This window comes from Pseudorca crassidens, chromosome 7, assembly GCF_039906515.1.
Source record: "Pseudorca crassidens isolate mPseCra1 chromosome 7, mPseCra1.hap1, whole genome shotgun sequence".
Lineage (NCBI taxonomy): Eukaryota > Metazoa > Chordata > Mammalia > Artiodactyla > Delphinidae > Pseudorca > Pseudorca crassidens.
Window position 1 is genome coordinate 84,214,556 of NC_090302.1, and position 144,179 is coordinate 84,358,734.

General features: G+C 40.4%; 1 long non-coding RNA gene across 1 annotated transcript; it reads left to right on the forward strand.

Annotated features, from left to right (window-relative positions):
* Nucleotides 1–5,129: 5,129 nt before the first annotated feature.
* On the forward strand, nucleotides 5,130–103,762 carry LOC137227107 (uncharacterized). The gene is made up of 4 exons (XR_010944697.1): nucleotides 5,130–5,192; nucleotides 8,317–8,415; nucleotides 98,296–98,357; nucleotides 103,523–103,762. It is a non-coding gene; the product is annotated as an uncharacterized lncRNA (long non-coding RNA).
* Nucleotides 103,763–144,179: the final 40,417 nt, after the last annotated feature.

Sequence of the window (144,179 nt, forward strand, 5' to 3'; positions counted from 1 at the left end):
GAGGAACTGTGACCCTGCAGTCTAGGGAAAGGAGACCTCAAATACTGTAAATCAGACAAAATGAGAAGACAGAGAAATATCTTGCAGGCAAAGGAGCAAGGTAAAATCCACAAGACCAAATAAATGAAGAAGAAATAGGCAAACTAGCTGAAAAAGAGCTCAGAATAATGACAGTAAAGATGATCCAAAATCTCAGAAATAGAATAGAGAAAATACAAGAAATGTTTAACAAGGACCTAGAAGAACTAAAGCACAAACAAGCAGTAATGAACAACAAAATAACTGAAATTAAAAATACTCTAGAAGGAATCAATCACAGAACAACTGAGGCAGAAGAACGAATAAGTGAGCTGGAAGACAAAATGGTGGAAATAACTGTAGAGGAGCAGAATAAGGAAAAAAGAATGAAAAGATTTGAATACAATCTCAGAGACCTCTGGGACAACATTAAATGAACCAACATTCAAATTATATGTGGCCCAGAAGAAGAAGAAAAAAAGAAAGAGTCTAATAGGAGAGATTATAGTCAAAAACTTCCCCAACATGGGGAAGGAAATGGTCAGTCAAGTCCAGGAAGTGCAGAGAGTCCCATACAGGATAAACCCAAGGAGAAACACACTGAGACACATATTAATCAAACTAACAAAAATTAAACACAAAGAAAAAATATTAAAAGCAGCAAGGGAAAAGCAACAAATAATATACAACGGAATCCCCAGAAGGTTATCAGCTGATTTTTCAGCAGAAACTCTGCAGGCCAGAAGAGAGTGGCAGGTTATACTTAAAGCAATGAAAGGGAAAAACCTACAACCAAGATAACTATACCCAGCAAGGATCTCATCCAGATTCGATGGAGAAATCAAAAGCTTTACAGACAAGCAAAAGCTAAGAGAATTCAGCACCACCAAACCAACTTTACAACAGAGGCTAAAGGAACTTCTCTAGGCAGGAAATACAAGAGAAGGAAAAGACCCACAAAAACAAACCAAAAACAATTAAGAAAATGGTAACAGGAGCATACATATCGATAATTACCTTAAATGGAAATGGATTAAATGCTCCAGCCGAAAGACACAGACTGGCTGAATGGATACAAAACAAGACCCATATGCTGTCTACAAGAGACCCACTTCAGACCTAGGGAAACATACAGACTGAAAGTGAGGGGATGGAAAAGAATATTCCATGCAAATGGAAATCAAACGAAAGTGGGGTAGCAATACTCATATCAGACAAAATAGACTTTAAAATAAAGACTATTGCAAGAGAAAAGGAGGGAAACTACATAATGATCAAAGGATGAATCCAGGAAGAAGATATAACAATTGTAAATATCTATGAACCCAAGAGAGGATCACCTCAATATGTAAGGCAAATGAAAAGAACCATGAAAGGAGAAATCAACAGTAACACAATAATTGTAGGTGACTTTAAGACCCCACTTACACCCAAGGAGAGATCATCCAAACAGAAAATAAATAAGGAAACACAAGCTTTAAATGACACATTAGAGCAGATGGACTTAGTCAATATTTATAGGACATTCCATCCAAAACCAACAGAGTACACTTTCTTCTCAAGTGCACATGAAACATTCTCCAGGATATGTCACATCTTGGGTCACAAATCAAGCCTTGGAAAATTTATGAAAAGTGAAATCGTATCAAGCATCTTTTCTGACCACAATGCTATGAGACTAGGTATCAATTACAGGAAAAAAACTGTAAAAAATACAAACACATGGAGGCTAAACTATACACTACTAAACAACCAAGAGATCACTGAAGAAATCAAAGAGGATACCAAAAAATACCTAGAAACAAATGACAATGAAAACACGATGACCCAAAACCTATGGGATGCAGCAAAAGCAGTTCTAAGAGGGAGGTTTATAGCAATACAATCCTACCTCAAGAAACAAGAAAAATCTCAAATAAACAACCTAACCTTACACCAAAAGCAATTAGAGAAAGAAGAGGAACAACAACAACAAAACAAAAAACCCAGACTTAGCAGAAGGAAAGAAATCATAAAGATGAGATCAGAAATAGATGAAAAGGAAATGAAGGAAATAATAGCAAAGATCAGTAAGACTAAAAGCTGGTTCTGTGAGACAATAAACAAAACTGATAAACAATTAGCCAGATTCATCAGGATAAAAAGGGAGAAGACTCAAATCAACAGAATTAGGAATGAAAAGAAGTAACAACTGATACCGCAGAAATACAAAGGATCATGAGAGACTACTACAAGCAACTATATGCCAATAAAATGGACAACCTGGAAGAAATGGACAAATTCTTAGAAAATTACAACCTTCCAAGACTGAACCAGGAAGAAATTGAAAATATTAACAGACCCATCACAAGCACTGAAGTTGAAACTGTGATTAAACATCTTCCAACAAACAGAAGCCCAGGGCCAGTTGGCTTCACAGGCAAATTCCATCAAACATTTAGAGAAGAGCCAACACCGATCCTTCTCAAACTCTTCCAAAATATATCAGACGGAGGAACACTCTCAAACTCATTCTACAAGGTCACCATCACCCTGATACCAAAACCAGACAAAAATGTCACAAAATAAAGAAAATTCCAGGCCAATATTATTGATGAACATAGATGCAAAAATCCTGAACAAAATACTAGCAAACAGAATCCAACAGCACATTAAAGGGATCATACCACATGATCAGGTGGGGTTTATCACAGGAATGCAAGGATTATTCAATAAAAGCAAATCAATCAATGTGATACACCATATTAACAAACAGAAAGATAAAAACCATATGATCATCTCAATAGATGTAGATAAACCCACGCACATATGGTCACCTTATCTTTGACAAAAGAGGAAAGAATATACAGTGGAGAAGAGACAGCCTCTTCAATACATGGTGCTGCAGAAACTGGACAGCTACATGTAGAAGAATAAGATTATAACACTTCCTAACACCGTAAACAAAAATAAACTCAAAATGGATTATAGAACTAAATGTAAGGCCAGACACTATAAAACTCTTAGAGGAAAACATAGGCAAAAGACTCTATGACGTGAATCAGAGCAAGATCCTTTTTGACCCACCTTGTAGAGTAATAAAAATAAAAACAAAAATAAACAAATGAGACCTAATGAAACTTAAAAGGTTGGTTGTAGGTTTTTCCCTTTCATTGCTTTAAGTATAACCTGCCACTCTCTTCTGGCCTGCAGAGTTTCTGCTGAAAAATCAGCTGATAACCTTCTGGGGATTCCGTTGTATATTATTTGTTGCTTTTCCCTTGCTGCTTTTAATATTTTTTCTTTGTGTTTAATTTTTGTTAGTTTGATTAATATGTGTCTCAGTGTGTTTCTCCTTGGGTTTATCCTTAAAAGGATAGCTGTTTCCTTAAAAGGAAACAGCAAAGGATACCATAAACAAGACGAAAAGACAACCCTCAGAATGGGAGAAAATATTTTCAAATGAAGCAACGGACAAAGGAGAAATCTCCAAAATACAGAAACAGCTCATGTAGCTTAATATCAATAGAACAAACAGCTCAATCCAAAAATGGGCAGAAGACCTAAATAGACATTTCTCCAAAGAAGACATACAGATGGCCAACAAACATGTGAAAAGTTGCTCAACATCACTAATCATTAGAGAAATGCAAATCAAAACTACATTGAGTAATCACCTCACACTGGTCAGAATGGCCATCATCAAAAAATCTACAAACAATAAATGTTGGAGAGGGTATGGAGAAATGGTAACCCTTCTGCACTGTTGGTGGGAATGTAAATTGATACAGTCACTATGGGGAACAGTATGGAGGTTCCTTAAAAAACTAAAAATAGAACTATCTTATGACTCAGCAATCCCACTACTGGGCATATACCCTGAGAAAACCATAATTCAAAAAGAGACATGTTCCACAATGTTCATTGCAGCTCTATTTACAATAGCTAGGACATGGAAGCAACCTAAATGTCCATCGACAGATGAATGGATAAAGCAGATGTGGTGCATAGATACAATGGAATATTCCTCAAACATAAAAAGGAGTGAAATTTAGTTATTTGTAGTGAGTTGGGTGGACCTGGAGTTTGTCATACAGAGTGAAGTAAGTCAGAAAGAGAAAAATACTATATGCTAATGCACATATATGGAATCTAAAAAAACTGGTACTGATGAACCTAGTAGCTGGCCAGGAATAAAGACGCAGATGCAGAGAACGGACTTGAGGACACAGGGGGCAAGGGTAAGCTGGGACAAAGTGAGAGAGTAACATTGACATATATACAGTACCAAGCGTAAAATGGATGGCTGTTGGGAAACTGCTGCATAGCACAGGGAGACCAACTCTATGCTTTGTGATGACCCAGAAGGGTGGGATAGGGAGGGTGGGAGGGAGGCTCAGGGGGGAGGGTATATAGGGATATATGTATACATATAGCTCATTCACTTTGTTGTACAGCAGAAGTTAACACAACATTGTAAAGCAACTATACTCCAATAAAGATGTGAAAAAGAAGAAAAAATAGAAAAAAAAGGAAATCCTGGAAGAATTCCAAGTGGAAAGAATTAATTAAAGCAATTACCTAAAGTTAAAAAATTAACTAAAACAAGGAAACAATATAGATTACTGGAAATAAATTATTGACATTTAAAACTTTGCAAGAGGCGGGTGGGGTTTCCATGCGGAGGGAGCTGCACGAAGGGGAAGGCCCTGCTCGAGGCCCCAGATCCGTCTTAGTCTCTGAGCCAGAGCACCGCGCGGCCGCGGGTTAACACGCCTGACCTGGCAGCTCCACTGACCCTCGTGGTGCCCGGGGATGTGAGGGCGGCGGTGGTTCCATGCCCTGCCCGGCCCTCGGAAACCCAGCCGGGGTTCCGGGGTGCTCCCACTGCGCCGAACCCGCACGCCCTCGAGAGGCCGGCCTCCTGGCCTGGCGCTCACCTTCCCCTAGGAGGCCGCTCCAGGCCCAGCCGCCTTCTCTTCTCTTGCCGCTGCCGCCGCCCTCTTTTCTCTTGCCGCTGCCTCCGCCTTCAGCGCCGCTCACCTGGGTTCCCCGGCAGCCGAACCACCCAGACAACGGCCCCTCGGCCAGCATGATCCGCCTCCGGCTTCCGGTTGCGTCACTTCCGCCAGGAGGTGAGCCCAAGGCGCGCAGGGAAGGCGCAGAAGCGAGTTTTGCTGGGGGAGTTTGTGGAGGTAGGTGGCGGCTCCGCTGGGCGGGCGGTGGCGATTCCACGTGCTCTCGCGGCCGGTTGAAACCTTTGGCGGGCGCTGGCTCAGAGGTGAGGGGTCGTGGCTCAGAGGTCCGACCTAGGAGGCTGGGCCTCAGAGAGTGGGGCGGGGGACGCGCTGTGGCCGATGCCTGCGTTTCCACCGGTAGAGAGTCTCTCCTTTGGCGTATATGCATGGAAGGAGGAAATGCATTCAGGTCCCATTCGTACTCTGGGGAAGTGGAAGGAGTCCCGGACTTGGGATGACCAATCCCTCTGGGTTTTAAAATGGAAAGGCCCTCGTGCCTTGAACCCACAGAGGGGGTTGCAGCCAGGATGGTTGGTCACAGCTGGACTGGGCTGCAAGGCATGTTGGGGACGAGGCGCTTGCCTTCTTTGAGTCTTGGGGAGCTGGGTCCCAAAGGAGGAGGCCTTAGGGCATAGTGGTTGAGACCCCGGGACTTAGGGCCAGAATAGCTGCGTGTGAATCCAGGTTTGCCACTAACTGGATGTGTGACTTGCTGCAGGTTACTGAACCACTTTGTGCCTGGTCTGTCAAAAGGGAATAATATAGAATCTAACTCAGAGGATTCTTGTAAGGATTACATGAGCCCAAATGTGTTAGCCGCCTATGATAGGGCTTGGCACATAGTAGATGCTCAGTAAATGTCAGGATTTTTCTGCAGCCCCTGCCTCTGAGGAGAGATTAGGGGCATGAGGTGGGATGTGAGTGCGTGCAAGGCTGCCTTTCCTGCAGAGAGCCCATCTGGGACTTATTCAAAGAGCGGCCCCAGCCTTCCCCACCAGTGCCTAGCATAGTGCCTGACAGGTGGGCTTGCACAGATAGTTATTACACTAGTGTTTAAACCCGTGCTGGTGATGTAGTGTGTGGGGAGGGTGTGAGACTGGAACTGGGAGGCAGAGAGACACGGCTCAGCTTCTCCCAGCCTCAGCTGGCTCATCTGTCCAGTGGAGATGGGTGTACCTGCCTCCTAGAGTTTTTGCAGAGCAAGGGAGAGGTCCTCCCTGAGTGCACATCCAGACTCTCATCACCCCACAAGAAAAAAAAAAGAAAAAAAAAAACTTTGCAAGAACTTAATGGCACCATCTATGCTCCCCTCCCCCTTTATTTTCCTTTTTTACTTTTACTTTTTCTGTTGTTATTTCCAAGGGTAATTTATGATCATTATAACTATTTAAACAATATAAAGATGTAAAATGAAAAATTTTACGGTATTCCCTCCCCCTAGCTGCATCTGCTTTAACCAAATGTTAATAGCCTAGAATTAATGCTTTCTTTCCAATCCGTTTTTTGTCCATACAAAGATACACACACACACACACACACACACACACACACACACACACACAGATGGAACACATATATTCATATACCTAATATACCTACATAGAGGTTGTTTTTGGTTGTTTTTTAAAACTAGGATTACAGCATACATATACTCTATGTATTAAACTGGATTTTTTTGGCCTATGCTCTCATTTTTCTTTGCTGAAGAAATTCAGCAAATTTCTTTTTTCACTTTACACAATGTAGAATTCCCTGTGGTGTGATAAATGTAGATCCAAACTCACTTTGAAAAATAAAGCTGTGTAATATTTCATATTATTTAGGTCTCACAATTTATTCAGCCAATTGATAGACATCATACAAGAAATGTATATCCACTTCTTTCTTAGGGGAAATATAAGTTCAGAAATATGAAATCATTCTTAAAAGGGAAATATGAATTTTCCTTTTAAGAATAAAAGTTGAGCACTAAACCATCAGGTTCTTGCTAGCTCCATTCTCAGGGCTAAGGAGAAGCTGAAAAGTAAGTGCTTTTAAGATTTGTTCTTAAGTTCCTGACACATGAGGAGAAAAAGGCAAGAATTTTCCTATAAACTTTATTTTGTAGACATGTATAGACTCTTTATAAAGCTTAGTTCTTTCAAACATTTTAGGAACATTGTTTAGATAATTACATAGGTGGTCATAAAACAGTGGTTATTGTGAAAATCGATGAGGATTTAAAAATGTAACAGCTAATGTAAATGATTCATCAGGAAGCTTATTAAACCTTTCCTAAGGTCCATTGTACTCCAAATCATTTTGTCTTGGGGGTGTTAGATGAACAATGCACTTAGGTATCTCTTACTGTAGTAGATTTAAAAGAAAGCAATTTTTGTCCGTCAACCCAAACACAACGCATTGTGTCTTTGGTTAGCATTTTCTTCCACAATACTTAAACCATTACAAATAACCAGCAGTCAAAGCACTACTACATAGATCTTTATGTATTGCCACTTTACTCAAAGTGGGCTTCCTGAGTTAGAGAGGGTAGGCATTTTTTACTTTTTAATAGAAAGTGGCAGATTACCTTCCCTAAGAGATAAAGCAATTCATATTGCCTTGTCTGATCAAGTTGTTATACTACTTTAGAAAGGGACATTAGGAGACACACTGGCTTCAAGCTGCCATCTTTCCAGCTGGCTTCTTATTTTAAAGCATGATATAAATAAATAGTTTAAATTATTCCTCTCTGGTCTTAATTTGCTGTTGAGATGAGAATTTAGAAATGGTATACAGTCCAGGGGCTTCCCTGGTGGCACAGTGGTTAAGAATCTGCCTGCCAATGCAGGGGGCATGGGTTTGATCCCTGGTCCAGGAAGATCCCGCATGCTGCGGAGCAACAAAGCCCACGAGCCACAACTACTGAGCCCATGCGCTGCAGCTCTTGAAGCCTGCGTGCTTAGAGCCCGTGCTCTGCAACAAGAGAAGCCACTGCAACGAGAAGCCCGTGCACTGCAATGAAGAGTAGCCCCCGCTAGCTGCAGTCCGCACACAGCAACAAAGACCCAAAGCAGCCAAAGAAAGAAAGAAAGAAAGAAATGGTATACAGTCCAAACACAAGTCCCCCTTACCGCCTACTTAGATTTTTTACCCATTTTCTCCACATTGCTATTAGAGATAAATGGGACTTGCAGGTCTAGAAGACAGGCAGATGAACACAATTGCAAGATTAGCTGTTTCTCTATTTGGATCACAAGGAGGAAAACACCCCACATTACCTTTCATCGGGGCTCTTGATTATGTTGTGTTTTTCCATTAGGTTTTCTATCTCTTGGCGATTTACCAGTTGATGAAGAATAAGGAGAACTATACTGTGGGCCTAGAGTGAGATGGAAGGAGAAAAACCAGCAAAGTAAAGGTTAGTTAGAATTCCAAGTGGTAATCTCCCAAGTGCCATGTGCTCTGTGGGATCTAAATGAGTACTTACTGAATTTTCAGAGGCAATAAAAGACCTCCTTTGCTCCTACATTTAATAGAAGACCTACTTTTAACTGAGAGATGAAGTTATACTCAATACTTTCTGTGCTGACTCTGGAAAGTGGTTTGTTGTGATTCTTCAGAGGATGGATTGAAAAAAAAAATCCTAACTGATAAAATGAGACTTGGTTAAAACATTGGTTTTCATTTAAAAAATTATGGCCTGTTACATATCAAATGCTTGTGTCCCCTCAAATTAATATGTTGAAGCCCGAACCCCCAATGTGATGTGTATTTGGAAACTGGGCCTTGGGGAAATAATTAGGATTAGATGAAGTCATGAGGGTGGCGTCTTGGTCCAATGAGATTAGTGCTCTTTTAAGTAGATACCAGAGACTGCTCTCTCGCGCTCGCTCTCTCTCTCTCTCTCTCTCTCTCTCTCTCTCTCTCTCTCTCTCTTTCTCTCTCCACACACACATGTAGTGAGCAAGGCCATGTGGAAAAACAGCAAGAAGGCAGCTGTCTATGAGTAAGGAAGAGAGCTCTTGCCAGAAACTGACCCTGCTGGTACCTTGATCTTGGACTTCTAGCCTCCAGAACTGTGAGAAAATAAATTTCTATTGTCTAAGCCACCCAGTATGTGGTATTTTGTGGTTGTAGGGCAGAAGCAGCCACAGATGATACATAAATGAAAGGGTGAATGGTTATGGCTGTGCTCCAGTGAAGGGGCTTAGGGCAGAATTTGGCCTTCAGGTTGTAATTGGCCAACCTGTGTCCTAGACTATCCCACACCCTCACCACTCACCAGGAAGATAAAAGCCATCATAATCTTCTCAGGGCAACTTCACCCAGAGCCTCATTATCAGAAGACCAGGTTTGTCTTTGTGTTGTTTCATCCCATACAGGTTGTCTTAAAAGCCTATGACTTTCTGCTCATGAGTGCCTAAGTAGTCTTGTCCTTAAGCCAATAACCAGTTATATTTTTTATTGTTTTGTCACATCATGGTTAAACAATGCAACAGTAAACCCAATAGCCAAAAGTGGCAAATTTCTGGGTCATATTGTCTTAAACAAAATGGTCATTTAGGTTTAGGAAGAGTAGAGAAATACCTGCATTTATTTTTCTCTGTGCATGTTTTGAATTGTCTTAATTACACTTAATTTACAATGAGTTTTAGTCTGAATTGGGAGTTTGGTGGAAAGTTCTCATAGACTGACCCTCATCCTAGAAGTGGCCCTTAGCAGCTGCTTTTCTTCATTCAGGTCTCTGTTTAAAAGCATTTTCTGAGAAAGGTCTCCTCTGACCACCTTATCTAAGAGAGGACCACTTGTATCCCCTCAGCCAGCTTTATTTTTCTTCCTAGGATTTATCACTGTTTGACATCATATTATATATTCATGGATTGATTATCTGTCTCTAAGTCTAGAATGTAAACTCCATTGAAGACTTGTTTTTTCCCTTCACTGTTGTATCCCTCAGAAACACAAACAGTGCCTGGCACATAGTAAGTGCTCAATAAATATTTCTTGAATGAGTGAATGAACTAATTGGAGACCAGACTTATTTCCCAAGTTTGAGTCCTTCTCTTGGACACCAACCTCGTGTTCCAGAAGCTCTGAATACAGAGTGCTCCTCTGTTCTGGCCGGTGTTCACACAGAGGTTGTAAATAGCCCATAAACCCTGGATCTGAATCAAGGAACACTTGCCTGAAATTCCAGGGGTCAATTCTTCATGGATCCTCTGTTCCCATTGCCCACCTATATGCTCAAATGTCCTTTGTCTGCACTGTATACCTTCTAGCAGCTGATGTTTACCTGTGTTCTTCACACACACCTTTTGGTCTCATGCTAGTTTATACTCACTCCCAACCCGGCCCAGTCAAATCCATTTGGTGTTTTTCAAATGATGGTAGAAGATATGGTATAGGTGATATATTTTAATTTTTGTAATGGTATATGTGCTTTGATGTGTATTACAATATGACTCTCATATCACACCCATGCTTTATAATAAACAGAAAACAAATTTAAGTAGAAAGATCACATACTGTATGTTTTTTTGTGTGTAATGTTGGCTTTATTCTATTTATTATATTGAAGTATAGTTGATTTACAGTGTTGTGTTAGTTTAGGTGTACAGCAAAGCGATTCAGGAATATGTATATGTATATATATATATATATATATATATACACACACACACACACATACATATATATATATATATTCAGATTCTTTATATGTTATTGCAAAATGTTGAGCATAGTTCCCTGTGCTATGCAGTAGGTCCTTCTTGGTTATCTATTTTATATACAGTAATGTGTTTATGATAATTCTAAACTCCTAATTTATCCCCCCACCCTTTCCCCTTTGGTAACCATGTTTGTTATGTCTGTGGGTCTATTTCTATTCTGTATATAAGTTCATTTGTATCATTTTTTTTATGTTCCACATATAAGTGATATCATATGTTATTTGTCTTTGGCTTACATCACTTAGTATGATAATCTCTAGGTCCATCCATGTTGCTGCAAATGGCATTATTTCTTTTTATAGCTGAGTAATATTCCATTGTATAAGTAACATAGTGTATGATTCTTTTTTAAAAGACAGTCTGGAAGAGGCAGATTTATAGGGACAGAAATCTGTGATTGCCAAGGCCTGTGGGTAGGGGTGGATTTGGACAATAAAGGGGCCCAAGGGAAATTATGGGATGATAGAAATATGTATCTTGATTGTGGTGGTGGTTACACAACTGTGTTTATCAAAATTTATCAAACTGCACACCTTAAAAGAGTGAATTTTACTGTATGTAGACTATACCTCAATAACCTGCCAAAAATTAAATCAAAAGAATGAGTTAATTTTAAAAAAAATCCAGTGTTAATGATGAAAAATCTGAAAGTGAAATGAAGAAAACACTCCCATTTACCTTTGCAACAAAAAGAATAAAATATCTAGGAATAAACCTACCTAAGGAGACAAAAGACCTGTATGCAGAAAATTATAAGACACTGATTAAAGAAATTAATGATGATACAAACAGATGGAGAGATACACCATGTTCTTGGATTGGAAGAATCAACATTGTGAAAATGACCCTACTCTCCAAAGCAATCTACAGATTCAGTGCAATCCGTATCAAACTACCACTGGCATTTTTCACAGAACAAAAAAATTCACAGTTTGTATGGAAACACAGAAGACCCCGACTAGCCAAAGCAATCTTGAGAAGGAAAAATGGAGCTGGAGGAGTCAGGCTCCCTGACTTCAGACTATACTACAAAGTTACAGTCATCAAGACAGTATGGTACTGGCACAAAAACAGAAATATAGATCAATGGAACAGGATAGAAAGCCCAGAGGTAAACCCACGCACATATGGTCACCTTATCTTTGATAAAGGAGGCAAGAATATACAGTGGAGAAAAGACAGCCTCTTCAATATGTGGTGCTGGGTAAACTGGACAGCTACATGGAAAAAAATGAAATTAGAACACTCCCTAACACCATACACAAAAATAAACTCAAAATGGATTAAAGACCTAAATGTAAGGCCAGACACCATCAAACTCTTAGAGGAAAACATAGGCAGAACACCCTAGGCCATAAATCACAGCAAGATCCTTTTTGACCCACCTCCTAGAGAAATGGAGATAAAAACAAAAATAAACAAATGGGACCTAATGAAACTTAAAAGCTTTTGCACAGCAAAGGAAACCATAAACAAGATGAAAAGACAACCCTCAGAATGGGAGAAAATATTTGCAAAAGAGGCAACTGACAAAGGATTAATCTCCAAAACATACAAGCAACTCATGCAGCTCAGTATCACAAAAACATACAACCCAGTCCAAAAATGTGCAGAAGACCTAAACAGACATTTCTCCAAAGAAGATATACAGATTGCCAACAAACACATGAAAGAATGCTCAACATCATTAATCATTAGAGAAATGCAAATCAAAACTACAATGAGATATTATCTCACACCGGTCAGAATGGCCATCATCCAAAAATCTACAAATAATAAATGCTGGAGAGGCTGTGGAGAAAAGGGAACACTCTTGCACTGTTGGTGGGAATGTAACTTGATACAGCCACTATGGAGAACAGTATGGAGGTTCCTTAAAAAACTAAAAATAGAACTACCATACAACCCAGCAATCCCACTATTGGGCATATACCCTGAGAAAACCATAATTCAAAAAGAGTCATGTACCAAAATGTTCATTGCAGTTCTATTTACAATAGCCAGGACATGGAAGCAAGCTAAGTGTCCATCGACAGATGAATGGATAAAGATGTTGCACATATATACAATGGAGTATTACTCAGCCATAAAAAGAAATGAAATTGAGTTATTTGTAGTGAGGTGGATGGACCTAGAATCTTTCATACCGAATGAGGTAAGTCAGAAAGAGAAAAACAAATACCGTATGCTAACACATATATATGGAATCCAAAAAAAAAAAAAAAAAAAGAAAAGAAAAGAAAGAAAAGAAAAGAAAAGAAAATGGTCAGAAGAACCTGAGGGCAAGACGGGAATAAAGATGCAGACCTACTAGAGAATGGACTTGAGGATATGGGGAGGGGGAAGGGTAAGCTGGGACAAAGTGAGAGAGTGGCATTGATATATATACACTACCACACGTATAATAGATAGCTAGTGGGAAGCAGCCACATAGCACAGGGAGATGAGCTCAGTGCTTTGTGACCAGCTAGAGGGGTGGGATAGGGAGGGTGAGAGGGAGGGAGATGCAAGAGGGAAGAGATATGGGGACATATGTATATGTATAACTGATTCACTTTGTTATAAAGCAGAAACTGACACACCATTGTAAAGCAATTATACTCTAATAAAGATGTTAAAAAAATCCAGTTAATTATAAACGTGGTATGTAGCTATGGTAAAAGGTGGTAGGCAAATGATCAGAAGTTGTAAAATAGTGTATTTAATGATAATTTCAAAACTGGAGCATTGCTTAGCATTGCATCAGAGCATTACTTAGAGTATTTTTGTCTCCCTTTGTTTCTGTATTTCATCTGTGGACTGAACATCATTTCACGTCCCTATGGCCTCATCTGTCTCTTCCTCCAGCCACCACTCCTATAATCAATTTCATAGGGCTCTGACCAGTTACATGCGTGTGCAGCTCAACTGTGTCTTGCCTCAGGCAATGAAACCACTTGATTCTCACTGATGTGTACTCCAGATGCATACAAGAGATTACTTTGTGAGGCAAACAGTGTCCAACCTGCAGGGTGGAGCCTGGAGTTAATTGCTTTTCCCTTCCCCTCATGAAGTTCCTGAGACAATCCTGCAGGATGGAGCAGCTAGCCCCCTGTATCGCTGGCCTCTTTCTTCTGTCTCTCTCTCCCTTCTGGTTTTGCCTCCCCTTTCCCTTATTCCTGCTCCCTGGGACTGCACTCTCCCATAAAGATTTTTTTTTCAATTGTGGTAAACTACACATAATATAAAATTTACCCTCCTAATTGAGATATAATTGACACGTAACTTCATATTAGTTTCAGGTGTACAGCATACTAATTTGATATTTGTATATATTGCAAAATGATCACAGCAGTAAGTCTAGTTAACATCCATCACCTCACGTAGTTACAAATTTTTCTTCTTGTAATGAGAACTTTTAAGATCTGCTTTCTTAGCAACTTTAAAATATATAATACAGTATTTTTAATTATAGTCACCACATTGTACATGCTGGAAGTTTGTACCTTTTGACCACTTTCACCCATTTCCCCACCCCTCACTTCCCGCCTTGCAACACCAATCTGTTCTCTGTATCTATGAGTTCAGTTTTTTTTTTTTTAGTTTCACATATAAGTGAGATCACACACTATTTGTCTTCCTCTGTCTGACTTATTTCACTTAGCATAATGCCCTCAAGATCCATCATGTTATTTTAAATGGCAGGATTTTCTTTTTTTTATGGCTGAATAATATTGCATTGTGTGTGTGTGTGTGTGTATGTGTGTATCACATTTTAAACCATTTTTAAGCGTACAGTTCAGTGGTATTAAGTATTAATACATTTATATTGTTATGCAATCATCGCCACCATCCATCTTCAGAACTCTTCATTTTACACAACTAAATCCCTCTTTCCATTAAATAATAACTCTTCATCTCAACCCCCACCCCTGCCCCAATAAAGTTTTGTTCATTGACTTTGCCTGGGTTACTACCTTCTGGGCAACCCACACCCAAACTTAATTCCACACCCAGGCTGTCTTTGTTCTTTACTTTTTTTTAAAAACTTATTTTTTATTTATTTTTGGCTGTGTTGGCTCTTGGTTGCTGCGCGGGGGCTTTCTCTAGCTGTGGTGAGCGGGGGCTACTCTTTGTAGCGGTGCATGGGCTTCTCATTGCAGTGGCTTCTCTTGTTGTGGAGCATGGGCCCTAGAGCGTGCGGGCTTCGGTTAGTTGCCACGCATGGGCTCAGTAGTTGTGGCTTGTGGGCTCTAGAGTGCAGGCTCAGTAGTTGTGGCGCACGGGTTTAGCTGCTGTGTAAGCACGTAGGATCTTCCTGGACCAGGGATCAAACCCATGTCCCCTGCATTGGCAGGCGGATTCTTAACCACTGTGCCATCAGGGAAGTCCTGTCCTTTATTAAAATGGAGAATCTGCGAAAAATAGCTTTGATATGTCAGGATGTGAATTATAATTTTTGTTTATTTCTTCTTTGTTGGACTTGGTTTCTTCTCCTTTAAAGAATTTTCCATTTAGCTCTTAGATTCTACATCTTCTTTTTCACTCATATATCGAAGAACTCAAAAGTTGAGTTCTTGATGTGGGTCAGGGACATGGACAGCTAGAAGTTGGTACCCTGTGCTCCTACAGCTGCATATGTCTCCACATTTTCCTTTGTTTGACCCATTTATATGGCTTCCATGGCATTTGGAAAAATATTTTGTAACAGATAGACATTATTGTGGCCTTGAGACAAGTCTCTGAGACAACTGTGCTTGCTACTTGGCGCCCCTTGTGCCAAGTAGCAAACACAGCTGCAGTCCCTGGCTACCTTGATGGCTGTGGATGAAGCAGGCTTCGTCCTGAGTCCTAGGGATGGTGAGGGTCCAGCATCATGTGGAAGTGCAGCCAAGGATAACGGTGGAGCCAGAGCTTCTCAAGCATGGCTTCTCATCTCCCAGGTGCATGAGGGTGGGGTTTCTCCTGTGCTTTTGCATATGGTGTGTCCTCCTGAGCACTTTGTTTTGCTCAGTGGGAGAAACTGATCTTATATTAACTTTATATTGGAAACAACAAATCTACTGTATGGGGAAAATGCAAATTTTCCATTAATTTTTAAGCTATATAATATTTACAAATGCTGCCAAAATGTCTCAGAATCTCTAGGGGTTGTGAATCTACTCTTCTCCATCATTAGGGTTTCCTTGGAAAAGTCTGAAAAGGGCAGTGTTAAAGCACTCCTTGGCCTCTTTGGCCTTGCCCTCTTTTAGAAAGTGAGCTTGAACTTGGTGATTTTCTGTCCCTTTCCTTTGACTTTGAGTGTTCCTGACCTTGGCTTGGCCACCTGGCTCTCACTTCTTATGTTCTTGACCTTGCTTCTTCTTTTCTGATTCTCTCCTCTGGTTCAGGGTTTTTTTTTTTTTTTTTTTTTTTTGGCTGCACCGGGTGACTTATGAAATTTTAGCTCCCTGACCTGCGCCCTAGGCAGTGAGAGCACGGAGTCCTAATCACCGGACTGACTGCCAAGGAATTCCTTGGTTCAGATTTTTTACCTTTAAGTTTTTAACTCTGGTCTAAACTCTGTTTAAAATCTTAGCCAAAGGCACCTGGGTCCTGACATTTGGGCAAAATGAAGCAAAGGATAAAAACCGTACAGGACTTTCAGTTCCTTGGACATAATTTCCTCATTCTTCCCCTTATTCCTGTGCTTCTTTCTCTCCGTGTTTTAGATTATCTCCATGTAGTTATTTTCAATGGCTGTTTTATAAGCAACCTTTCCACTTCAGAATGTCTCCAAACTTTCTTTCCTGTTTGCAGATGAGCTTTTCTTACCAGGGTTGCTGCCACTATGCTAATTTACTGTCCTTTAACAATAAGATTTCTTGTTTTCCCCAGATTTTTCAAAACCTGAGAATTAAATTTCCAGAAAGGCCAAACCACTGCATTTCATCTTGACTAATTTGTCATATGGGCAGACTTCCCACTGCAAAATCAGCATGGGGTTTTTTTGTTTTTTTTTTTGTTTTTTTTAAAGAAAAAGAAAGCAGTATGATTCTTTGGCAGACACTCACCATCACTTTCCCACTAATCTGATAAAATTCCATCCCTCCACTCCCCAAAAGCAAATCTTGAGCTAAACTTTCAACTTTTTTTTTGGAAACGAGGTTAAACAAATGCACTCAATTTTGGGAAACAGATCTCCTCTAAGCAAGGCAGGCTGAGCTACATTCCTGCATTTCTCATGCTGCAGAGGGAAAAGTTCATAAATGTAAGGGAATGCTTTTCTAAAGTTATCTGTGAAGGGCAAGGAATAATTACTTCTGTGTGGTTCAAACCTGGGCACCATCCAGATTCCCCCAATTAGCTGTGAGAACAGTGCCTGCTATTGTGTCTCAGGTTTACCTTGAATTCTCCAAGGACATGTTCTTTTCTGATAACCATGAATATTAGAAAGCAGGATCCTACAAGATTCTTCTTTCTTGTCTTCAAGCAAAAGGGGGCCCATATGACTACAAGAGGGGTTAAGAGACAAGCAATTGCTGTAAGCATTTCATTGCCAGGGGGTGAAAAGGAAACTGTGATGTCATTTTTAATATTTTCTTAGGGAAAAAAATCAGAAACTTCTGCATTATGAGGGGTGACTGGATATAGATACTTCTTCATGCATGGGGAAATGGTGGGAGTTATAAAATTTGTTTACTTTACTTGTGTAGCCCTGTTTTTCAGTTTGACTTGTCCTTCTGAAGTCACACTGTCTTAAGGGTAAGATTAAGATGAAAATAAGTAACAAATAGGCTCTACCTCTACAAATTCGGAAAATTCCAGATTCCCAAATTCCTCTTACACAGTGTTAGGAGTCCACATGGAGTGATTTCTCATGTGCTTCCTGGGTGCTGCGTGGCATCTGCCGTTTCCCGCCTTTTCAGGTGTGGTTCACACTGCAAAGAACAGACTGCCATATTGTTTTTCCTGATGACCCTGATACCTGGTATTAAGGTTTTAGGGTCTGTGTTGGGAGCATCATCGTTAATTCTCACCTGTGAAGACACCACTGCTGGAACTTTCTTGGTGGTCCAGTGGTAAAGAATCTGCCTTACAATGTAGGGAACGCGGATTCGATCCCTGGTCAGGGGACTAAGATCCCACATACCGCAGGGTAACTAAGCCTGTGCACTGCAGCTAGAGAGAGAAAACCCGTATGCCACAACTAGAGAGAAACCTGCGCTCCGCAACAAAAGATCCCGTATGCCTCAGTGAAGATCCTGCGTGCCGCAACTAAGACCCGATGCAGCCAAAAATAAATAAAATAAAAAAATAAATAATAAAATAAATCTTAAAAAGAAAAGACACCACTGCCAGTTGGGATGCCTACTGCAGGGGTGAGGCTTGGCAAAGCTCATGCCAAGACTGCTGGTGGCTCTTGTTCATGGTGCTCACCTCTGCACAGAGGTTGTTCTGAGAAAGCCATTGCCCCAGCGTGGCTCCATCTGTGCTCTCAAAGCACCATGGAGTATCCGTGGGTGTTTCTTTGCTTTTAAGAAACCTGTCTCAACTTAGGACATGAGGCATGTGTCCCTAAGACTGGCAGGGTAATCTGCACAACAGGCACATATTTTATTCAGAAATCTTCCTCTCTTTTTTGGCTTCTTATCATGAAATGGACCTAGCATCAATTAACCTTGGTAATTTCCCCTGTGACTCCTTTGGCCCTTGTGCACATAGCCTGTTCTCAGATGTGCTTGGGTATGCCTTAGTCTTAGGGTGAGAACAATTGAATTAGGACGACTACATGCATTTGACTCCATCCCATGTAGGGTGCAAATATATGAACTAGGAATGTAGCGTTTTGCAAGATCTGTCCAACACACTGATCAGAATGAGGTCTCTGCCTCACCTACATAGGCAAGGACAGGCCTGTGTTTTGTGTATGTGTGTGTGGCAGGGGGAGGTAGAAATTCTAGAGCCCACTTCAGCATCTTTTGTATAATAACTCCCAAATCTGTGATTCCAGTCTAGATCTTTCTCTGCTTCTGATTCTCTTCACCTCAGAATGATTCACCTCCTATGATCCCTGTTTCCATCAATGGACCAACCAGTTTTTGTGCTAGAATCATCCTTACATCCTCCAACACCTGCACAACCAAAAACTCAATTACCAAATCAAACACTAAACCTCTGATAATTCTACTATTAGTGGAAAGGGACAGAAGGGTGAGGTCTATGAGACCTGTTTTTTCTTTAGGAAAAAAGTACTGGAAAATAATACTCTAATAATTGAAACACTGAAGTAATACTCCTGTCTTAATAGGAGGAAAACTTTTCCCTTAAAAGTATTACGGGATGAAACCAATCAAAATTCTTTTTCTCTCACTTATTAGTATCTTCAATAGCCAAAACAATGTAGGCTTTAACTTGGCCATATTTAAGACATGAAAAAGAATATATTGTCCTAAATATAAGCATAATTGGGGAACACACATTTAGTGAATTTGCTGCAGGTGTGTACGTTTTCCCCTTTAGGGCAAGGTAAGGAAATCACTATGTGTAATTATTTAGAAAATGGTGGCTGTACCCTGCACTGTATACTCAGAAACATTTTATAGGATTTAAAGAGAACAGGTGACCCATCTGTAAATGCCTCTGAAGAAACCAGTCAAGATAGAAGGTGGATCTATTTGCTGATGGCTGTCTAGGTCTGTTGAAGGGAGGCCTCCAAGACATCCTGGATTCCCTGGGGTCCTGGGCAGGGCAAAGGAGGCCTCCCAGTCAGATGGACTCTTAAGTTTTTCTGTGACTGGAGACCAAGGGTCACATGATGGGCTCCATCCCATCTGTAAGCTTGGTTTAGTGTGGAACTGAGTCATGGCTGGACCCACTGAGGGAAACCTTGTCTCATCTGAACCTGTGAATTAACAGTTTAACTAATTGAACATCTAATTCAGCTAGTTAACTGTCTAACCAACCTGCTTCTAAACATCTGCTACAAACCCTGATGGTTCTCTGCAGGGTTAGTTTTACATGAGCTCAAATAGCTGCAAGAGATTTCAGATATCTTGGGATACATAAGGGAGCGACTCTAGAATAAGATAAAAAGGCACTTCCAGGTGTTTAGAAGTTCTTCACTTCTAGCTCTCACATTAAAATGGAGCCTTAGGTCCTAAGACTATGTAATGTATTATAATTTATGCTCTGGTGGAATAGAGTTATAATTTTCCAAAAGCAAATTGTCTTGAGAATTCAGTAAGAGTTTCCCTTGGTGAAACAATATTTTGCAGTTTGCAGTAATACAACAAAAGGGCTACTGAAGGTTGGTTTATCCACAATGAGACATTTGCACAGAGCTTAGTTAAGTCAGCACGAATGTCAAGCCAGAGGAGCTTCAGGTATTGGCTTTCCTGACAATTAGCTATGTGGCTTTAGACAATTGATTTAAATATCTTCTTTTTTCTTTTAAAGAATATCTCTCCATTTACTTAGATTTTATTTGAATTCTTTCCACACTGTTTCATAGTTTTCTGGTCGTAGATTTGTACATATTTTCCTAGATTTATAATTATTCCATTTTTGTGTGCTATTGTAAATGGTATTTTTAAAATTTCAGTTCTGAATATCTGAAACCAACATAGTATTGTATGTCAAATATATTTCAATAAAAAATTCATTAGTCAAAAAATGTCAATTCTGATAGTTCACTGTTGGTGTAGAGAAAATACACTGAATTTTGGGTATTGACATTGTACTTTGCTATTTGTTTTCTCCCTTCACTGTCATTGAGACATGAGATACTGAGTTCATTTCCATTTCTGTCCACCCCCCATGGTACTGCAGATCTCTTTTTTTCCTTTTTCCTTAAAATTTTTTTTTATCATTGTGAGAATGTTAAGCATGATATGTACTCTCTTAAATTTTTAAGTGCACAATACAATATTGTTAGCTATATGAACAATGCTGTACGCCAGATGTCTTGAACTTATTCATCTTGCATAACTGAAACTGTACGCATTGAACAGCAAAGATCTAAACATTCCGAACTTGTGTTTCTTTTTTTTTTCCAGTGTCTATAAAGTTTTATTGGAACACAGCTATACACATTAATTTATGTATCATTTATGGCTGCTTTTGAATTGAAATGCAAGTTTTTTTCACCCAGCTTTATTGAGGTATAACTGACATATAACACTGTGTAAGGTTAAGGCGTACAAGGTAATGATTAGATATATGTATACAATTGTGAAATAATTACCACAGTAAGGTTAGTTAACACTTCCATCTTAAATCTCTGGAACATATTCATCTTATAACTGAAAGTTTGCAGTTTTTGTCAACATCTCCCTATTTGCTCCACCTCTAAGCCCCTGACAACCGTCATTCTACTCTCTGCTTTGGTGAGTTTCACTTTTTAAAATTCCACATATAAGTGAGACCAAATAGTATTTGTCTTTCTCTGACTTATTCCACTTAGCATATCACCCTCAAGGTCCATCCATGTTGTCATAAAAGGCAAGCTTTCCTTCTTTTTACTGACCAAATAATATTTCATTATATTTACAAACCACACTGCTTTATCCCTTCATGTGTTCGTGGACACTTAGGTTGTTTCCATGTTTTGGCTATTGTGAATAATGCTGCAGTGAACATGGGGAGCAGATATTGCTTCAAGAGAATGATTTCATTTCCTTTGGATATCTACCCAGGAGTAAAATTGCTGGATCATATGGTAGTGCTCTTTTTAGTTTTTTGAGGAACCTCCATACTGTTCTCCACAGTGGCTGCACCAATTTATATTCCCACCAATAGTGTACAAGGTAAAGCTGTGTTTCTTATCTGTGAAATGGAGCAAATAGTATCTATCTGATTTGTTAACTCTAGCCTTAACATAACGCTGTAAAGTGTTTATGAGAGAGTCCTGTGCTTCCTGTGTACAGAGACACTATTATTAATTGCCTCATCTCTGGAGGTGATGAGAACCGTCCTGAACGGAGTTGTTTGTGGAGTGTTTGGTACTGGAGCTAGCACTCACACATCGTATTCTAAGTGTTTACATGCCATTTTCTCTGTGAATTCCTTAAAGACAGGCAGGGCTTTATTGGTCTCTGACACCTAGTAGGATCCAGATGCGTGTTTCTAAATAAATAAATAATGAGCTCAGATCCTTAACCTCAGAGCTGCTTAAAATTTTTTTAGTAAATAATTTGAAGAAGGCTAGATGTAAGGCTTTTTTCCCCCCGCTTTCTCCCTTCTTTGACTAAAAAGCAAGGAATGCATTATCCGGACAGTTGGCCGGAGGGAGATTTCGGTAAAGCAATTAACTAGAAATGTATTATTAAATGTCAAACCCACCACATATTAGCATGAATCTAAGACTTGTGTTTTATGGGAGCATTCTTATGTTATTTTTTTCATGATTTTTCTTTGAAACTATTTTAACAATTTGCTGTAAGAATATTTTGGGTTTAGTCAATTTATTGTACTAGGTTTTTTCCCTAGAGGTGAATGGTTTTGTTGAACAAAATTCACTAGTTCCATATCAAATCTACAATATAAGATTGTTGAATGTGATTTTTTTTTACTTTCTAGTCTAAATTGGAAGCTTTTGGGCATTGAGCCTAGAAACATATGCTGATGTGATTTATATGTAGAAAATCTGTGTTCATATTATTAATAAAATCACTATTGGTTCTAATCTTTGTTCTCTGGGGATATATCTTAGTAAATCACTTCCTGCCATTCAGATACCTCAGATCTCAAACTGCCTGAAGCTTTAACAGATTCATCAGAAAATACAATTCAAAAATCCAAGAAGGTTATGATGACAGGAAAAGCATTCCGCGTTTCTCCTGCAAGGGTGGGGAGGGGACAGGAAGGAAAGGAGAATCTGGTTCTTCTATGTCTGAAAAAAGACAGTTCAGATTAATTACTAGTGCCTTAAATAAGAAACAGGGAAATATCCTCCAAAGATGCAGTCACTTTAGCCTGCCATAAACATGTGGTACTCATCCTCAGGGTCCAGGAGCAGAGAAATTTAGGCACGTCTGAAAAAAGTCAGGCAAGCACATCTTTAAAAATGAAAATCGGAAGTAAAACGCATTGTGCTCAGAATTATCAGCTTTCTCTGTATCTTGAGTCTGTCACTTCAACAACTCTGGAATTTTCGAGGTTTCTTGAGTAGGTGGGTATCAATATATACTATGCCCACACCCCTCCCCCCCACCCCGATAGAACATATTTTACCAATTTAGTTTACAAAGCGAATTTAGGTCTTCCCTTCGTGCTTAACTTACCTGTAATGTGCGGGTTCTAAATATGTTTCCATCTTCTGAAGACCATTCTCTCACATTGCATTGCCAAGATGTGCTGTCCAGATGTGAAAGGCTAGGTCACTCTTAACATTTCTTCAGAGCAGGGGTCTCTGAGTGGAAGAGAGTATGTTATTTATACAATGACAAGTTAGCAAAGGATGTCTTCTGTTTGAGTAGACAAGATGCATCTGAACTTTCATTTCTTTTCCTGTGCAGCCTTGGATTTCTATTACGGGGGATGTGATAGAGAAGGGACTGAGAATTTGGAGAAGGTTTGAAGAAGATGTCAGATTGATTCAGATCTATTATTTTCCAATTCTTGAACACTCAGGTTTTATGTGCTTGTTGCTACCTGTGAGTCTGAATTCTTGGGAAGCAGCCTAAAAATGCTGGCAGGTCTGCCTTGCAGGTTATCGACACTGGTTCTACTTGGTGACCATTGGTGTGTTGATAGGACCAGTGACATGTGTGAATCAAGATCATTCAAAAGATGAATTCGATGATTCTGGCTTTTTTCTATGAAGAGCTGACCCTCAGCAGTTAGATGTAACCCTCATCATTACATCAGTTAGAAAAAAAAATCCATTTTTGAAAAAGGGAAACACAAATTAAAGGGAAAGCGGATGGTCTGAGAGGCCATGTAGTTCTGTGCATTGATTCCACCCATAAAGGGGGGTTTGATAGTCCCAGCTGATCAAGAATACAATAGGACTCTGTATATTCCTTCTGCTTCTCTTTTCCTTGTCCTTATAATTTGTTTTCCTGCACTTAAATAAAGGTAATCTCAGTGGTTCTTGCGCTTGTTCAGACCCTGAACTTTCTGCACAAGACACCTTGAAAGCCCTGAGCTATGTATTGCATTTAACACATCATAGTAGGAAAAAAAAAAGAATTTGGAATTAGAAGATTTGGGACCTAAATATTGGGCATGCACTTTACTGAATGGTTTTGTGTCAATTTCTTAACCTTTCTAAATCAGTCTAATATGCCCAGTAGTGGGATTGCTGGGTCGTATGGTAGTTCTAGTTTTAGTTTTTTAAGGAACCTCCATACTGTTCTCCATGGTGGCTGTATCAATTTACATTCCCACCAACAGTGCAGGAGGGTTCCCTTTTCTCCACATCCTCTCCAGCATTTATTGTTTGTAGATTTTTTGATGATGGCATATACCCATAATTCAAAAAGAGTCATGTACCACAATGTTCATTGCAGCTCTGTTTACAGTAGCCAGGACATGGAAGCAACCTAAGTGTCCATCGACAGATGAATGGATAAAGAAGATGTGGCACATATATACAATGGAATATTACTCAGCCATAAAGAGAAATGAAATTGAGTTATTTGTAGTGAGGTGGATGGACCTAGAGACTGCCATACAGAGTGAAGTAAGTCAGAAACAGAAAAACAAATACCATATACTAACACATATATATGGAATCTAAAACAAAAAACAAAAAAAAAACGGTTCTGAAGAACCTAGGGGCAGGACAGGAATAAAGACGCAGACGTAGAGAATGGACTTGAGGATACGGGGAGGGGGAAGGGTAAGCTGGGACGAAGTGAGAGAGTGGCATGGACTTATATATACTACCAAATGTAAAATAGCTAGTGGGAAGCAGCTGCATAGCACAGGAATATCAGCTTGGTGCTTTGTGACCACCTAGAAGGGTGGGATAGGGAGGGTGGGAGGGAGACGCAAGAGGGAGGAGATATGGGGATGTATGTATATGTATAGCTGATTCACTTTGTTATAAAGCAGAAACTAACACACCATTGTAAAGCAATTATACTCCAATAAAGATGTTTTTTTAAAAAAATCAGCCTAATAAGTAAAACAACAATAATAATATCTTTCTCACAAGATGGTTGTAAGGATCCAATGAGATATATTACATTGAACCATTGAAAATTAATTTTTTCTGACCTTCACAAAGTGCTATTTTAAATGGGCAAACTCATATAAGCAATGTTTTGAAAATTGTACAATACCATGTAAAATTTTAGTTAAAGTAAAAAGGTACTTTTTCTCCTCATTTATGAGGGAGAAGTGGAACTTTCCTAACAACTGGAGAACCAATGTTACCAGAAGGTATGTGTAGAATTTAAGGAGAAAGGCTGAGGAAGATAATGATAAATAAGAAAGTGAATTTTTATTCTTTGGGCAACCTTTTGCTACTTTAGTATGGAATGGTGATTATGTTTATCCATTTAATGAGCTGTATATATGTGAAATATTCACACCACTCCATGTTAATTCAGAAACTGAGCCACTGATATTAATAAACCATTATTCTTTTCAAAGGACAAAACATTCGCTATTCAAGCCTCTCAATCAAAACCCTCCAATTTAATAGGATTAATGAGGTCATTTGGATGATATTCACACATTGCATAAAGGAAAAGTAACTTGATGTTAAAGGCCATCTGAAATAAATGATCCACATAATATTTATTTTAAGAAAATAATGAGAAATATAACACCAGAATTTTCTTTAGGTGATTAGGTTCAGTAAGGCTTAGGAAATAAACTGGCCAACAGTGGTGGGTATTACACTTGATAATGTTTTCTTCTTATCTAGTTGAGATGTGTTATACATAAATCATATTTCTGCTTCCCATCTTTCAGACTGATGTTCTGAAGCCATAGTTAATAGCTTAGGCTTAAATCCTTTAAAAATGATTGTAACAGTTGAAAGTGGAAGATTTAAAAGGGCAAATTTTCTGCATTAAGAGAAAAAGATCAATTAGGAAGAGCTAGTATTTTCCAAAGATGCAGGAGTCCTGTAATTATGTGGTTTCATGTAAAAATCAAATGAGGGTATATTCACATTGAAATTCTCAGACATGAGTTTCTGGTCTTGGGTTTGGCAGTGAGTTATGCAGACTGTTAACCCATTTGTACTTTCATCAATAAAGACACTTCATAAAGGACTTGACTTTTTTAAAAAAAATTTATTGGAGTATAGTTGATTTACAATGTTGTGTTAGTTTCTGCTGTACAGCAAAGTGAATCAGTTATATATATATGTATACGCACTCTTTTTAAGATTCTTTTCCCATATAGGTCATTACACAGAGTACTGAGGAGAGTTCCCTGTGCTATACAATAAGTCCTTATTAATTATTTATTTTATAAATAGCAGTGTGTATATGTCATTCCCAATCTCCCAATTTATTCCTCTCCCTTCCTTTCCCCCTGGTAACCATAAGTTTGTTTTTTACATCTGACTCTATTTCTGTTTTGTAAATAAGTTCATTTGTACCATTTGGTTTTTTTTTGGATTCCACATACAAGTTGTTCAGAACTGCTTCATTATGGATGATAAATTATATGGCCACCAAAGGTTCATAGAGTTTTACTCTCAGGAATATAAGGTAGGGGCTTGAATATACCAGAACTTCCATCTGTCTCCTCAGGAGGGTACCAGGGCTATAAGAACGTTCACTGTTCCCCAGTTTTTGTGGTTGCTGCTGGTGTTATCCTCTTGTTTGCCCAAGGTGTTTGGTAGCCTGGTCTTGTCTTCAACTTGTGAACGTGTCCTTGGAGTCAGCTGGTATGTTTCCTAGCTCCCTGGGAAACAGGGAGCCTGCCAGTGTTAGAGGAGAGGAGCAGTAAAGATGGAGTTGGTGGTGGTCTTGGGATGGACGTGGGGCTGAGTTACAGAAAAGCCTGTAGGCTCTTCCATCAGTGTTCTGTTGAATCACCTGGTCATGATCATAGCACTGGAGTTGGGAGTGGTCTAAGAAGTTAATCTGATTTCTCCTTTTGCCTCCAGTAGACCTATGCTGACATTTTGATAGCCTGTGGAAGCATGTTCTAGTATGTTATGGCAGCAGGTTTCCCCCCAGGCGTATTTAGCAACTGATTCACCTGGAGAGTCTAACCAGCCTCAGCAGTGAATGTTTCAAAAAAATTAGTGCAGCAGGTTACTAAAATGGAAATACTGGCTAAGGCCCACTCCTCATAATTAAGGTACAGTCAGCCCCTCATATCTGCATTCCTTCCATCCATGGATTCAACCAATTGCGTATCAAAAATATTTGGAAAAAAAAATTCCAGAAAGTTCCCCAAAGCAAAACCTGAACTTGCTGCACTCGGAAACTAATTACACAGCATTTACTGTGTACTTACAACTATTTGCATAGCATTTACCTTGTATTTAGGTATTAAAAGTAATCTAAATTTAAAAAATAAAAGTAATCTAGAGATGATTTAAAGATGTTTGTAGGTTATATGCAAATATTATGCCATTTTACAAAAGTGACTTGAGCACCAGTGGACTATGTTATCCAGGGGAAGTTCCGGAACCAATCCCCCTCGAATGCCTAGGAAGGAGGGAGAACTGTGTGTGTGTGTGTGTATATATATATATATATATATACACACACACATGGATATACATATACATATATATGTATATCCATGTATATAATTCCAAAATGAGGGTGAAGAACAGGTTGGATATGAGCTGCAATGAACATTTTGGTACATGACTCTTTTTGAATTATGGTTTTCTCAGGGTATATGCCCAGTAGTGGGATTGCTGGGTCATATGGTAGTTCTATTTGTAGTTTTTTAAGGAACCTCCATACTGTTCTCCACAGTGGCTGTATCAATTTACATTCCCACCAACAGTGCAAGAGGGTTCCCTTTTCTCCACACCCTCTCCAGCATTTATTGTTTGTAGATTTTTTGATGATGGCCATTCTGACTGGTGTGAGATGATATCTCATTGTAGCCCAGTCTCATTAATCCTGTATCCTTCCCATCCACATTAAGGTTATAACAGACAGATTTTGGAGATTAGAGGAGAGGATTTTTAAAACCATCTGTCTATGTGCTGCAAGTCCTCCCCAGCCTTCAGGGAGAGCTATGGTTGTCTCTTACCTAAAGCCCAGGGAGATTGATTTTAATGGGAAAATTTGGGCAGCTTAATATGTGGCCCCTGCAGTTTGGTAGGTAGAGTGAGCCGGTGTTGGACTCAAATTTAGAAGTCTATAGGATGACTGACTGACTGCCCCGCTGCTGTGATGGTGAACCACGGGAGAGCTTCCCGCATCTCTGGAATCAACCTGCATTCAGAGTTTGTAGGAGCACAGGACCCATGAGTGTTTCTTATGGACCAGGCTTTCTCACGAGAGAAAACCAGAGCAGGGTTGTCTCACTTCCTCCCCAGGATTCCATCTGGACGGGCATGGCTTCGTCAACAGAAAGACACTAGAGGCCTGCCACTTGAAGTCTATTCGCTGCAGGAAAAGGCTCCAGCAACCAGTTGGACTAGAGAATCATTTGCTCAGATGGAAGGAACTGCAAGTACAAAATCCCTACCAATAGGGGGAAAAGGTATCTGAAAAACCCACAGAAATATTCAAGAGAAAGAAAGTCAGCTTTAAACAAATGTCAAGTCCAGAGAGCACCGTGGTCCTGTTCTCAGACAGTAGCATCCAAGAACTTCCCTGCCTCCTTTTCTCTTCTCCTTTCCTTGCTCCGACCCTGGAGGGCTACCAGATGCGGGCAGAGGAATGGAAGATATAGATGGGGAAAGAGAGAATGTGCCCGCAGCATCTCCTCCTCCAACTGCAGTCTTCCTCTCTGCAGTGGACCAGATTTGGAGGTCATGAGACATTCCTTAAAATTTAAAACAAGATGAAAGCTTTACCTATTACATGTCATGGGGCATTTTAAATCTGAAACTGACACTGCTATGTGACTTGGAGTACAAGCTGTTCATGTTGTATAAAAGGGACCAGAATAATAAAGGGGACTGATCAAGTTTTCTTCTAGGGTCATGGGAAGAAATAGCCCCACAGAGCACATCTAAAAGGACAGTAGGGAATAAAAATGAAATTCCTGTCTGATTTCTTTTATTTCCATGTAATGTTTACACTGTTCTCTCAAGTTGCAACCTTTGATTTTAAATAAATATATTTAGATTGTCCTTGTTTTCTAACAATACTTAAAATATATCTGGCCAGGTCACAATTTATTAGTGTCACCTTTAAATATGTTTACTTTGTTGTTGTTGTTCTTATGAGACAGCCCAAGAATTGAAAACACATTTTCAAATTGACACTAATGATTATTAATTAGCCCTTCCTGCATTGCTTTTTTTAGTTTTGTAATTTTACATTAGTGCTAATGATATGCTATTGTTTTTTTAACTGAAATAGGCCTTCCTGTAGTTGTCGACAAATAAATCATGTAATTGTCACACACGCCTGCACAAATTATATTTGTTAGTCCTGACATTTATATGTCAAGTTTCTGTTGCTGGATGGATGGCATTAAAAAGGCACAGTACACTCAGATAGGAATTAAACTTGTCAGGGCAGCATTTTGTGAGGCTTACTGTTGACCTGATACACACCAAAATTTAACTGAAATTGGTGTTTTCCCAATTCAGATATCCAACTGTAGTGACATACTTGGAGGGATTCCCTAACTCAAGTTATACAACGGTAAGCAAAAACGGTAAGCAAATAATTGAGAATAACTGAACACACAGTTAGGAATGTTAGGAATGGGAAGTGTATTATAAACAACAGATGGCAAATAGTAGATGATGACATGTTTCTGGGGTTAGTGTCTAATCTCATCTCAGTGTGAAATAGTGAAGGTGTGGCTAAGAGAAAAGACTTCTCGATAATCTCTGGATTCTTTTCTGTTTTTGGTTTTTCATTTAATTTTTATTTTATATTGGAGTATGGTTGATTTACAATGTTACGTTAGTTTCAAATGTACAGCAAAGTGATTCAGTTATACATATACATATATCCATTCTTTTTCAGATTCTTTTCTCATATAATTTGGGATTAACATATACACACTACTATATACAAAATAGATAATTGACAAGGACCTCTACTGTATAGCGCAGGGAATTCTACTCAATGTTCTGTTATTCTTGAGATCTGCCTGGTCTTATCTCAGCCACTTGCAGCCCCGTGAAGGCTCGTGACATCACTGGTGTCTAGGAAACTGGTCCAGCCCAGCAGTCACCATCCCCACAGACCAAGGAGCCCCCATGCAGGGTGCCAACCAGCAGGGAGAGACCCTGGCACCCAGGGAACTGGCTGATAAGACCCCCAAAAGACTCTGGCTTCCTCAGTCACTACCTTGAAGTAATGGAACCAGAGTGTGGAGTCTGGGAAGTGGGATGGGAGGGCAAGCAGAGACGATATCTGAAGATAGAAGAGTTTCAGGGGCCTCTCTGGGAGTTGATCACAAAGACCAGGCAATGAACTGCTTAGAACATACACACTTACGGATCATCTTTCCTGCCTCCCTACCCATCTTTTGCTATTACTCTCTGGGGCTTACTTCTTTCCTTGGGAGTCTCCCTTAAAAATCCTCCTTTATTGTATGTATTATTTATTCAGCAAATGTATCTTGATGGTGCTAGTGCAGTTCCTTGTGGGCTGTACTAAGAAGTTTGATGGAACAGTAGGGTTTTTTTTTTTTTGCGGTACGCGGGCCTCTCACCGCTGGGGCCTCTCCTGCTGCGGAGCACAGGCTCTGGACGCACAGGCTCAACGGCCATGGCTCACGGGCCCAGCCGCTCCGCGGCATGTGGGATCCTCCCGGACCGGGGCACGAACCCGTGTCCCCTGCATCGTCAGGCAGACTCTCAACCACTGTGCCACCAGGGAAGCCCTCAGTTTTCTTTTTAATTAAAAAAAAAAAAAAGGTCAGGAAGTCATATGACCTAATTTTAAGAGTTTAAAAGGTGCCCTGCCTGCTACATGGGGAACGGTCTGTTGATGGGCAGCATGGAAGCAGGGAGGGCATGTAGGAGGCTGCTGCCCTGATGCTATCACAGGGGCCTGAACAGGGGGAGGTGTAGGTCAGGACGGGGACGGGTGGACCAATTTATGACATAATTTGGAGATAGGAAAAACAATGTTTGGCTATGGATTGAATGAGGAGAAGAATGAGGAAAAGAGAATTAACAATGACTCCTGGGTGTGTGACATGAGGAAATGGATGGGTCATTTATGGAGATGAGGAAGATGGCAGGGGTGGGGGTCATGGGATGATGACCAGTTTTGTGGGGTAAATAGGAACCTTTCAAACCTTTCATGGACTTGAAGGCACATCACTAATTCACCTCTTAAAAATCCCCTTTTCGCTAAACAGTTGTCTACTTAATAAAATAAACGTATTTTTCTTTGTCCATACTGGATCATAGTTGACTGTGTAAAGATAGTCATTAAAAAATCTCTCCCTTTTTAATTTTGTGACTCTTTGCCAACTTTTCTTCCCTACCCAATAGTGTATCTTTGGCTCATTTAATTTAAAGAATATATTTTGTCTAACTTTCTGCACTTGTGAACAAAACTTTATGTTTTGTCACCCCCAATTGTATATCCTCTAGATCTCACGCTTTTATTTTTCAGTACATAGCCACCAATCATACTTAGACTTACATTTTTCCATTTTAAATGGCCATTTTCCTTCATTCAATAGAAAAGAAGTGCAAAGAAAGAGACAAATGTCTTTAGTGTAAGCAATTTGATGAAGATATTTCCAGAGGAACTAAGGGGATAATTCAGGGTGAAAACTACTCTGGAAAATACACAATTTCTATTTTTTAAAATATTAGTTGTCAAGGAAAGTTTCATAAATCATTGGTTAATATTTGAAGACAAATATGGAATTAGAGATGCTTTCCCCAGAAATATCCCAACTGTTCCCAACACAACCTCAGAGTCTCACTTTCATTCAGGATCTGGATTGAACAATAGTCATTTTAGGACAGTGTTCCCCCATGCCAAGATTTTTGTGGCTGGGAAAGTCAAGAGAGAAATTTAGACCAGTCTTATTGTACTAGTTCCGTAATTTTCAGTACTAGTTTAGTAATCACACTGGAAGATAACAGCAGAATATTTCTAATTCAGAATTCCTCAGCCAATGATCATTTGGAATTTAATATTAGAATTTCCTCTGGACACCCCCTAAATTTTCACGAATCTATATTATTCTGGCTTTCTGTGGCTATCACTTGTCTGAACCTGGTGGTCTTGATACGTACACATTTTTAGAATCAAAAAACAAATCGGAACTTTACTGAGGCTGAAACCTTGCTGATGAGGCTTATATCTAAGAAAGAAAATAAGCACTGTTGAAAGTTCAGCATTCCCTGACCCCTAACTCTCTTTCCCATTTTTAGATGGAAAAGCAGAATGGCAATAGTTTTTGTTAGGTGGAATATTAATGCTCCCCCTTGATGTGAGCTTGGTATTTGGAACATGGAGACCAGATCTTTGGTTTTAGGTTTGAAATTTACTCTGTGACCAGTTGGTTCATATCTTGACTTTGGGACTGTATTCCCTTTTTCCCTGGGGTGGTGGTGAAGGGCTGTTGTAGGGCTTAATTTGTAATTTGTAAAATGCTTTGAAGAATAAAAGGACTTCATTGAAATAATAAACGTTGTTATAACTACAACATCTATATTTGTAAGCAAACTGTTAACACAATTAAGGCTGTTTACACATCAAAAATAAAGACTTGGCCATGTTCCAGTTGATTTAATAAATGTAGATAGCTAAAAGACATACTTCATTACAGAAAATGGACTTTTTTTTTTCTGGAGAAAGAGATACTCCTGAATAAACCAGTTTCCCTGTCCATTCAAATGAACTGAACAACTGTTAACTGTTCACTTTTATTTTGTAGATGCAATTCTACAAGGGTAGCAAGTGGCTTTAGTTGTTTGTTTTTTAAAGAAAGTAGGCACTTCTACTGAGAAAGGTAAGTGATGGCAAGGATTAGGGTTACCTGGCAAAATGCAGGAGGCTCTGTTAAATTTGAATTTTAGATAAATAGGCATAATGTTTTGGTGTATGCATGTGCCATGCAGCAGTGTAACGGAGAAATAAATTGTAGTATATTCTACGATACAGTACTATACAGCAACGAGGATAGACAAACTGCAACTGTATGCAACGATGGAGATGAATTTCAGAAGCACAATATTGAAGTAAGGCAACAGTCACAAAGAGTGCATACTGGATTATCCCATTTATATGAAATATGAAAAGAGACAAAACGAAGCCATGGGGTTAGGTCAGCTTAGTGGTTACTCTCAGAAGGTTGTGACTGGGAGGAGGCCCTGGGGTGCTGGTCATGTTCTGTTTCATGATCTGGGTGCAAGTTACATGTGTCTCTTCATTTTATGAAAATTCATTGGGTGTTATGGTCTCTGAACTTTTCTTTATGTATGTTATTTCTGAAAACAATTTACAAGAAAAGAGAAAAGTAGCATGCTTTAACCTACTTTAACAAATTTTTTAAATTTAAAGTTTCCAGAGAGAAATTTGAGAAAATAAAAAATGACAAATATTCATATAGTTTGCATTTATTTCTATATATGAATATTCTATGAAATTAAGATATCTATTTAAGATAAAAGGTTATGTTTAGTATGATTATTTGTTCCTAAAAAATACTTCGAATGCATAAAAACTAATAATTTGGCTTTAATTATTCATATACTAAATAATTTTTTACTCAGTGGGGATTGCATGAAACAATGATTATCAGATTTGATCACAAATATCAAGTGAATTCTGTTTTTAAAAAATTACTTGGGTAAGAATAATATAAATGGATTAATGATGAATTCAAAGCAAATAATTATTTAAAAAGAGGGAGAAAATATCAACATTTATTTAAAATTGAAAAGCTTCCAAATAACTTAATGACTTCTACTGATGAGAAGGTACACCCTTTATCATAAACACAGAGAACTGACTAGTGATTTTTAAAATAACTTGACCAGTAAACACACACACACACACACACACACACACACACGCACACACAATCTACCAAATATACATAAAATAAATATATATAAATATACAGGTCCACAATAAAAGACTTAATGTTGTAGTCATTGAAAAAATATATATGATGAAGATGGGAAAGTTTTTTCAGATGAAGAATGGTTTATCTTGGTTACGATACAATTAGTAATGTAGTGTTGTCCCTAACTGATGTTTGAATTTATTGTTTACGATGCACATACAAGGTGTGATGATTCAGTAAAGTGGTTGATTTTAAAAATAAACACCCGAAAACTGATACATTACAGCATATGTTCACTTCGATAAATAACACTCATTTCGGAGTCTACAGTTCAGTTGGCTGTTGAGATGGTTACACTGAGTTATAGTCACTGACTTGTCCACCTTTTGTTAGTGCGTGGTGGAGTCCACCACATCACTGTTCAGCTTTCAGGCCTTTTCCAGGTCTATGATCTTATAATTCTGACTTCCTTGATGCTCCTTTATTTGAAGGTGACACGAATAGTCACCATTTCCAAATGTGAAATGTTTATAAAAGATCAGGGCTTCCCTGGTGGTGCAGTGGTTGAGAGTCCGCCTGCCGATGCAGGGGACACGGGTTCATGCCCCGGTCTGGGAAGATCCCACATGCTGCGGAGCGGCTGGGCCCGTGAGCCATGGCCGCTGAGCCTGCGCGTCCGGAGCCTGTGCTCCGCAACGGGAGAGGCCACAACAGTGAGAGGCCCGCGTACCGAAGAAAAAAAAAAAAAAGATCAAAGAGTGTCCACGATGCCCCAAACCAGATGGCTGCAGTTTCTGGAAAGTAGTCAGGTAGAATGGTGTTATGAAATACATACCCGGGCTTTGAAAACAGACAGACCTGTTTGTGAATCTCAGTTAAGGTGCTAATTACCTTGGCAGTTTAATTAACTTCTCTAAGCCTCATTTTTCTCCTCCTTAAAATGGGGACAATGGCATTTTATGCTATATAGGTGATGTGTATAATAAAGACAATAAACAATAAAAAGCATTTAATATGGTGCCTGTTATGAGGAAGACACTAAATACAATAAGCAGTAGATTAAGAAAACCAACAGAACAACAGTTTGTTTAGTTCTGAAATCCTTAGACCTTCCTCTTGTTGGTAGTTTTAGCTGTAGACATCATTATACTCTTGGTCAAGTAGAGGGTATATTTTACAAACAGGTTTACAAAAATAGAACATAAATTTGCTGGTGCCAAGCTCTAAACACATTCATGCAGTGTGGCAGACAGCATCTTGCTTTCATTTACTTACACGTGGCCAGCTGGAGCTAGAACTGAAAGCCTTGCCTCTTGGTGTTGAATTCCATAGATAAAAGAGTCAGACTGAAGTGGCATCTTAACTATCTTGGCCAGGTCTGTCTATGGGTGACCTTGTCTGTGGTCTTTCAAGTTTGTCTCATTTCTGACCTTCTCAAGATCTGCCTTTAGAATGAACCTATATGTAGGGACATGCATATATGTGTATGTCAATATTAATCAGTCTGAGGGCAGGAAATTCAAAGATAGTGGGTCTCATATACACCAGGTAGCAAAACTGCAGTGGTGCATGAAGAAGGAATGGTGTTCTGTGGAGATTTCATCCCCACCTTGCATCCAGGGCACTGACTGTACTGTCAGTTCCAGCCTTCTTAGAAATGAAGTAAGAATCTGTTGCTTAAAACTGGCGGTTCCTCAGTGCTTGTAGAGCAACAGTTCCTTTTATAGTCAGAGGATTTAATGGACCCCTGCCCCCACGCTGTGGCTTGTACTTTCAATATCTGTTGCTTGAGAAGATACAAAATGGCAAAAAAGTACAGCAAATTTAGTGACATTTTATGAATGTGTATGTTATCTGTAATAAGCATTGACTCAACTCTGTGGAACAATTGACATTTCCAAATCTAGGCTTAACTCCTTTCCCTAAAAGAGCTGAATTAAATTAGAGGGTTTTTTTTTCTTCTAACAACCATTGGGAGTGTTCTTGATTTGCACGAATGTAACCAAAGGGCACATCTTGGTGTTTTTCTTAAAATAAGGTAACAATAGCCTGGTAGGTGAATTCAGTCTTCCTTTGAGAAGACAGAAAGCTGCTTTTAAATGTAAGATTTTTCTCACACTAAACAATGCCCTCCCTGCCTTTCCACTACAAGCTTCAGGTACTCTTTGCCTGAATATAAGGATGTGTCACACACCTTTGCTCACTTCAAAAAGACAAGCATATTGCCTCTGTTGGGGGTATGTATCAGTCAGGATTGGCTTCATCATGTTGCAGTAACAAACATCTCCCAAATGTTAATGGCTTAAACCACAAAGGTTTGTTTCTCACTTACATTACACTTCAGTGCAGATAGCCAAGGGGTTGTGCACATTCTCTCAGAGACCCAGGGTGGCTAAGCAGCTACCACCTTGAATTACAGGCCACTGTGCCACATGGAATAGAGAACTTGAGTCTTGCAGCAAGTCAGTATTCTGTCCTGGAAGTGACCCATGTCATTTCTGCTCTCATTGACCAAAATCAATCACATGGCCTCACCCAATCACCTGGGAGCTAGGAAGTACAATTCTCCCCTGAACCTGGGAGACTGATCACTCTGATGAACAGCACCAATGGCCACCACAACATTCTGAATAAGTATTTGGCGACTAATTTACTTCCTTTCCTCAGAAAGAGCTCATGGATCTTTCTTACTTCCAGTTGGATTCTCTTTTATTTCTCTTCTTGAGGACTTAGAGATAAAAAATAGGGCCTATCGCATAGTATCAAGAATGCATTTTATTTTTCAATCTGTTGTTTATTTTCCTTGCATTACTTATTCCACTCCTGGGACTTTCGACCTGTTATGTTCCCTCCTAGCTTTGACCATACTCTGAAAACCTGAGACTGAAACTTACAGGGCTCCTGACCAACATGGGAAAAAGCATTTGCTTGGCTCCCTTTCTAGGGCCTGCCTCGTGTCACACTTTTTTCCCTCCCAGATGTTCTTACATTAGTATTATGAGATTCCTGAGCTTTTCTGAGAGAGCCCCACATTCTTCCCCCCCTCCTCTACTGAACTTTCAACTCCAGAATCTCTTAGGCCTTGTAAAGGTATTTGTGCTGAGAAAATCACAACCCTGGTTAGAGTCAGTTCTCTCTTCCAGTAAAAATAGTATGTTTCATGAAAGAAGGAGCTTTGCTGAAAGACGGTTTTAGCTGCTTCCTACATTGTATCTGTTCAGATTTAATGCCCATGTTGTATAGTTTTAGTAACCATTATGTTGGTTCAGGCCAAAGCTGCAGTAATATAAGTTATCTACTCAGATATTAAAAATCGTAGCTGCTAAGAAGAACTGTACAAAACTAGCTTCTTCCAAAGTGAAAAGGTTTTGTATTTTTTTTAAAAACAGACACATTGCTTATAATCAAACACTTTAAAAACTTTGGTGTATATTTAACAGACTTAAACTTTCCCATCAAACTTTCCCATGATGAGATAGTTCACTCTGAGGTAAAACAGATAGATATGTTTATCCAAACACGGGTATAGCCTTACTTCTAAGCCCTTCCCTTAGAGCCATCTATATACAGCTATAGAAATGTCTTTGCAACAGAAAAATGCAATGGAAAATAAACCAGACCGAGTCTTGCATTGAAAGCAAGTGATGTGATATATTGTAGGGCAGGCAATTTAAAACACTTCTGTTAGGTCAGGCTAATTTTCTAGCCTAAGATTAGAATCCAAACATGGCTACACCAATGTATGTGGATCTCTATACGAAACACATGTGAATAACATTATTTTTTGGAGAGATTATGGGCAGGCCCTTTCTTGTAAATATAATTATCTGGGATTGTGGTTCAATTCCTGGCATTGTCGGTGAGGTTTAGGAGCTTTCCAGGGAATGGCAGTTTTTGCTCTCCGTGTGTCATAGCTCCATTTTGACCAAGAATGACAGTCCGTGAAGCAAGCAGGATTGTTTTTTTCCCTGCCAGGTGCGAGATGCTTCCTGTAACAAGAGCAGCATGGAAACTCCTTCCCGGAGAAGAAAAAGTGATTAAAAAATGAGAAAAAAATTTCGAGTGACAAAAAATTGAATAGAACAGACTTTTTACAAGTGTGTTTGCTTTGGTTCCACAAGGTGGCGGTCAATACGTTCCTAAGTAGCCATATGCTTGGGAGAAAAATGAAGCCACTCAGTGGCTGAGTAGTTACTGTGTGTGCTGCAGGAATTGATGCTGTTGAAACCAGAGGAGACACGTTTAAAGCCTGGGTGAGTGTTGTTCACGAGAATCTACCTCTGCAAACTGCTTCCTTAACTCTCAGGAGAGAAGTGAATCAGAGGAAGAAAAGAGCAGCCTGACTTCAGATAGTGAGGTTCTGCCAGCCACCAAGATGGGGACCACAGGACTTGCTTTCTCTTTACTATTGTCGTGACGTTTTCCTTAAGTTAGATAATTAGCAAGCCATCTGTTGGCCTTCAAGGCTGAAGTTACAGTCTATAACTGAATGATGAATTGGGCAAAAAGAAATTCAGAAGCACTGTCCTTAGAGCAAGCGGTCATAGAATGACCGAATGACACTAACATGAGTTCGTTTAGATTTTTACCTGGAAAGATAAATCCATTTAGAAGTTGAAAGGAGTGTATTCATATAGTTAAGTTTGTACTCCTTAAAGTGTCAACCTTTTAGTCTGGATCAGTAGAATCAGAATGATTGCTTCAAAGCCATGCTTTCTGATGCTACTAACGCTGGAATAAGAACATGCAAGATTTAGATTAGATACAGGAAGTTTCTAAACATGGAAATTTAAGTCCCTTTTCTGTAGGTTTAACCAAATTAGATGATTCCATATGAATTATTTAGGACCCTCCTAATCCTTTATCTGGATCCCTATCTCTCCGCTGAAGGGGAGGATCGGCCACTTGGAAGCACGTGTTGGGCTACTCAGCACAAATGTCAACAAACATTGATTGAACAACCACTGTTCAATTCAGGCCCTGAAACTCAAGGATGAGAGAGGCACACTATCTGCTTTCAAGGAAAGAAAGTCCCCTTCTTCTCCATCTCTTTGCAAAAATTGGTTAGTAGTCCTGTTCATGACCTTTGTTTTCATATAAAACTTGAGAGCACAGTTGATTAGGAATTGATCTGAAGTTTCCGTTGGGTTCCTGAATAGGCATTTAGCTGTGCAGCTAGTCCTAGGTGGGTCTTTCTCCTGGCCGTTACATAGCTAGTGGAATAAGAGTTTTCATTAACTTTCCTTGGCAAGGGCTACAAAATAGTTTTATTTTCCTCTCTGATCATAGGATGACCGATAGCTAGTAAGTAGTACTTTCTTGGGACAAAGTGAGGAAATAAAGTCTAATATTTAAGATGAGCTTTACATTCTTTGAAGACCTTCTTTCTAGTGAGCTCAGTCTGCTTCTTATAATGACTATCTCAAGGCATAAAACACAAAGAAGTGCTATTGTCCCCATTTTACAGATGGGGAGACTGAGGCAATAGCAAATTCCCTCATCTGTTGGGGATAAAATTCATAATGGGGTACTGTGGTATGTTGTATAGCATACGGCCTCTGTTTGACTAGAAAATGTTTTTCTTGTCCATTAGGGAAAGGTGTACTCCCCTGGGCAGATGTAGCCCCATGGGTACCCAGCTTGGTAAAAGGAGCATGGGCTAGATTTCAATTCCTACTCACCTCCTTGGTTGAGTACCTTTGTGCAGTACATAACTTGTACATCTCTGTGCCATTCCTGTCCCTGTTACCACTTCATACTTGGGAATTAGACTCTTCAATGATTTGGCCAGAAAATTTAGCATTGGAAAATCCGGGAACATGGCAGATGTGTAAATGAGTATTTGTTCAATGAATGGATTAAGTCAGGCATTCCATCACGTGGACCTGGTCACCTGGTACCGTTGTATCACCATGGCCATGGAGCTCCCTACAAGGGCATGTTTAGAGCAGAGGTAGAGTTCAGGGTTAGGCATGGTTCTCAACTGAGTGCCTTTTCTTCCTAAGAACGTTATATTCCTTTGGAAGTACTTGCTCCTAATCCTTATGCAAAAGAGGAATAAGAGGAATAAAATCACCAAGACCACTTGTCATTTCCTTGGAGCTGACCACGTATCTATAAGTAGGTGGGGCACCCTGCATGGGGGGCTGGGAAGAGGAGACCACCAACGACCCTCCTCCTTCCATGCCCACAGGAGTCTTGGGCAAGAAGATGTGGTGGAAGGTCATCTTAGGGTTCTATTAGACAGACTGAAATTTATGAATGGACCTGGACCTACTGATGGGAGCCCTCAGGGCGATAGGGCTTCAAATGCTTCTTCCCTTCCATCAGGGGTCAGAGAGATTGTTCAGTAAGCAGTTAGAAAAAAATGGATTCTTTTGTTCAAGGGCTTGAAAAGCACCCTGTCATCTCAGCCATCTCTCAGATGGAATGGAGAGTATCAAGCCTGAAGCTTCCTTATTTAGAGTTATAATCATTGGAGCAACAGAGTTTCCTCTTCCTCTTGCATCTTCTATCACACCCTGCTTGTTAGGCTAGGCAGGTCAGAGTAGGTTCTTGATTAATACCTAAGGGCTGCTGATAATGGCCAGCTTGGTCTAGACAGGGTGTGAGCCTGGGACAGGTCAGGTAGCAGATAACCCTCAGAGAACTCCTCTGTGCAAATGGCAGGATTAGGGCACCTTTTGCATTGTAAGTTATTTTCACAATGCAACAGTGAAAATGAAATTTTCCTGCGTTGAAAAAGAGACCCACCCCGACCTCTTGGGCAGCTCAAGTATTATATCTGGATCCTTTAGGTCTTCAAACAAATATGATTTCTCTGTGTTTTAAATTTCCATATTTTTGAACAAATTTTTCAACTGGTTGCCTTATTTAATTGCTTGGTTGTTTGTGTATTAATCTTTTAGGTGGGGCAAGGTGAGTGAACAGGTGGGAATGCCCTAATAAAAGGATTCTCTGAGTTTCAAGAAACTCTACATTAGCAGGCATGCAACAAGATGCCTGACTCTGCCCTGACTTCTGAATTCTGACACACAGAATTTTTACTGCATGTACGGTTTACCCACCTGTCAATAGATTCCTGCTGCTATAAAGATTTTACAGCTGCCCAGTGACAATACGATGCTGAGGCCTGCAGAGAAGCATGGGCATTAAAGAATGTCTCCAGATGAGGAGGTGTACTCAGGCAACCCCCAACCAGCTGAGGGGGGTGTCTGCTGGGGAATGTTACTTAAAGCTGAACTTTGCCTCGTGAAAAACAGAAAGATGCCTATTGTTATGGCAGTGTTTCCAAGTAGGTATTGTTTCTTTATCCTCAATAGGAATGACATTTCTAAGCATGATTTTGACTAGTGTTCCTTCAGGAGCAATGCTGGGAAAGATCACTTACTTATCTTCTAGCTTCTCGAGACTTCCTAAGCTTTGTCCCAGCTCCGGAGAAATCAATACCTGAATTGTGGTCAGTTGATATAATGACATATTAGGCTGAAGGTTGCCCACATGAAAGCAATACCAAATTGTGTATTTATTTTGCTAGGAACTTTGACTCTTTTCTGAGTGAACCTTTATACATTTTAGAGGAGAGCACCTGTTTTTTTGCTCTGAATTTTAAAAACTCTTCGTAATTTCAGTTTTTAGCATACCATTAGGCACATAGAAAGAGCTCTAACTGCAGAATGAATAAACAAATGAGTGAATGGCATAGCCGCCAGTGCTTTCAGGGTACACTAAGCATTTCTTGCATGTGAGATAGGCTGGGACCTGGGATCATTTACCAGAGTGCTTGCACCTGGACAGACGTCTCCTCCAGCATCAGAGTACGAAGAAATTATAAGGGACCAAAACATAACCGCACGCATGCGCAGTTGGGGCAAATTATGAACAGCAAGATACAAAAAGGCCAAAACCCAGCTGCCACTTCTGAGGCGCCAAGAGCGAAAGCAGGGTCCAGCACATGATCCCTGCACGCAGCACCACCAAGGGGGTGGCAGGCCACTTAAGCCATGCCTCCTGAGCCACCCACCGATCCGCCCTCACCCCATTTAAGGGACCAGATTAGCCTCCCCATCACCCTCCCCGCCCCACCCTGCTGCAGCATGAGTCCTAGTAAAGCCTTGCCTGAATTCCTCATCTGGCCTCTTATCAATTTCTACTGATTAAAGAGTCCAAGGACGTGGGTGGGTATCAAACAGGGTCTGCTGCATTATTGTCAAGTCTCCTCAAAACCATAGCCTCACGGATTTGGAGAAATCATTGAGCCACGAAAACGCTGCTGGTGACCTAAGTTTCCAGTGATCACTGGTGTTTCCATAGTCATCTCTTCCTTTGTTTACACATCCAAACACATAGAAATCACAAACCAGTACACTGAAGTGTTCTCCTCTTGTCCCATGAAACCCAGGGAGAAAAGATTTAAAAAGAGGGGCACATAGTTCAGCATTTTTTGGTTAGACCCCTTTTTTGGTTCTCTACTTTCTCTCAGGCCTGTGCATGTGGGCCAGTGTGAATTTGCATGGTTACCGGCAGACATAGTGCTCTAAACTTGGCCAAGCATTGATGTTACTCACCAAACTCATGAGGTAACAAGGTCAAATTTCTGGATTGTGGATTTAGCCTCAGTAATTTATAGTCACACCACAAATGCCCAGTTGTGGTGTCAAGTCCTGTGGCCACACTCATGTTAGTGGCATTCCTCCTTGAGGATCTAGTGTGTGCTGTCCTATTTCAAACTTGTGTATTCTTTCACCACTAATTATATAACCCCAACAACTTCTGTTTGTTCCCTGCTTTGAAAAAATATAGTGATTTATAATATAGGTTATTATACGCACACTTTGAAATGTGCAATGGACCATTCAACAGAGAAATTGTGAGACTCATTCATTCATTCATTTACTATTCTGAACACCTAGCACAGTGCCTGGAAGGCAGGAGTCAATCAATACATATGTGTGAGTGAATGAGAGAAAATAGCATGTAATATCCAGTTTTTGAAAGACATGCCAAAGCTGTGAAAAGTTTTTTTGTTTTGTTTTTTATTGAAATATAGTTGATTTACAATGTGTCAGTTTCTGTTTCTACAGCAAGGTGATTATATATATGTATATACATATATATACATTCTTTTTCAGATTCTTTTCCTTTATAGTTTATTACAAGATATTGAATATACAATAGGACCTTGTTGCTATCTATTTTATATATAATAGTCTGTATCTGCTAATCCCAAACTCCTAATTTATCCCTTCCCTCTCCCCTTCCCCTCTGGTAACCGTAAATTTGTTTTCTATGTCTGTGAGTCTGTTTCTATTTTGTAAAGGAGCTCATTTGTATCATTTTTTAGATTCCACATATAAGTGATATCATAAAATATTTGTCTTTCTCGGTCTGACTTAGTTTACTTAGTATGATAATCTCTAGGTCCATCCGTGTAGCTGCAAATGGCATTATTTCATTCTTTTTATGGCTGAGTAATATTCCATTGTATATGTGTACCACATCTTATTTATGCGTTCATCTGTTGATGGACATTTAGGTTGTTTCCATGTCTTGGCTATTGTAAGTAGTGCTGCTGTGAACACTGGGGTGCATGTATCTTTTCGAATTAGAGTTTTCTCCGGATATATGCCCAGGAGTGGGTTTGGTGGATCATATGGTAACTTTGTTTTTAGTTTTTAAAGGAACCTCCATACTGTTTTCCATAGTGGCTCCACCAATTTATATTCCCACCAACAGTGTAGGAGGGTTACATTTTGTGAGAAGTTTTTATTTATTTATTTTTAACATCTTTATTGGAGTATAATTGCTTTACAATGGTGTGTTAGTTTCTGCTTTATAACAAAGTGAATCAGTTATACATATACATATATCCCCATATCTCCTCCCTCTTACATCTCCCTCCCACACTCCCTATCCCACCCCTCACAAAGCACTGAGCTGATCTCCCTGTGCTATGCAGCTGCTTCCCACTAGCTATCTATTTTACATTTGGTAGTATAGATAAGTCCATGCCACTCTCTCACTTTGTCCCAGCTTACCCTTCCCCCTCCCCGTGTCCTCAAGTCCATTCTCTACATCTGCGTCTTTATTCCTGTCCTGCCCCTAGGTTCTTCAGAACCATTTTTTTTTTAAGATTCCATATATATGTGTTAGCATATGCTGTTTGTTTTTCTCTTTCTGACTTCACTCTGTATGACAGACTCTAGGTCCATCCACCTCACTACAAATAACTCAGTTTCGTTTCTTTCTATGGCTGAGTAATATTCCATTGTACATATGTGCCACATCTTCTTTATCCGTTCATCTGTTGATGGACACTTAGGTTGTTTCCATCTCCGGGCTATTGTAAATAGAGCTGCAATGAACATTGTGGTACATGACTCTTTTTGAATTATGGTTTTCTCAGGGTATATGCCCAGTAGTGGGATTGCTGGGTCGTATGGTAGTTCTATTTTTAGTTTTTTAAGGAACCTCCATACTGTTCTCCACAGTGGCTGTATCAATTTACATTCCCACCAACAGTGCAAGAGGGTACCCTTTTCTTCACACCCTCTCCAGCATTTATTGTTTGTAGATTTTTTTTTTTTTTTTTTTTGCGGTACGTGGGCCTCTCACTGTTGTGGCCTCTCACGTTGCGGAGCACAGGCTCCAGACGCGCAGGCTCAGCGGCCATGGCTCACGGGCCCAGCCGCTCCGCAGCACGTGGGATCCTCCTGGACCGGGGCACGAACCCGCGTCCCCTGCATCGGCAGGCGGACCCTCAACCACTGCGCCACCAGGGAAGCCCTGTTTGTAGATTTTTTGATGATGGCCATTCTGACCCGTGTGAGATGATACCTCATTGTAGTTTTGATTTGTATTTCTCCAATGATTAGTGATGTTGAGCATCATTTCATGTGTTTGTTGGCAATCTGTATATCTTCTTCGGAGAAATGTCTATTTAGGTGTGAGAAGTTTTTAATGCACAAAACATATAAGGTTTAATGCCAGGCACAATTTTAAATGCTTCACCTATATTAGCACATTTAATCCTCATAACAGTCCCTAGAGGAGCTTTTTCATGGTCATCCCCACCTTATAAATGACCACATAGGGAAACTGGACACATGTGAAGGTGGAGGAGGTTGTGCAAATCAGTGAGTGGCAGAACTGAAGTTTGAACCCAGGCATCCTGTGCCCATAGATTGTGCCTGTAACCACGATCCCACCATGCCTCTCGAGTTGTGATGCAGCCAATGTTCTTAGGTGCCCAGGAGGAGCATGATATAAAGTGCAATTCATTAAAAAAAGAAGAGATAAGCTCTTTGCTCCAAGTTTATTCCAGACTTGAAGCAAATGTTCGTGATTTCGTTTAGGAGTTAGGGAGGGAAATTGGAATCCATCAAGGTACACATCAATGTACTGAAATCTTATCTCTGCTGATTTCCTACCTCGTATTTCATGTTGCACATAAAATACCTCTGGACTTCTTTGTCCTCAGAAACTCTCACAAAGGGCAATTGATTTAATGACGTCAATTGATCAATCTTTGTACTGTAGTCTTATCACAAATGTTACAAAACTATTTTTATTGTGTTTCCTTTCGAGTAGCTATCGAGACAGTCCAGATCCACAGCCAATTCCCATTTCTATGAAACTTCCTCAGCATATGGTGGGTGTTCACGTCTAGACAGTCTGCCCCTAAAACTAAACTTGAAGATAAAGGACGATGAATCTGGATCGTGGATTCAGTTCCATAAGCACCTCCTGTGTTCTCTTTTTTATTTGTAATTTTTGATTATGCTTATTAATTATGAAAGTAATACATAATTGTCACAAATGAAAGAATGTGAAGATATATAAAGAAAAAGTTAATACTTCCTCAACACAGGTGTGCACACACACACACACACACACACACACGGGCATTTCTCTCCCTCCTAGCATACACAATAGTAACAGCCAAGTATTTATCTTTCACATTTTCCCCTATCCTAGTGAAAACATATACAAATATAGATACATATATTATTAAACACTGTGCATTTTTTTTTTACAGTTTAATAGACTTCATTTTTTAGAGCAGTTTTAGGGTCATAACAAAATTGATTGGAAGGTACAGAGATTCACCATATATCCCCTGTCTCCACACACGCATAGCCTCCTCCATTATCAACATCCCCCACCAGAGTGGTCCCTTTGTTACAACTGATGAGCCTACATGCAATGTATTTTTTAACATAACAATATTTGCCAATATTTGACCATTTTGACCTATAAGATTGGTAATTTCATACGGTTCAATATACTAGCAGGTCCGTTGATATAGATTGCAATAATAATTTAAAATAAATGCATAGATGCACAAAATTCCATCATGGTTATTTAACCATACCTCATGGAGAGTCAGGTGGTTCCAGTTTTTGAGAGCACAGCAATACTACGGTAAACATCCTTCACTGTCTCTCTCTTTTTCAAACAATTGTTTACAGCTATATCTCACTTTCTTAGGACATAACTTGGCACATGGAAGGTGCTCAATAAACATTTGTTAAATGACTGAATGAATGAAGGGGCTCTGATGCTGTCATGCCAGCTGTGTGACTCTTAGGCCACTCATCTGATTTACTAACTTGCCACTGGATGGGACCATGGGTTCTCCACAGCCCTTCTTTTTCTTCTTCTGTCCTGCCATTCACTTCTACCAGTGACAGCCAGCGAGAGTTTTTTTTTTTATCATACTCACAGCTTCCTTTTTATTTCCTTAAAAAAAAGCTTTGTTGAGATATAATCCACATACCGTACAATCCACCCATTTGAAGTGAATGATTCTGTGGGTTTTTAGCGTATTCACAGATATTTGCCACAATTAGCACAATTTTAGAACATTTTCATCACCTCAAAAAGAAAGTTCATAGCTTTTATCTATCTCCACTCTATCCCTCCTCCCCTTCCATCCACCCAGCCCTAAGAAACCACTAGTCTATTCTCTGTCTCTATTTTGTCTCTACAGATATCCCCATTCTGGACATTTTTTATGAATTGTCATATCATATGTGATCTTTTGTGGTTGGTTTCTTTCACTTAGCATAATGTTTTCAAGACTCATCTATGTTGTAGTGTGTATCATTACTTTATTTCTTTCTATGCTGAATAATATTCCATTGTATGGATATACCTCATTTTATTTATCCATTTATCAGTTGATGGATGTTTGAGTTCTTTCTACTTTTGGCCATTATGAATAATGTTATAAGCACTCATGTACATGCTTTTGTGTGGATGTATGTTTTTTTCTTTTGGGTATATACCTGGGAATGAAATTTCAGGATTATATGGTAACTCCATGTTTAAGTTTTAGAGGAACTGCTAGACTATTTTCTAAAACACCATTTTATATTCTCACCACAAGTGTATGAGGGTTCCAATTCCTCCACATGTTTTTTTTCCTCTTCTGGCCCATCCCATTGCTGTCCAAGCTAGCTTGATTATGATATTTTCATAGTAGCTTTCTGAAAGCTCCAGAACATAGAGGATGCAAAATAGCATAGTGGTATGGACTCTAAAGACAAAAACCTCGTTTGAATCTAGCTTTGAGACTTTGGGAAGGTATGTATCCTCATTGTGTCTCAGTTTCCTCATCTATAAAGTCAATTTCTCCACATCTTTGCCAACATTTATTGTTATCTGACGTTTTATTCTAGCCATCCTAGTAGGTGTGAAGTGATAGCTAATTTTGATTTTGATTCTCATTTCCTTAGTGACTAATAATGTTGAGCACCTTTTTATGTGCTTCTTGGTCATTCGTATATCTACCTTGGGAAAACGTGAATTAACCCTATTTTACCTGGGTTATTAGTCTTTTTATTCTTGAGTTGTAAGAGTTCTTTATATATTCTGGATACTAGTCATTTATCAGGTATACACAGGTTCCTTTTTACTGAAGTTCTCCTTGTGGTATTCCCCACTTTCTTCAACTCACCCTACTTGCTCCTGGGTGATGTGCCCACAAGACATAGAGGGAACCAGGAAGAAAGAGCTCTCTGTGTAAAAGTGTACAGTCTGCATGTCTTCAGCTGGCATTCGGGAGCATGTGTGTATATATCCTCATCCTAATAGATCCTAGACCAATAAAGCCAGAACTGGTCTTTTTTGAAAATCACCTCATCGCAGAGAGCTGCTTATTGAGTAGTGGATTAATGTCCAAACCTCTTAGCTAATTAGTGTGGACCACAAATCACCCTTATGTAATTAGACTTGACAGTCAAATGAGAAGTCAAAGCAAATGTTTCAACTGAGTGTCTGCCCCTTAGAGCCTTTGAGACAGCTGGACCGGCTGTTTTGTGTCTTCTCTAGTACAGTGCTGATAACTTCATGTTTTGAGTAATATTTTCTGTTTTGCACAGTCAATTACTTCATGGAAAAATCCAAGGATGTTTTATATATTAAGGTTATTTTCTCAAGTCCTAAATGGAGATTTGATCTTGAATGATTGGATTTCATTCCAGAATGAGATATTTGTGGATTTCTCTGATGGGAAAAGTCAGAGTAGTTAAAAAGAAGACAAGACAAGTAGGACATATTAGTGGGGTAACTGTTAAGTTGCAAATGGAGAAAATAAAAATCACTACCCCAAAATCCCTCCCAATATTCCTTTGAAATCCTCTTAATAGATCGGTTATATCTAAATTGGTATCTGAAGCTGTTACTCCAAGGACATTCCTTTGGATAGATGCCTAACATTTGTCCTTTTATATAACTGTCTTTCATTACAAGAACAGATTGTAATGCTAATGGGTAAATGATAAATTTGGTTGTAATCACCAGCTGTTCAGAAACTGAGATATTCATTCAGTCTGTGGCAAAGTGAATATTTGCTTTTAATCTTGGTGACTTTAAAACCACCCTTTCTAAAGAAGACTGACACAAAAGATAGTCTTTTTAAACACTGAGATATAATTGAAATATAATATTGTGTAAGTTTAAGGTGTACAATGTGATGACTTGATACATTTATATATTGCAATATGATGACGACTGAGCGTGTTGGCTAAAACCTCTATCACATGACATAGTTTTCATTTTCTATTGTGGTGAGAACACTTAAGATCTAGCCTTTTTTTAAATTTTAGAATTTTATTTATTTTTTTATACAACAGGTTCTTATTAGTTATCCATTTTATACATATTAGTGTATACATGTCAATCCTAATCTCCCAATTCAACACACCCCCACCCACCCCCACCACTTTCTCCCATTGGTGTCCATACGTTTGTTCTCTACATCTGTGTCTCTATTTCTGCCCTGCAAACTGGTTCATCTGTACCATTTTTCTAGGTTCCACATATATGAGTTAATATACGATATTTGTTTTTCTCTTTCTGACTTACTTCCCTCTGTATGACAGTCTCTAGATCCACCCACATCTCTACAAATGACCTAATTTCGTTCCTTTTTATGGCTGAGGAATATTCCATTGTATATATGTACCACATCTTCTTTATCCATTTGTCTGTTGATGGGCATTTAGCTTTCTTCCATGACCTGGCATTGTAAATAGTGCTGCAATGAACATTGTGGTACATGACTCTTTTTGAATTATGGTTTTCACTGGGTATATGCCCAGTAGTGGGCTTGCTGGGTCACATGGTAATTCTATTTTTAGTTTTATAAGGAACCTCCATACTGTTCTCCTTAGTGACTGTATCAATTTACATTCCCACCAACAGTGTGAGGGTTCCCTTTTCTCCACATCCTCTCCACCATTTGTTGTTAGTAGATTTTCTGATGATGCCCATTCTAACTGGTATGAGGTGATACCTCATTGTAGTTTTGATTTGCATTTGTCTAATAATTAGTGATGTTGGGCAGCTTTTCATGTGCCTCGTGGCCATTTGTTTGTTTTTAACATTGAGCTGCATGAGCTGTTTATATATTTGGAGATTAATCCTTTGTCTGTTGATTTGTTTACAAATATTTTCTCCTATTCTGAGGGTTGTCTTTTTGCCTTGTTTGTAGTTTTCTTTGCTTTGCAAAAGCTTTTAAGTTTCATTAGGTCCCTTTTGTTTATTCTTGTTTTTATTTCCATTACTCTAGGAGGTGGATATAAAAGATCTTGCTGTGATTTATGTCAAAGAGCATTCTTCCTTTGTTTTCCTCTATGAGTTTTATAGTGTCTGGTCTTACATTTAGGTCTCTAATGCATTTTGAGTTTATTTTTGTGTATGGTGTTAGGGAGTGTTCTAATTTCATTCTTTTACACATAGCTGTCCAGTTTTCCCAGCATCATTTATTGAAGAGACTGCCTTTTCTTCATTGTATATCCTTGCCTCCTTTGTCATAGATTAGTTGACCATAGGTGTGTGGGTTTATCTCTGGGCTTTCTATCCTGTTCCATTGATCGATATTTCTGTTTCTGTGCCAGTACCATACTGTTTTGATTACTGTAGCTTTGTAGTATAGTCTGAAGTCAGGGAGTCTGATTCCTCCAGCTCTGTTTTTTTCCCTCAAGACTGCCTTGGCTATTTAGGGTCTATTGTGTCTCCATACAAATTTTAAGATTTTTTGTTCTAGTTCTGTAAAAAATGCCATTGGTAATTTGATAAGGATTGCATTGAATCTGTAGATTGCTTTGGGTAGTATAGTCATTTTCACAATATTAATTCTTCCAATTCAAGAACATTGTATATCTCCCCATGTGTTGGTATCATCCTTAATTTCTTTCATCAGTGTCTTATAGTTTTCTGCATATAGGACTTTTGTCGCCCTAGGTAGGTTTATTCCTAGGTATTTTATTCTTTTTGTTGCAGTGATAAATGGGAGTGTTTCCTTAATTTGTCTTTCAGGTATTTTATCATTAGTGTATAGGAATGGAAGAGATTTCTTTTCATTAATTTTGTATCCTGCAACTTTACTAAATTCACTGATTAGCTCTAGTAGTTTTCTGGTGGCATCTTCAGGATTCTCTGGCCATTTGTATAGTATCATGTCATCTGCAAACAGCGACAGTTTTACTTCTTCTTTTCCAATTTGTATTCCTTTTATTTCTTTTTCTTTTCTGACTGCCATGCCTAGGGCTTCCAAAACTATGTTGAATAATAGTGGTGAGAGTGGACATCCTGGTCTTGTTCCTGATCTTAGAGGAAATACTTTCAGTTTTTCACCATTGAGAACGATGCTGGCTGTGGGTTTGTCATATATGGCCTTTATTATGTTGAGGTAGGTTCCCTCTATGCCCACTTTCTGGAGAGTTTTTATCATAAATGGGTGTTGAATTTTGTCAAAAGCTTTTTCTGCATCTATTGAGACGATCATATGTTTTTTATTCTTCAATGTGTTAGTATGGTGTATCACATTGATTGATTTGCATATATTGAAGAATCCTTGCATCCCTGGGATAAATCCCACTTGATCATGGTGTATGATCTTTTTAATGTGCTTTTGGATTCTGTTTGCGAGTATTTTTGCATCTATATTTATCAGTGATATTGGTCTGTAATTTTCTTTTTTTGTAGTATCTTTGTCTGGTTTTGGTATCAGGCTGATGGTGGCCTCATAGAATGAATTTGGGAGTGTTCCTTCCTCTGCAATTTTTTGGAAGAGTTTGAGAAGAATGGGTGTTAGCTCTTCTCTAAATGTTTGATAGAATTCACCTGTGAAGTCATCTGGTCCTGGACTTTTGTTTGTTGGAAGATTTTTAATCACCGTTTCAATTTCATTACTTGTGATTGGTCTGTTCATATTTTCTATTTCTTCCTGGTTCAGTCTTGGAAGTTTATACCTTTCTATGAATTTGTCCATCTCTTCCAGGTTGTCCATTTTATTGGCATAGAATTGCTTGTAGTAGTCTCTTAGGATGCTTTGTATTTCTGCGGTGTCTGTTGTAACTTCTCCTTTTTCACTTCTAATTTTATTGATTTGAGTCCTCTCCCTTCTTTTCTTGATGAGTCTAGCTAATGGTTTATCAATTTTGTTTATCATCTCAAAGAACCAGTTTTTAGTTTTATTGATCTTTGCTATTGTTTTCTTTGTTTCTATTTCATTTTTTACTGCTCTGATCTTTATGCTTTCTTTCCTTCTACTAACTTTGGGTTTCGTTTGTTCTTCTTTCTCTAGTTCCTTTGAATATAAGTTTAGATTGTTTATTTGGGATTTTTCTTGTTTCTTGAGGTAGGCTTGTATAGCTATAAACTTCCCTCTTAGAACAGCTTTTGCTGCATTCCATAGGTTTTGGTTTGTTGTCATTTGTCTCTAGGTATTTTTTGATTTCCTCTTTGATTTCTTCAATGATCTCTTGGTTATTTAGTAACGTATTGTGTAGCCTCCATGTTTTTGTGGTTTTCACCTTTTTTTCCCCTGTAATGGTTTTCTAATCGCATAGCTTTGTTGTCAGAAAAGAGGCTTGATATGATTTCAGTTTTCTTAAATTTACTGAGGCTTGATTTGTGACCCAACATGTGATCTATCCTGGACAATGTTCTCTGCACAGTTGAAAAGAAAGCGAATCTGCTGTTTTTGGATGGAATGTCCTATAAATATCAATTAAATCTATCTGGTCTATTGTGTCATTTAAAGCTTGTGTTTCCTTATTAATTTTCTGTTTTGCTGCTCTGTCCATTGGTATAAGTGAGGTGTTAAAGTCCCCCACTATTACTGTGTTATTGTCGATTTCCTCTTTTATAGCTGTTACCAGTTGCCTTATGTATTAAGCTTCTCCTATGTTGGGTGCATATATATTTATAATTGTTATATCCTATTCCTGGATTGATCCCTTGATCATTATGTAGTGTCCTTCCTTGTAACATTCTTTATTTTAAAGTCTATATTTTCTGATATGAGTATTGCTACTCCAGCTTTCTTTTGATTTCCATTTGCATGGAATATCTTTTTCCATCCCCTCACTTTCAGTCTGTATGTGTCCCTAGGTCTGAAGTGGGTCTCTTGTAGACAGCATATATATGGGTCTTGTTTTTGTATCCATTCAATGAGCCTGGGTCTTTTGGTTGGATCATTTAATCCATTCACGTTCAAAGTAGTTATCAATATGTATGTTCCTATTACCATTTTCTTAATTGTTATGGGTTTGTTTTTGTAGGTCCTTTTCTTCTCTTGTGTTTCCCACTTAGAGACGTTCCTTTAGCATTTGTTGTAGAGTGGTTTGGTGGTGTCAGATTCTCTTAGCTTTTTCTTGTCTGTAAAGCTTTTGACTTCTCCATCTGATCTGAATGAGATCCTTGCTGGGTAGAATAATCTTGGTTGTAGGTTCTTCCCTTTCATCACTTTAAATATATCATGGCACTCCCTTCTGTCTTGTAGAGTTTCTGCTGAGAAATCAGCTGTTAACCTTATGGGAGTTCCCTTGTATGTTATTTGTCATTTTTCCCTTGTTGCTTTCAATAATTTTTCTTCACTTTAATTTTTGTCAGGTTGATTACTATGTGTCTTCACGTGTTTCTTCTTGGGTTTATCCTGCCTGGGACTCTCTGCGCTTCCTGGACTTGGGTGGCTATTTCCTTTCCTATGTTAGGGAAGCTTTCGACTACCCACATCACGCTTCCCAACCTGAGTGTCTGGCAACAGGAGAAGGAATTCCTAGAGAATCAGACTTTGAAGGCTAATGGGATTTGATTGCAGGACTCTGACAGGACTGGGGGAAACAGAGTCTCCACTCTTGGAGGGCACACACAAAGTAGTGTGTGCATTAGGACCCAGGGGAAGGAGCAGTGACCCCAGGGGAGACTGAACCAGACCTACCTGCTAGTGTTGGAGGGTCTCCTGCAGAGGCGGTTTGTGGCTGTGGCTCAACATGAGGACAAGGACACTGGCAGCAGAAGTTCTGGGAAGTACTCCTTGTTTGAGCCCTCCCAGAGTCCGCCATTAGCCTCCCAAAAGAACCTCGGTAGGCTCTAGTGTTGGGTCACCTCAGGCCAAAAAACCAACAGGAGGGAACCCAGCCCCACCCATCAGCAGACAAATGGATTAGAGTTTTACTGAGCTCTGCCCTCCAGAGCAACACCCAGCTCTACCTGCCACCAATCTCTCCCATCAGGAAACTTGCACAAGCCTCTTAGATAGGCTCATCCACAAGAGGGCAGAAAGCAGAAGCAAGAAGAACTACAATCCTGCAGCCTGTGGAACAAAAACCACATTCACAGAAAGTTAGACAAGATGAAAAGGCAGAGGGTTATGTACCAGATGAAGGAACAAGATAAAACCCCAGAAAAAGAACTAAATGAAGTAGAGATAGGCAACCTTCCAGAAAAAGAATTCAGAATAATGATAGTGAAGATGATCCAGGACCTCAGAGAAAGAAGGAGGCAAAGATCAAGAAGATGCAAGAAATGTTTAACAAACACCTAGAAGAATTAAAGAACAAAGATGAACAATACAATAACTGAAATGAAAACTACACTAGAAGGAATCAATAGCAGAATAACTGAGGCAGAAGAACAGATAAGTGACCTGGAAGACAGACTGGTGGAATTCACTGCCGCAAAACAGAATAAAGAAAAAAGAATGAAAAGAAATAAAGACAGCCTAAGAGACCTCTGGGACAACATTAAATACAACAACATTCGCATTATAGGGGTCCTAAATGGAGAAGAGAGAGAGAAAGGACCCGAGAAAATATTTGAAGAGATTATAGTAAAAAAGATCTAGTCTTTTAGCAACTTTGAAGTTTATAATACAGCACTGTTGTCTATAACCACCTTGCTGCCCATTAGATCTTGAGGACTTATTTATCTACTAGTGGCCAGTTTGTTCCCTTAAACAACATCTCCCTGATCTCTCCCCTGCCCCCACCCCAGCCCCTGGTAACCACCATTCTCTGTTTTTATGAGTTTGGCTTCTTTAGATTCCATATCTAAGTGAAATCATACAGTATTTGTCTTTCTCTAGCTGACTTATCTCACTTAGTGAAATGCCCACAAGAGAGTCTTAATAAGTGTTGAAGATCCAAAACACTGTGAAACCGAATTGCCAAATTCGGGTTGGCTGGTCATATGAGGGTGGTGTTGACTATGGGAATGGAGGTATTAGGGGAGTAGAACCCAAAGCTATGAACAAGGCTTCCAGGATGGTGGGCATTGAACCTTGTATGTACCTGACTTTTCTGTGCAGGCCACAGTGTTATTACTCAAGTTTCCACTGGTATTTTCACTTTGGCTGGGAAAGAGCATAGATGTGGGAGTGAGACAGACCTGGCTTATACTCCTAGGTCCATCCCTCATCAACTGAATGATGAAGGACCAAGTTACCTGGTATCTCTGAGACTCTGTAGAGAAGAGAACCTAAGTATCTATAGGTTCATTGCAAGGAAAAAATGGGAATATATCTGCAAAATGCTTACTCCAGTAACTGGCCCAAGGCAGGCATTCTCCACATGCTACTTTCCTTCTCCTTTCCTCTTCATTTTCTGTCCCCTTTCCTTCCACCAAACTTGCTCCTCCACAATTTAGGCCAGTTCAGCACTTGAACTCTTGGGAGAGTCTGCTTAATTCATGACTGAGAAAGGAGAGAGTGTCCTAATGCCCATCCTCAGATCTGTGTTCAAAGTAGAGCTACCTTCCAGTTATCACTGGCCTTTTGGCAAAATTAACTGCAGTTCCCATCCCCTCTTTTCCTTGCACATGTTCTTACCAGTTATTCTTCTTTTAAATGCAATATAATTGACATTTAACATTATATTAATTTTGGGTATACATAATGATGTGATATATGTATATATTGTGAAATTATCACCACAATAAGTTTAGTTAACATCCATCACCACACTTAGTTACAAAAAAAATTTTTTTTCTTGTGATGAGAACTTTTAAGATCTACTCTTTCAGCAAGTTTCAAATATACAATACAGTATTATTAACTATAGTCACCTCCCAGTTATTCTAGACCTTGGCTGTGAATTCCATCTGTCTTCTGTTCACCTTGTAGGTGTGTCACTTAAGAGGCAACCTAGGAAAAGAGAACCAACCCAATACAATTATTGGTAATTTATAGATGAGTGAATCAACATAATTAAAATAGTTATGAAGAGGTACTCAAACACACTGGTAATTAGGAAAATACAGATTAAAGTAACAAAGAAAATAAGCTACAAGGATATATTGTACAGCACAGGGAATATAGCCAATATGTTATAATAACTTTAAAGTGTAATCAATAAAAAATTGAATCGCTCTGTTGCATACCTGAAACTAATATAATATTGTAAATCAACTATATTTCAAGAAAAAATTAAAAAATTATACACACACCAATAAAATCATACACACACAAATAAAGTAACAATGAAATACCACTGGCAAAAATTTAAAAGACTGTAATACCTACACATGGCTAGTAGCAAGGTGAATTAACACCGTGTTTATGAAAATAACCAGGCAACAGCTAATGAATTTAGCCATTAAAACGATCTATTAAAATTTAAAAAATCACATGGTTTCCAACCTAGCAGTCCATTGTTTTGACTGTATTCCTTAGAAATTAAAGCATCAATATGGAAAGTTATATTTACAAGCACATTTACTGAAGCATTGTTAGTAAAGGAAAAGCAAAAACACAAACAAATGCAAGCTGGAAGCAAAGAGCTAAAGGGTATCACCTCACCAAGGTATATTTTTAAGTACTGAAAACAAAGAATTAGAGATATAGTAGAGAGAGTAGTATGGAATGAGAAAATAAAGGATGTGGAGGAATCTGTATGAAGTGATCCAATTTGTAAATTAAATGTGGACCAACAAAATTCCAGGTGTGTGTTTATGATGATATGAGCATAGAGAAAAATAAAGACAATAACTTTAGTCTACTAACATGGGATACTGAGGAATTGTGGGGATAGGAAAAAATGAGGTCAAGAGAAAAAGAAAAGAAAAAAAAAGACTGCACTAAGCAGGTCTTTGTCAAATATGATATAATTCCATTTATGTAAAATTAATGTGTGTATGCATATATGTATAAAAAAGTAGAAATAAAGGATTAGAGTTTGAACAACCAAATTGTAGACACAACTGCTATAGATTGAAAAAGAAAATATCAAAGTAATGGAGATAGCATTATTTTAGATTGTAAAACAAAAGCTATCCAATCAATTGTCAATGAACCCATCTATTTGTATATGTGTGTGTACTTTTGTATTTGCATGTACTTCCATAATAGGGAAGAACAAATCTGACTCCACATTGGGTCTGTTTCTTTTACTTTAACCTTTGTATTCTATTGCTTTTGCTTCCAGTTAAGAATGTTGCCTATAGCCTGAAATATACAGGATAGCCCATTCTCAAGGCTCTGTTATACTTTAAGGGTATAATATTTTTCTATTCATATAGAGATAAAAAATTGTAGAACAGAGAATAATATTTGTCTTGTAGGAGGTTTACAGGAACATTGTGACCTGACCTATGGTAACAGCTGCAAGAACAAAGGATTCTGACACCAAGAAGTCTTCAACAGCCAAAAACACCCCCTCCCCTTTTGGTATAAAAGAAGCCTGAATTGTAACTTGAGTAAGATGGTTCTCTAGGACATTAGGCCGCCATCTTCTTGGACTCCTGGCTTTCTGAGTAAAGTCATTATTCCTTGCCCCAAAACTTCATCTCCCTATTTATTGGCCTGTCATGTGGCGAGCAGAATAAGCTTGGACTCGGTAACGCTTGTATATGTGCCTAGAGAATGTTATGGAAGATGCACATGGACGTGTTAGACAGCTTTTTCTTCATGCATCTTGTGGAAACTTGAAAAAAAATATTTAAAAAAATTTTATTATTTTTTAATTTGAAAAAATGTCTAATAAAGGAAAACATTTCAAGATAATAAGAGATTTTTTCAAAGAAAGAAAAAAAAAACCCAAGGCAAGCTATTGGTTATCAAGGGCTCAGAGGCACTTTACAATTCTGTTCGAAGAGAATCTGGTTAGTTACCTCAGTGGGCACTAACTCAATATTAAATAAGTTATTAGTGAGCTAAAAATGAAAATAATAATAAGAGGGAATGAGTGTATTCAGAGCTCGCTTTGGGCAGGACCCCTCCTAATTCTTGAGAGTTTTGGCCAGAAGGCTAAGCTGCAATAGCTTGTTCTAACCGTGACCTCTGCCTTGGAGGGGCTTATCTTTCAAAGGCAGGGCCTGGCTGATAAAGTGCCTAGACAGCATTTGTGGTTTTCTTGCCCAACACACCAGATTTCAAATTGGACTGTCATTATAGCTTCCATGAAGAGTCCCAGGAGTTCTATAAACTCGAGGTTAGACCCTGGCCAGTACACAGAGACCTGGGAACAACCTTTCCAAAACAATCCTTTAAAAACACTTTTTAAAAAATTAGAAAAAACATCTTTATTGGAGTATAATTGCTTTACAATGGTGTGTTAGTTTCTGCTTTTTACAAAGTGAATCAGCTATACATATACATATATCCCCATATCCCCTCCCTCTTGCATCTCCCTCCCACCCTCCCTATCCCACCTCTCTAGGTGGTCACAAAGCACCGAGCTGGTCTACCTGTGCTATGCGGCTGCTTCCCACTAGCTATCTATTTTACGTTTGTTAGTGTATATATGTCCATGCCACTCTCTCACTTCGTCCCAGCTTACCCTTCCCCCTCCCCGTGTACCCAAGTCCATCCTCTACGTCTGAGTCTTTATTCCTGTCCTGCCCCTAGGTTCTTCAGAGCCATTTAAAAATGCTTTTTGCCTCAGTCAGAAGAGCAGCAGCAGGAGGAAGGGAGGGACACGCAGCATTAAGTGGCTGTGGATATTCCATCATGCAAAGTCGTGAAGCTGATTAGAGACAGAAAATTAACGATAGTTTTGTTTTCCCATGACTTGAGGTTTGTCTCACAGTCTGTTGAAATTCCAAACTCTTTTGGATCACTGTGATTGCTGAAATCCTGCTGGTTTTTTTTTTTTTTTTTTTTTTGCGGTACGCGGGCCTCTCACCGCTGTGGCCTCTCCCGTTGCGGAGCACAGGCTCCGGACGCGCAGGCTCAGCCGGCCATGGCTCACGGACCCAGCCGCTCCACGGCATGTGGGATTTTCCCGGACTGGGGCACGAACCCCCATCCCCTGCATCAGCAGGCAGACTCTCAACCACTGCGCCACCAGGGAAGCCCCAATCCTGCTGATTTTTAAGAAGATATGCTTGAGATTCAGAGAAGTGGACACCGAGTAGCTCCCTTTATCCGGACTTTCTGCCACACAAAATGATGAACAGTGGACTAAAAGGCCTCTTCTGCATTCTGCCTCAATGTCCCCCCACATTTTTCTTCCTCTTCGATTCGCTGTCGTATCACAAGGCAATTATAGATGTTGAATCAAAGTACATAAGAGCAGTGGAATTTTATCTCATGTGAATATTTCATTGGAGATTATGAATCTCTTAAGAGGCCTGACATTAAGCAGCCCTAATCCAGAAAATTCATAGACACACTGGCTAATTATGACAAAGACACAGGAATGCTGACTGACAAGGACTGGTGACAATTTCTGATATGTTAGGCCACTTGCAGTGTTCCCTTTCGATTTGTAGTTGTTTTTTTTTTTTTTTCTAAAGCCAAGAATTCTGTACAGATATGACAGGACAGCAGAAAAATTTCTGGACATACTGCTTCCCAATCTTACTTAGAGAACACCTAGTCTTTAGGAAAGTATGGAATAATTCAGACAAAGTAAAACACTAGTTAATTAGGGCAGATTTGCATTCTTTGCATGTAAGCTTGCTTTTGGACAACCTCTTCTGAAGAAACTCCTAGGCTTGCCAAGACAAAAATCACCCAGCTTCAGCACTTTTCCTTCAAAAGAATGAGGCTGTTCATCCCTCAGTCTATATATTTTTATTCTTTAATTTCTCTTTTGGCAGTTTTGTAATATACTTATTATAGGATGCCTCAAATATCATGCTTGACACATAGTAGGCATTCAGTATCTATTTGTTATATGAAGGAATGCCACAATCATTAATACATTTAGTCAGGAGAGGATAGGTTATGCTATCATAACAAAGAACTCTGAAATCTCAGCAGCTTAGCACAACAAAAGTATATTTCTTTTTTCTTTAACTTTTTATTTTATATTGGAGTATAGTTGATTAACAATGCTGTGATAATTTTAGGTGTTCAGCAAAATGATTTAGTTATACATATACATGTATCTATTCTTTTTCAAATTCTTTTCACATTTAGGTTGTTACATAATATTAAGCAGAGTTCCTGTGCTATACAGTAGGTCCTTGCTGGTTATTCATTTTATTTATTTATTTTTAAATTTTAATTAAATTTATTTTTTTATACAGCAGGTCCTTATTAGTCATCAATTTTATACACATCAGTGTACACATGTTAATTCCGATCTCCCAATTCATCACACCACCACCGCCACCCCCCGCCGCTTCCCCCACCTTGGTGTCCATATGTTTGTTCTCTACATCTATGTCTCAATTTCTGCCCTGCAAAGCAGTTCATCTGTACCATTTTTATAGGTTCCACATATATGCGTTAATATATGATATTTATTTTTCCCTTTCTGACTTACTCTGTATGACAGTCTCTAGATCCATCCACGTCTCAACAAATGACCCAATTTTGTTTCTTTTTATGGCTGAGTATTATTCCATTGTATATATGTACCACATCTTCTTTATCCATTCGTCTGTCAATGGGCATTTAGGTTGCTTCCATGACCTGGCTATTGTAAATAGTGCTTCAGTGAACATTGGGGTGCATGTGTCTTTTTGAATTATGTTTTTTTCTGGGTATATGCCCAGTAGTGGGATTGCTGGGTCATATGGTAATTCAATTTTTAGTTTTTTAAGGAACCTCCATACTGTTCTCTGTAGTGGCTGTATCAAGTTACATTCCCACCAACAGTGTGAGAGGGTTCCCTTTTCTCCAACCCTCTCCAGCATTTGTTGTTTGTGGATTTTCTGATGATGCCCATTCTAACTGGTGTGAGGTGATACCTCACTGCAGTTTTGATTTGCATTTCTCTAATAATTAGTGATGTTGAACAGCTTTTCATGTACTTCTTGGCCATCTGTATGTCTTCGTTGGAGAAATGTCTATTTAGGTCTTCTGCCCATTTTTGGATTGGGTTGTTTGTTTTTTTAATATTGAGCTGCATGAGCTGTTTATATATTTGGAGATTAATCCTTTGTCCATTGATTTGTTTGCAAATATTTTCTCCCATTCTGAGGGTTGTCTTTTCGTCTTGTTTATGGTTTCCTTTGCTGTGCAAAAGTTTTGAAGTTTCATTGGGTCCCATTTGTTTATTTTTGTTTCCATTACTCTAGGAGGTGGATCAAAAAAGATCTTGCTGTGATTTATGTCAAAGAGCATTCTTCCTTTGTTTTCCTCTAAGAGTTTTATAGTATCCAGTCTTACATTTAGGTCCCTAATGCATTTTGAGTTTATTTTTGTGTATGGTGTTATGGAGTGTTCTAATTTCATTCTTTTACATGTAGCTGTCCAGTTTTCCCAGAACCACTTATTGAAGAGGCTGTCTTTTCTCCGTTGCATACCCTTGCCTCCTTTGTCATAGATTAGTTGACCATAGGTGTGTGGGTTTATCTCTGGGCTTTCTATCTTGTTCCATTGATCTATGTTTCTGTTTCTGTGCCAGTACCATATTGTCTTGATTAATGAAGCTTTGTAGTATAGTCTGAAGTCAGGGAGTCTGATTCCTCCAGCTCCGTTTTTTTCCCTCAATGCTGCTTTGGCTATTCGGGGTCTTTTGTGACTCCATACAAATTTTAAGACTTTTTGTTCTAGTTCTGTAAAAAATGCCATTGGTAATTTGATAAGGATTGCATTGGATCTGTAGATTGCTTTGGGTAGTATAGTCATTTTCACAATATGTATTCTTCCAATCCAAGAACATGGTATATCTCTACATCTGTTGATATAATCTTTAATTTCTTTCATCAGTGTCTTATAGTTTTTTGCATACAGATTTTTTGTCTCCCTAGGTAGGTCTATTCCTAGGTATTTTATTCTTTTTGTTGCAGTAGTAAATGGGAGTGTTTCCTTAATTTCTCTTTCAGGTTCTTCATCATTAGTGTATAGGAATGGAAGAGATTTCTGTGCATTAATTTTGTATCCTGCAACTTTACCAAATTCATTGATTAGCTCTAGACGTTTTCTGGTGGCATCTTTAGGATTCTCTATGTATAGTATCATGTCATCTGCAAACAGTGACAGTTTTACTTCTTCTTTTCCAATTTATATTCCTCTTATTTCTTTTTCTTTTCTTATTGCCATGGCTAGGACTTCCAAAAGTATGTTGAATAATAGTGGTGAGAGTGGACATCCTTGTCTTGTTCCTGATCTTAGAGGAAATGCTTTCAGTTTTTCACCATTGAGAATGATGTTTGCTGTGGGTTTGTCATATATGGCCTTTATTATATTGAGGTAGGTTCCTTCTATGCCCACTTTCTGGAGAGTTTTTATCATAAATGGGTGTTGAATTTTGTCAAAAGCTTTTTCTGTATCTATTGAGATGATCATATGGTTTTTATTCTTCAGTTTGTTAATATGGTGTATCACATTGATTGATTTGCGAATATTGAAGAATCCTTGCATCCCTGGGATTAATCCCACTTGATCATGGTGTATGATCCTTTTAATGTGTTGTTGGCTTCTGTTTGCTAGTATTTTGTTGAGTATTTTTGCATCTATATTCATCAGTGATATTGGTCTGTAATTTTCTTTTTTTGTAGTATCTTTGTCTGGTTTTAGTATCAGGCTGATGGTGGCCTCATAGAATGAGTTTGGGAGTATTCCTTCCTCTGCAATTTTTTGGAAGAGTTTGAGAAGGATGGGTGTTAGCTCTTCTCTAAATATTTGATAGAATTCACCTGTGAAGCCATCTGGTCCTGGACTTTTGTTTATTGGAAGATTTTTAATCACAGTTTCAATTTCATTACTTGTGATTGGTCTGTTCATATTTCTGTTTCTTCCTGGTTCAGTCTTGGAAGGTTATACCTTTCTAAGGATTTGTCCATTTCTTCCAGGTTGTCCATTTTATTGGCATAGAGTTGCCTGTAGTAGTGTCTTAGGATACTTTGTATTTCTGTGGTGTCTGTTGTAACTTCTCCTTTTTCATTTCTAATTTTATTGATTTGAGTCCTCTCCCTCTTTTTCTTGATGAGTCTGGTTAATGGTTTATTAATTTTGTTTATCTTCTCAAAGAACCAGCTTTTAGTTTTATTGATCCTTGCTATTGTTTTCTTTGTTTCTATTTCACTGATTTCTGCTAAGATCTTTATGATTTCTTTCCTTCTGCTAACTTTGGGATTTGTTTGTTCTTCTTTCTCTAGTTCCTTTAGGTGTAAGGTTAGATTGTTTATGTGAGATTTTTCTTGTTTCTTGAGGTAGGCTTGTATAGCTATAAACTTCCCTCTTAGAACTGCTTTTGCTGCATCCCATAGGTTTTGGATCATCATGTTTTCATTGTCATTTGTCTCTAGGTATTTTTTGATTTCCTCTTTGATTTCTTCAGTGTTCTCTTGGTTTTTTAATAATGTATTATTTAGCCTCCATGTGTTTGTGTTTTTTATGTTTTTTTTTCCTGTGATTCATTTCTAATCTCATAGCTTTGTGGTCAGAAAAGATGCTTGATATGATTTCAATTTTCTTAAATTTACTGTGGCTTGATTTGTGACCCAAGATGTGATCTATCCTGGAGAATGTTTTGTGCACACTTGAGAAGAAAGTGTAATCCGCTGATTTTCGATGTAATGTCCTATAAATATCAATTAAATCTCTCTGGTCTATTGTGTCATTTAAAGCTTCTGTTTCCTTATTTACATTCATTTTGGATGATCTGTCCATTGGTGTATGTGAGGTGTTAAAGTCCCCCACTATTATTGTGTTACTGTCGATTTCCTCTTTTATAGCTGTTACCAGTTGCCTTATGTATTGAGGTTTTCTTATGTTTTGGGTGCATATATATTTATAATCGTTATATCTTGTTGGATTTATCCCCTGATGATTATGTAGTGTCCTTCCTTTTCTCTTGTAACATCCTTCATTTTAAAGTCTATATTTTCTGATATGAGTATTGCTACTCCAGCTTTCTTTTGTTTTCCATTGGCATGGAATATCTTTTTCCATCCCCTCACTTTCAGTCTGTATGTGTCCCTAGGTCTGAAGTGGGTCTCTTGTAGACAGCATATAGATGGGCCTTGTTTTTGTATCCATTGAGCAAGCCTGTGTCGTTTGGTTGGAGCATTTAATCCATTTAAGTTTAAGGTAATTATCGATATGTATGTTCCTATTCCCATTTTCTTAATTGTTTTGGGTTTGTTTTTATAGGTCCTTTTCTTCTCTTGTGTTTCCCACTTAGAGAAGTTCCTTTAGCATTTGTTGTAGAGCAGGTTTGGTGGTGCTGAATTCTCTTAGCTTTTTCTTGTCTGTAAAGCTTTTGATTTCTCTGTTGAATCTGAATGAGATCCTTGCCGGGTACAGTAATCTTGGTTGTACGTTATTCCCTTTCATCACTTTAAGTGTATCATGCCACTCCCTTCTGGCTTGTAGATTTTCTGCTGAGAAATCAGCTGTTAACTTTATGGGAGTTCCCTTGTATGTTACTTGTTGTTATTCCCTTGCTGCTTTCAATAATTTTTCTTTGTCTTTAATTTTTGCCAGTTTGATTACTATGTGTCTCAGCATGTTTCTCCTTCGGTTTATCCTGTATGGGACTTGCTGCGCTTCCTGGACTTGGGTGGCTATTTCCTTTCCCATGTTAGGGAAGTTTTCGACTATAATCTCTTCGAGTATTTTCTCTGGTCCTTCCTCTCTCTCTTCTCCTTCTGGGACCCCTATAATTCGAATGAATGTTGTTGCGTTTAATGTTGTCCCAGAGGTCTCTTAGGCTGTCTTTATTTCTTTTCATTCTTTTTTCTTTATTCTGTTCTTCAGCAGTGAATTCCACCATTCTGTCTTCCAGGTCACTTATCTGTTCTTCTGCCTCAGTTATTCTGCTATTGATTCCTTCTAGTGTAGTTTTCATTTCAGTTATTGTATTGTTCATCTGTGTTTTTTTGTTCCTTAATTCTTCTAGGTCTTGTTAAACGTTTCTTGCATCTTCTCCGTCTTTCCCTCCATTCTTTTTCCGAGGTCCTGGATCATCTTCACTATCATTATTCTGAATTCTTTTTCTGGAAAGTTGCCTATCTCCACTTCATTTAGTTGTTTTTCTGGGGTTTTATCTTGTTCCTTCATCTGGTACATAACCCTCTGCCTTTTCATCTTGTCTAACTTTCTGTGAATGTGGTTTTTGTTCCACAGGCTGCAGAATTGTAGTTCTTCTTGCTTTTGCTGTCTGCCCTCTGGTGGATGAGGCTATCTAAGAGGCTTGTGCAAGTTTCCTGATGGGAGGGACTTGTGGTAGGTAGAGCTGGGTGTTGCTCTGGAGGGCAGAGCTCAGTAAAACTTTAGTCCACTTGACTGCTGATGGGTGGGGCTGGGTTCCCTCCCGGTCGGTTGTCTGGCCTGAGGCAACCCAACACTGGAGCCTACGTGGGCTCTTTGGTGGGGCTAGTGGCAAACTCTGGGAGGGTTCACACCAAGGAGTACTTCCCAGAACTTCTGCTGCCAGTGTACTTGTCCACACTGTGAGCCACAGGCACCGCCCACCTCTGCAGGAGACCCTCCAACACTAGCAGGTAGGTCTGGTTCAGTCTCCCCTGGGGTCACTGCCCCTTCCCTTGGGTCCTGATGCACACACTACTTTGTGTGTGCCCTCCAAGAGAGGAGTCTCTCTTTCCCCCAGTCCTATCAGAATCCTGCAATCAAATCCCACTAGCCTTCAAAATCTGATTCTCTAGGAATTCCTCCTCCCGTTGCCAGACTGCCTGGTTGGGAACCTGACGTGGGGCTCAGAACCTTTACTGCAGTGGGTGGACTTCTGTGGTATAAGTGTTCTCCCGTCTGTGAGTCACCCACCCATCAGTTATGGGATTTGATTTTACTGTGATTGCGCCCCTCCTACCGTCTCATTGTGGCTTCTCCTTTTTCTTTGGATGGGGGGTATCTTTTTTGGTGAGTTCCAGTGTCTTCCTGCCAATGATTGTCCAGCAGCTAGTTGTGATTTTGGTGTTCTCGCAAGAGGGAGTGAGAGTATGTCCTTCTACTCTGCCATCTTGGTTCCTAATCCCCTGGTTATTCATTTTAAATATAGCAGTGTGTACATGTCAATCCCAGACTCCCTAACTATCCCTTCCGTCTACCCTTCCCACCCCTCTAACCATAAGTTTGTTCTCTAAGTCTGTGAGTCTGTTTCTGTTTTTAAAATAAGTTCATTTGTATCATTTGTCTTTAGATTCTGCATAGAAGTGATATCATACAATATTTCTCTTTCTCTGTCTGACTTACTTCACTCAGTATGACAATCTCTAGGTCCATCCATGTTGCTGCAAATGGCATTACTACATTCTTTTTAATGGCTGAGTAATATTCCATTGTATATATGTACCACATCTTCTTTATCCATTCCTCTGTCGATGGACATTTAGGTTGTTTCCAAAAGTACATTTCTTGCTCACCACAAGCCCTGATGTAAGTTGGCAGGTGGTCTTCTACATCTGATGAGTTGGAGATTCCCTTCAACTTGTGAGGTCATCACTTCAACAACTGACTTCCAGACTAGTCCCAGCAAAGGAAGGGAAAGATGATGGAGATCCATCGACTTTCAAGTGCCTTGGAATAGAAATGGCGCATTACTTGCTCTCACATTCCTATATGCCAGTTACAATCATGTGGCCCTGACCCAACAATAGGGGAGTATGGGAGATGCAGGGACCCCATGAATATTCATTGAACACTACAGGTCTCTGCTGACCTTGAATTTTAGGAAACAATGAGGTGTAAATTAAAAGCCAATGCAATGTTTTCCATATTAGGTTGTCTAGACTTTATTACCTCTAATACTACAAAGGATTTTGTGGGCAAAATTTTTGATGATAAAATAAGTTTAGGAAATGCTGTGTACTATATTTAACTCATTGAATTTACAACGTGAAATTATTTATTAAAGGTTTTGAAAAGTTCCACATTAAAGAAACCTATTAAATTAGAATAGGCAAGATATCACAGAGAGAGGTCCGTTTATTTATTTGATAAATATTTTTTGAATATCATTATTTGCCAGGTGTTGAGCTAGACTTCTGGGGGAAATTATATGAAAAAGATCTTTTCCTGTTTACAAAAAGATTAATTCTGGGAGAAGAGTATAAAGCAGTTCCCTATGCGTGATCACATTACAGTAATGGATAAATATTTTACATATTCATCAATGAGTATCTATATCTTTTTAGGCCAAAGAAAATGGTCTTGAGGTTCATTTGAGCATAGTTGGGGTGATATTTTACAGCATTTTCATCCTATTGTAGGCAGGCAATTTAAAAAAATACATTATTTTTTACAGCAGTTTTATGTTTACAGTAAAATTGAGCAGAAGGTACAGAGATTTCCCATATACCCCTAAGTCAGACAATTCTGAAATATTATGACACCAGTTTACTTTCTGCATAGTTGACAATTTTCCTTAGTAGTATACACTGTAAAACAATTATGTCATCAAGACAAAATATCATAGATGTCAAGTTAATAACAAAATATACTAATGTGACTCTTACATTTTTAATTAGAAGTGGTGCATTCTTATGTTAAAAATATTAAATAAGCCAAACAGAGTATACATAAATGTTAAGACTTTTTCCTACAGCCTTTAATCTAAGTCCTCTAATCTCTTTTTCCAGAAGTAACTATTATTTCCTTTTTTTTCTGTATTCATATATTTACATGACTACACACACATATACTGGTCCTCTGAATCTGAAGGTTCCATATCCGAGGGTTCTGCATATGTGGATTCAACCAACCATGGATGGAAAATATTCAGAAAAAAAATTCCAGAAAGTTCCAATAAGCAAAACTTGAACTTGACATACACTGGCAACTATTTACATAGCACTTACATTGTATTTACAACTATTTACATAGCATTTACATTGTATTAGGTATTATAAGTAATCTAGAGATTATTTATAGTATATAGGAGGATGTACATAGGTTATATTCAAATACTATACCATTAGATATGTATAAGGGACTTGAACATTCATGGATTTTGATATCCGAGGGGGTTCTGGAACCAATCCCCCTCAGATGCCAAAGGACGATTGTATATATCCCTTTTTAAAACATAAATGATAACCTATGAAAAGTACATAGGTATGAAAAGTATGTTTTATTTTTTTTAAAATTAAAAACATATCTAGAATTCCATTCCATACACACACACATGCGTGCGCACACACACACACACACATCCCACACACTGTTTGGATATACCATGTTTCATGTAGCTAGCACCTTAATGATGATCATTTAAGTCAAAATGGTTTTTAAAGTTTATTTTAAAAAAATAAATTTATTTATTTATTTATTTTGGGCTGCATTGGGTCTTCGTTGCTGCACACGGGCTTTCTCTAGTTGTGGCAAGTGGGGGCTACTCTTCATTGTGGAGCACGGGCTCTAGGCATGCGGGCTTCAGTAGTTGTGGCACATGGGCTCTGTACTTGTGGCTCGCAGACTCTAGAGCGCAGGCTCAGTAGTTGTGGCGCACAGGCTTAGTTGCTCCGTGGCATGTGGAATCTTCCCGGACCCGGGCTCGAACCCGTGTCCCCTGCGTTAGCATGCAGATTCTTAACCACTGTGCCACCAGGGAAGTCCAAAAGTTTATTTTTTTAAATGTTATATTTTTGAAATTAAAGAAAAGCAACCAAAGTAAACTAATGCATCCTTAAAATGTGGTTCTTGTGAGACATTTTAATACCCAAGTGGGTTTTTTTTTTAAAGTACATTGTTTTGCGTTTTTAACATAAAATGATATGTCTATGTTCACTCCACACACTTAAGTGTGTATTTGTGTATGTATGTGTTTTATGTGCAACTTAAAATGTGTTTTTTTTTGGAGAACATTAACTGATTTAGGTGTTAGATACACTAGGAGATAGCATTCAAGATTCATGTTTTTAAATTCATAGAAATATACCCTTGAACATAACATGGGTATAAACTGATGCATAGAAAAACTATTGATGATAATTCCCTAATCTTTGTGGAATCTTTTTTTTTTTTTTTTGGTGGTACGCGGGCCTCTCACTGTTGCAGCCTGTCCCGTTGTGGAGCACAGGCTTCGGACGTGCAGGCTCAGCGGCCATGGCTCATGGGCCTAGCCGCTCTGCAGCATGTGGGATCTTCCTGGACCGGGGCACAAACCCGTGTCCCCTGCATCGGCAGGCGGAGTCTCAACCACTGTGCCACCAGGGAAGCCCTTCTTTGTGCAATTTTACAAAGATGTTAACTTTAAGTTATCACATCTAAAAATATTAATGCTTTCTGGGTTGTGATGAAAACATGTAGAACTGAGAACATAGAAATTTAGGAAAAAGTGTTAATAAGTTTACCCTTGGATATTCAATGTAAATAGGAAAAGGGACTGGCAAGAGTAATTTGTTACTTTTTCTCTCTTCTCTAAGACAGCTGCCAGGAAACAGGGAGGAAGGACTGGGGCCAGAGATCTTCCACCTGCCACAGCAGTGAGCAATCACTCCATCTTCAAAGTGATTTACAAACATTAATGAACCTTCCCAACAGGCATATAGGGCAGGGAGGTTATAATTACCCTGTTTTACAAATGGGAGATGGAGACACAAATAGGTTAAGTGCTTTGCTGCAGGCACGCCGTGATTCCTCTGGTTAGAGTGCAGGAGGGCTTGCCTTCACCGGCTCCCCTCACACCCAGCCCCAGCCCTGCAGACACCAGCACTGTCCTGAGAAAAACACAGCCAGGTCTCCACTAGGATGGAGAGCGAGAGAAGTAGGGCCCCGCGAGGTAATTCAACGGCTCTGTGTAGATATTCTCATTTGTTGTCTAAGGGCAAGGACTGAAAATGCCTTTCCACAAGGATATGCACCCAGTGGGCATTCGACAAGAATCTGCTGGTAATCACGGCGGATCACCCAGACCAGAAAGGCAACAGTCTTGCCCCTCAACTATGTAGATAATTGTCCAATTTGACTTTTCCAAAGACTTGGCAGAATCTAGATTTCAAGCTAAAACAAAGGTTATCGCTCATCAACTGGTGGTTAACTCTTTCCCAGACAGCTTCTTTAACGTGTAAGGCAGAGAGTTGACAAAACTGCATGACAAACGTAAAATGATGTGTAGACTGGCAAGCTGGGAACGAGTAATCGAGCCTATCTTGCTACTGTCCTAATCCTGTCACATTCAGATGTAGTAGTGGTTAATATTGCTGGAGTTCTGAAGTTGACAAAATATGTAAGGGAAAGTGTAAAGAGAAACTTTAAAAATAAATACAATTTGTACATTCATTTGCTATTGGTTAGGCATAGAGTAAGTTTTGGGAAGGGTAATAATCAGAGAGTGAGTAAAATTTTTAGGAGCAGTGCTTTATTATAGCTCAAGAACTGATTAACAACTTCAGACCACCTTTCTCTAATCTACATCCATGAGAATGGCAAGTGGGCAAGCTGACAGAAGGACACACATGCCGCTTATGGAGAAGGCCTACACAAGCTCTTAGACGATCTATACATATATTGGACAATATACAATACATATGCATATGAATACGCATATACATAATGCACCCAGATGTGCACACACACACATATATGAGGGATACCTTTTTCATGTATAAGTGTGTATAAGGAAATAAATACATAGAGCATACATTTAGTCCATTCCATTATACATTTTACACACGTGTGTGTTTTAGTTATTTGTGCAAATGTCCTAATAGGAAGGTAAGCTCCTTGAATCTGTGGAGACCATGCTTTTTTCATCTTTTTCACCCTACCCAAGACTGAGCAGTTTTTTCTTTTTCATATGTCAAATAACGTCCAAATATGTGTGAATAAAGATGTAGTCTCAGCTCTCAAAAGACTTAAAGCTCTGAAACACCATTCAGGATTGGCTTGACCTTTCAGAGCCTGCTACCCAGGAAATAAATCTAGAAGTCTCTCTTTGAAAGGGCTTTCTAAAAGACCCTGATACAATTACTCTTTTTCTAGAGATGGAGCCCAAAGATAAAGGTCAAAGTTTGTAATTTAAATGTCTTCATTACTGTCATATTTTCCTTATAACAATGAATTATGAATTAACTAGTGTTAAGAAAAATTAGGAGCTACTGCAGAAGATGATAACAAAATACTAAAGTGATTATTTCTTTATACCATCTATATTTTGAGGGAGTTTAGTATTTCAATAAATTTCAATTGACTCTGCTTTTTATTTTTCTCTTTCCCTGAACTCCTAACCCAGTGAGTAACCTTCAGTGTTTGTCCAAATTTTCCTCTTCTCTTGCAGTGTTCTGGTTAAGTTTGCAGATGTTGAAACTGCATTTCAAAAAGGCACACAACCCTAGCTTTTTAAAAATTAAAAGATCAAAACCAAACCAAACCACAATGTCGAAAATGCATTCCTCTTGTATTTGTTTAAATAGATAACTCGGAAAGTTCCTTTAAGAAGAAATTCCACTGACATTTATTCATCTTTTGCAGTTTGATTTCTATGAAAAAACCTTGCTGCTTTTTCCTTGCTGGTTGTGGTACTGCCGCAGCACTTGGTTGCTTTTTCCCTCCGGTGGCCAGCTTCTTTCGGTTATGGCTCCTGGTTGATTGTTGGCTGTGGTGCTGATACCCAATTGATTATTTTGCCTCTAGCCCTTGGTCCTGGGTGTTCTTTCAGGCAGCCCAGGCCCGTTCTGCACCGGTGGTGCTCATCCACCTGTGGGTAGATCAGTTCCATCTGTCCTCGGCCCTCTTTGAACAGTGGCTCACTTCAGAGCCGTAAATGCCTAGGTCCATGAGCTAATCCAGTCTCCTTGGTTGATAGAATCCATGACAGGATCACAAGCTGCAGGGTCATAAACATCATTTGGGCGCTAATAAATTTCAAGCTTTGAAAGGAGGTGTTTATGTCTAGCAAGAGATACTGTTTGCAGAAGGGACTTTCTTAGGGCATCTGTAATTTGTTTTGTAGCAGTGACACCTTGGGGGCCTGGCAAGAGAATTTCTTTCAAGTCTCAGGTAAGGGAGAGAGCGCCATGTGGTAGCAGGAGCCCTGGGACTGCCCAATGGACTCTCCCATCCCAGCCTGCCCCTCCTCTGACACCTTGTTCTTTGTGCAATTATTTTCACAATCCATCTCTTGTAGCTGACTCTCTTCATCTGCAAAGGAATAGCGATGGAGCCTTTAATCTTCCTGGAAAAGGGGTGTTAATTTTTATTACATTCTTCAGCCCCTTTTGGTCTCGTCACTTGCATCCTTTCCTACTTGTGTGATAGAATTTTGGAACTTTGATATTGCAGTTCAAGGTCTTGGGTTGGATTGCAGAATAAAATATGTAGAATTTTGTTCTTTAGATGTCTTTAAAAATAGGATACATTCCTATTTCAGTTGGTGTGTATGGTGCCGTTGCATGTGTTCCACTGGCTGTTCACACAGGATTGTATTGATCAGTCAGCACTGATGGATGATGTTTAACTCATTCAGGACTCTTCGGCAATGCTGGAGATACAAAGGGAAAAGAAGGCATGGATTTGCAGTCTCGCTGGAAAGGAAAGCAGTAGGCGAATGAAAAAAGGAGTAAGTGAGCCTGTGGTTGATGGGTGTGTGGTCCACCCCCTTTCCTCACCAGCCTCAGAAGCCTGGCTGGCCACTGGTGTGGCTGTTTCTTTCAGGCTTGAGGGGACATGAGGGCACTCGGCCTGGCTTCAGCTGGCCGTCGGGATTTCAATTTTTGTGCTACTTTGGTTGACTGCCTTACGAGGATGAGACTATACTAACAGAAGGCGGTTTAGTGCTTTCACGACTCCCAGAGATGGTGGTATGGTTTGATAAGTAGTGAGCGGTTAGCTGGTTTGAGGTGCTTCTGGGTTTTCTCTCTCCCTTGCTGACCTTCGCATTCTGGTGCAACTGCCCTTCCTCTAGAGACTTCTGTTAGGGACGTGTTCCATGTTGGAAGGGCTGCTACGTTAATATATGAGTGCAAAATTAGACCTTTAGAGGGTAAAACATTTGACTGTCGCAATGAGTTTTGTTACTAGGGAGTGAAAAGTCAGTCTGTGTCAGTCCTCGGTGGGGGGTTCACCAAAGGGCACGGTGGATTTACTTCTTTATTTTTAAAGGTGAGAGGCCATGTAGCTGCCACCAGCATAAGGTTCCCTACCAGGGAGAAGCGCTTGGGTGGACTCTAGCTTCTGCCTTCAACTTCTGCCCTAACTCCTAAATCACCCTGCCCCCCAACCTTTATGAAATACGTACCTGACACCCTGATGGATGGATGCATCTCTGTGTAGGTCCTGTGGGTAACGAGTCTGCAGCTGATTAAATCACAGGTTTCCCATATCATTCTTACGAGTTCTGTGGCACAGTTCCTCAAGCTGACAGCAGTACAATAGCACCTTTTGAACTGTTCCTGGTTTCATGCCAGCAAACTTATCTTTTAACGGTTTTGCCCCACCTCCCAACTCCCGGGGCAAGTAGAGAAAGGAAGGAGTATGTTTTGAAAGAAATTCCAAGCTTCTATTGTGTGTTTTCCCACCTTGTAGTCCATTTTGTCACTGATAAAAAAACATCGTGGAAAACAGCAGAAGAGAATGTTTTAGAATGTTTACACAAAATCCAAGTTCATCATGTTTGAACACTTCTATTGAATGCCTACATACACCAGGCACCCTGCTAGGTGCTGGAGATAGCAGGTAGGCAAACATTGTTTTGTCATTAGCATTTTTTTTTTTGCAATTTTGGTGATCTAAATTGCATATCATGATTATGAACTGGGTGAGTAAATGTCTGTTTTTTTCTGTTTTGTGTTTTTTTGAAGAAGATCCCGCACTAAAAAGTAAAGAGAAATGATATATTTTCCCTTCTATTTTCCATAACCCAGATAGATACTGGCCCATCAAAACTCACCTCTGTACGATTTTCTTGAGAACACTGTTAATGTAGCAGTATATTTTCTTATAAGGAATCATGAAAGAAATTTCTCTCAGGATTCACCACCCTGAATAACTGGACGCTTCACAAGTGACTGGTTTTCTGTAACCTTGTGGGCACAGTGAAATCTGAAACTGTTGTTTCTCTCTTTGCAGAGACATTGGACCACTGAAGCTAGGGAGACACCGGGATGTCATAGCATACAATTTCCCCCCAGTTATCCTATTTCTAACTTCATTTATTTATCCTCCCCCATTTGCATTCTGTTAGATTTTCTCACTTATTTTAATACTATAGAACAATTTTCATACATTTTAATAAATCAAGTTCTTTTTGGAATGAAGTGGAGTATCCATAAATACACTCAGAAAAAAGAAAATAGTTATACCTAAGACAAATTTTACGCCAGATACATTTATGTTCAAAATTTTCTGGAGGCTTTGAGTTTATGTAGACAGTTTTCATGTTCTTCAGGTTCCCAAGTAAAGAATTCGTATACTTCCAGAGAGTTTTATAGTCAGGGTGGACCATAGGGCTTCCCTGGTGGCTTAGTGGTTAAGAATCCACCTGCCAATGCAGGGGACACGGGTTTGAGCCCTGGTCCAGGAAGATCCCACACGCCACGGAGCAACTAAGCCTGTGTGCCACAACTACTGAGCCTGCGCTCTAGAGCCTGCGCAGTATAAATAGATCTCCTTTATTCTTATTAAACTGTTTTATTATTCCATTGTATGAATACTTCATACTTTATTTGACTAGTCTCCTAATAGTGGGCACTTAGGACTCCCTCCCCTTTTATGCAAGCAAACGTTGCTGCCAAAAATGTCCTTGTTCATATAATTTTTTACACATCTGCAGGAAAATTACATTTCTGGAAATATAATTGCTGGATATGTGCATTAAAATTTGTGATAGTGATTGCCAAATGGCTCTCTGAAATAGTATTCTCCAAAAAACGTTGTTTTATTCCCTCATCCCAGACAAGACTAGATATAATCAAACTTTTTTCTTATATGCAAAAATGACTTTTTTTTTTTTTTTTTTTTTTGCGGTACGTGGGCCTCTCACTGTTGTGGCCTTTCCCGTTGCGGAGCACAGGCTCCAGACGTGCAGTCTCAGCGGACATGGCTCACGGGCCCAGCCCCTCCACGGCATGTGGGATCTTCCCGGACCGGGGCACGAACCCGTGTCCCCTGCATCGGCAGGTGGACTCTCAACCACTGCGCCACCAGGGAAGCCCCCAAAATGACTTTTATGTCTGTTTTAATATGAATCTTATTATGAATGAGTTTAAGCCCCTTCATTTATTAACTGCCTCTTTGGGTTTCTTTTTCCAGACTATAGCTTTTGGATCTTTGCACATTTTTCCCTCATTGGATTGTTCAGATTTTTCTTATTGTACAGAATATTCTTGGGCTTCCCTGGTGGTGCAGTGGTTGAGAGTCCGCCTGTCGATGCAGGGGACACGGGTTCGTGCCCCGGTCCGGGAGGATCCCACATGCCGCGGAGCCGCTGGGCCCGTGAGCCATGGCTGCTGAGCCTGCGCGTCCGGAGCCTGTGCTCCGCAACGGGAGAAGCCACAACAGTGAGAGGCCCGCGTACCGCAAAAAAAAAAAAAAAATAATAATAATATTCTTTATATTAATTTTCTGTCTGTCACAGTATGTTGCAATTTTAAAAAAATCGTGGTTGATCATCTGCTTTGTTCCTTTTGCTGTATATAGATATACATATATATCTTTCCATACTGATTTTCTTTTTTGTAGTTGAACTTATCAATATTTCTGTCATGGAGCTTTTTCCATCATGCTTTGATATCCTCAACCATATTTTACGCATATCTAGTTTTGCTTCTCTGGTACTTTTTATGGTTTAATTTTTCTAAGCTTAAGTCTTTGACCCATTTAGAATTAACGTGATTCAAGAAGTGATGTATAATTGAGTGCTGTTTGTTTTTTCTGCCTAGCCAGTTTCCCCAATACCATCTTTTACTCACTGATTTGAAATGCCACCTTCACCTTTTTTTTTGGACTCTTTAGTGTATCCTATTGATCTGTCTCTGTATCATTGGCTCTAGTCCTGGAAAGGTTTACTTTTTTCGGTTTTAAAATGTATTCAACTATGTGTAGGTTGTTTGAGTCGAGTTATTTGCCTGTGCTTGGAGTTCCCATGGGACTCAAGGGAGCCTGGTAGTGTGGGAAGTGGGCTGAAATCGCTATAAACACAGCCTATTGGAGCAACCAACTAATATTCCACTACTATCATATGTTTAGTTTACACTTGGAAAAGTGCTTTCGTATGACTATCTCATTAATCCTAACAACAGTCTTGTAAGGTGGAGGTTGCTATTCCTGTTTTTGGAAAGTGACTTTCATAGAGGTTCTGGGGTTCGGCCAGCATCATACAGCTCCCACGTGGCACAGCCAGAACTCCTGCCCCAACTTCTCGGTGCGCTTTTCCCAAAGCACAGCTACCCCATTTCCAGGGCTAATATGGGAACTTCGCTCAAGGTTAGCTCTACCCTTTGGAAACACACCTTTAGTAGCTGACTGCAGGCTGGCCAGCACTGAGAGCCTGCTCCCGTGGCTTTTGTCTGTAGCTCCTCCAGCAAGAGGTTGGCAGAAGTGGGGAGGTCATTGCATTGTTGGTTGTCTACTCTCTGAGAGAGATCATCCACTCTCTGCTTTTTTTTTTTTCCTTTTTTTCAGAAGAAAGCTTTTCTAGAACACTCTAAATTCTTGGAGCAGATATTTATCACACCCTCTGTGATAGCAAAGTATTTTTCAGCAGAAAAAAAGTCAGTTTGACAAATCAACATGCTGCATAATTAAAGGATTAACATCGTTCTCCCGAAATTAAATTAGGAGTGGAGGACTTTTGTGCTAACTTGTTTATGGTAAAATTATTTGTTGTCATTTTGCAGGGAATAACTCAGACCATGAGATAGTGTCAGTTTTGAAATTTTTAACATCAGAGGCAAGTGGGAAATGACATTTACACAATGTGACCGGTGGCACATACCTGAATTGTCTCCAGCTTGTCAAATCCAGACGCTTCCCCTTTCATGAGTGAAGGTGAATACTTCCCTACCCCTCTCTTATTTGTTTTTCCCTGGAGAGAAAATTTTTATCTTCCAGTGTAGTCTGGAAGCAATCTAAATTTTGTGCAGATCGGATCATTGCTCTTATTGGGTGATTCAATCTCTTTCTCTGACCCAGGCCACAGTGACTGAAAAGGGGGTTGGAGAAAACTGATTGGAGGGGTTTGAGGGGATAAGACTTGTATAAAGGTTGTGCTGAAGACTAGTTTTTTCCCCTTGAATCAGATTTTTATTTGTTTAATCAGGTCTGAGCAAACATCTGCTGCTGTGACTAACTTTATTTCCATGTGTTTGCTTATTTGTCAGTTTTCAAAAAGTACTCAAGGTAATTTAACCTCTTTGGGACCCAATGATGTGAAAGCAGAGCGGGGGTGGGGGGAACAAAAGAAAAAAACCATGTTTAGAAATTAAAAGAAACTTTAAACAGGAAAAATAGATCTTCTTTGATATATCTAGAGACAGTGGACTCACCCTATCCTTTACCTAATCATTTTCAGGAAGTTTTAGAAACTTAATGGGGAAAGGGGGAAGGCATTAGTAAGAGAAGACTAGTTTTATCAAGTTATCAAAGCCTGTTCCTTCTGTCCCTCTGCTGCTCTCTTTTATTGAAGGTGTTTCTTGTTTCCAGGGAAGCAGAGCTCATTTGGCTGGAACGTTCCGGGCATTTGCTTTGAGACCTTTAGTGCAGGGGAGATGTTGTCTTCCGCAGACTCTCTGGCCGAGTCAGATGCTGGTGCGTCGGTGCTTGGTGAATCCGTACGCCTCGCCGTGACCCCAGAGAAGCACTTTAAGTCTCAGATGCAGCAGGAAGAGCTGAGCCAGGTCTTGGTACTAGCGTTGGGCCCCAAAGTCCACAGATGCTGCCTCTTAAGTGTGGTACTCAAAGTGTGATTTTGAAAGATAGTAGAATTATTTTAAGCTCAGATTAAAGTCAGGGGGTAGTGATCATTGCATGGGAAGGAAAAAGCATGAGACAGATGGTGAAGGCGGGAAAGTTAGAGCCATCTTTGGGATGGAGGGAGAGATGTTGGAGGAGCCAGGTTGGGTTGGAGGGGAAGTAGCAGGCGCTCTCCCTGCCTTGTGTCACTTCCCTGTGGTCCTCCTGTGATTTGGGTGCCTCTGTGGTGCATGGTCACCTGCATGCTGGCCGCACCCCGGTCATGTGCATGCCTCAGGGCCTCTCTTGCTCTGTCTCAGGGCTTCCTCCTATGTCCAGGAGAGCACTTGCCTGCCTGCCGGAGCATCTCAGCCCACGTGCAGCCCCAGCCCAGAGGGATGAGTTGGTGGACAAATGCTCTGGCAGTTCGGACGCGTGGTCTCTGCAGTTCCTCGGGGGGTTGAGTCTGGTGCCCACAGAGGCAAACGATGTGATAACACTGTTTAACTCTTCCTCTCTCTCATTCCTGCTTCTTGGGTTCATCTCTCAAGAAGTTACCTGCATGTGAATTACAAGCTTAGAGGAAAAGACTGAAGGGTACACGGTTGTTAGCATGATTGCTTGGTGCAGAGTAGGGGAGAAAAGTTGTGGAATATGGGTGAGGGAGGAAGGCATGAGGGCAAGCAGGCATAAAATATACTGGAGGGCTTCCCCGGTGGCGCAATGGTTGAGAGTCCGCCTGCCGATGCAGGGGATACGGGTTCGTGCCCCCGTCCGGGAAGATCCCACATGCCGCGGGGCGGCTGGGCCCGTGAGCCATGGCCGCTGAGCCTGTGCGTCCGGAACCCGTGCTCCGCAACGCGAGAGGCGACGGCAGTGAGAGGCCCGTGTACCGCAAAAAAAAAAAAAAACTGGAAAAAAACCCCCCAACGTCTTTGAACACAGCATTCCAGGTTCTTTGATAGATAATCTGTAAGGAAAAGAAGGGGGGGGAAACTATGACAGGAAGAAATGAAGAATTTTCTTTTTAAATGGGCAAAACTAAGCTATACTGTCTAGGATTTCGCAGTTGGGTGATAAGACCATAAAGAAACACAAAGAAGAGATAATTAACAAAGTCCAGATAGTGGTATTTTTAAAAAAGGAGACAGGTAGTGGCTATAATGGAGCATTTGACAGAGGTTTCTAAGGTGGCTGCAAAGTTCTGTTTCTTGACCTGGGTGGTGGTTATAATAATTCATTGAAATGTACATTTGGTTTGAATAGTTTTCTGCATTTGTATTATATTTTACTTTGCAATGAAAATGTTAAAAACCCTGGTAAGTATGATACAATCAATCTGTGCATTTATGCAAAATTATATGTGTGTGTATAAAAACACACACACAAATAAAAACAGCAGCTGCTAGTTTGTCCCTCCCCCCACTTAGGTGGTTGAGATGAACAGATACACACTACTATATATAAAATAGATAACCAACATGGACCTACTGTATAGCACAGGGAATTCTACTCAATATTTTGTAATAACCAATAAGGGAAAAGAATCTGAAAAAGAATCTATAAATATGTATATGTTTCTATATAGCTGAATCACTGTGCTGGACACCTAAAACTAGCATGATATTGTAAAATCAACTATACTTCAATTTAAAAAAGTGACTGGTGGGTATATAAAATTACCCCTGACAGCTAAAGAGAATGTTCCAGAATTAGGTTGAGGACTCTCCCTTTCCAAATCCTTGTTGCCTCAAAGCATCAGGCTGGGCAGCTTTCCTACCTAATTTTGTTCAGACAGATGAAAGCAGGAAGGATTAGTTTTGATCATGCTGGCTAGATGTGTGAGTAACATCCTGCCTGGTAATTATTTTTGACATTTGACAGTTCTAGGTACAACCTTTTGCAGCTCTGAAATCTTGGCAGTGCATTTATTTTTGAAGGGTTCATACTTTCCTATAAGGAACCACGTATCCGCAGGATACTTCTTTGGGTGCCTTGTTTCAAATTAAGCTAGAGGGTTTTGGAGAGTCACAAATCCAGAGGGAAGCTTGAAGTTTCAGGAAAGAACTCATCACTTAGCAACCACTACCACCACAACAAAAGTGTGCCTTTTAAATTTTTTTTGAAAGCTGGTCCCTGTGTACAGAACTGGACTTACAATCTTTCAGAGTAGATACCAGGTGAATGTGTGTTCCCAGGTATCTCCCCCACCTGTCTGCCTCACTGCTGAAATTCTAATTATTTTAGATTATTTCTTTGGCCAGCAAGTTTAAAAATGCAAATATCCCTAGGAGAAGCAGCCAGGTTAAGATTTTATGAGACATTAATGCTATGGTGAAAAGAATGCATGGAGAAAAGGGATTCTGAATTGGAGAGAAGAGGGAAGGAACATTGTAAAGGGCAGAGAACTGCTCAGAAGAAAAATGCCTGGAGTTTTTCAAAAGCAGGCAATGCAAAGGCACTGAGTATCCACAGTGACACTTATGGAGATTTAATCAATCAAATTCTTTTGGTTTCAAGTGACAGAAAACCCAACCCAATTGGTCTTAAGGAAAGAAAGGGAATCCACTGGCTCACATAATTTAAAAGTCTCATGGTAGATTTTTGGGTGGGGTTTCAGGCATGGCCTGATCCAGGGGTACAAACAATACTTTGAAAACTTGTTCTTCTCTGCTCTTGGACCTGCTTTCCTCTCTTTGGAATTCCCTCTCAGCAGGCCCTCTGCTCCTGTCACCTCCCAAGTATAGCGTAAAATATTCTTCCTTGCTCTGATCACTCAGCAAAAATTGTGGGATTAGCTCTAGTTGGCTCTGATTGGCCACACACGTGTGTGTATATCTGTCATGGTAGCCACCAGATCCATCGCTCTGGTGGGTCATGCTAGTGTCATATGTTTCCTTTTGGAGCCAGAGGTGAAGCAGTTCCACTGGTTCACCTGCACGGAGGAAAAGCAGAAGTAAGAAGAAGAGGGAGAAGCGGGTCTAGAGATGTAGACAGTGCATGTTCTCCTCATTGTCTCTGTGAGTCCCAACCATTTCACAGAGTGGCTGTGAAATCCACTTGGTGGATCCCACCAGCATCAAACAATTGTAATAGAAGAGAATTAAATAGAACAGAAGATATCTTAGTGTGTCATATGTAGTAAGGTCAGTTATATAGGTGTGTATGTATACATACATATGTATGTAGATGTAGATACATGTGTGTATCTGCATCAATGTGTGGGTAAATATGTGTAAAACATATCTCTCTCCACGGGGCATGGTAAGAAGGGGTAAAAACGCTGTTCCCCATGACCCTACGTGTCGGCAACCTGGACTGGTGTTGCCCTTCCTGGTGTCTCTCCCTCTACTCACACTGCACCCCCAGCCCGGAATGACCTCTGCCCTGCGCCCACCCACTCCCTCCTCATCTTCAAGGTCTGGCTCAAATATCACTTTCTCCACGAAGGCTTCACTTCCTGATCCCTCCACTAATGCGGGAGTACCGAGCTGTCCTCTGTGCCCTCAGAGAGGCTGATCCATGCTTTGCCCAGCTATGGACGGCTGCTAATGTGCTCGCCCCGGGGAAGGAGAGCGGGGCCGTCCCACACTGTCACCAGTAACCTCAGGTGGCCACTCAGCACTTGAAATGGGATCAATCCAAATTGAGATGTTCTGTAAACGTAAAACATGCAGTAGGCTTCGAAGAAGAAAAAAATTGTACAGTATCTCAATAGTTTTTTTTTCTTTTTTTCTTTTTTAATATTTATTTACTTTTTTGGCCACGCCATGCAACTTTCAGGATCTTAGTTCCCTGACCAGGGATTGAACCCAGGCCCCGGCAGTGAAAGCACCAAGTCCTAACCACTGGACCGCCAGGGAATACCCTCTCAATAGTTTTTGTACTTATTACATGTGGATAGGATAGTATTTTTGGATATTTTGGGTTAACTAAAATATAAAATTAACATTAGTTGCAGCTGTTTCTTCTCACCTCTTTTGAAATGTGGCTACTAGAAATTGAAAATTATATTCCTGGCTTGCATCTTATCTGTACAAAACAGCTCTGGGCTAGAGGGCACAGTAGATCAAGGCTGGGCTCTAGAGGCAGAAACCATTGAGCATGGGGCAGGACAAACTCCTGAACATCCTCATTTCCCTAGTAGACATAATGAGAAGCGGACCTTGTGGGATATTTGTGCCTATTAATGGAATAACTAATGGCACAGGGGGAGCACTTAACGAACGGTTGCTGTTGCTTCTGTTATCCATGGTGAAGTCCAGTCTCTCTGTAGGACCAGATGTCAGTTTTACCTTTATAGCACCGAAAAGGCTGCCTGGCTCACAGCAGGAGATCAAGAACTCTTGAATGAATGAAGGAAGGAAGGAAGGAAACAACATCAGAAATAGTTTGAGAAAATTTCCTCAGAGACCAAATTTACCTACTTGATAATTTTTTTTTTCCTTCCTCTGCGGTACGCGGGCTTCTCACTGCTGTGGCCTCTCCTGCTGCGGAGCACAGACTCCGGACACGCAGGCTCAGTGGCCATGGCTCAAGGGCCCAGCCGCTCTGCGGCATGTGGGATCTTCCCGGACCGGGGCATGAACCCGTGTCCCCTGCATCGGCAGGCGGACTCCCAACCACTGCGCCACCAGGGAAGCACTACTTGATAATTTTGATTAAGGACAAGCGTGTCAATAAGATGGATGACCCATGGGGACCTACTGTATAGCACAGGGAACTCTACCCAGTATTCTGTGATAACCTATATGAGAAAAGAATCTAAAAAAGAAAGAATATATGTATATGTAAAACGGAGTCACTTTGCCATACACTTGAAACTAACACAACACTGTAAATCAACTACACTCCAATAAAATTAAAACATTAATAAAAAAGGACAAGAGTGTCAGAGATTGTAAGCCGCCTTATGGCTGTTGAAAGAAAGTTCTTAGCTGGAAGCTGTGGCAACCAGGCCATTCAGGACAACCCTCATCACCCCAGGCCTGTCTCACTTCTTGTTGGTGGGTCTGGAGTTTTACCTAGTCTGTTTTTCGAATGAACATTTCAGCAATTTCAATTCCTACCTCATTCTTGTTCACTTTCTTCTTTTTTGTTTAACTTTTTTAAAAAATAGCCACATCTTTTTCAGTTTTACCCTTGACGTGAGAAATTAACACCATGTGAAAATCACATGCACTTTGCAGGGTAACTTTATGTGGTTTTCCCATGAGCTATTAAATACATATATATGTGTATACGTGCGTGTGTGTGCGCACACACACTTTTTTACCCTAAGGGTGTTTGATGTAGCAGATTCAGAAATGAAATGTTCATATTACAAGTCCCCACAGGAGACTGGGGTGCAGCAAAGGCAAGCCTGACAGGGTAGAAGACAGTAAAAATATTAGGTAAGGAAAAATTTCCTTCATACCGCAAAAGGTCTGAGCCTCATAGAAACGGGCAAGAGGTTCCAGGGAGAAATGCCTTCAGATATTTCTTGTCCTTCTTACTCCTTGCCGCTCCCCTTCCCTCCTGAGGTTTTGGCTACAGCATTTACTGAAACGCACTGAAGATGATTCCTCTGGATGTGAGAGGCTGGGAGCCTGGAGCGTCTGCTTATTGTCCCTGAGGGGCATTTGGGGGAAATGAGCTCAGTAAAGAACACTGACCTGTGGGCAAGTCCTTTAACTCTTATCAACCTCAGTTTACTCATCTGTAAAATGAGGCTACACCATTTGCCTCACAGGGTTTTTGAAAAGATTAAATGTGATAATATATTTGAAAATAGTGTGTCAGGTAGGCGATACCTTAAAAATGTAGGTAGCCTGATGCGTGTGAGTCTTGGAGTTAGCAAGAGAGCTGAAAACCTGAGACATGGTCTGAGGAGAGAGTGTCAGAATTGGCCAAATTCAATTTTCCATCTTGCAAGACCAGGCTTGAGTGACGAACAACTGGAAAGTCTATTTAATGAAACTCTAGCTAAAGCAAAATTATGCCCTTGAGACATGCAGTAGATCATCAAACAAAACAAGAACCAGGTCCTGGAGATACTGAGCATGCAAGGAAACTAGAAGGTCTTAGTAGGGGACAGGTGCCAACGACAGGCATATCCAAGCCCAGCTGCGGGCCACTTGGAAGAAGGGGACCTTCAAATGGCATGGATCATGTCCACGCCACACCCTAAACATCAGCCCCCAAGTTTAACTCCCAGACAAAGGTGCAAGCAACGGGCCATAGCTGTGCTAAGAGAAGCATCATCAAATCCTGACTGGAAGGAAAGGGTCCACAGCAGGCTTCATGAAGGAGACATAGTTGGGCTGAGTCTGCGAGAAGGCAGAAGGTGGGTAAGTGAAGATGGGAGGTGGGAAGGAGAATGCTCTTGGAGGGAAAAGCATGGTGGTGGAAGAGGGCCATGCTGCCAGATGGGAGAACAAATAGGACAATTCAGCAGGACCAGAGGACTGGGGAAATATAAGGGCATGGAAATAAAGCTGAGACGCTAAGTTGGGGTCATATCAAGAGCTAAGTGGAGGTGCCTTTACTGTACTGGGTAAAAAATGGAGAGCCACTGAAGGATTCTAAGAAGGAGAATGTCATGATCAAACTGATGTTTGAGGAAGATTCAATGGGTAAAATGTGCAGGATGGATTGGAAATATGTAAAGGAAGGGCTGCTATTGTCACGTTCTACTGCAAAGAACAAATGAGAGTTGGAATCAGACGGACTTAATTTTGATTCTTGACTCTGTGACTTATTAGCAGTGGGAACTTAGGAATGTTACTTAACTTCCCTAAGCCTCAGTTTTCCCATCTACAAAATGGGGATAATAATAGTACTTACCTCAATGGATTAGTCAATGAGATTCTGCAATGAATTTAAAACACCTGACGCAGGGTCTGATACACACCAATGAATGGGTAAGTAGTAGTATTAGGGAGAAGGCAGATAATAAGGCTTAGACAAGAAACCATAAAGGAAACCAGGAGAAGCATGGGTAACATCCTTCCTTCCTTACTGTCTTCTAGATCAGGAGTTGGCAAATTATGGCAGACAAAGACAGTCTTATTCACAGTGTCCTCAAGCTAGAAATCATTTTTATATTTTTAAAGGTAAAAAACAAAGAAGATTCAACAGAGACAATATGTGGCTGGCAAAGCCTAAAGTATTTACTATCTGGCCTTTTTCAGAAGGTTTGTTGACTCCTAGAGCAAATCCTTGAACATCTGAGCAAAGACCACATCCATGGAAAGCACACATCCACACAATGCTTTCACACACAGAGGGTCCCATTGGGCACCGTCCTCTTGGCTAGGGGACCAGCAAAGCCTTTGGTATGTTGGGAGCAACTGCTTTCTTGGAAATTTCACCCTCTGAGTATTTTCCTAAGTGCAATAATCTCCCAGGCCCCAGGGTCTCCATATCTCAATCCTCTCCCAAGTCTCTGCTCTTGCTTGCTACAAAGGAATATTGTAAGAATCTCCAATGTCTACAAACATTCATAGGCCCTTGAGGGGGAAAAGACGTCTTTAGAATTGGCATAATATTTTGGAAAAAAAGTCTTTGTGTCCTGGAAGCTTGTAGAGCATTTACATTGTATAAAGGATAAAGCAGATAAAAGAGGGTCCCTAGGTGCACTGATCATATCATTGTGTTACAAATATGAGGCTTATCTAAGGCAAAACAGACCTGCTGGCCCAGAGAGTATTAAGAAATCAGATATTTAAGCTATAGTTACAAAATACATGACATAATGGAAATATGTAGGAATATTTCAGAAAAAAAAAGAAAGAAAAGAAAGAAAGGAAAATAAAAAGCAGCAGCTAGGGGCTGAAAAAAACAGAGCCAGATGGGGTATATGGATTTGACAAAAAGGAATGAGTTTCAGGAATAGTATTTTTTTTATTTTTTTAAGTATTAAAAAACATGTATTCTTGAACAGTGATTTGGATGGAAGTAGTATGCTGAGAAACTTTTTTTTTTTTTAAGATAATGAAGCTATTTTAGTATTATTTAAAATAAGAACAACCTTTAAACCATATGAAGTGGGCAATAGGGGAGAAGCACGCCTTCCTGAGAAGGGTCCTCCGAGAAGGGTCTTCTCAGGTGCAAAGGCAGCAAGGGTGGGTGGGCAGGAGGGGCAGGCCTGTATGTCAGCGGTGCTTCCTCGGGGCGGGCTCTGCAGGTAGGAGAGGTGGCTCTGGGGCTTGGCAGCTCCTGGCTGGAGTGGACGGAGCTGGCCTGGTGGTCCGTGCTAGTGACTCAGGCAGGGGTAGGGCAGGGGTCAGCTGGGTAAAAGAAATGTGGGTTTGAGTGTCAGGAGGAGGTGGCCTTGGCTCTCAGGACTCAAGGGGGACGTCAGGCTGCAGGAGGCCCAGGCCCGGGAGTGCTGATCCGCCCCCATCTCTCCAGCGAGGCTCTATGACTGTGCCCTGGGCGGGTGAGGGGTGGGGGGGCCTCACAGCAGGCTGGGCGGCAGACGGGGAAGGCTCAGGCTAGGGCTGCTGATCAGGCCGGGGCTCAGTGTCCTCTTCTCGGAGGCGCTTGCACCCGGAGCAGATGCTTCTTCTCAGAGGCCCCGGCCTGGGCACAAAGACAGGGACCACTCCATTCCTCATCACGGGCCGGAAGGCCGACAGCCTGGGCTCGGGGCTCTCAGACCTGAGAGGCCCGTCGAGCCGCCTTTGTCCTTCCTCGCATCGGCTGAGGGCCCTTAGCGCGGTCTCCTTGGCACAGGGGTCCGGGGACTCCTGGCTGGGCGGACACGTGGACAAGTTGCCTAGGCTTTCAACGGGGGCGGTACGGATGTCCACCAGGCTCTGCGTGTGGCAGGAGAGGCGGGCGTTCCACTGGGACCTCATCGTGAAACCGTTGCCATGGCCGGAAAACCCCAGCCCCGAGGAGGTGCGGAGGGGCGACCCGCTGGGAAGGCGCCTCCAGCCCTGGGGCACCGAGGACCCGCGGACCGGGTAGTACTTCCAGCTGCGCAGGGCGGCGGGGAGCGGCCGCCTGCAGCGGAACCAGAGCTCGTGATCCTGGTGGCGGCGGTGGTAGCACAGGATTGGGCGCCCGTCCCGGCCCATCGGGAGGCAGGTGCCGCTGGCGGGCCCGGTCCATGGGAACCATGAGGACCGGCACTTCCGGGCGTGGGCTGGCTGCGTGGCCTTGGCCGTGCCCAGGTACATGCTCAGGTAGCTGCCCATGCTAGCGGGTCAGCGGGGTCGGACCTTCGACGGGCTTTGGCTTCTGGGCGGCCCCGAAGTCTGTAGACGCGAAGCTTACGGCGCTGAGGCAACCGTTGGCATCGGGGTGTGGGACGGTTCATGGGGCGTCGGAACCTCTGGGCACGAGGTTCTGCGCGCGCCAGGCCAGGGCCTCGCGGACCCGGGGCCTCGCGGGGCGTCAGGAATAATATTTTCCCTCATAGTACTGTGTCTAACTGTACCTTTAAAAAGCCCTTTAAAAATACATCCTCTTACTATCATGATGATACTTGAATTTAGAATCCGTATTTTATCAACGAAAAATGTCACCCACCTTGAACTTTATTTTGACATTCAGGGAGTAAATTCATTAATTCATGCACATATTCCTTCAACAGATATATTTTAAGTGCTTACTACATGCCAGAAACTGGGCTAGGACAGTGGTCCCAGTCTTTATGGAGGGTGCAACCTTGTGGTTAGAGAAACAATAAGTAAATAAATGAGTGGTAGACATGGAGGTAAGTTGTATGAAGGAAATAAACAGTGATTTGTGATAGAGAATAGGAGGTGTTAGGGGTCCCCTACTTTAGAAAGCTGGAATCCAGGGAAGTCTCTCTGAGGGTTTGACATTTTAGCAGACCCTAGAGGTTGTCTCTGGTTAGGTTCCCCAGAAGCAGAGTCTGAGATGAGAATTGTATGTGAGTCATTTTTTTCAGTAAAATTTCCGAGAGGCCAGGGACTAGGGTGGGAGCCTAGAGCCCATCATTTAAGGAGGCGCTCACTCCCAGTTTTGTGCAAGGTCAGTGTTGGCTCCTGAGAGTGAGCATCTCCTTAAGTTTTGTGCCCCATGTGCCACTTTCACCTCACCCTGTTGTGGCAAAAATGAAAAGTATAAAAAAGGTACAATAAGTATATAAAAGCTTCCATCTGCTCTACTCCCAGCCTGTGACAGTCATTATTAGTTTCTTGTTTATGCTTCCTGAGAATCTTATGCATATAAAACTTTATGCATGAAAACTATGAAAAATCGCTGAAAAAAAATGATAGATGATACAAATAAATGGAAAGACATCCTGTGTTCACAAATTGAGACTTAATATTGTTAAAATGTCCATGCTACTCAAAGCAATCTACAGAGTCAGTGCAATTCCTATCAAAATCCCAAAGACATTTGCTGCAGAAATAGAAAAATCTATCCTAAAATTTGTATGGAATCTCAAGGGATCCCGAATAGCCAAAATAATTTTGAAACTGAAGAACAAAGTTGGAGGTCTCACATTCCTGACTTCAAAACTTACTACAAAGCTACAGTGATCAGAACAGTGTGATACTGGCATAAAGACTGACACATAGTCCAATGGAATAGAATAGAGAGCCCAGAAATAAACTACCTATATGGTAAAATAACTTTTGATAAGGATTCCAAGATCATTCAATGGGGAAAGGGTAGTCTTTTTTAACAGATGGTGATGGGAAAACTGGATATTCACAGGCAAAATGATAAAGCTGGATCTTTATCTTACACCATACATAAATATTAGTTCAAAATGGACTAAGACCTACATATAAGAGCTACATCTATAAAACTCTTAGAAGAAAACCTATGGGAAAAGTTTCATGACATTGGATTTGCCAGTGATCTTTGGAGATATGATACCAAAAACACAGCCAAGAAGAAAAAATAGGCAAATAGGACTTCATCAAAATTAAAAACTTTTGTGTACCAAAGGGAAGAGTAAAAAGGCAATTCACAGAATGAGAGGAAATATTTGCAAATTATATACCTGAGAAGGGGTTAATATCTAGAATATATAAAGAACACCTACAACTCGGTAACAAAACCCCCCAAACAACCCAATTAAAAATGGGCAAAGGACTTGAATAGATGTTTCTCCAAAGAAGATACATAGATGGCCAATAAGCACAAAAATATGCTCAACATTACTAATCACAGGGAAACACAACTTAAAACCACAATGAGATATCACTTCACAACCATTAGGGTGGCTATTATTTTAAAAAGCCCCAGAAAATAACAAGTGTTGATGAGGATGTGGTGAAGTTGGAACCCTTGGGTACCACTGGTGAGAAGGTAAAATGGTGCAGGTGCTGCTGGAAATAGTTTGGCAGTTCCTCCAAAACTTAAACATAGAATTACATAAAATGAACATAGCAATTCCATTTCTGGGTATACACCCCAAAGAATTGAAGCAGGGGCTCAAACAAATATCTGTATACCAATGTTCAAAGCAACATTATTCACAATAGTCAAAAGGTGGAAACAACCAAGTGTCCATTGATGGATGAATAAACAAAATATAGTATATCCATACAATGGAATTCCCTCAGCCTTAAAAAAGAAAGAAATTCTGACACATAGTACAACATGAATCAAACTTGAAGACATTATGTTAAGTGAAATAAAACAGTCACAAGTACAAATATAGTATGATGCCACTTATATACCTAGAGTAGCCAAACTCATAGGAGTAGAAAGTAGAATGCTGGTTGCCAGGGGCTTGGGGGAGGGAAGAATGGAGAATTATCATTTAATGAGTACAATTTTAGTTTGTGATGTTGAAAAATTCTGCAGATTAATAACTGTGATGGTTTCAAAGTAACGTGAATGTACTTAATGCCACTTACAGCCACTTGGGAAGGCAGTATGGCAGTTTCTTACAAAACTAAACATACTCTTACCATATGATTCAGCAATCATGCTTCTTGGTATTTAAAATGAGTTGAAAACTTATGTCTATAGAAAAATCTCCACACAGAGGTTTACAGAAGCTTTATTCATAATTACAAAGACCGAGATGTCCTTTAGTAGGTGAATAGATTAATAAATTGTGGTACATCTAGACAATGGAATATTTTTCAGTTCTAAAAAAAAATGAGCTATCAAGCCATGAAAAGACATGGAGGAATCTTAAATGCATATTCCTAAGGAAATGCGCCAATCTGAAAAGCTACATACTGTGTGATTCCAGCTAGACGCTATTCTGGAAAAGATAAAACTATACAGACAGTAAAAAGATCAGTGGTTGCTAGAGGTTGGACGGAGGGAGGGATGAACAGGCAGAGCACAGAGGATTTTTAGGGCAGTGAAAATACTCTATATGATACTATAATTGTGGATTCCTGTCATTACAGATTTGATGAAATGCATAGAACGCACAACACTAAAAGTGAACTGTAGCATAAATGATGGCCTTTGGGTGATGATGATGTGTCAGTGTAGGTTCATTAATTGTAACAAGAGTACCACTCTTTTGAGCGATGTTGATAATGAAGAAGGCTGGGCATGTAGGGAGGCAGGGGGGCATCTATGGAAAATCTTTATACCTTCCTCTGAATTTTGCTGTGAACCTAAAAATGCTCTAAAACATAAAGTCTTAAAATTAAAAAAAATTACACAGTTGATTTATGAACCAGAGTCCTCCCAGCTTGGTCAGAATTTTTAAAAAATGGGAGAAGATATATTTTATGGCAGAAGGAGGGAACAGAATAAGACAAAAGGAGAGTCCAGTGAGGAGGATATATCAGAGCTGAGAACACTTGCTCCCTGGGACTCGCTGGGCAGACAAGGATTGTGGAAATGTCTTAGTAGTGCTGGGAGAGGTAGGAGACATTATATTTTCAGGCTTGAGCAAGAAATCTTCCCATACCTCCTGGTTGCACTCAGGTCACTCTTCAGTAGCTGAATGAGAACTGATTTAAAGCCAGGGATATGAAAATTCCCTCCTGTCTTGGGCTGGCTTCCCTACCTCCCACCTGTGACAATGCCACCCAGTTAGTGAGGGGCTCTGGAACAGGAACATTTTTCTGAAAAATTACCATTTTTTCTACTCTAGAAAACATAGCCATTGTCCAGTGGACACAGAGCTGGGTGTGTCTTGGGTGAGGGTGGGTGTTGTGGGTGTTGCTGTGGTGGTCCCTGGGAGGGCTGGGGAAAGGCCTTGGAAAAGAATTGTTGTGTCTGGGGCATTCATCTGCCTGGGGAAAAATGAGACTGAGAGGGAGAAGAAGCTGGGTGGTAGAATGACTGAAAAAGGGGGGAAAAGGAATGATAACAAGAAATAAGCAGTATTTGGGAAGGAAAAAGAATGTCCATATCATATTTAATCATGGCTCTCCTGTTACCTCCTGCCTCCACACGGTCTGTCCCAGGCCCATGGCTTTGCATTTGATGGAGTCATTGTGGGGCACACGGGTGCCATCCTGGCAAGGGGGTGTGAATGGGTTTATCTTTAAACACAAAGACAATATCTGCATGGATATTGTCAGTTGCAGCATTTCCCTGTTTGGGGAAGCTAATCTTGGTGTCTTCTTCCAGCCATGTTTGTTCACAGTGTGGTAGATCTTGTCCTTGGTGACGAGTTTGTCCATCAGGATTGAGGTGCCTTCCTGTGATGTTCATGCACTTCGAGGAGATGTGATAGCTTTCCTCCAGAAACACTCCCAGGAGATGGACCACAGATGGGCCCTGCCCCCATGTGCTGAGCTTTCAGTGAACCTGGGCTTACCTTGGATCCCTCATCAGACCACTGAACTCAACATAACCAAAGGCACCCAGTAGTTCCTCATTCTCATACACAACCACATTGTCTGAGGTCAAGTATTGTAGGGCCGAGTTAGGTGGATCATTGCAAAGAAGATGCTGAAATGATTGGAGTCAGCAAAGGCAAAGGCAAAAGTAGCATGTGGGACCCCGAGAACAGTGTTGAGAAAAAAAGGCACTGAAGCCACCTAAGGTGGGGGTCTTTACACCTATAGAGGTGGAGAGTTCAGGGCAGTGCGGCTCATTCTGGCTCCCTCCGACTCTTATCTCACCTAGCTTTTGGATCCTGAGCCCAGAAAAGCAACCTTTAGCTTTTGGAGTGAGAAAGGCTGTAGACAAAGCAAAGCCTACAGTCTAGGAAGATTAATAATCTGACAATACTACAAATTCGTAATGTTATTTGACGCTTACAAATTGCAGTCCAGAGGAACTTTGTTAACAAGTAGGTGAAAAGGGCAGGACTTGAGAAGTCTGGGGACGTGACTCAGGCAAGTGATATTTCTGTGGAGCTGAAGCTCAAGGACTTCAAACCAAGGGAGAGATGGTGGCTTGAAAAGGCTGAGCGCTGGGAATGTAAAATGGTACAGATGCCCTGGAAAATAGTTTGTCAATTTCTTATAGAACTAAACATGCAACCACCATATGCTTTGGCAGTTAGACTCTAGGGCATTCATCCCAGAGAGATGAAAGCTTATGATCACACAAAAACTTGTGTAACCAAGAGTGGGGTCCGGCTGCTCGCTGCTCGGAAGCCAATAAAGAGGCCGGGTTGGTGGAAAGGAAAGTTTGCTTTATTTTGGATGCTGGCAACCGGTGTGGTGGGTGGGCGGATACTTGTCCAAAGGCTGACTCCCGCCCCTGACGAGCAGGGGGCAAGAGCTTGTATAGACAGAGAGAGGGGGCTACATGTAGAAACAGTATAGTCAGCTCTGACTGTCATCTTGAAACTGGTCATCGGTGGTCTGACCAGTATCATCTTGATTGTATTAGGTACAGTTAATCTTCAGTTCCAGGGTCTGTCTGTTCCCATTTCTTTGAGGCCAATTCCTGGAATTGTGTCATGGCTACTGCCTGGTCATCATGTAGTTAACTTCTTCCACCTGCTGGGGGTTTCAGCATCTATAAGACAGCTCACAGGATATGGCTCTGAATATTATCTATAGCCCTAAAGGTGGAACTAAAGGTCCTTGACTATGTTTAATGACAAAACTTATTATTTGGTCTCCTTTGACTGTTTCCCTCTGTTTCTGCATTTTCTCACTTCTCTGATTAAACTTATTCTCTGGCTAAATTTTTTCCACAGACAAAAGCAGGCTGAGGACATGGGTGGGGGGAGGGGGAAGGACCATAGGGTCCTGCTGCATTTCACTTGCTCATGACTGTTCATAGCAGTTTTATTGGTAATAGTCAAAAAGTGAAAATAGCGTAGGTATCCTTCAATGGGTAAATAGTTAAACTGTGGTACTTCCATACCATAGAATACTCCTCAGCAATTAAAAAAGGAAACTACTGATACATGCAACAACTTGAAAAGGAATTATGCTTCGGGTAAAAAGCCATTCCCCGAAAGCTACGTATTGTGTGATTCCATTCATGTAACAAAGTATATGACAAAATTTGCCATACGGAGATGAGATTAGTGGTTGCCAGGTGTTTGGGATGGAGGCGGGGGAGGGTGTGGGTACAAAAGAGCAACACAAAGGATTCAACTGTTCTGCACAACATTGTAAAGCAACCACACTCCAATAGAAATTAATTTTAAAAAGCATTCAACTGTTCTATATCTTGACTGCAGTGGATACATGAATCTGCACATGTGATAAAACTTCATAGAACTAAATACACACACACACACACACACACACACACACACACGGGTACAAGTAAGACTGGGGAAATCTGCATGAAATGGATAGATTATCAATGTCAATATCCTGGCTGTGATATTGTACTACAGTTTTGTAAGATGCTGTTACCATTTGGGGGACACTGAGTGAAGAGTACACAGGATCTCTCTATTATTTCTTACAATTTCATGTGCACCTACAATTATATCAAAAAAGTTTTAAAAGAGTAAAAAATCAAAAAAGTTTTAAAAGAGTAAAAAATCAAAACAAATCGAAAGGCTGAGTGACTGGCCTTGGGCCACACAGCCAGCTGTGCCTGGACCCTAGGTCTTTGCTTTACTGCAGACACATGTAGGAGATGAGTCAGGGAGATAGGATTTACACACAAGGGGCTCATACAGACCAGGGCCAAACAGGAGCTAGTGGGTCCAGGATTCACCCCCAGTCTCCCTCTGCTTCTAACTCTGTTTTGCTTCTTCTCTTCCCCAAATCATGCACACAAGGAAAATCAAGAAGTTCCCCCAAAGCAGGAAGCTCTTTAACTGAATAGCACTGAGGGAAAAGAGGAAACATTTTCAAATGCTTTGTGCTCATGCCAAGGGCTCAGAGGGTGGTATGAACGCAGGTACCATTGTTCATCTTGTTCACATGGTGCTTCAGAAGGTGTTGCTGACAACTGACTACAACGGGCATGGGGTTCCCTGCAGTTATACCGCACCAAGCCTCAGAGCCCACACCTAATGTCAGGGGGACATATGCGTGAATGTGCAAACACCCTTAGGGCGGATACAGCACGATTGAATCAGGGTCTGTTCCTTGCTGGGAAGGATACGGCCTGGGATGGGGCTGATTATTCATAACTCACATTCAGAGGAAAGGCAATTCAGTGTTGGAGAGAATATGGGCTGACACTGGCAATCCCTCTGTAGGGATTCATGGTCTAGTTACTTACTCTGCTTTCAGTAATTTATATTTGTGGCCAGGGGTGACTCCAGAGGTTGAAAGGTAATTTGAAAAGCCGTCCTCTCTTCCCGGAAGTTCTGGGTTTCTGGTCCCTGAGATGGTTGATGGTTTTTGGGTTTCCTGACCCCAAACTAAAGTTGCTAGGCATCTGTTTCACACCGTGACCCAGGTGTTCCTGGAGATGGAGGTCTGGCTGGGAAATTTGGCTTGGTGGAGGGGAAGTTGCCTAAGGTGTACAGTGGCTCCAGGGACAAGAGGAAAGGAAGATGGAGATGAATTCCAATAGGGGCAGAGTCCTGTGTGCAAGTGCCCACCGAGGCAGCTGGCTTCTGATGGGGTGAGCTGATGTGCTTGCTGGAGGACTACACCAAGCACCTGAGTCTGGAGCGTACAGGTAGGGATGGAGCCTTGTATTTCGGGGAACCATTGGATGTTAAGGGCAGAAGACATGGTTTATTGGTTTAAACAAAAAAGGGGAAGTACTGATTCATGTAACTGACAAGTTTGGGATTAGGGTTGCAATTAAGAGCTCACTCAAAGTCGTCAGGATTCAGTTTCCCTCTAATTCTTGGCTGAATTCTTCCGAGTTTCTTAATTTTCAGGTGTCACGTGGTAAAAGGATGTAAGCCAGCAACCTCAGAGGTAGACTCCCCAGGTTCAGTTGCAATGGAAAGTGTACCTCTGCCACGTGAGTTCCTGTAAGTGTCTCTCTGCTCCTTTTGGGCTGGACTTTAGGGTTGCCAGATTTAACAAATAAATACATGGGACAATCAGCTGTTTTTGAATTATTTCTAATTGGCAATGAGATGAAAAGATATTGCATGGGACGTAATTATTCTATTTGTTGTTTATCTGAAATAAGGTGTACCTAACTTACATACCTCTTTTGTTAATTATATTTCTCTGGTGATTTAACTTTCCATAATAGTTCCTTGTTCTGCAGAATTTGCTGATGGAATTACTTGCAGTTAGAGTCTATTTACACTGGAACATAGATTATACAGTGGTCACATCCACTTTACTTCCTTCTTTTGTCCGCTGGTCATTTATTAGTAAGACAACAGCCTCAACATTAACATTATGAGCCGGTATACTGACCACGCACTTGCATAAAGTTAACAATTCTAAGAATTGCTCTTCAGATCTATCGGAATACATAATAACATTTTTCATGGCGTACCTTGCTTTTCCATTCTTCAAGATTACATTTGCATCTGTTGCTTAGCAACTTAAAAAATTGTTATATCCTTTTTAATTTTTAATTGAAGTATAGTTGATTTACAATAGTATATTAGTTTCAGTTGTACAGCATAGCGATTCAGTATTTTTACAGTTTATATTCAATTGAAAGTTATTATAAGATAATGGCTAGAATTGCCTGTGCTGTACAATATATCTTGGTTGCTTCTTTGTTTTATACATAGGAGTTTATATCTCTTAATCCCATACCCCTAATGTGCCCCCCCACTCCCCTCTTCCCACTGATGTAGTTTGTTTTCTATACTTGTGAGTCTGTTTCTGTTACGCTATATAATTTCATTTGTACTATTTTTTAGACTCCAGATATAAGTTTATCGTACAGTATTTGTCTTCTTCTGTCTGACTTATTTCACTAAAAATAATATCCTCTAGGTCCATCCACATTGCTGCAAATGGCAGAGTTTCATTCCTTCCTATGGCTGAGGAATATTTCTATATATATATCCACTTATCCATTTGTCTATTGATGGATACTTGGGTTGCTTCCAAGTCTCGGCTATTGTAAATAAGTGCTGCTATGAACATGAGAGTGCATGTATCTTTTTGAATTAGTGTTTTCATTTTTTTCCAGATATATACCCAGGAGTGGAATTGCTGGATCATATGGTAGTTCTATTTTTAGTTTTTTGAGGAACCTCCATAGTGTTTTCCATAGTGACCGCACCAATTTACATACCCACCAACAGTGTACAAGGGTTCCCTTGTTTCTACATCCTCACAAACACTTGTTATTTGTAGACTTTTTGATGATAGCCATTTTGACAGGTATGAGGTGATAATCTCATTGTAGCTTTGATTTGCATTTCTCTAATAATTAGTGATATTGAGCATCTTTTCATTTGCTTGTTACTTGAAGGGATACATTTTCCATCAATTCTTTTCTTAAACACATTTAACGAGTTTCTTTAAGCAGTGAAGTACTTCAACAAAATGGTTTGCTTTTTCTTCAATTTGCATATTCTTGTTGCTAAAGAGATACTGAAAACTGTGAACAACAAATAAGTAGGCTTTACTCAAATGGATTATATAAAAGTCAACAAGAAATTTGGGGTCTCTCCTTCAGAATTAAGGTATGATTCCAGTGCTTCAAATAAACTAAGGATTCTATCCACTGTTATTTGTTAAAGAAGGCCAATGGGTTTTTGAATGAGAGCAAATTTGAAGAGTACTAAAGGCCAACGAAATCACAAAACTCCTTTAATCATTCTGTTCAAACTGTATAAATGCTGCAATAAGAGAACATTCAATGGACAGCAAAAGAAATTGATGTCAAGAAAGGACACCAGATGCTGTTTGAGCAGCATTATGTAAAACATGGGCAAAACAGCCAACACCTTCCATAGAACCACCTACGCTACACTCAACTTTGAGTGTTTCGTTTGTATCTTTACTTGAACGAACATGCACCAAAATTTGTATGTTATCTCCACCAGAAGCAGTACCATTGTTTTTTTCATTCACTCCTAACTCAATAAGTGAGTCTCTGCAAAACTTTGCTGCCATTTCTGAAGTATCATATGGAAGGGACTTTACTCTCAATGGCCTTATACTCAAAACTTGTTCACGAGAAAAATATTGCACAAGGGAAATTTTTTCTGCATTGTGATTACTAGTATCCAAGGCTGTGACATAAAAAGGTGAAGGGTTCAGATTTTTGATAATCTCTGTAATAGTAAATGGAGCTAGTACACTTTTATTATTGCGGTAGATTTCGTCTTGGCGCTTGAAAATTTGCTTGCGTTTTGGAATTAGAAACTACTTCTGGTAGCAGGACACTTGGTCATTTGACCTGAAAGACTGACAATATATTATGTAGAAGGCCATTGCAACATCTGCTGCAATTATTTGATCTTCATCATCTGAATTTCTCTTAATCAAAAAACCTGTCATTTTATTACTTTCTTTGGTACTAGTTGGAGAAATCATGCATCTCTTATGCTTACTGTTAGGATATGCCAGCTTACATCTGACTTTCATATTGAATGACTTTGAAACTGAATGAATAATCATATGCCACACAAAAAGCTTCAAAAAGACCTTTCCCTCATTTCCACTGTTCAGAAAATTCACCGTGAAATTTATATTTTTGCTTTGGCACTTGGGACTTCAAATACACATAAATAAACAATGTATCTATATAATAGCAACCATCACAATCATGAAAAAGATTGAATTTGGTAATCTCACGGCAGTTTCAGCGTGTCTTTCACAAGTCCAAACCCATAACTAACTGCAAGCAGGTTGAACCATCGAAAGGATTGGAAACTTCTGGACTAACAATAAAGTGAACTCGATATTGGTACAAAAAGGGTGAACTTTACATTTGCCTGCAAAGTATAGGCTTGAAAGTTTCAGTCTCTGAAGAAAGCCAGAGCTGACCCTATGTGAGGTTTTTGGAAAGCCTGGTGTTCAAGGAGTGGTGGGCTGTCAGAAATAGGTGTTTGGGGACTAATGGCCTTTCCGTGGTGACAGTATGGTTACTGGCGTTAGGGGACTGCTGACCCACTGACTCAGAAGCACAGCTCGATGAGTGAGGCTGTTGGTGACTGACTGATTTTTAGAGTGTGTGTACTGATTCAAATTTATCTCTAATTAATAATGGTTACTTGTTCACGACTTGGAACTTTAATAGTCTCGTTCTTTCTTCAATATGAAAAATGTGTACTTCTATTTCTCAGTCTCTGTGTTTGGTCTTCCCTCAGCCAAACCTGCAGGAGAGACCATGGAGGACCATGGAGGATTGTCCAGATCTTTACCTATGGAGGTATGATTTTCAGTCAGTGCTGCCATTTACCATGGTGAGAAAATAGCTCTAACTGTCAAATTGTTGCAATTCATTTAAAACCAAAAATCTGTGTTCTGGCCATTTAGGGCATTCTGACAAAGTCAGTACAGGATGAAGATCAAAATTATTTACTAGAGGACATGCCTGTCTGTACAGGATGCCTGGCAACCCTAGCTTCCCCCAGAGTATCACTAAGTGCAATTAAATATCACTTCCGGGCTTCCCTGGTGGCGCAGTGGTTGAGAGTCCGCCTGCCGATGCAGGGGACACAGGTTCGTGCCCCGGTCCGGGAGGATCCCACATGCCGCGGAGCGGCTGGGCCCGTGAGCCATGGCCGCTAAGCCTGCGCGTCCGGAGCCTGTGCTCCGCAACGGGAGAGGCCTGCGTAACGCAAAAAAAAAAAAAAAAAAAAAATCACTTCCTATATCTAACAGCCATTTCTGTTCATTTTGTGTAAATGCCCTGTTGACACCTTTGCCCACTTTTCCATATTGTCTTATTTATTATATTTCTGGATCTCTTTATGTAATATTAAAGAAAATAGCTTTTTTAATACACTATGACTTGTGCATATTTTTCTCAATTATTATTTGTCTTTTTGCTTTACTTTTAGTGTTGTTTGCTAAACTGAAGTTTCTGAATTTTATGTTGTCAATTTATTACCTTTTCCTTACTGGTTTTCAAACTTTGAGTAATTTTTACAAAGGCCACTTGCAATCCAAAGTTATAAAAATGTTCTATGTTTTCTTGTAATTCTCTTACAGTTTCAATTTTTTACATTTAAAATTTTAATCTATTTGGAATTTATTCTGAGTACTGTGTGACGTCTAGAGCCAATTTACTTATTTTTCTCCTCATAAATTTACTGCCGAGATCTTTTCCACACTGAATTGAGATGTCATCTTTATCATGTACTAAAGTCCCCACCATATTTGAGTCCATTTCTAGATTTTAAAAAGTTCTGTTCCTTTGGTATGTTCACATATAAGTACCCCCTGTTTTAATTACTGAGACTTTGGTGAAAGTTTAACTGTCTGGTAGTGTATGTCCTCTCTTATTACCTTTCCTTTTTAGAGTTTTTCAGGCATTTAAATTTATTTTTTCTATATTAACTCTAGAGTTAGGCTGTCTAGCTTCAAAACAAAGCAAAGTAAGACAAAACAAAGACCAAAATCTTTTGTGTGTTCATCAATGTTACACTGAATTTAAGAATCAACTTGGGAGGAGCGTCACCTTTGTGATGCTGTGTCTTCCTTCCCAAGGAAGTGGTATGCCTCACAAGTTTTTCCACATCTTTTATTTTGTACCTTAATGGTGTTTTAATGTTTTCTTAAACATAACCCACATTTAAATATTAAGTTTATTCCTATATATTTAATCTTTTTGGTTGCAATTATAGTTCTTTTCACTTAATCTTCCAACTGCATTCTTTATATATTTGAAAGCCATCGCTTTCTGTATAATAACTTTGTATCCCACTACTTTATTAAATTCCTTTTATTGTTTATATTCATTGCTAATTTGATAATCGGGGGTTATTCAGATATGTAGTCATAACTTCTGCATATGTTGATAGTTTCCCGCCTCTTTTCAACTTCTTATTTAATTACACTGGTGAATACTGCTAATACAGAGAGAAATGTTATTGGTAGTAGTGCATGTAACAGTTACCTATTGCCACTATAATACTTCAGAACAAACTATCCCAAAACTAGAGGCTTGAAACAGCAACGTGTCATGGCTGCTCACATGTCTACAAGTTGCCTGACAGTTCCGGGTAGGCTGGGTTCCACTATGTGTTTTTAGTCAACATAGATGGTCAAAGATGGCCTTATCTGGGAATGTTTATATATAACTCAGATCCCCTTCTCGTGGCCAAAAGGTGTGGCCCATTTATTTTGTACCAGGAATTGGCCCAAGTGACGCAGTAGATGTTTGTGGATAAAAGAATGAAGTTGGTTTACTAAAAACAAATAATTCTGATACCCTTGAGGAAGAAATGGGTCTGACGAGTTTTCCTTTGAGCTAAACGCTCACAGTTGCCACATAGAACTTGGGTTTACTAGAGAACTAAGGTAAACCTGTTGGCAGGATGGGCTGCTTATGTACTGATGTATAGCTCTGTTATCTGGCTCAGAAGCTCTCAACCTCTGCCCAAAACATGAGACCACATACTGAAATGTTTTCAATCTTCGAAAATATTTTTTTCTGTAAAAAATATCTTAAAGATCATGAGGGTTATCACAGGCAGAGCTGAAGCTGGTGCAGTTTCCTTTTCAGACACCTTCTCTGTGAGTACAAATAAACTTCCAAAGTGTTTCTCTCCACTTAAAATTTTTTGCTTCCAGGATAGAAAATGAACTGAGAAAAAGGTGTTTACTGAGGTGTTTTCACTAAAGGAATAAGCCAGATACATTTTCTACTCTCCATGTCAAATGCACAGAATCTCCGAAACTAAAAACTTGGATACGTTAATAATGCAAACTCTGGCTTCAGTTACTCATTGTCCTTGCATTTCCCTGTGTGTTTGGTAAATGTATGGCTAAGGAAAACTGGTCACGTTTTGATAGAATGGCTCAAGGGTCTCTTGGGACCTTGTGCTCTGCCAGATCTCACACAAGACATGGAGGTTAATTAATTTCCTTCCTTAATTCCATCCCCGTGTGACACATCTGGAGACAGTTATATGTGATCTCCATGTGTCTGTGTAGATGAAATAACAACCATGGCCGAGGTGCATAAGGACTCATGTGAATAGGGTTAATTTAGAAATCAAAATAAAACAGTAACTTGAAGGTATGAATTACCATAAAGTTATTCCATTAGTGTGGAATGACCTATGCCATAGGGAATGATGGTCTTGAGACATCCTTAAATTTCTAGCTTGTACATCAAATTTAGTTTTGAGATATACGTGAGTTACAAACTCTGTGACTTGGTAGAGAACAACATACTAAAAGAAAATTAAGAATTACAATCACCTTTCTCTTGAAATGTGTTAATTAGGGCTTGCTTCATGGGTGGCAAAAGGGAGTAATAGGGAGATGGTTAATTCAGTTTGAGGAATGAAGAGAGGCCAAAAATAGGAAAAGGAATCATGAGATCAAAATGAGGAAAAACAGGGCTGGAATGGGGAGTAGGGTGTGAAGCACGTGGGAAAAGTGGTTCTAGATGAATGAGGAATAATGGTACCAGACGATGCCTGGTTTAGGTGGCATGGAGAGAAGGCTCTTATGTCATTGACAGCAGGGCACAGCATAGGGCTTGATACAGTAAAGGAAATGAGTAGGAGTAGATAGATATTAACTGACAATTATTTTTCAAATTTGTGGCAATAGAGAGGCACTAGTAATCAAAGGCATAGGTTACCAGCATTAGGTATTGTCTTAAAATAAAGTGTAAACTGGCAGTTAAAAATGGCATTTATTTTTACCTTGTGTGCGATTATTGTTGATCATTTTCCCATATATTTGCTGGTAATTTATCTTTTTTATTTTATGAATTTTTATAATTTTTTTCTGCTTGTTTTCAGTACATACTAGACAAATTTAGTTTCAAAATGGAAGTAGCTTTATTATCTTTGCCAATAATAAATAAAATAATAAAAATTATACCTGTAACATAAAAATTCAGATTTTTATCAAAGGATAGAGAAATAAAAATCAATCATAATTCCACCACTAAGAGAATAAATATTGTTCTTAATAATGATATATTATTATTGTTTTAAATAACTATTTTTATAACATTTATGAAAATTAGATTTAATAAAATTTTTTTATTGTGGTAAAATATACATAACATAAAATTTGCCATTTTAGCCATTTTTGAATGTAAAATTTAAGGGCATTAAGTACATTAACACTATTGTGCAAACATGATATGTTTTCCCTGAATTGTTTTACTTACACTGATAGCTTCTCATGCAAAAAATAAAGGCACGATTCTTTAAAGGCTCCCTACGGTTGCATTGTAGAGCTGGCCTATTGATGGACATTTCGATGTTTCTAATATTTTTAGCTGTTAAAAACAATGTTGTGATGAACATTCTTATGTCATTATTTATACAATTTTGCAGACCTGTCTATTTACTTTCGGATGAACCCCTAGAGGATGAATGGCTGGATTGAACAGTAATCATATTTATAATGCATTTGACACATATTATCAGATTAGCTTCCAGAAATGCCATACCAGTTACACTCCTACCAGCAGGAAATGAGAGTATGGGACAATATTTTATTGTTTTTTGTATACTTTTGGTGTTTGAATTTTTTATAGAGTTAACATAATATTTTTTAACACCATTATCTGTCATACATTTGTACTTTGCTTTCTGACTTTTACATTGCTTTTTCTCTAGTTTTAAACACTTATCTATCTAGAATTTATTTTGATATATGGTTTGAGAAAATAAGCCAAATTGGTCTCCTTCCACTAAATTGCTAAGCAATTGTTACAAAATTTATTAGATACGCCACTCCCCATTTCATTTGTGATGCCTAGTCTATCACACATTTTATTGATAAAATGACTGTATTTTCATTTTTAGTATGTAACAACACAAAACAGGGTTCCTATTAAATCGTTTAATATTCTTGTTTTGTCCAAATGCCAGAAGTTTCAAGTTGTTAAAAGTTTATTGTATTACCCACTTCTATTTTATTATATTCCAAGGATACCATCATTCCTCTCAGAGAACAGCCCAATTTTGTCATGGACAGTGATAGTAAAATAGGATTTGCTTCAGTTAACTACCTCACGACTGTTCCTTGGAGTACTCTTGCTTTAGTAAGAGGTGTGAGAGACACTGTGGTCTAATGGTGTAGAACACTTAAAAAATTTGGATGCATGAAGTAATAGCTCTTGTATATTTAACACTGTTAAATTATTTATAATAATCAGTAGGATTACTCATAAGTAATGAAAATAAGGCAAAGTTTCCACTAAATCCTATGGTCTGTTTGGGTGTAATAGGGAAGAACAAATCTAACTCCATATTGGGTCTGTTTCTTTTACTTTAACCTTTGTATTCTATTGCTTTTGCTACAAGTTAAGAATATTGCCTATAGCCTGAAATATACAGGATAGCCCATTCTCAAGGCTCTGACCTTTAAAGGTATAACACTTTTCCATTCATATAGAGATAAAAAGTTGCAGAACAGAGGATAAATTGTTGGAGGTTTACAGGAACATCCTGACCTGACCTACGTGGACAGCTGCAAGAACAAAGGATTCTGACACCAAGAAGTCTGCAACAACCAACCACACCCTCTCCCCTGTTAGTATAAAGGAAGCCTGAATTCTAACTTGGGTAAGATGGTTCTTTGGGACACTAGAATACCATTTTTTTGGTCTGCCGGCTTTCTGAATAAAGTCGCTATTCCTTGCCCCAACAACTCATCTCTTGATTTATTGGCCTGTCGTTCAGCAAGCAGTATGAGCTTGGACTCCGTAACATGTGTTGGTTGATATTCTGTTGCCTATTCATCTATTGCCTATCCACTCATCCTTCTATCCATTCTCTACCTACTTCCAAAAACTACTCAAGATGGTCTTGATATATTAAGACAGTTTTTTGAATTGTGGTTTGTAGGTATTTGTATTAAAATAACTCCAGGTACTCTTTCAAAATGTAGATTCTTGAGCCCCACCATGAACCAACTATATTAGGATCTCTGGGGGTGGTGCCTGAGCACCTACCTAGCAGCGTCCCCTACACCACGTGATTCTGGTGCGCCTTAAAGTTTGTGGACACCAGAGACTATTGGGATATTGGAGTGTGGAAATTTGATCCTCCAACCAAGTTAATTAACCTCTGTATGGAACACAGGGGTTGCTCTAATTCTGTGGTTATTTTTTCAACCATCTGTTGTGTTTTTATTACTGGGAGTCATGTGAAAAATGTTGCCCACCCTCATATGTTATTACATAGCTTTGGAAATTCCTTCATCCCAATCCAGTGTTTTTCTCTAAGAAAAGAAACAATGTAGGGAAGGAAAACATCTGAATAGCAACACACATTTATTTTTCAAGACAAGTTTTGAAGAAAATTATCAGGTGTTTTCAAAAGCAACACTTCTGCCCTGAAGGCAAAGGGCAAAAACTTGGATCTTTTGCGCCTCCTAATCCCACTGGAAGAATCCACAAATGTGTGCACTTTATTAGGGGGTGCTATGGGTAGTAGTCTTTTCCTAACTCAAAAGGTAAGAGTCACCAGGGTTAATTGCCAAAGATACAGATTCCAGAGCTCTACCACAAAGATGCTGAATCAGAATCTCCAGGAGAGTGGACTGAGAATCGGGTTTTAAACAAATATCCTGGATGATTCTTCTATTCAGGCATATTTGCTTTCAGAGCTAGTTATATGTGGGTTTAAATCCTCACTCTGTTACCTTAGCTTGGTGATCCTTGGCAAATTACTGCTCAACTTCTCCAAGCCTCAGTTTCTCCATTTATAAAACTGAGATGCTTTTTTACTCGGGGGTCTTGTAAGAAGGAAATAAACTAATAGTAGGTTAAGCTGCCAACACAGTTTCTAACATGTACTCAGGGTTTAAGATTTGTTACTTCCCATCCTACTCCCCTTAGAATGATTATGTTTGTTCAAATCCTATCGATGTTTTAGGAATTTATGATTGACCTTTATGCAAAACAATCCAGACTAGCTTGCTGGCAGGGAAGCATATGGCAAAACCACAGAAGGAAACTTCTCCCTGTAGATCTGAGCTCTGGTTTTCAAATTGTGGTCCATGCATCTGAATCACCTATGATTCGCTTTAAAAATAATTAAATCAATAAACTAGGTTCCTGGCTCTCATTCCATACTCATCAAATCAGAAACTCTAGGACAGGATCTATGATCAGCTTTTTAAAGCACTCTTGGTAATCCTTACATATCTGAAAGTTGAGAAGCAGAGAGAAAAAGCTCTTAATAATCAGAAGGACCTCCTTCCAGAGAGCCTCCAGAGTCAGTGTCTGACATCCCAGTGTCTGTGCCGTAGCCCATCTCATTCCTTCCTGGTAGGCAGTCTCCTTTGTCACACTGGCTCCACAGCCCTTGCTTAACTGTGCCCGGCCCTGGGATGTTCAGAGGACACCACCATTCCAGCTGCAGCGGAAAAGAAATTTGATCTAACATTTCCTGCTATGCCTCTGGTTTCCATGGCCTTGTTTCCTGGTCTCCATCCACCCCCTCTCCTGTCAGCAAGGGCTGTGACTTGTGCACAACTGCTGGGTTGTATCATCTCCGGTTGACACTGGTCCTTCTGGGAGTGCTGGCTTAGAAGACCACCTTTGTTGCAAAGTCATCTAAGAAACATGATTCCATAAACAAAATGCTGAAAGTACAGCATGTCCTGAGGGCTGCTTTGCAGAAGTGACAGGTGGTGACTAGGCTGAGCCCAGAGATGTCTGAATATTCCAAGAACAAGTGTCCAGTCTTGGTCTCTCCTAGCCTCTCAGTTTTCCAATGACATTGGCCTCAATGTCTGAAGATAGGGAGCACCTCGGATTCTAGATTTGTTCTAGTTTCAGGGATGCTCAGCTTGTCTGCTGACTTCAAAATCAGGAGTCTCTGTTCCTTCAAACTCAAGCTCCTGGGCCTATGTTCTGGCCAATAAGCTAATAGGTGAGAACAGGTTCAAGCTCAGAGATGGAGCTTTGCCTCTTCCATGGCTATGCACATAGGTTAGTGGTCAAGGAAGCCCCGCCCAGAATGTACTAGGAGAGATCCAAACAAATGAGGGGCTGAGCTTCCCAGAACTCAGGGTGACCTTGAAGTTAGTGTTCAGGTTTGTACTTTTAAGAGAGTACAAGGGGAGTAAAGAGGGAGAGGCTCTGCCCTTATCTTAGAACGTAGGTCTCTCCTTCTCAGCCGTCTCTGAGTGGAGATAAAGAGTGATTTATGGCAAACAATATTTGAACAGCATTCCTCATCCTGGCTTTTAATTAAAGGGATCTATGAAAGATCACCATTAACTCAGGTCTCCACAGCCAAAAATGATTCACACAACTGAAAACAAAAACAAGGTTCCAGCAGCGCTCCCCCTTTACCAAATTTATCCATGCTAGTTCTCTATGCTGCTGCTTTTTATTTGATAAGTCTGTTCTAATGTTAATAATTCTGGTATCCAAGAAACACATGTTGTTGAGTCAAATGCCTTAACAAATTGATGATCCCAGTTTCCTGTGGATAATTTTTCAGGCATGAGAAATTAATTGTCCAAGCATAATCCCATGGTTCAGCTGGAGATTTAGCAAGGTTTCCCTAGAAAGTTGTCAAGGAAATCCCAGATATAGATGGCGTCAAGGTGGGGAGGCAGATTTGTGATGGAGTTTGGTGTGCAGGATGTTTATTAAGGAGTGTCCTTGGGAAGGGGAAGCGGATCGGGGTGGGCAGAATGCAGGCACACGGCAGTCTCAGCTGATTCCATGGGAGCTGATTCTGGAGCTGGAATGGCCCTTCAGAGTTGCCCCAAGTTGGGCTGAGATGGATCAGTGGTTAGGTATGGGCCGCCCCTGGGAGGGGTGTGACTTGGATGAGCCAGCTTCTGCAGCTGAGGCAGTCCTGGGAGAGGCTGATGGTAAAGGCTTTGAGCCAACAGCACGCCCAGTGGCTGAGACCAGTCCTTCATGGCAGGGGGCCTGCTGGGCGCATCTTTATGTCCATGGTGCTCTATCCACATGCCAATAACACCCACTAGAAATACCTCAGTGTGATTTTGCACCACTCCCTACTTTGCTTTGGGGATCTCCCTCTTTCTCCCTCTCTTGTTATCTTCTCTAGCTCTTTGTCTTATTCTCTCTCCTACCTTTCAAGATAATTCTCCACCCAGCTTCTACCATTAAGGTCTGTGTTAGCATTCAGTGTCTCCATCCCCATTGGTCCCTGGTTTGAGAGTCATTTTTTGAGCTTTGACCCAAATCCCTGCGTTCTGCTTTATGGCCTCAGGAGTATATGCCACACCCACATCTTCTGACAAAGCCGTCACCCTTTCTGTGTATCTTAGTCTCCTTCTACAAAAAGAGAACACTAAAACCCAGCTTGGATTTGAAATGAGGCAGCGACCCAGAGACCATGTATTGTCTTTGACTCTTAGCTTTGTCATTTCCATTGAGAAAGCCCCTCAAGGTTGGGTTGGGATCCATCCTCAGATGTTTATACGTCACCTAGTTCCCAGTCTTTGGCCCTCCTAAAAATGAGCTGGCTACCCATTAAGGGCCATGCAGCAGAGCTCATATCCATGAATTTTTGAGGGAATGTTACTGAGCGTCCTTTACTACCCAAGACTTGTAGATCTGGAAGGAGCTTAGCCCCTACCATTGCAGTCTCAGCAATAGCAGCTGCTTTGTATTTTCCACTCATACTCAGCTGAAACTCATCGGAAATCAGATCTGATGAGGGCCTTAGTTCTGATGACTACACTAACCTCATCTGATCAGATTTCCAGTTAGTCAAGATGGTTGCTGAGTCCTTTGTCCTGTTGTTTCCTTGAGACCAATTTGGAATGGTGGTGCTTCATGAATAATCCATGGGCATTAACCAGTTGCACACATAGGGCATTTCTACTGTGTCTTTGCCATGGAATTTCAGATGGTTCTGACGTAATTCATAAGCAATCAGGAAGAGCCAGGCTCTGATTTAAAGTATCTAGAGACCTTTGAGGGTCCTTTCAAGTTTCCAAAGGAAAGGCACATGAGTGGTCCTAACAGGGATATTTCCCCTGGAGAGTCTTTAATGTCACAGTTGGCAGTATTACAGGGACAGAGAATATATAAGGATGCTTCTCAAATTATTTGGAACAAAACTTGATGCCAGCTTCTTTTGGTTTCTGTTGTTGCCTTAATCACCAAGTTGTGTCGGTTAAAACAAAAGCCATAATTAAATTGAACCCAGTTTTGGGGGAAGAATTGGGCAACTCTTTGCTTTAAACAGAAGCAGGTGGTGTTGGAATGTTCAGTGGAAGTGAGCTGTGAGGAGGCAATGCAGATTTTTTCATTGAAAACAGTTAGAAATACTTGTAGTCTTTTGTGCCAGGCTGTGATCAAGATATATATATATATATCTTAATTTTATGTGTGTATATATATATATATATATATATATATATATATGAAACTGAGATCTATCTACCTATCTCAGTTTCAGAAAAACTGTGATGAAAATACAATACAGTTTTAATTATAGACTGATCTTTTGTGATAAAGGAGGGTGGAATTTGTTTCTGTGTTTGTGTGTGCGTGAGTGTGATAAAGAGAGAGTTTAAGTGTTGCTGTAAATAAAGATGTCCTTTTCCAATTAGAAATGTGATTTCATTTGTACTCCATTCAGGAACTCATCCATGCTGTAAAGAATGCCCATAATTTATGCAGCAAACTTTCACAATGGAAAAGAGGATGGATGGAAGAATTTGGCCAACACCTCATTGGCTGCCTGGGATAGGAGAGCTGATCTGGCTGACAAGCAGGAATCCTGTTCTTCCCTAATCATTCTGGGGTTTTCATTCCTGAGGCCATGTGTTTGTTCCGTGGAACGCTCATAGTAGGGTCACATGTCTCCAGGCACGGGGAAGAGTGGGCCATAGCCCAGTTGTTGAAATGCCCATTTCCCTCAGATATTGCTGCCAGATAAAATACATCTTTCGTTGCGGCACAAGGGCTTCTCTCTAGTTGTGGTGTGCGGGTTTTCTCTTCTCTAGTTGTGGCACGTGGGCTCTTTAGGCGTGGCACGCGGGTTCCAGAGTGCATGGGCTCTGTAGTTTGCGGCATGCAGGCTCTCTAGTTGAAGGCGCGAGCTCAGTAGTTGTAGCACGCGGGCTTAGTTGTCCCACGGCATGTGGGATCCTAGTTCCCTGACTAGGGATCAGACCTGCATCCCCTGCATTATAAGGTGGATTCTTTACCACTGGACCACCAGGGAAGTACCTGTCCTGTATTTTCATTTGTTCAATCTGGCACCCTTACCTCTAAAGGGCATTTTTCCTCTGATTGAAAGTGAGGCAGACACTTTTTGAAGTCTTAGATTTTTGTTACTCTTGCTGTCATTGTTCTTTTTGACTTCATTAAATTCACAAGGATGCCTGGATTTTTATAGCTCCCATTCCTTCATCGAAATTGAAGCAGGTTTCATGATTTCTGCTTAAGAAAAGGATAATTGAGCAGCCAGCATACTCTCCCACTTGTAAGTTACCATTCAATTTTTCTTAGTTGAATGGACAATGTAAATGCTAGTAATTTGCCAAGTTGGTTATTTGAGGATTTTTATAGATGAGGAAAAACATTAGAATTGTACCTTGGGAAGGACAGTTATAAAAATAAAGGAAGCTTATTAAAGCCTGTTATGGGATGAAAGATGTTTAGTAAAATATGTAGTGATATTAGAGGTTCTGTTTCCAGCTCTGAGGATTAATAGCTGTGTGACCTTAAACAAAGCACTTAATCTCTCTGGGCCTTATTTTCTCCTTTTACAAAATGAGCTAGCTGGATTAGATGACTTTCAGGGCCAATTCGGGCCCTTTTATTCCACCAAAATTATGTAATTTTTCCAATACTCCAATGCTAAATCATTTCTAATTTGGTAACTTGGGAGTCTGATTCTTTAGAAAGCAAGGGAAAAGTACTTCCCAGGCATAAAGGGATTCCTCCAATGATTATGATTAGCAGTTGTTTTATCACTTTAGTAACAGAAAGCTATTTCAGCAGCGGTTCTTTCTTGTTTATTCCATTTGTTCATCTAGCCAACCTTTGTGTGGTTGTGTGGGTTTGAGAAATCAGAAAGTATAAGATAGGGTCTCTGTCTCAGTCTAGTGGGTTTGGGGGAAGGATGGGTATGGAGAGGGACACAACGAACAAGTCAGAACCTTGTGGTAAGTACGAGGCTAGAGACAATGGTGAAGTAGTATGAAATACAGCACATATGATTGATTTTTAAGGAAGTAGTTTTCCTAGTTGTTGCTGATTGATTCCCTATAAATTCTAGTATCTCTAGTGTCTGGCCACTCTGATCAGATGCAGCATCAGAATTACGTTACTTACTCCCATTACCATGGCATGCGTGTTCACATGAGCTGGTGCACACACACACAGGCACACATGTACACAGAAGTGAAAGCTTTCTAGAGAGGGAACAAAAAAGAAGTTATGTGTGTAGAAGAAAGGACAGAAAGGAGCAAGAAAGAAGAGTTGCTGTTCAAAAGAGCCACCTTCTTGTCTCCATTTTTTCTATTCTCTATTATATCACTAAGGTAAGGGATTTTTAAAAAGTAGCCAAAATTTACGAGGTACCTACTATGTGCTAATCATTGTTATAAACATGCTAATCATTGTTACACACATTCACTTATTAAATTCCCTCAATAACCCTATGCAATAGATACTATCATTAACCCATCTTACAGGGGAGGAAACAGGCATAAATGGGTTTTTTTTTTTTGCTTGTATGTTTGTTTTGTATGTTTCCCTTTTTTTAGATGAGAAATCCCTCTACTGTTCTTACAATGTAATTGGTCCAGGTCTAAGAAATACAACCAGTATTTTTCTGAAATTTTCTATTTCCTAAGGAATTAATAATTATGATTTTGTGAGCTATTTCCTTATATCTGGCTTTGCAGAACTCAAATACAATGCTTTTACAACTACTTCTCCTATTTTCCCCAGATCCCACTGAGCCGTCCTTTCCTCCTTGTTTCAGAGGGTATGGTGGTTATGCAATGCGTATTTCTCCTCTTCGGCCCCACACCCACAAGATGGATCGGTGTATTATTTGAATTGGTTTGCACAGATAATTAAGAAATCATTTTTAAAGAACCAGCAGCTGTGAATGCGAATATTCCAAACTGGGCAGTAGATTAGAAGCCACTGGATCAAAGCCGTGCTTAACAATTGTCTATGTAAGAACTGTGTGAGAGGCATTTGTAAAACTCTCAGGAGGAGCTGGAGAGTGTGGGAAGCAGTGGGGCGGCGGAGGGTGGGGCTTGCTCTTGGCTGTATTAGCTGGGGGTGCCTTCCGCCCGTCCGCCGTCCGGAGGATGCGGAGAAACGAGTGACAACGCAGACACAGCCAGTCCTCTCTGTCACATACCTGGGAAATTCCTCTTGGATTTATTAGCCACATAAATTGCTTGTCTGCAAAGCATAGCCATAGATCACCCCAGAAAGACTGAAATGGTATCATTTCTTTGGGAATAATAAGCTAGAGGTAGTATAGCAGTCCAAGAGCAATTACAACACTATTAAACATTCAGGTTACTCCCTCTCCCTCATGATTTATGCCTGAGAAAAGTGTACCCAAAGGTCTATATTTTCAAAAGGAGGTCAGAGCTGTCCAGTAGCCAAGAACAGCAAAACAGACATTGATGATTCCTGAGCAGAAGACTAGCAACTTGCCATTTCTTTCTTAGAAAGGAAAACATTATACTATGTAAAACTATTCACACCTTGTAAAAACACATGTACCATATACTATGTAAACATGTATACAGTGTAAATATATAACATCATATATACTGTGTACACATGTATATCATGCAAACATGTAAGAACCACGTATATATGTAAACGTGCTTGCCATGCAAAAACATGCATACCATGTAAACACATACATACCATATAGACATGCAAAAAGCATGTATGCCCAAACTGATTTATGTCTTCTTGATTTTTCTAAGAGTCTAATGAGAAACAATCTGTTGGTTTAAGAAAATTATGATTTAATCTGAAATATGATTTCAGATGGCCTTAGAGTCCTAGAATGTTTGAGTTGGATGGGATGTTAGAGACCATTCTCTTCAGCCAAATAGATATAGGAAACCATTTGACAAACATTTGTTGACTTCCTACTAGGTGTATAGTGCTAGACTAAGTACTTTAGGTAGAAAAGAAGTAAAATGACCCCAAAAGCATGAGCAACAAAAGAAAAAATGCATAATTGGACTCTTTCAAAATTAAAAACCTTTGCATATCACACGACTTACCAAGAAAGTGAGAAGACAACTTGGAGAATGAAGAAAAATATTTTCAAATCATAAATTTGATAAGGGTCTAGTATTTAGAACATCAAGAACTCCTACAACTCAACAAGAAAATGACAAATCAACTAAAAAAAGGGCAAAGGACTTGAACAGACAGTTCTTCAAAGAAGATATACAAATGGCCAAGAAGCCCATGAAAAGATGCTCAAAATCATTAGTCATGGGCTTCCCTGGTGGCGCAGTGGTTGAGAGTCCACCTGCCGATGCAGGGGACACAGGTTCGTGCCCCAGTCCGGGAAGATCCCACATGCCGCGGAGTGGCTGGGCCCGTGAGCCATGGCCGCTGATCCTGCGCGTCCGGAGCCTGTGCTCTGCAACAGGAGAGAATCATTAGTCATTAGGGAAATGCACATCAAAACTATATGACACCATTTCACATCCACTAGGATAGCTGTAACAAAAAAAAATTAAAGAAAGAAAAATAACATGTGTTGGAGAAGATGTGGAGAAATTGGAACCCTCATTCATTGCTGATGGGAATGTAAAATGGTTCAGCCACTGGGGAAAACAGTTTGGTGGTTCCTTAAAAAGTTAAACATAGAACTATTGTATAATTCAGTGATTCCACCTCTAGGTATAGACCCAAACAAATTGAAAACAAGTACATGTATATGCATGTTCTTAGCAGCATTATTCACAATAGCCAAAAGGTGGAAACAACCCAAGTGTCCATCTATGGAAGAATGGATAAACAAATTGTGGTTTACACATACAGTGGAATATTATTCAATCCTATAAAGGACTGAAGTACTGATACATTCTACAATGTGAGTGAAGGTCAAAAAATTATGCTAAGTGAAATAAGCCCTACACAAAAGTCACATTTTGTATGACACTATTTGTACAAAATATCCAGCATAGGTCATCCAGAGAGACAGAAAACAGATGAGCAGTTGCCACTAGTGCTTTGGAGTGATGAAAATGTTTTGGAACTTGACCTAAGCGGTGATTGTACAACATTGTGCATATACTAAAGGTCACTGAATTTTACACTTTAAAATGGTTAATTTTATGTTAATGTAAATTTCACTTTCATTGAAAAATAGTGCATTGTATAATAAAAAGGGCCCTGGATCTGGAATCAGACATGGGTTTGTGACTTGGCTTTGCTACTTTCTCTTTATATGAACCTGAAGAAATCATTCAATCTCACTCTGGAAAACGCACATTCATAAAATAGGTAGCGTTCTAACCTACCTCAGTTGGGCATTCAATTAACAGCTGGTAGACAATTGAGATAACACATATGAAACCTTTTCCTATCTGTGATCATTATTTTCATATAAACTAGGTATTGACTAAGCAAAATGAGAACCATTGCAAAGTGATACTTGTGGGGAAAATGATGCACAATTACTGTGGAAAGGAAGAAATGCAAGCGTGAGCTAAGTGAGGTGGGGAGGTAGAGACAGCAAGACTGGATGGTTTCGGTCCTCTGCTGGCCCTTCCACGTTCTGGGAAGGCGGCAACACACCGTGTGAGTCAAGCAAAGGATCAGGCAATGGTGGAAGTGAAAGCAGAAGAGGGCTTGGCTCCCCTGCAATGGGATGAACTGAGATCTGGCTAACCCCTGGGAAGTTAAGGATTGACACCACGTGTGGACCCTCAGCCTGGGTTCGGCTGAGCTCACTGCTGCAGACCCAAAGGGCTGCTGATTATATTTATTTTGCAATGTGCAGACGTGCCTAGTTGCTTGGGCCTCTGGGCACAGTAGTGATAACAATGCAATTTATCGACCTTGTTTCATCTTCCTCAAGTAACCCAGTCCACATGCAGTTGATTCTGCCAAGGGAGAGACGGGGAAGGAAGATCCTAGTGACTCCGGGGGGAGGCGCTGTGTTGGCACCCCAGAAACAAGGGGCTGCGTCTCTCTTGAGCTGTGTGCAAACTACTTTATCTTTAAGAGCAAGGACATGGAAAAAGCTTTTGTTCAGGGAAAAAAAATTCCTTTGTACGGTGGGGTCAGCAAAAGTCCGAGAGGCAAATTCACTCTGTTACTTCCAGTAATGGAAAAATACGTTGTTTTATATTGGCAGGTAATTATTTATTATGTAAGTATTGGGTTTTGCTTTAAATAATACCTAATTATGTGTGTGTATAATCATATTAATGTTCAGAATAACTTAACTAGAATTCCTGTCCTAGAATGAAGAGACAATTCATTTATTAGCAGTCAATGTCTATGAAATGGTCATACAAAGAGAACTTTAAAAATTTTAGGCTAACGTAGGACAAATTAAAATTTTGGAAACCCTCAGCCTTCACTCTGTGTGTACATGCAGAAGCACACGTGTGCTTGTCACATGCGTGTGTGTGAGTTTGTGTAGATGCCCTTTGCTGAAGGACCACAAAACTCTGGCATGGATGTGGGTCTGGCCTAGTAACAAAAAGCCCAGCTCATCTGACAGCTGCTCTGTGGCTCAGCACATTCATGGCTTCAAGTGTCCCCAGTATGAAAAGTTGAGGCGATTCACCCAACTTTAGCCTCTATTTAAATAACCAGGAGGTATCTATTTCTAACGGAATTGAATTTGAACTTCCAGAGCTTCAGATTTACTTCCTTTTGATAAGACGTAGCTTTCTATTTGAGAAGGGAGGACTTTCCAAACCTAACAAAACAGATGAGCAACATATAAGTCAACCAGACTTACACTTATGTGGAGTGTGTGACAAAGGCAAAATTGTTCTTCAGGGCGTTATCAAGGCCCCTATTATTGCCATCGACTATTATAATGATGGTCTGTTGAAGAGCTGCAGCGGAGAAACAAAAGCCAGTGGAGAAAGTGTTCATGATCTTTGGCTGTTTGGGAGCAGAGACCAATGTATTGGGGCCCAAAGCCAATCTCGAAATCTTGGGCCTCAAGAGTAGAGGAGACAGAATGGGGAGGAGAGGAGAGAGAAAGTAGTAGGGCTTCTTAATTTGGTGAAAGACATGAAAGTCCAGGGAAAACAAATGAGAAAAATTGTTATGCTTTTCTTTTTGAAGATTTCCCCTTCCCTGCCTCTCCCAGCGAAAATTAGAAAAATGTAGAATTAGGAAATAGTTTTCAATGATGAAAAACATGTTTAAGACAAGTTGTTTGCCTGGCATTGAACTCCCAAAAATAATTTTTAAAAATTGTGCAAGAGGAAGACTTACCGGGAAACACATTGTTTCTGTTCATTATAAGCCATCATAATGATAAACAGGACCATTACAACATTCCAGGGGAGGCACCAGACACATTTCTCCCTGAAAGGAGTACCTTTTAGTGTTGCCAGTGGCTGCTAGGGGTCAAGGGCATTGAGACATTTCATTGCCTACAAATGCCTATCAACCAATCAATCACTTTTCTAGATTGGGTGGGGTCCTCATTACCAAGGTATTTTCTATTCAAGTTTCTAGAGCTATGAGGTTATATAGAGAGTCACCATAAGATAACAAATAATTATTGGGTTGGCCAAAAAGTTTGTTCGGGGTTTTCGGTAAGACGTTGCGGAAACATTCATTGCCCAAACGAACATTAGTATTGGGCCAACCCAATACTAATGAACTGGCCACTTTAAAGCATTAGTCCTCCCTCAAATAGCCTTCTCCTTTACGGTAAAGTCAATTTTGCTGACTGTCAGATGTTGTAAACATCCAGTGATGCAATATAGATACAGTATAAGGCCCAGGAGAATGTAATCCTTCTCTTGAAAACGAGGGAAGAGAACCTCTTTAGAGTCCTTACCTGTATCTCATGATGTTTCTGGCAACAGCACAGCTTCTTAGGGACTTGGAATCAGGGAGGTTGCCCTGCCAATGGGGAAGCCTGTTGATCGCCTGCTCCATGCAACCCTTAGTCTGTCCTAAAGGTGCCAGCATATTCAGAGTCTGGTGAGGTCCCGCTTCCTGGTTCATAGAAGTTTGTCTTCTCACTGTATCCTCACATGGTAGAAGGAGCTGGGGAGCTCTCTGGGATCTCTTATAAGGGCACTAATCCCATTCAGGAGGACTCCACCCTTACGACCTAATCACTTCCCAAAGATCCCACCTTCAAATACCGTCACGGGGAGGGGGGCGGTTAGATTTCAGCCCATGAATTTTGGGGGAACACAAACATTCAGTCCATAGCAATGTGAATAGATGACAGGGTCTGTGTAAGGGAGAATAAGCCACCTAAAAAGCAAAAAGAATTGAAATAACAGCAGACCCATGGAGGATATTGATATATATATTGTAAAATATATCAAAGGTAGGGAGAAGAAAAGTGTGTTTTGCTGACCATCAGTGTTAGCGGTGCAGAGCCCAGAACTTCCCACAGCCCAGACACACACCATAGTGACAACACAGGACTGGACACCTGCCTCGAGTCTACAGCGGGGCAAAAAACAGGCCCTCTTGTTTTAATCTATAGTCTTTAGTCTATATTGTCTGTAGTCTTGTTAGAGACTATCATCTTTAGTATTTTTTTTTTCCAAAAATAAGCAAGGAAGAACAAAGCTTGATGCAGTCTTTTGAGTAAAAGCCAAGGAAACTACAAGAAATGGCTGCAGTTAAGAATTTTGAAAACACCCAGAGGTCCCCTCTGAAAGGCATTTGTGGTTAGGATGATCACTGCATCTAGCTGTAGTGCTTCCCTAGGTTGCCAGCGTCCTTGGTCGTCATTGCATCTGAATCAGCCAGTTCATTTTTGTCAAAATCTATCTCCAAGGGTCCTGGGTTCAGAAAATCTCAGAGGACTTTTGTGAAAGGGCAGAAGAAAGAAAAGAGAATGGCTCTACTGAGTCCCTTGAAGAATTTTAGAAAATTATTTGTGCTCCCCTGAATCTTTAAACTCTACAGTCTAAGGCAGAAATACTTTGAGAGTTTAGTACAAAGCAGAGAAACCCTATGATCATGACAGCGCACTGGTACTGTATTTCTTGATAATACAAAGCAAGCAGGACCTCCAGCGGTCGGTATTGAAAAGTCACATTGAAGGGTAGCTGATGTAGGAAGCTGATGTAGGAAGCTCTGATGTAGGAAGCTCTCTGGGATCTGCCCATCTTATGATGGGCAGCGTTCACTTTCTAACTTTCTTTCCTTCCTTCCTTCCTTCCTTCCTTCCTTCCTTCCTTCCTTCCTTCCTTCTTGCTTGCTGTAGTAGGATGGGAAAGAGGTTGGTTTGTATCAGAACAACCTCAAACAAATGAGAAATAAGGTGCATTCCTTACCATTCTATACCATAGATGATACCAGAAAGTACAATATTCCTTTCTTAACCTTAATATTGGTGTTTTCCTGGGTTCTCATACCTTTGTCAGCTTAGCATAAGCTGGCAGACCTCAGCACGTGTTAGGTTAGATTTCTTAAGGTTCATTAATGTACAATTTCACGTAAAGTTATATTAAATTTGTACACATTTTCCTTAGACGTTAATACACAAAACAGGATCCTTTTATGAGCAGTCCATGTAACGCATCTTCCTTCTTTCTCTGCTCTCATTGGCTTTTATCCCTTAAATCAATCTAATGACATTTTATTGTCTCTACCTCTCCCGCTCTCCTCTTTGGTTCCACAGGAGGAAGTGAGAAAAAATGGTAGAAACTTCCATGGTAACAGCTTTTTTTTTTTTTTTTTTTTTTGCGGTACGCGGGCCTCTCACTGTTGTGGCCTCTCCCGTTGCGGAGCACAGGATCCGGACGCGCAGGCTCAGCGGCCATGGCTCACGGGCCCAGCCTCGCCGCGGCATGTGGGATCCTCCTGGACAGGGCCACGAACCCGTGTCCCCTGCATCGGCAGGCGGACTCTCAACCACTGCGCCACTAGGGAAGCCCCATGGTAATAGCTTTTGTCCTGCTGCACATGATATGTTTTACCTTCCTAAACACATCAAGAGACTTAGTTTGTCAATAGGAATGAAAAGCAAGTTGGATCCATTGCAGTATCTCCCCACCTACTCCCATCACTTACCAAACAACAGCCCAGTATAGTATATTCCTTTCTTTTATAGCTGCAAATTTTCTGAAAATTTAACATTTCTCCAAAAGACATACTGAGGAAAATGAATATGATTCATTTAGTGAGGAAAGGAATTAGGATGGCTTGCTGTTATACCAGAAAATGAGCTTCTCTCATTAAAATGATGCATTTCTGCATCCCAAGCATCCAGCATAGTGCCTGGCATGATCGCGGGCTCACTAAATGCCTGATGGATTGACCTGTCATCTAAGATGGCCAGAAAAACGATAGTGACGTTTGTTATAGCCAATACCTAGGAAGGGGAATTGGGGTTAGTGATGCCAATCCTTAAACATGTCATAAAGTTAGATTGGAAATATGTTTTGTTCAGAGATGATATTGTGAAAGAAAGTACAAAGTGTCCAAATTAGAAGTTAGCTCATCAAGTAGCTGATTGGAAAAGGGTGGGACTTCCAGAAAGGGCATAGGAAATTAATATTTGTTGTTGAACATCTGATATGTACCAGACAACGTGACCCTCAGAAGTATAGGTGAGACATATATTGTTTCATGTAATCCCATAAAGGGATTGGTTTTATGATATGCATCTCACAGATGAGGAAACTGAGGTTCTGGGATTACAGTTAATAAGTGTAAAAGCCAAGACTCTAATCCAGGTCTGCCCAACTCCAAAACCTATGGTATTTCCCTAACTGGGGAACATCCCTTTTACCACCTTTCAAGCGAGGACGTTATTAATCCCATTGGCATTGAGAATCTTGTGAAGGGTGGAGTTCTGTGTGGAGGCTGTGATAAGATTGCTGGATGCTAGAAGAGAAATCAGACAGGTGTCCTTGCCAAGGCCCGGGGGGCCTGCCCATCTCTCTCTCGGGATCTACAGAGCCAAAGGGCTGAACCGGGGACTGGCCCAGAGCAATGCTTAGAGGGAAGGAAAGCTCACAGCTCGAGTTGCAGGAAGGTGCATGTCACAGATAGAATTCAGAAGGCTGAGAAGTCTTCCTTTTGGGAGCTTATGGTTTGGAAAATCAACACAGACACAAATAGTGTCTGCTGAGCAGAAAGAGAGGGGAGATGGGAGAAAGATCCTTCTAGCTACATCATGTCTTTCTCCTTCTAGACTGTATGCATTTCTTTACCCTGTTATTTACATTTAATTATTAAAGTAGCACTGAACTCAAAAGGTATAAGTTCTATAGCCCACTTTTTGCAAAACTCACCTTTTAAAATGCAAGAAAAAATTGGGAAGTACAGTAAAGTAGGAACGAATATTGCTTAATGAAATATGAATCCCTCCTGGGTAAATCCAAATGTTGAAGGGATAATGTGAGAGCATTAAAATGAAAATAAATGAATAAACAAAACTCCTTTGTTGAACACCTATAATGCATTTCTGGAGTCATTTTTATCCTTCTCTGACTTGGAGACTGGCATAATTAGGAGACAAGGGATCAAAACCAGGGTCTGGCAAACAGGAAAACATTTCAATTATAGTTTAAACTGTTAAATTACTTCCAAGTCTAGGCTCTGTCTGTGTTCCCATCCTTATGATGTACACAGGAGGTGGCTCTGGGGAAGAGCAGCATTCTAGACACGGATGGAAACCAGCTTTTCAGAGGGAAACACCCAAGAGACGGGAGAAATCTTTTTTAATACTTCCTCTTAAGTATTTCATTGCTGCATATACCACTGGGTAAAGTGACTCAGACTGTAAATATATTAGAGAGACATGAGGTGGTTTTAAAAATATATTCCTTTTATATCATATGACATGATTGAAAAGGGGGAGCTCACTAGATTTATGTGTGGTGATGCTACTTTGGAGTCACAGAAGGAAATTCTTTTATGAGGTTTCATTTGGATTTATTAGGAAAGTTCACTCACCTCATGGAGGAGAGTTTTGAGCTCTCTATGTATAATATCATGTCATCTACAAACAGTGACAGTTTTACTTCTTCTTTTCCGACTTGGATTCCTTTTCTTTCTTTTTTGTCTCTGATTGCTGTGGCTAAAACTTCCAAAACTATGTTGAATAATAGTGGTGAGAGTGGGCACCCTTGTCTTGTTCTTGATCTTAGAGGAAATGGTTTCAGTTTTTCACCATTGAGAATGATGTTGGCTGTGGGATTGTCATATATGGCTTTTACTATGTTGAGGTAGGTTCTCTCTATGCCCACTTTCTGGAGAATTTTTATTATAAATTGGTGTTGAATTTTGTCGAAAGCTTTTTCTGCATCTACTGAAATGATCATATGGTTTTTCTCCTTCAATTTGTTAATATGATGTATCACATTGATTGATTTGCATATACTGAGGAATCCTTGCATTCCTGGGATAAACCCCACTTGATCATGGTGTATGTTCCTTTTAATGTGCTGTTGGATTCTGTTTGCTAGTATTTTTTTTGAGGATTTTTGCATCTATGTTCATCAGTGATATTGGCCTGTAGTTTTCTTTTTTTGTGACATCTTTGTCTGGTTTTGGTATCAGGGTGATGGTGGCCTCGTAGAATGAGTTTGGGAGTGTTCCTCCCTCCCAAGGATTTTTTAGGTTTACCTAAATTTTAAACAACTTGTAAGGTGATCTTCACCTCTGGTATCTTCACCTCTTTATATCCTTCCTTTGGTTTAACTTTCCTTCTCATTGAAGTATATCTTTTCAAATCTTTTCCAGTGAGGATCTGTGATCTGTAAATTATGTCAGGATTTATTTTTCAGAAAAGTACTTATGTGTTTTTGATTATATAACAAAATATAGAATTTTATCTGAGTATAGAATTTTAGGTTGAACATTTTTATCCCTCAAGATTTTCACAATATTTCACTCTCTTACTATAGCTATTTGGTTATGTTAGTTAATATTTGTTCTTTTGTAGGAGATCTCTCTTTTCTTTCTGGTTGTTTTAAAGAATTTCTCTTTAACATATGTGTTTTGCAGTTTCATTATGCTATTCTAGGTGTAGGTTTATATTTATTTATTCTGCTTAGGATTCATATTTGTTAAATCTGAAGATTCATGTCTTTCATCTATTTGAGAAAAATTTCAGACATTATTTCTTTGCATATTGCTTCTACTCCAACTAGAAATATGCTGGACCATACCATTATATCATCCGTGTTTCTTAACCTCTGTTTCACATTTTCTATCACTATTTCTCTGTGCTGTATTTGATAATTTTTTCAGATCTATCTTGGGTAATCTGTTGTTTGATCTTCCTATTCAATTTTCAATTTTAATGAAAAGATTTTCCATTTGTAGAAATTTCATTTGGTTCTTTTTCAAATATACCTGTTCATTTTTCATGAAGTCTAAAATGTGAAATTTTATACACATGAAATTTTATAATGAAATCTTATATTTCTAAGTTTTTATCCTTTTATCCTTTAAACATACTTACTTTATTGTTTATATTACATTGTTTTTCTATTATCTGAAGCCCTTGATTACTTAATCATCTGTTGTATCTGGTACTTTCCCTCATAGCAGATTGTTTGCTCAAGCATTTTGTAGTTCTTAATGGAGAATTATTTTCAGAAGAGCTTTTGTTTTATGTTTCTTTGTTAATTTCTTGGCTTTTGCTTGGGGTTTCATAACCCATGCTGCACAGTTAAAGTAAAAATTTTAAACTAGTGCAAGACACGGGTACAGAGTATTTTTTGCCCACCCAGAACCATTGTAGATACAGGCTTCCTGGTAGTTCTGTTGGGCACATGGGGCCATTGATATTCATTAATCCTTTCATTGTGTTGCAGCATTTTGAGAGTTCCAACTTTTGTAGAGGTCTCAGCTTTAACTCCCCAACTTTAGCATACCAAGATCTCACAAATTATTGCTGTATAATTTTAAAAACCAGTATCTAGTCATCTCTGAACTTGTCCTTTCTCTCTTGGGAGGTATGGTATCAACTATTGCTTACTGCTCTGACTCTCAACATTGTCATCCTTCTAGTTCCCTCACCAAGACTGGAAAGTAAGCTCCTTCCATGTCTCGTATATTGCCAGGGTAGCAGGGCCTAGAATAGTGCTGGCACATAATAATAAACAACTAATACATTTTGTTGAATAAATAAATGAATTAATGTGACATGTGGTGCCAGACTACTTCGTATAAAGAGAAATGAAACAGTCTCCTCCCTCAAGGACAGAGAGGAGATAGACTTGCAAACAGCTAGTTCTAATCCAAAGGGATGCTATAATAGAGGGGCGGGCAAAGGATCATCATGTAGGAAATAAAGCTTTTTTTTTTTTGAAAAGGGGGCATTAGAGTGGAGCCTTGAAGGATGAGTAGAATTTCATTTGGTGGTGGGATGGGAGGAAAAGCATGGCAGGCAAGGAGGAAGGCACAAGCAAATGTGTGTATGTTTGGAATTAAAGGTCATGCCCTGGAAACTGTAGGTCATCTCTTTGGCTGACTTTTATCTTGTGGTGGCTATGGGAATGCCCATGGGAATACCCCTTGCAGACCTCCATCTCCAAGGAGTGCAGTTGACCAAGGGCCCCAGCTACTCTCTGAAATCCTCAAACCAATCCACACTGGGTTTCATCAAGGTCATGTGCATTTCTCATGGGCTGCTCTCAGCCAGTGGCAGAGTCAGGCAGGGATACTAAAACTTGTCCATTCCTGGGAGCCATGAAACTCCTTTGTTGGCTGACTCTTCCTGGATATGGTCCGACATCACTCCCCAGTGGCCTTGTTGCAAATTTCTCAGGCTCTACGGCAGTCCCAGATGCTTCTACCCAACATTTCTTCCCTCCCTCCTTCACTGGGGGTCAAACTGCCATGACAGTATGAGAGTTCCTCCTGCCTTCTCCAGCTCCCTCCCCATTTCCCCTTCCACAGGTGTTAACCCTCATCAAATCTGTGCACTTTTTTGTTTTGTGGTATGCGGGCCTCTCGCTGTTGTGGCCTCTCCTGTTGCGGAGCACAGTCTCCGGACGCGCAGGCTCAGCAGCCATGGCTCACGGGCCCAGCCGCTCCGCGGCACGTGGGATCTTCCCGGACCGGGGCACGAACCCGTGTCCTCTGCATCGGCAGGCGGACTCTCAACCACTGAGCCACCAGGGAAGCCCCAAATCTGTGCACTTTTAATCCCATTGGGGTGTCTGCTTCTTGCAGACCCGGATTGACACGTACCGTCTGTATCTTCTGCAGGGAGGAGATAGAAGAAGAGACTGGATAGATCCATCTTGTTGAGGGCCTTGAATGCCACTCTCAAGTTTGGGAGGTAGGCAGAGGGAGTGCTGGGGAATATTTTAGAGGAAGGAGAAGTGCCGTCTGGCTCGTATTTTAGGAAGGTGAATATGGTGGAAGCAGGAAGAGTGGATTTTTCGAAGTCATCGCAATGACCTGGACGGGACGCGGCAGGACTGAAGCTGTGTAGGAACAGAGGAGATGCAAACTGACTTCACACCTCCTGCAGAAGAAAGCCTGCCTCTCATGTCAAGTTATACCCTCTCTCAACTTTAGGGAAAGAAAACAATCCTTTTGTTAAGTTTGTTAGAGAAGGCCCCACAGGTGAAGTATTAGCAGAAAAACATCACTCTGGGCCCCGTCCACTGTTATTTCCAGGCACGGCCTCCCCACAGAGTCTGTCGTGGGGTGGGAGCGGGAAAGCACCTGACAAACAATAACAGTTTATGCTTCTGTCACCAGCCTTCTTTCTCAAGCGCAACAGAAAAGGGAAAGGATCCTTTCCACCCCTTTGTGACTTTCTCTGTCCAGGGTCTCTGGGGAGCTTCCCAGAAAACAATTCCCGAAAGGAGTCCTTGCGTCGTGTGTGACCTACAAGGTATGGGGTAGGGGAGGGGTTCCTATGAGGGAGGTGATCACACGTCTTTTGGGGACAGCACAGAAGGTCCATGTTTTATTTATTTATTTATTTATATTTTTAGAAGGTCCATGTTTTAGATTTGAAATTGGAAGCAAGCTCAAGGAACCACGAGCTGTCTGTCGTGACTGGACGTGAGGGCGTAGGGGCGAGGGCCAAGAGGGGAATTACAGGAGGAATGTTGGCCAAGACTGGTACAGCCCCGGCTTCCAGCGCAGCTGCTCCCTTTATACACAGACCAGCGCAGAAGAATGGTGCCCTGGAAAACAGAAGGGCATAAGGGTCCTCAAGAGGCCCCTGGCAGTGGGGACTACAAGTGCTGCCATGCCCTGAACGAAACTGTCAACCTTTTAAACTTCCCGCTGAATGGGCAGGGACGAGGGGGGTCAGGGGCTTGGAGGGCGAATTGGCACATTTACCTTCAGACACCATTTCGAAGTGAGGCCTTAGCAGCTTCCTAACTGAACAAACAGGAAGCCTGTTATAAATGCCATTGTCCCTTCCCTTCTGTGCTGACAGGACTGTGAAATGGCCAAGTCAAGAGACCCGGGGACATGCAGCTGCCAGTGCCACCTGTGTCTGTGTGAGTCCAGCTAAGCAGTCCCCTCTGCAGGGCACCCCCATGGTGGAGCCACGGTCCTGGCAGTCAAGGGCGGGCAGAGGACTCCCAGGAGAAGGGAGGGAAGAAGCAGTTCCCGCCGCGTCCCTGGGTCCTGGGCTGAACGTACGCAGCTCTCCCTCTGTTTCAGCCGTGATCAGGAGTTCGTCCCTGCCCGAGGCCCAACCTCCAAAATGTTCTGGCTGGAAACCAAATCCAATACGGAACACCTGCCTTCCACTGCTGTCCCACGGACACAATGCCCCACATGCCAGTTGGCAGCAGAGAGAAAAGAGGTCCGTTAAAGAAAAGTCCCTCCTGACAGTGTTAAGAAGGGTAGTTCTGCTGCTGTGCGCCCTCTCTCTCTCTCTTGCACACACACACACACACACACACACACACAGTCCCAGGCCTCTAAAGTTTTGCACACGTCCTGGGCTACTTCACTGTCAATCAAACACTGAATAAGAGAGATAGGTTTCTCCTCTGGGGCCACGGCCTCTGTGGATAATAGGTGTGTAGGGGTGTGTGTGTATGTAGGTGTGTGTAGGGCTGTGTGCAGGTGTGGGTAGGGGTGTGTGTGGCGTTGGTGGGGTCTGGTGGTTATTAACAGAGCAACCCGGGAGGGGCATGGGTGAAGGAGAGGTCATAGGAGCGGGATGCTTAGCAGGGCTGGCATCTCCCCCGCGCTCCCAGCGCCTGTGCTGCGTGGTGAGGAGGTGCTGCGCCCGCTGGGGTACCAGAGCAGCGGCGGACCTCGTGGGTGGCATCTCGGGGTGACGATGCTTCCCTGGTCGTAAGAGGACGGTCCACACCGTGGCACTGTCACCATCACCCTGGAGCCTGAAACAGCGGGCCCTGTGTCCTAGCCACACTGGCCAGCGGGGTGGGGGCCGTCTGTCTGTCGGCCTGGCCTCTCCTGGTCCATCAGTGATGGCTCCCTGCCAAGCCCGCCCGGCCGTCGCAAACAGTGGGGCTCTGTGAGCCGGTCTCCTGTGGGCAGCTGGATGTTTTTCTATAGAGGGACTCGTCATTAGAGGCCCCAGAGGATGAGGGGAGGCACCTTGAGCTGTTTTCCTTTCTCTTTGGCCCCCATTTACTTCTCCGCTCGGAAGGAGCACGGCTACCGGCCGGTGCCCGCAGTTCACTTGTCCTGGTGAAGGCAGCTTGACAGCTGCATAAATCACGAGGCGATGCCACTAATAGGTCGCTGCCTGAGACTGTACCAGACCACCCAGGCGCAGCTCCAGGCTTCTGAGGCTGCACACAAATACAGTAATGCAAATCGCTTAACCCTTTGTTACTCAGCAGCACGGGGACAAACGGCTCCTGGCGTCCTCTGCCCTCCGGCTCCCGGTCCCCCAGACGAGCTTCGTCTGTTTCTCACCTTTTCTTCCCACCCTGACTTCTTACATTTCCCATCCCCACCCGACTTTCTCCCATTCTCTCCAGACTGCAGCTGAGCCAGTGCACCCCGCAGGTGATGGAAGGACCAGGGCTTTGCCAGGGCTTTGGGCTCAGGGGGGGATGGCATTGGCTGGGGACACTGAGAGTGAGGAAGGGGCTGTGGGCGAGCAGCAGAGCGGGAGGCAGAGGCTGCGAGCTGAGCGCACAGGATTCTGGCCCCTGACACTGCAACTCCTAATTCTTGGCCTCGAGGGCGGTTTCTGCACAGTGTGCTGACAGGCATCCCAGGCGTCTGTCCTGGATGCCGAAAGGGAAGGTGAAGTGTGCAGGGAAGGTGAAGTGTGCAGTGAAGATGGAGAGAGAAAACCATGTCTCGAGCAGAGATTCTTCCCTCCAGCTGCATTTCTCAAGTGCTAACGATGCATGCTCACCTGGTGCAAGGTGCCAGGACACCAAAGAGAATGAGGCTGTGTCCCGCTCTCTGGAGCTCACAGTCCTATACACCCTGATGTGACAAGGCCTTCCTCGAGCTGACCCTCCCATTAGGAACTGTCCCCTGCAACTGCCCCCTTGCTTATTCTCCTGTAGCACAGCTAGCCTCCATCCACGCCAAACGCCCAGGGGGCCCCTGCAAGGGGCCTTTGCGTTATTTGCTGTTGCTTTTTTAAAGCGAATTCAAGAAAGTGTGTGATTCCCTCTCTCACATCCTTCAAGTCTTTGCTCAAATGCCATCTTCTCAGCCACCTTTCCTAACCACTTGATTTAGCACTGCAGCTAACTTACATGACACCCCTACCCTGCTCCTCTGCTTTATTTTTCTTTATAGCACTTAACCACTTTCAAATATGTCGTGTAATTTTCTTCTTTATTTGTTTATTGTATGCCTTCCCCTCTAGCCTGGCAATTCTTTGAGGTAAGAACTTTTGTTCACTGATGTATCCTGGATGACTAGATTATTGCTTCTACATATTAGGTGCTCAGTAAATATTTGTTGAGTGTTTAAATGTTATAACAGAGGAACATGCTGTGAGCCATAGAGACCTGGGTGAAACAGTGATGTATTAGCTTATAGGGGCTGGGGGAAGGGATTGTGAGTCCCAAAGTTATCAATTTAGGGATCAATCTCTCTGTCAGAGAACTTGGAAGCCATAAGGGAATTAAGGAGATTCATTTCCTTTTTGCCATCACTTAGCATTATGCCATTGCCGCCAAGAAAAATTTATTTTTCCCTGAAAATAGTTGTTTATTTGTGGTAGGCTGCATAATGGTCCCCAAAGATGTTCATGTACTAATCCCAGATGTGATTTTTTTTAAAGTTTTTTTTGATGTGGACCATTTTTTAAAAGTCTTTATTTAATGTGTTACAATATTGCTTCTGTTTTATGTTTTGGTTTTTTGGCCGCGGGGCATGTGGTATCTTAGCTCCCTGACCAGGGATCAAACCCACACCCCCTGCATTGGAAGGCAAAGTCTTAACCACTGGACCTCCAGAGAAGCCCCCCACAGATGTGGTTAAGTTGGGGATCTTAAGATGGGGAAGTTATCTTGGCTTATCTGGGTGGTCGAATGTAATCACAGGTGTTCTTGTAAGTGGGAGACAGGAGGACCAGAGAAGAGAAGTGACCATGGAAGCAGAGGATGGAGCTATGATGGGCCACAAGCCAAGGAATGCAGAAAGCTTCTAGAAGCTGGAAAAAGCAAAGAAAAAGAACATCCCCTAGAGCTGTCAGAAGGAATGCAGGCCCACTGACATCTCGATTTTTGTCCAGTGAAACCGATTTTGGACTTCTGACCTCCAGAACTGTAATATAATAAATTCGTGTTATTTTCAGCCATGAAGTTTGTGGCAATTTGTTACAGTGACGATAGGAAAGTAATACAGTATCCTTTTTATAACTTGAGCATTTGTTTCCCTCAAGCCTAACCTTGTTTTGGGCTTTTGCTCCGCTGGCATCACTCCTAAAGGCGGGCACCACTCATGCATCTTCTCCATCTTTGCACATGACTGTCTCAAAGTGGACTTAATTTGGTAATTCTTTGTCCAATTCCTAAGTGTTTTGCATTTTTTTTAAATGGAGCTTTCCCCATCTCTTCCTTGTTGAGATCATTTGAGTTTGCACAATCCACATTTTTTCCTATATATTTATAAGTCCTTCCCAGCCACCTTGAGGTGCTCTCAGCAGTTCCCACAGGGCCAGCTTTGGTCTCTAGTGTAGGCTGGCCCTTCTGTCTTGAAATATTCCTGCTGTAATGGAACAAACCTTTGGCCCATTTCCTGGCTGTGCCAGTCCAGTTCCACTACTACACGAGGGGAGGAGAGGGTGGGAGCTAAAATTCAGGTTGTGCATCTGGGGGCTCCCCCACCTCAGCACCTTTCTCCTCCTCTATCTTTCTGTTGCTGTCTTCAAGCACTTCTGGATGAAACACTCTTGGTCAAAGACATTGCCCAAAGAATAGGACAGAGGAATATTCCTTAAATGATCTCCATCAGATTTTTCGTGAAAATAATTAACTGAAAACTAGCACTTGAATGGTCATTTATTTGTTCATCTAACGTGCATTTGTTGAATACTTACCATGTACCAATGTTCTGTGATTCCCAAGAGGAAATATGAAAAACTAGGTGCAAAAACACTCCCAAATTATGTGCAGATGGGGTTCTTATGGTACTTCTGTAATATTTACAGACCTGAGTGTAATCATTGTGAAAATGTCAGTAGAGCTCAGATGATGAACTTGCTTTGTTCTTTGGAAAAAGTTGGTTGTCAATCCTTTTTCTTTTCAGTTTTTATCTCCCAGAAGGCTGGGCTAATCTTATTGCAGATGGAGTAGGTTGGGTGGCACTCAAGGAGACTGAAAGAACAAGAAATATGGTACTCTTTACGATAGCCAAGACATGGAGCAACCTAAATGTCCTTCGACAGATGAGTGTATAAAGAAGATGTGGTATGAATGTATGTATGTGTGTGTGTGTGTGTGTGTGTGTGTATACACACACACACACACAATGGACTATTACTCAGCCACAAAAAGGAATGAAATAATGCCTTTTGCAGCAACATGAATGGACCTAGAGTTTATTGTACTAAGTGAAGTAAGTCAGAGAATGACAAATATTGTATGATATCACTTATATGTAGAATCTAAAAAATGTGATACGAGACTTCCCAGGTGGTCCAGTGGTTAGGACTCTGTGCTCTCACTGCCAAGGGCCTGTTTTGATCTCTGGTTGGGGAACCAAGATCCCACCTGCTGTGCTGCAGCCCCCCCCCCCAAAAAAAAGTTACAAATGAACTTATTTACAAAACAGAAATAGACTCACAGACATAGAAAATAAACTTATGGTTACCAAAGGGAAAGGGAGGGGGAGGGATAAATTAGGAATTTGGGATTAACAGATATACACTGCTATATATAAAATAAACAACAAGGACCTCTATATAGCACAGGAAACTATATTCAGTATCTTGTGATAACCTATAATGGAAAATAACCTGAAAAAGAATATATATATATATATATATATATATATATATATATATATATATGTATAACTGAATCAGTTTGCTGTACACCTGAAACATTGTAAATCAACTATACTTCAATAAACAAAACAAAACAGAAAAAGAAGTATGGCACTAAACTAGAAATGAATTCTGCTACTTTAAGAGCTGAAACCTGGGTGTTGGAAATTTGTAACTATCCTTTTGATCTGTGCTATCAAATACTGATCACTTGAAATGTGCCTAGTGCACCTGAACACTGGATTTTTAATTCTGTTTAATTAAGTTAAATTTTAAAATGCTTCCGTTATTGAAGAGGTTTTAAATAGGTGTAGAACAAGTTTGGCACAAAATCTACTTTTTCAATTGTAAATTTCATGAACTCTAAATATAGATAAAGGATTTCTGATGAAAATTTAGCACCGAAATTGAGACATACCAGATTTTGAAGCTTTAGGATGAGTAAAAATTATAAAATATATCAATCATAATTTTATATTAATTAAATATGAAATGATAATATTTTGGATATATTGAGTTAAAGTAAAATACCAGTATTAGTTTCACCTGCTTCTTTTTACTTTTTTTTTTGATGTGACTACTAGAAATTTAGAATTATATATGTGAGCCACATTGTGTTTCTATCAGCTAGCACTCTTTTATCTTTTTATTTAAAAAAATTTTTTTAAATTTAAAATTAAAAAAAATTTTAAAAAATTTTAATTTATTTTAATTTAAAAAATTAAATTAAAAAAATAATTAAAAATTTAAACTTTAATTTTAAAAAAATTTAAAACTTTTTATTTAAAAAATTAAAAGAAAATTTTTGGCCTTACGCCGTGGTATGCAGGATCTTCACTGACCAGGGATCCAACCCGCGCCTGCTGTAGTAGAAACGCAGAGCCTTAACCACTGGACCACCAGGGAAGCCCCAAAAGCACTATTTTGAATGATCAGTGTTATCGTTCCTAAACACATCTTGAGAAATACTGGAAATATTTGATCAGCCCCCATGATATTGTCTTCTAACTTTTTAACAGAGTTAAGAGTGTAATGATTTTGGAAAGTATATTTGAATCTTTGCGGGTGTTTCCATGTGCGTTCCATGCTGGAGGGTAGACTAAAGAGCAAAGACCCATTTTAGCTATACATGCTTACAGAAGGTGAAACAGAGAATGGAAAAAACTCAATAATCAAGAGTAACCCCCCCCAAACAGGCAAAGAAGCACTCACAAAAGCACCAGGATAAACACTAGGCTCCTAATTGGCTTTGAATTAAATTGGCATCTTTCTAATTGGCATCTTCCATAAGCTTCCAGTTGATACATATGGTGAGACTGTCTCCTATTCTGAGAAGTTGAGGCCATTTGACATGTTTCTTCATTTCCCCTCAAGACTCATTTTGTGCATTTAACCACCACTTCTGTTCTTCGGTTTTCTCAGAAGAGATGTCCCTCCTCATTTATGATTTATATTAATTTATGTTCTTGGGACTTCTCTCTTCTGCCTAAAAATAGCAACAATAACTCAGGTGTTGTCGTAGTTGTCACCATCATCCTTCTACTAATGATGTGTCGCCCCTGTCCACTTACACACACAGACACACACACACACGCACATACACACACGTGCGCCCTATGGTAGTATGGTGCAATCTTCATATTTATCAGATAAAAATAAATATATTTTAATTTATTTTTATAAATAAATATTTATAAATATTTATTTATAAATATTTAAATATTTAAATTTATAATTAAATATAATTAATTATATAATTAATTATAATATAATTATTATATTATATTATATAATATAATATTATATATTAATTATAATATATATTATAATAATTATATATGATTAATTAACTATAAATATTTAAATATTTAAAAATATAAATATTTATTTTTATAAATATATATTTATTTTGTGTCCTCACAAAAGCCACACACAATCACTACGGGGTTTTAGCCCAATGTTTTGTACATAGTGGATACACGTAGTCATAGAATAAATTAACAAGTCTAATAGAAACGTCCTTGTTATTTGAAGTGATCAGAAACTGTTTAATAAGAGCTAACATTTATTATGTATAGCCTGTGTGCCAATTTTCGTGCCTTGTTAATCTTTTTATTATTAACCATAACAACAATACAATTATAACCATAATAATATCTCACATTTATTGATCATTCACTGTGTGCCAGGACTCTTCATCTCATCGTCATACAAATCCTAGGAGGAAGGTCCTGTCATTAGCCCACCCCACCCCAACTTAGAGCCTCCTATTCAGCCTGCTCTTCTCGAATATTGTACAAAGTGTTAACCCAGGCCTGTTAACTGGCAGTACCCATGTGACCTTAGTTTGGTGGTAGACACAGAGTGCCTGTGACACACCAGAACCTCAAGGCCACACTGGGGGCAGCGTGCAGGTGAATTGCTACCTTGGTAACACAGAAACTAAACTGAGGCCCTGGACAGGTAAGGACTGTGGGCTCAGCAAAGTAAACTCAAAATCACTGAGAGGGACCTCCATAAGCTGGGGCACGGAGGACACACTTGAGGAACTGCTTCTGCTGCAAGTGAGCTCATACCCCCAAATTCTGAAGCAAGAGAGTAAAAGTACCACCATAAGAGAACATTCTCAGATTAGAAAAACAAACAGGGGCTTCCTTGGTGGTATAGTGGTTATGAACCTGCCTGCCAATGCAGGGGACACGGGTTCAAGCCCTGGTCTGGGAAGATCCTACATGCCGCAGAACAACTAAGCTCATGCGCCACAACTATTGAGCCTGCGCTCTAGAGCCTACAAGCCACAACTACTGAGCCCGCGTGCCACAACTACTGAAGCCCACGTGCACACACATGAAAGAAAGAGAGAGAAAAGAGAATAAACAACATTAGAAATAGAAAAGGTGAAATAATTCAGATATAGGAATTTCAAAAAAACACAATAATAATAGGAATATCTCTAAGCCTTAACTTTGAAGACTTAGGAAAGGAAAGCTTACTAAAGGAAAGCTGTGTGACTCTGACCCACCCTGTCTCTCTCTCCACATACTCTTCAACAACTTGCTGTTTCCCTACTCTTCCTCCCAGCCCAGAATGTCCTCATTTTCATCTCAGCTTTACATCCATGTCCATGAAATTGTTGGAGGGAACAAGACATGTGAGTAGGGTGGTCAGATGTAGCAAATGAAAATACAGGATGGCCAGTTAAATTTGAATTTCAGATAGACAACAAATCACTTTTTCATTTTATGTGTGTCCTAAATATGCAGTGTGGGACATATTTAGTACTGAAAAATGATTCACTATCTGAAATTCAAATTTAACTGGTCATCCTGTTTTCTTCCCTGGCAACCCTACATATTTAGGATCTATTGAGTTTGATAACTGGAAGGGTTACCAGATTTAGCAAATAAAAGTACAGGACACCCAAATATGTGATATTTTGGTCTTACTTATACTAAAAAATTATCTGATATTCAAAATTAACTAGACATCCTGAATTTTATATGGCAACTCTAATTCCTGAGGAGAAGTTTCACTGGGTGGGAGTAGCCTAACCATGGCAGATCCTGGGGTAGGAATTAATGTTTCTGTCTGAGGTCCTGCTAATGCCTCTTGGAGAAGCCTTTCTAGAAACCCAAGGAGGCCCTGGAGTGGGATGGTTTCTACTTGGGGTTCTGGTAAGGGGATCTGGCTTGCTTCTTGATTTATAGAGGGCCTGGGGCTTCCATAACACTTGGACAACTTTGTTGAAGAGTGAATATTCAAATCCAAATCAGATCTACTTTGGTTCCTTCAGAGTAGAATGCCTCTCTGTCCAAAATGCACTCTGATCTTGATTTATTAAGTGGAGCCCAACCATTGCATCATAAAGAAGTTCTACAGCTCAGAGTTTCTGAACCAAATAGTATTGTTAACAAGAGTGGGGAAGAGTTTGATAGTTTCTGGCCTTAACATTTAGGTCTTTAATCCATTTTGAGCTTATTTTTGTGTATGGTGTTAGGGAGTGTTCTAATCTCATACTTTTACATGTACCTGTCCAGTTTTCCCAGCACCACTTATTGAAGAGGCTGTCCTTTCTCCACTGTACATTCCTGCCTCCTTTATCAAAGATAAGGTGACCATATGTGCGTGGGCTTATCTCTGGGCTTTCTATCCTGTTCCATTGATCTATATTTCTGTTTTCGTGCCAGTACCATACTGTCTTGATTACTGTAGCTTTGTTGTATAGTCTGAAGTCAGGGAGCCTGATTCCTCCAGCTCTGCTTTTTGTTCTCAAGATTGAATGGATAAGGAAGATGTGGCACATATATATATACAATGGAATATTACACAGCCATAAAAAGAAACGAAATTGAGTTATTTGTAGTGAGGTGGATGGACCTAGAGTCTGTCATACAGAGTGAGGTAAGTCAGAAAGAGAAAGACAAATACCGTATGCTAACACATATATATGGAATCTAAGAAAAAAAAATGTCATGAAGAACCTAGGGATAAGACCAGAATAAAGACACAGACCTACTAGACAATGGACTTGAGGATATGGGGAGGGGGAAGGGTAAGCTGTGACAAAGTGAGAGAGTAGCATGGACATATATACACTACCAAACGTAAAATAGATAGCTAGTGGGAAGCAGCCGCATAGCATAGGGAGATCAGCTTGGTGCTTTGTGACCACCTAGAGGGGTGGGAGGGAGACGCAAGAGGGAAGAGATATGGGAACACATGTATATGTAAAACTGATTCACTTTGTTATAAAGCAGAAACTAACACACCATTGTAAAGCAATTGTACTCCAATAAAGATGAAAAAAAAAAAAAAGAATGGGGAAGAGAGGGAGGAAACGGCTTATCTCTTTGACACCTTTCTCCAGCTGTTCGTTAATCATTTTGGGTTGTTAAAGGTTGTCAGAAAAAGGTAAAAACGTGTGTGTTGGGGAGTAGGGGGGTGGGGCAGACCCGGGCTCTACATTGCCTTCAGCCATTTCCCTTCTGGCTTAATTCCCTTTTATAAACTTTGTTTTCCCTCCCTGACACTACTCTCTTACAAAATACTTTTAAAAGAACATTAACAGGAGGAGGATCAAGGATCTTGTTTTCTTTTCATTCTTTTTGATTTATGTTCCTTTGTCTTGAAAGCTCCTGTAATCTCCCACATCTTCAGAGCCAGTTCCCTGCTGACAGGGTAAAGGCTGCAAAACTCCCCCGGCTTTGAGATAAACCATCCCAAGCTGGATCATTAGCTACACAAACTTTCTCCCTTGAGCCTTCTCTGAAATGTTTGGAACTCTAGAACTTCTGCCTTGAAAATGAGGAAAAGCAAACATTACAGGCCCTGTCTTTAGAAGCATGTAACCAGAGCTTTTTATTAACTCTGGTGGGAGTAAAACCTTGAACCGAATTGGTGTGGTAACTTCTTTATTGCAGCTGACGTTTATTGAGGGGCTACTATATGCCCCGGGGCTGAGGCTGTAGGGGAGGCAAAGATAAATGCCAGGAGGCTGTGCCTACAGGAGCTTGCTTATAAAATAGCTGGGGGCAAATATAACTAGTCTTCTAAGACCCCCCTCTACACGGGGTCAGATAACCCTGCTTAACACTCTTCCAGCAGCCTGTCTCTTCTTAATACTGCACATTAAAAAATATATTCATATTGTGTTGGCCAAAAAGTTCGCTCGGGTTTTTTGTAAGATATTACGAATACCTGAACAAACTCTTTGGCCAACCCAATACATTTACTCCTGTAATGATTAGTGTCTTGCTCTGTCACTGGTTTCTAAGCTCTGTGAGCTCCAGGAGGGGAGGGGCTGGGTCTAGTTTGAAGATATTAAGAAAAAGGCACCATAGTCTTTTTACACACTGTAAAGCTATGGGGACTCAACTCACGGGAAGGACCTGCAGGATGCTTGCTCAGAGGGTGTTCTTCCCAATGAAAGGGAGACACACTGCCACCGCCTGGCTCTGACCAGGGGATGTCAGACTCAGCCCAGACCTGAGGATCTGTCTTTAGACCTGGCAGCATCCCCACCTTCACTGACTTCAGCTTCAGGGGAATTAGCACCAAACCCCAAATCATTAGCATTGCAATCAGAAGGCTCCCTGTAGCCCTCTGTGAGAGGCAGGGACCTCCTCCTAAAGGATTGATCCCAGTTATTGCCCGCAGATCCGAGGGTCAGTGACAATGTGTATCTTGGAGAAAACCTGGGCTAAGCAATGGGGACTGGAGGAGATTCCCAGTGCAGTTAGGTGATCATCTAATTGACTGTCCAAAACGGAGAAATTTTGAGAATGAAAAGGGGCCCTATTATTAATTACTCTTGAAAACTAGGCATCAGCAAGGATTGTCTCAGGCAAACTAGTCTGAATGGGCGCTGTAAGTATAGTGGTTAACAGTGCAAACTCTGGAGCCAGACAGCCTGAATCCAATTCAAACTCTGCCACTCATTAGCTGTGTGACCTTGGGATGTTACTTAACCTCTCTGTACTTTAGCTTCCTCAGCTGTGAAATTGAATATGAAAACAGTACCATCTCAAACAGTTGTGCTTAAGATTCAATGAGTTAAAAAATGCTAGTAAAGTGCCTGGTGCAGAGCAAATGCTACATAATAGTTTGCTATTGTTTTTATTAAAGAATGGAAGGAGAATAGAAGCATGCATTCTTTTCAAAGTTCCATATGGGACAGGCACTCAGCTTAGTGATATATGTACATTTTGTTTTATAATCTTCAAAATAACACTACATTGTTGGGATTTTTCACCCCATTTTAGAGATGGGGAAACTGAGGTTCTAATAGGCTAAGTAGCTTGGTTAGTCTGTGATCTGAGCGCTGTTGTTATACCTCAAAGCCCAGGTTCAGTCTATTATTACCATTTTGCACCGGCAGAGTGAGCTTTTCCCTTCCCTGGCCCTGGCTTAACACACCCAAATATCTCATAAGTTCCTCCTAGATTGAATAGTTCCTCAGGCCTCCAAGACTGTTTATGCTCTTCCCTCTGCCTGGAAAGCCCCCTGTCCACTTATTTAGCCATGTCGCTTCCACTTTACTTCTAATTCTAGCTCAAGCATCACCTCCTCTGAAAATCCTTCCAAGACCACCCACCCTCTTCTTCAGTCTGGATTATGTTTTTCTCCATGGCGCTACTTGAGGGTCACCGCCCCCCCCCCCACCACCAATAAGAGTTCTTAGTTCACTCTACAAAATTATCTACCAATTGTTTGTCTCCCTTACTGGCCTGTAACCTTTCTGTGTCTATTCTCCTACTCTAAATATAGCACCTGGGATAGCAGGTGCTCAATAAACATGTGTGGTTTAGATGGAATTGTGGGTGAGCTGTGGAGGGATGTTCAGAAAGAGGTACCTGTTGGGAAGGGATAGAGTCTGGAGATGTTGAATGTTGTGTTGTGTTTCAGACTTCAGGTTGTTGCAACATGAACACACGGGAGAGATTTGAATAAGTGATGTGATGAGCATGGGGTTTTCAGTCCTGGATGTTCTGCTGGGTGGATTGGAAGGAAGGAGAGTAGGGACCATGAGGACAGTGAGGAGGTTGGCAATGGGAAGGGACAAGAAGATTCAGGCAGAGAAATGGGCTCAAGAGAAAACTGATGAGAGTAGGGACCATGAGGACAGCTGATGAGGCTGGCAATGGGAAGGGACAAGAAGATTCAGGTGGAGAAATGGGCTCAAGAGAAAACTGACGAGTCAAGAGAAGACTTAAAGTGTTCCTTGCTTTTGATCAAGCTGGGATTAGAATACAACAGCCAAGGTAAGACAGGAAATAAAAGTTGGAGACCAGGCTCAGGGCACACTGGATTCTCCGGATTGCCTGGAACCTCGCTTTTACCATGCAGGTAGGAGTCAAAACCAGGCGAGCTACGAGAGGTGAGGCTCCATGGCAAACCCACCTTCTATTTTCAGGTCTGACCCTTAGAAACAAGACATAGACATCAGTCCTAGAAAGACCCGAAAATAAAGGAAATTTTTCAACCAGGTAATAAGCTTTTACATTTTTCCTTCTAGGACATGAACCAGTCACAGGGTTTCTCTTATCTGTGAGAAAGGTTTGGGCCACATTGGCTAAAGTTTAGTACATTGTGCTGATGAATTGGGAACTCAGTAGAAACAGATTCTGAAATGTTGAAAGAAACAGCACATATTTGTTAATTGGTGGATATGTAGTAACTTTTAGCAAGAATTTGCCTTTATTTTCTTTTGTGTCCTTTCCAAATTAATACATATTTATTGCAGAAAACTTGAAAAAGGCAATCACAATGAAGATTAAATTACCAGTAATTCAAACACCCAGTAATGATCATAATCAACGTTAACATGTTGGTGTATGTACTTTACAACATGGGGAGAATTCTCATAGCCAGTCATTGTGCAGCCTTCAAATGGTTGATGTGATTCCGGCAGTAGAGCTTGGGAAAATGCATTCTGAAGGCAGAAGGGAAATTCCACTGCGGGTGAAAAGAAGGGGAATTTTTTAACAAGATGGTTGCTAGTAAGGTTTAGGTGATTGTTACTTGGTGATTGCCAGATGTGTCCCTAAGCACTTTATACTCTGAAAATATTCCACGTTTTATGTACACGTGTATATTTATACAGGTAGTGTCATACTACAAGAAAGGTTTGGTAGATCTTCAGTATTTTTTCCCTGACGAAATGGGGTTTTCCATGTCTGGTGACTGAGGACACTGGAAACAAGGACTTTAATTCATCTCTTCCACAACACCTGACACATGGTTATTTGTGAACTGAAAGGACATACATTCCTATCATCCAAAATACTTCCATGTGCTCTAAGGTGGAAAGGCTACCTTGTTGTATTAGTCTAACCACTATTAGTCTAACCAATGGGCCACTATTAGTCTAACCAATGTATGTAATAGTTATCTATAGCTGCGTAACAAATTACCCAGAAATTTAGAGGCTTAGAAGAACAAACATTTATCATCTCATAGTTTCTGTGGGGCAGGAATCTGGGAGCAGCTTAGCTGGGTTGTTCCAACTCAGGGTCCCTTGTGAGGTTGTAGTGAGGTTATTATCCAAGGCAGATGTTTGTCCCCCAGGGGATTCTGATGCACACTGCAGATTGATGACCATTGTCCTAATCTAGTGTTCTTTTCTCAGCACTGTGGTGCTCCATCTTAACTACCCTCTTATAAATATTTTCGTTCAGAATTCATTGAGAGATTCCTAGATATCTTCCCAACTTGGTCTCCACTTCCATGCCACCTCTGATGGATGGATGAATGCCTGGACTGTTTTGTTTAGTAGAAACAGTACCATGATTGATTAGCAAGGTCTGTCACTGCAGGGGAGGCACGGTGCAGCCATTAGCATCAGCCCTACCTGATGCTGATCCCTAGCCTCTGGCTCTCTGGGATAATTCAGGAATAATAATTTAAAAAATCATGCACTTCTCATGTTCTTTATGACGATGTTATGAAGGGAGATGTGTCAATTATCCTTCATTTGTACTATTTTATATCATGTTTGCAACCTTTGTAATTTTAAGAGAGACCTTATATTAATCATACATATTGACATGAGTAAAATAAAGCAAAGCAAAACAAAACAACAGAAAGAACGTATTGTTTGTCTTTTAAGACAAAGCTGCAAAAGGTTCCGTGTTGATGGAAGGCTCTGTATTTTTCTTTGGCAACTAGACCTGGAGGGCCCAGGCTAGAATTTATTCCCTGCTCAGGACGCTCCCCCAGGGCCCTACTCCACACCCACAGAGGGCTCTGTGGTTACTTTTCATAAGCTGCCATAATTTTCAAAGCCCAAAGAGCTCATAATCAGATTTGGGAAAGCTGCTCTATTTGTAAGGGGCTGAGACTGGCTTTCACGAGGTTGTTCCCTGAAGGGACCGATGAGTGACAGCAAAGACATCCTTTTTTTCCCCACTTGGGGATAATCCTTTGTTTAGCAGGTCTTTATTGTTGCGGAGGAAGTTTACTTAGCTTCTGATCCCACTGGACTGATTCAGCAGCTACGCCAACACCCCCGCCCCACGCAACACCTCAGCACCGACGGAGCGGACTCCTGGGAAGGGTGTGAGGCCAGGGCCAGCCTTCCTGGTGCACACTTAGGTTTTTAGGCAGATCTTTTTTTCTTCAGGCTAATGGATTGTGTCCTTCCACCTACAACCTCAGTATCACACAAACAGAAACTGTTTTCGTCTGGGGTTGCAGCAAAATGCCTCTTCCTGCAAGGGTAATCCTTGTCCTCCAGGGAAAGAGCTCCGCCTGCATGGTTGCATTCTTACTGCTGCCTCTCTGCCTCAAGAAATGCCCACACATCTGATGGAGATTCCAAATCCCACTCAGCTCCTTCATATTGATCAAATGAGTCTTCAACACGGCTTCTCTTCCTGATTCCTTTGCTTTCACAGTGTGCACTTACATAAGCTTCTTTTTTTTTTTTTTTTTTTGCGGTACGCTGGCCTCTCACTGTTGTGGCCTCTCCCGCTGCGGAGCACAGGCTCCAGACGCGCAGGCTCAGCGGCCATGGCTCACGGGCCCAGCCGCTCCTCGGCATGTGGGATCTTCCCCGACCGGGGCACGAACCCGTGTCCCCTGCATCGGCAGGCAGACTCTCAACCACTGTGTCACCAGGGAAGCCCCTTACATAAGCTTCTTCAAGGACATTTTTGACTTTGACTCACTGAATCCCATTGCTTAACTATCATTTTAGTTCTTGCTCTTAACCATTTCTTCCTCAGTTTCTAATGTTAGGTCCCTTGATTCTTGTCTTCACAAAAGAAGGCAATTCCACTGACCCAACATTAATATTTTATAAGGAAACTAATCATATTAGTTACAGGTAACATTTATTGAGCATTTATACCATTCCTCATATTCTTCTAAGAGTTTTCCATGTAGTAACTCCTTTAATCTTTGCAACAGCCCCGCATGGTCAGTAGTATTATAAACTGCAATTTTCATAGGCGGATGCTAAGACTCATAGAGGTTAAGTGACTTGCCCAAGGTCACACAGAATGCTTCACTCTTCCAATCCTGCTTAGCAGTTTACCCTAAATTAACTTTGGCATGAAGGATCATGCTTTTAGAAGGAGACTGTTTGGGGATAGCAGATCAATCTTTGGTTGTGAAAAGAAAGCTTTTGCATTGTCATGTTTATTGCTCGGCTGGGCCATGTGGGTTTTGAATCCTTGAACCTTGTTAAATACTAAGCCCCAAACAGCTGAGTTAACTGGCCAGTGAAGAGTCACATATTTGCAGAAATGAAAACAACCTTCACTTCTACCTCATGTGGGTTTCATCAGCCAAATACAATTTCTTGTTTCACAGCTCAGGAACGCAAGTAACATTTTTCCTTGATTAGTGTAGTTCCTCCAAATCCCCTCCCACCCCATCATTCTGCACAGAGACCCTTTTAACTGTGCAGTTCTGTGCAGTTGACTTCAAAGTTGCTACCAGTACTGGTGGTCTCTTTGCATCTGTCCCCGGTGCATGCTTCTCTGACAGAGACAAATGTCTTAATAATTAAATTGATGGATTTTTCACAATCTTACCTAGGTTTTTAGAATCTTAGAGATTCGACTCACCAGTAAAATACAGGACTGATTTTTGTCTTAAACATATTTCTAGACTTGAAGATTGTTTAATTTCAATCTTGAGAGGACAAAATTAACCGTATTCAAGTCGTTCCAGTAACTTTCTACAGGCAGTGACTGACGATTATTACCACATTAACCTGTGTTCAGTTCTTTCCGTTTGGCCTTGAAATCCAAGTGTCTCACAGAAAGGAGTATGACTCGCCTTCCCTTGGGTGGTACTTTGGCTGTCCTGGTCCCTCACTCACCTCGCAGTTGTTTGTGAGGTCACAGGCAGGACGGACTGAGCCTCTGGGAATGAACTGCCCATGTATTGTAATTCTAGATGAGCAAAGGCTGCTGCATACTTGATTATGTCATCATTCGACAGGTTTCTGACTACAGGAAGGAAGCCAGAGAGAATGAATAATAATTTCCTGTACAGGAGATGGTGGTGGATTTGGGGTGCAGTCAACAGCTGTGTGAACATCTGTAGTTATCCAGCAGCACTTTTCTGTATAGTGCTTTATAAATATAATTAATTCTACTTCCAACGCATTTGACTGTATTGACGGAAGAGAACTACTAGATCCAAGGAATAAATTACTGAATGCAACTCACTGTGTTTGGTTAATTTTGGAATCAGAAATCTTGTCTCGAGAAGTACTTAATGAAGTACTTAGCAATTTACAAATCATCTTTTTTGGGGTCAGTGTCTTAAGTTTTATGGGAAGAAAATAGATAAACTTTTGAAAATTCTTGCTGAAGTTTGAGACAAATCTTATTCTGTGAATTCTCTAGGTGACGAAAACATTGAAGAAGTACACAATATTTTTCCTAAAGAGACTGTCCCATGGAAAGTAGGACAAGATTTACAGTCAATATCATGAGGGACTGAAACTTGAAGGTAGGAGCGATCAGCAAATCAACGAATTGTGTTTTGCTCTAACTTTTTCTTTTTCTCTTTAGAAAGACCTCCTTGCTAAGTTGTTGTAAGTAAAATATGCTTCCATACGGAACAGAAATAAAAATTATTTTCATTTGGGCAGTCAGTTTTCTTTCATCCCTGTTTCCAGAATGAGCAAACCTTGTTTGAACCCTCTAATTGCAAAGGTTTTATGTTGTAATTTCTTGACCTAGTAAGAGATTATAAACGTGTGATTTGAATTCTGTATCCAGAGCTGTGCAAATATTTGAATTTTGGTTTTAGCTTTCGTCAGGCATAACGTTGCCGTGTGGCTTCTCCTAGCACGTGTCTTTCCTTTCTCCCAATATACAAATGCTTGCTTTTCAATTAGAACTTGATTTATCTCCAGAAAGTTACCAAAATAAACTCACTATTAGTGAACTCATAGGGAAATATTGCCCAGGTGCTCTAGTAAGCAGGGTCATGACCTTTAGCTTTCTATCCTACTTATCCTCTCTACAATCCTCAAGAAAGACTTCTCTTGCCTTTAAGTGTCCTTAGGAATTTGAACAGATTGAAACTGCCTGAAGCCATGGGGTTTACTGAAGGGCTTTAAAAAATTGACATTTCAAAGAGCAGGGGAGGGAGCTGAGGAGGGAGACCTCCTTCAAAATGGCTCCACAGTTTCTTGGTTAGCTATAAGCACTAGATATTTATTTTAGGGCTACTGATGCTCAAGAGTTGGCTCGGCAGCCGTGTGTGTGTGTGTGTGTGTGTGTGTGTGTGTGTGTGTGTAAGATACAACCCTATCAGTTAAAAACATTTTATATATACAAAAGCATGCACTTCTGTATATGCATTGCATGTATTTATAATTTATACTCATCCCCTACGATACTAATATATGATGTACATTAAAACACATATAGAACTAGAAAATTTAAAAGGATGACATGAAGAATATAATTGAATAGGAGTGCTATGTATTTTCACTATATGCCATTGGGCATCCCTGGGGTAGGCTTTCCCTACTTTGGAGGCCACGGCTTTGGAGAACACAGCAAAATATGCAGCCCTTGAATAAGGTGGAGTGTAGGCAGGACCCTTGTGTGTGGAGTGAAGGGCGCATTGAACTGGGAGCTGGTACACGAGGGTTTTGATCTGTTTTTCTAAGTAGCTCAGAGCTGCCAATTGAGTTCCTTTGTATTTCATTTTGTCAAATGAACATGAAAGAGGTTGAAGTTATTTAATGCACTCTGAGCTTCTGGCACCTGGGAAATATGAATGAGGTCTGGGGAAGCTACTGTAGAGGAAATATTGGAAATTGGTGGGATTCAGACAGTCAGAAGGAAGGAGAGGATTCCTCCCGGGGGGTGGAAGAAGCTCTAGCAAAAGGCTGACTCAAGGATGAAGGTGGCAGGGCCAGGAAACCATGAAGCAGAAAAGTTAGGGGCTGGTGGGAAATGTTTTGCAGTAAGCAAGGAATGATGGGACATATTTTGAAGGCCTCAGAGGGAAGCAGAGAAGTTTAGCTTGATGCTATAGATGAAAGTAAGTCACTTGAGTAACAGGATAATTGTAATTTTTTTTTTTTGGAACGTTCATGTGGCAGTGGTATGTGGGATGAATTGAAAGGGGAAAATAAGTCTGGAAGTAACATTGTGGCCTGGAAGGCTGGTACACTTGTTCGTTTATTCATTTTGTCATTCAAGCTTTCAGTCACTGAACATATGATTGTGGCATGTTTAATGTATGTCAGGGTAACAAGTAAGAACAAAAGAGTTATGATCTTTGACCTCATGGAGCTTTTAGAATCTACTGAGGGAATACAAATTAAACAAAAACTGATATTAATTTTTTTTTTTTGGCATCATGTGGGATCCCAGTTCCCTGATCAGGGATCGAACCCGTACCCCCTGTGGTGGAAGTGCCTAGTCTTAAGCACTGGACCACCAGAGAAGTCCCCTGATATTAATATTTAATTAAAAACTGTGTTAAACACGATAAAAATGAAAAGGTTGCTTATC